Source organism: Mercenaria mercenaria, chromosome 4 (genome assembly GCF_021730395.1).
Source record: "Mercenaria mercenaria strain notata chromosome 4, MADL_Memer_1, whole genome shotgun sequence".
NCBI classification, from domain to species: domain Eukaryota; kingdom Metazoa; phylum Mollusca; class Bivalvia; order Venerida; family Veneridae; genus Mercenaria; species Mercenaria mercenaria.
In genome coordinates, this window is record NC_069364.1 from 77,061,058 (window position 1) to 77,205,236 (window position 144,179).

General features: G+C 35.5%; 4 protein-coding genes across 5 annotated transcripts; 2 read left to right on the forward strand and 2 right to left on the reverse strand.

Annotated features, from left to right (window-relative positions):
* Window positions 1-11,399: 11,399 nt before the first annotated feature.
* LOC123552206 (uncharacterized) lies at window positions 11,400-34,426 on the forward strand. Of its 2 annotated transcripts, none has more exons than XM_045341686.2 (9): window positions 11,400-12,479; window positions 16,475-16,606; window positions 16,742-16,758; window positions 18,663-18,684; window positions 19,068-19,204; window positions 19,804-19,828; window positions 22,502-22,630; window positions 33,328-33,558; window positions 33,837-34,426. In XM_045341686.2, exons 1-9 carry the CDS (start codon window positions 11,675-11,677, stop codon window positions 34,418-34,420), a joined length of 2,082 nt encoding a protein of 693 aa, XP_045197621.2. In that variant the 5' UTR covers window positions 11,400-11,674; the 3' UTR covers window positions 34,421-34,426. The 2 variants fall into 2 exon arrangements, with proteins under 2 accessions (XP_045197621.2, XP_045197622.2); XM_045341687.2 differs by having other exon boundaries at window positions 22,505-22,630.
* A 4,391-nt stretch (window positions 34,427-38,817) lies between these two features.
* On the forward strand, window positions 38,818-49,764 carry LOC123552208 (bile acid-CoA:amino acid N-acyltransferase-like). The gene is made up of 8 exons (XM_053542286.1): window positions 38,818-39,114; window positions 40,278-40,529; window positions 41,048-41,217; window positions 41,657-41,770; window positions 42,259-42,335; window positions 42,952-43,030; window positions 45,608-45,848; window positions 47,566-49,764. Exons 1-8 carry the CDS (start codon window positions 38,820-38,822, stop codon window positions 47,673-47,675), a joined length of 1,338 nt encoding a protein of 445 aa, XP_053398261.1. The 5' UTR covers window positions 38,818-38,819; the 3' UTR covers window positions 47,676-49,764.
* A 7,548-nt stretch (window positions 49,765-57,312) lies between these two features.
* On the reverse strand, window positions 57,313-102,348 carry LOC128556470 (mediator of RNA polymerase II transcription subunit 14-like). Its single transcript, XM_053541729.1, has 36 exons — window positions 102,197-102,348; window positions 101,640-101,666; window positions 101,092-101,197; window positions 100,747-100,841; window positions 100,314-100,392; window positions 95,182-95,311; window positions 93,868-93,996; window positions 93,478-93,585; window positions 93,158-93,201; window positions 90,914-91,002; window positions 88,040-88,083; window positions 87,395-87,576; window positions 86,592-86,631; window positions 85,893-86,018; window positions 85,111-85,189; window positions 83,832-83,991; window positions 82,287-82,482; window positions 81,461-81,507; window positions 80,492-80,620; window positions 74,229-74,305; window positions 73,333-73,444; window positions 72,375-72,561; window positions 71,492-71,583; window positions 70,711-70,860; window positions 70,205-70,279; window positions 69,340-69,416; window positions 68,238-68,355; window positions 67,690-67,863; window positions 67,003-67,186; window positions 66,261-66,452; window positions 64,041-64,249; window positions 63,277-63,400; window positions 62,853-62,914; window positions 62,440-62,547; window positions 59,136-59,261; window positions 57,313-58,490 (listed from the first exon to the last, which is right to left on the reverse strand). The coding sequence occupies exons 1-36, from the start codon at window positions 102,331-102,333 to the stop codon at window positions 58,221-58,223; spliced, it is 4,284 nt and encodes a 1,427-aa protein (XP_053397704.1). The 5' UTR covers window positions 102,334-102,348; the 3' UTR covers window positions 57,313-58,220.
* Window positions 102,349-114,129: 11,781 nt separating this feature from the next.
* LOC128556673 (uncharacterized) lies at window positions 114,130-115,854 on the reverse strand. Its single transcript, XM_053542287.1, has one exon. It carries the CDS (start codon window positions 115,852-115,854, stop codon window positions 114,130-114,132), a length of 1,725 nt encoding a protein of 574 aa, XP_053398262.1.
* Window positions 115,855-144,179: the final 28,325 nt, after the last annotated feature.

The following is a 144,179-nucleotide window of genomic DNA, read 5'->3' on the forward strand; positions in this document are numbered from 1 at the left end:
CAATCGTACGTTCCAGAGTTATTTTTAGCTCACCTGTCACATAGTGACAAGGTGAGCTTTTGTGATCACCCTTCGTCCGTCATCAGTCCGTGCGTCCGTGCGTGCGTCAACAATTTCTTGTCTGCATGATAGTGGTTTCATTTATGATTTTGACCTTGTCTGCACAATAGCAGCTTTATTTATGATTTGATTTTTACCAAACTGGCACACAACTTGTATCACTATAAGATCTTGGTTCCTTTCTTGAACTGGCCAGATTTCTTTATGGGTTCCAGAGTTATGGCCCCTGAAAGGGCCAGAATTAGCTATTTTGACCTTGTCTGCACAGTGGCAGCATTATTTATGATTTTATTTTAACCAAACTTGCACACAATTTGTATCACATAAGATTTTGGTTCGTTTCTTGAACTGGCGAGATTCCTTTAGGGGTTCCAGAGTTATGGCCCCTTAAAGGTCCAAAATTAGCTATTTTGAACTTGTCTGCACAATAGCAGCTTCATTTATGATTTGAATTTAATCAAACTTGCACAAAACTTGTGTCACCATAAGATCTCGGTTCCTTTCTTGAACTGGCCAGATCCCATAATGGGTTCCAGAGTTATGGCCCCTGAAAGGGCCAAAATTAGCTATTTTGACCTTGTCTGCACAATAGCAGCTTCATTTATGATCTGATTTTAACCAAACTTGCACACAACTTGTATCACCACAAGATCTTGGTTCTTTTCTTGAACTGGCCAGATTCCGTCTTGGGTTCCAAAGTTATGGCCCCTTAAAGGTCCAAAATTGGCTATTTTGGCTTTTGCAGCCATATAGAGACTTCATTATGATTATATTTGATACAAACTTCCAAAATATCTTCAACAACAATAAATCTTGGATTCCATGGCAAATCAGATCCAATCATAGGTTCCAGAGTTATTTTATATCTGATTACCTCCCCTGATTGTAATCAAAATGGATTTATATCAGTAAGTACTTATAGGACTTATTTGAAATTTCATTATTGTCATTAGTTGGACTGAGCCAATCAGGGCAGATAACTATGGACTGATTTTATGTCAAATTACCTCCCTTTATTAATCCCCCGCCGTGGCGGAGGGATTATAGGAATGGTCTGCGTCCGTCCTTCCGTCTTTCCGTCCTTCCGTCCGTAACAAAATCGTGTCCGGTCCATATCTCCTAAACCCCTTGAAGGATTTTCATGAAACTTGGGTCAAATGATCACCTCATCAAGACGATGTGCAGAACCCATGAGTCAGCCTTGTTGATTCAAGGTCTAGGTTACAACTCAAGGCCAAAGGTTTGAGCCTGCCATTTTGTGTCAGCTCTATATCTCCTAAACCCCTTGAAGGAATTTTATAAAACTTGGGTCAAATGATCACCTCATCAAGACGATGTGCAGAACCCATGAGTCAGCCATGCCGGCTCAAGGTCAAGGTCACAACTCAAGGTCAAAGGTTTGAGCCTTCCATTTTGTGTCCGCTCTACATCTCTTAAACCCCTTGAAGGAATTTTATAAAACTTGGGTCAAATGATCACCTCATCAAGACGATGTGCAGAACCCATGAGTCAGTCATGCCGGCTCAAGGTCAAGGTCACAACTTAGGGTTTAAGGTTTGAACCTTCCATTTTGTGTCCGCTCTATATCTCCTAAACCCCTTGAAGGAATTTTATAAAACTTGGGCAGGGTTGCCAGCAGTCTTGAAAAGTCAGGGAAATTGGTTTCTTTTTCAAGGTCAGGGAATTGTCAGGGAATTTTAAAATTTGGTCAGTGAAAAATGAAAATCCTGGAAAGTCAGGGAAAAGTCAGGGAAAAACGATTTCAAAGCTCGAAGAAGTTAATCATTTTAAACTTTTGTGGCTATGGCAGTCTTCAAGCATTTAATTTAAGTAATTAAAAACAAAGTTTAATGATGTAATACTGTAACATGCATTTAATTTGTTTAAATCCCCCATTTTTCTTTAAACACTGATTTTGCTTGAAGACTGAAAGGCTTTGCAACCCTTGCCCCAGAGTTAACTAACATTTTTTTGTTATTTTGTAGGAAAGTGACAAACAAGAGAGCCTACAACTAACATTATTCTAATACACCTTTTTAGCTCACATGTCACGAAGTGACAGTGTGAGCTTTTGTGATCGCGCAGCGTCCGTCGTCCGTGCGTGCGTCCGTGCGTAAACTTTTGCTTGTGACCTTTCTAGAAGTTACATTTTTCATGGGATCTTTATGAAAGTTGGTCAGAATGTTCATCTTGATGATATCTAGGTCAAGTTCGAAACTGGGTCACGTGCGGTCAAAAACTAGGTCAGTAGGTCTAAAAATAGAAAAACCTTGTGACCTCTCTAGAGGCCATATTTTTCACAAGATCTTCATGAAAATTGGTCAGAATGTTCACCTTGATGATATCTAGGTCAAATTCGAAACTGGGTCACGTGCCTTCAAAAACTAGGTCAGTAGGTCAAATAATAGAAAAACCTTGTGACCTCTCTAGAGGCCATAGTTTTCATGGGATCTGTATGAAAGTTGGTCTGAATGTTCATCTTAATGATATCTAGGTCAAGTTCGAAACTGGGTCAGCTGCGGTCAAAAACTAGGTCATTATATCTAAAAATAGAAAAACCTTGTGACCTCTCTAGAGGTCATACCTTTAAATGGATCTTCATGAAAGTTGGTCAGAATGTTCACCTTAATGATATCTAGGTCAAGTTCTAAACTGGGTCACGTGCAATCAGTAACTAGGTCAGTAGGTCAAATAATAAAAAAACCTTGTGACCTCTCTAGAGGCCATATTTTTCATGGGAACTGTATGAAGGTTGGTCTGAATGTTCATCTTGATGATATCTAGGCCAAGTTCGAAACTGGGTCAACTATGGTTAAAAACTAGGTCAGAAGGTCTAAAAATAGAAAAACCTTGTGACCTCTCTAGAGGCCATATTTTTCACAAGATCTTCATGAAAATTGGTCAGAATGTTCACCTTGATGATATCTAGGTCAAGTTCGAAACTGGGCCATGTGCCTTCAAAAACTAGGTCAGTAGGTCAAATAATAGAAAAACCTTGTGACCTCTCTAGAGGCCATATTTTTCATGGGATCTGTATGAAAGTTGGTCTGAATGTTCATCTTGATGATATCTAGATCAGTTTCGAAACTGGGTCAACTGCGGTCAAAAACTAGGTCATTAGGTCTAAAAATAGAAAAACCTTGTGACCTCTCTAGAGGCCATACTTTTGAATGGATCTTCATGAAAATTGGTCAGAATGTTCACCTTGATGATATCTAGGTCAAGTTTGAAACTGGGTCACGTGCCATCAATAACTAGGTCAGTAGGTCAAATAATGAAAAAACCTTGTGACCTCTCTAGAGGCCATATTTTTCATGGGATCTGTATGAAAGTTGGTCTGAATGTTCATCTTGATGATATCTAGGTCAGGTTCAAAACTGGGTCACATGAGCTCAAAAACTAGGTCACTATGTCAAATGATAGAAAAAAAACGACGTCATACTCAGTTCAAAACTGGGTCATGTTGGGACAGGTGAGCGATGCAGGACCATCATGGTCCTCTTGTTTTGTTGTAGGTACTCCAGGTGTTTTCTGGACACTGTATATTAAGAGATCTTGGATTTTGAGAGTGATGCTTTGTCAATATGATTCCAATGGTCTTGCTATTAGTCATGGTGTTTTATTGTTTTTGCCTCTAGGAAACTGTATAATAACAGATCTTGAATTTTTGAGAATGATATTTTGCTAATACTAGCAGGGTTCCAATGGTCTTGTTATTAACCATACTTTATTGTACCCCCCGACAACAAAGTTGTAAGGGGGGGTATACTGGTTTCAGGTTGTCTGTCTGTCTGTCCGTCTGTCCGTCTGGCCGTCTGTCCGTCTGTCCGTAGACGCAATCTTGTGCGCACCATCTCTCCTTATCCCCTTGACAGAATTTAATGAAACTTCACACAAGTGATCAGTACCCACAGTAGTTGTGCATGGGGCATGTTAGGTTCTTTTAGAAAAAAAATTTGCAGAGTTATGGGACTTTGTTTTTTTGTTACTATACTATATACATAGACACAATCTTGTGCGCACTATCTCTCCTCATCCCCTTGACACAATTTAATGAAACTTCACACAAGTGATCAGTAACAACAGTAGTTGTGCATGGGGCATGTTAGGTTCTTTCAGAAAAAAAATTTGCAGAGTTATGGGACTTTGTTTTTTTGTTACTATACTCTATACATAGACACAATCTTGTGCGCACCATCTCTCCTCATCCCCTTGACACAATTTAATGAAACTTCACACAAGTGATCAGTAACAACAGTAGTTGTGCATGGGGCATGTTAGGTTCTTTCAGCGACAAAAATTGCAGAGTAATGGGACTTTGTTTCTTGTTAACATACTACGTACATACAGTTTGCATATGCAATCTTGTGCGTGCCTAATCTACCAAACCCTTACACACAATTTAATGAAACTTCACACAAGTGATCAGTACCAACCCTAGTTGTGCATGGTGCATGTTACATTCTTTTAGATAAATATTCTGCATAGTTATGGGACTTTGTTTTTTGTTACTATACTGTATACATACAGTCTATATACATACAGTCCACATAATTATGCAATCTTGTGTGCGTCAAATTGCAATGTACTGTGTCAGTGCATGCGGGGGGTACATTCATCACCTTTAGTGATAGCTCTAGTTGTTTATACCATGAGGAAAGTGTACCTTAAAAGATGTTAGATTTTTGATAGTTACATGTCTTGCAAAGATGCTTTTGATATGTATCTCTTAATAATTAGGTTTCACTGACCAATAGTCACAATTATGTTTCATTGACTTGACCACCAAACAGTCATACAAGAAAGAAAGCCATGTTTATTATCATTGTGTTTGATGTTTATGTTTAATATATTGTAAAATAAATACAAAACATTTGGAAAAAAAATAATGGGAGGATTGGACGGCTATAGGGGAGGTCAGGAGGCTGTTTAAATGTTTGGCGGTTTTGGTCAGTGAAAAACATGAATTGGTCAGGGAAAAATCAGGGAAAAGTCAGGGAATTTTATTCACCCAGGGTGCTGGCAACCCTGTTGGGTCAAATGATTACCTCATCAGAATGATGTGCAGAAATTATGAGTCAACCATGCCAGCTCAAGGTCACAACTAAGGGTCGAAGGTTTGAGCCTTCCATTTGGTGTCCACTCTGCATCTCCTTAACCCCTTGAAGGATTTTCATCAATCTTGGGTCAAATGATCACCTCATCAAGAACTCATGAGTCAGCCATGTCAACTCAAGGTCAAGGTCACAACTGAAGGTCAAAGGTTTCAGCTCTGTATCTCCTAAACCTCTTGAAGGATTTTCATGAAACTTTGGTCAAATGATCACCTCATCAAGACGTTGTGCAGAATTCATGAGTCAGCCATGTCAGTTCAAGGTCAAGGTCACAGCTAAAATCAAAGGTTTTACCCTTTCACTATCCATAGCAGTGGCGGGGGATTTAGCTGTCTTTCAGACTGCCTTGAAATGGGTATATTTCCGTAACTAATGAAGATACTGATCTGAAATTTCATTTATATCAACAGATTTATTTGGCAGATCCTTGTTTTGCTCACTTACAATAATTTTTTTTTTTAATTACTTCCCTTTTACGTTACTATATTACGTAGCTTATTTTTAGTAACTTTTTTTAGCTCACATGTCACAAAGTGACAGTGTGAGCTTTTGTGATCACACAGCATCCGTCTTCCGTCCGTGCGTGCGTGCGTCCGTGCGTAAACTTTTGCTTGTGACCACACTAGAGGTCATTTTTCATTGGATCTTTATGAAAGTTGGTCAGAATGTTCATCTTGATGATATCTAGGTCAAGCTCGAAACTGGGTCAACTGCGGTCAAAAACTAGGTCAGTAGGTCTAAAAATAGAAAAACCTTGTGACCTCTCTAGAGGCCATATTTTTCACAAGATCTTCATGAAAATTAGTCAGAATGTTTACCTTGATTATATCTAGGTCAAGTTTGAAACTGGGTCACATGCCATTAAAAACTAGGTCAGTAGGTCAAATAATAGAAAAACCTTGTGACCTCTCTAGAGGCCATATTTTTCATGGGATCTGTATGAAAGTTGGTCTGAATGTTCATCTTGATGATATCTAGGTCAAGTTCGAAACTGGGTTAGCTGCGGTCAAAAACTAGGTCATTAGATTCAAAAATAGAAAAACCTTGTGACCTCTCTAGAGGTCATACCTCTGAATGGATCTTCATGAAAATTGGTCAGAATGTTCACCTTGATGATATCTAGGTCAGATTTGAAACTGGGTCACGTGCCATCAATAACTAGGTCAGAACCTTGTGACCTCTCTAGAGGCCATATTTTTCATGGGGTCTGTATGAAGGTTGGTCTGAATGTTCATCTTGATGATATCTAGGCCAAGTTTGAAACTGGGTCAACTGTGGTTAAAAACTAGGTCAGAAGGTCTAAAAATAGAAAACCTTGTGACCTCTCTAGAGGCCATATTTTTCAAATGATCTTCATGAAAATTGGTCAGAATGTTCTCCTTGATGATATCTAGGTCAAGTTTGAAACTGGGTCACGTGCCATCAATAACTAGGTCAGTAGGTCAAATAATGAAATCAAAGGCCTGAATGGCCTGAGTCGGCTAATGATTGATGTACTGACAGTATAGTCTACCAGTTTCAGTTTGTTTTTAGTTTTTTTCTTAAAATTTCATAACACAGCTCAATATTTACCCAAAATATTATATCCGGATACGATTACACTTTTCTCCAGTTTGAACAATATATTTTACAAATTGTGATGATACGAAGACATTTAGCAGCAATTGGCAGTATCTGTCATTGAAGTTTACGGTTAAATTACGTCTTATTTAAATCTTTTCATAAAAAAGTTGTTTCGTTTCGCCAAACATAGATGATCTACTTTCGATTTCAAAAACTACAAGAAAATACAATTTAATGTTTCGCCGATTTGTTTATTTCTCGAAAAATAAGAATTAAAATCATTTTTAATATCAGTAGTAACTAAACAAACCAGTAAGAGCTTCTTCTTCCGATAATTTATCCGTTTACTGACTGCAAAATTCAACCCACACAAAGTTAATAGAAATCATACGATGCGTGTTTACGTTCAATGTGGGAGAATTAAGGCTGATCGGCTATGTTACCTAACGCATCCAGACGATTCAGATTTTGTTTTTAAAAAAGCATTGTGTGCGTTTCTGTAATTTTATATACGTTTTTATACGCTTAGAAATTATTAGACATGCGTATTTGCATTATTTCTATACGTAATTTACGCTAATACGCATCTTATCTGGAGCCCTAGCTGCTGGAACTATTTTTTGTCTTTCGCTGGATGTTACCCAGGCTTTGTAAGCCTGCGCAATTCTTAAAATGCACATTTATGCTTAATGAGTTACATTCGAGAATTGCACAATTACAAGTCATAAATATGACAGATTACATCGTATATTGGTCATAGCAAAGGGAATTGACACAACTTAACTTCATTCATGCAGTGAACTGTTTGAAGTTTGAGAAATCTAATGGAACTACATCCCTTCACTGTGTTATTTGGTCCATTTAGAGAATCGTTGGATAGCAAGGACTCGTCAAAAGGCTTTCAGCCTTTAGCTGACTCAAAAACCTTGTGACCTCTCTAGAGGCCATATTTTTCATGGGATCTGTATGAAAGTTGGTCTGAATGTTCATCTTTATGATATCTAGGTCAGATTCAAAACTGGGTCACATGAGCTCAAAAACTAGGTCACTATGTCAAATAATAGGAAAAAAAACGACGTCATACTCAGTTCAAAACTGGGTCATGTTGGGACAGGTGAGCGATTCAGGACCATCATGGTCCTCTTGTATTATTGGCCGTAGGGAAAAACCGAGACCACTTTTCTGTGGTACAAAATGGATGGTACCTCCAATTTTTAGGTGTATTTTGACATATCTGTACCTTGTAAGAATTTTTTTTTTCTTTTTGGTTAAATTTCTTCCCTTTGTTGTTCCTGTCCTTTGGACTTAGATATTTTTTCTGAAGACCTTTTTGTCCTCAAGTGCAATGATAACAGGTGAGCGATATAGGGCCATCATGGCCCTCTTGTATATCTGATTACCTGCCCTGATTGTAATCAAAATGGATTTATATCAGTAAGTACTTATAGAACTCATTTGAAATTTCATTATTGTCATTAGTTGGACTGAGACAATCAGGTTAGATAACTATGGACTGATTTTATGTCAAATTACCTCCCTTTATTAACCAGGTTTTCAACGAAAACCTGAGTTATTAGATTGGGGTATGTCGTTGGTCGGGCGGGCGGGCGGGCGGATGGGCGGCGGCGTCAAACTGGTGTTTCCGGTCAATAACTTCTGTTTCGGTAAAGATATTTGAATAAAACTTGGTATGTATGTAGCTTATATCAAGACAAAGGCTGGGATTGATTTTGGGGTTTCTGGGGTCAAGGTCAAGGTCACTGTTACTTAAAATAGAAAAAGGGTTTCCAGTCAATAACTTAACTTAGGAATGAGCTATCATGATGAAACTTGGTGTATAGAAAACTTATATAAAGTTGTAGCTTGGGATTGATTTTGGGGTTTCTGGGATCAAGGTCAAGGTCATTGTTACTAAAAATAGGGTTAGGGTTGTGCTTTAGGGTTAGGGTTAGGGTTAGGGTTGTGCTTTAAAGTGGTGCACTGTGATTCAGTATACTTTTTTATTCTTATGAAAAGTGTTGAAAACCTGGTTTCGTGGCATTGCCGCGTTTCTTGTTTCAAATTAAAATAGGTATATCTCCGTAACTAATGAAGATACTGATCTGAAATTTCATTTATGTCAACAGATTTATTTGGCAGATCCTTCTTTTGTTCACTTACAATAGTATTTTTTTTTAATTACTTCCCTTTTACGTTACTATAAATAGCTTATTTTTAGTAACTTTTTTATTATTGGCCATAGGGAAAAACCGAGACCACTTTTCTGTGGTACAACATGGATGGTACCTCCAATTTTTAGGTGTATTTTGACATATCTGTACCTTGTAAGAATTTGTTTTTCTTTTTGGTTAAATTTCTTCCCTTTGTTGTTCCTGTCCTTTGGAATTAGATATTTTTCTGAGTACCTTCTTGTCCTCAAGAGCAATGATAACAGGTGAGCGATATAGGGCAATCATGGCCCTCTTGTTTTGTTCACCATTTCTCACCATTTTTCCCGTACTAAGATGTACTGCTCTGTACTTATCCGTATCTGCACCGTACCTCAATGCACGGACATATCCGTATGTGTGACTGTAGCTTAAGGAAACTGTTTTCAATGATTAAATTACTTTGTGAGTATTTAACAGTTATGATGATATACATACGTTTTTCTTCTTTAATTATATATATTCAGCAATATATTTATTCTTCTTGACATTCTTGTTCTTTAACGTGCTCGGTGTACTTAAGTTACATAATTTGATATACATTTTACACAGTCGTGTCGCATTCAATATATTTTGTCTTCGTTTGAAAGCTTTGATCATCAATTCGTTCTATCCAAGCATTTATGCTAATCAGTAGCTAGTACTTTTGCACATAAATTCTTTAAAGATTTGCTATTTTTCTATGTCTAAAACAACTTAAAAATGCACAATTTGCCTTGTGGATTTTTTGTAAGGAAAACCCCTGAATGGTCCTACCAGTAATCGTAATAATTAGCCAGAAATGGTACACTTATATAGCTGATTTGCTTACATTTTCTGTCTGAGATGGCTTAAAAGGCATCATTTTGTCCTGTAGAACCTCAAATTTTCCTTGGAAGGACCGTCAAATCACGACTCAAACTCTACAGGTTAGTATTGTTTACATCTCCACCTGACTTGCTCAGATTTTTTGTTCGAAATGGCTTAAAAGGAACCATTTTCTCTTGGGGAATTTTAAAATTTATTTGGAGAAGATACATGAATCACAAAACCAATGGCAAGCAAATTATCTAAACTAGTAATGCATATTTGGGAATCTGATTTGCTTACATTGTTTTGTCTGAAATGGCTTAAAACACACCATTTTGGTGGTGTGCTATTTTTTCAGCTATAGTCGGTATCTTAAAACTGGAGGTTCAAAATAATCTCCAACAATTAAGCACGTGAAAGTGCAATTTAACAAAATCCAACATTTTGTTGTATATTAAGGTTTAGCAGTATATCACAAAACAACAGATTTTTTTAGTATATGAACAGCATCTTTACAAACAACTTATCTGTCCAATACATGTTTTACTGTTCTGTCCCACAGAGTTGGATACTTAAAATATTCTTAATGAGTTGTCCCCCTTTAAATAAGAATGCCATTTGTAAAGAAATAAATGTAAACAATTGTCAAAAACGATGTTTTACCTAGTTATGTAAAGTTTAAACACTCGCACGATGTTGCAAATGCATCAAAACAAAGACATGTAACATCTTTTAAAAAATGGTGAGATTTTAAAGCCGCTGAACTGTCCAGAAGTGTGGCCCCTTCATGCAGTCCCTTTCCGGAATTCAATACATATATCAGTAAATTGACAATGGTTTTGTAGAATAATATAAATGTTTTATATGCTGTTAAATTTTCATGTAAAACAATGCTTTCTTTCTATGATTTGAAGACGTTCGAACTTTTTTCTCCGAAACCTGGATCTATACCTTAAACAGACAATTCCTCTAAAACTTTATTGTAGGCTTCTGTCACTGGGTACTTTACCTCCTTCAAACCACACGTTTTTACCAAAATGAATAGAAAAAGCATGCATAACTACTGCAGATGGGTCATTTATTAAAAAAACATATCAAGATCAAATCATGAAAAACCCTGGGGAAATTGTGACATCAACAAAAATGGTAAAAGCCCACAAACTTTCACAAGGTGAAATATGATGATAAAGCTACTGACAGAAAGAGGAAAGTTTCTGCCTTCTATATCTATGCGTAAACCAATATTACAAACATCTAGAAATATGAGAAACCCAAATAGGTTTAGTATTGTTATATAGATATATGTGTGTTATCATGTATTGCGAGTAACATAGATAGATCACTTTTCTATTATTTTCATGGGGACGACCTCGAACTGCTATCCCTACCTGTACTCAAATTAACCAGACTAGAACTGATGTATACATATCAAATTTGATCTGCTTAGATTTTTTTGTCTAATGCATCATTTCTCTTGTAGATTGTCATAATGTCACGGAGAGAACCTCCGATCCCCAAATCTTATAATGCCACAATTCTTTATGCTCCTGGACCGATCGTGGCATGGAGACATGCTAAATTTAACTTTATATCTGCAGAAACATGTTCAGAATTAATTTCGACCCAGTAATTCAAGTTTGTACTTCCCTATGTATTTTTCAGGTCATGTTACGGTTACCGTACTGGTACATGATAAAAGCCGAAAAGACACTGGTAATGAATTGAATTGGATGAATTGGCCGTATACAAAGTAAACGTCACTGTGGTTCCTCAGTTTGAGCCGCTTAATTCATACAATAATTGATCAAAATGCAAATGGTACTCCTCCAACACCACGCGTAACAAAAAGACTAGCAGGAGAGGGATTTTATTATGCTGGTGTCGTCTGTTACTGTTCTGGAGTACGATTCATTATAACTTGGTGGCAGAAGATATGCCAATATGAAAATCCACCAGAGTATTAATCCAAACTTTAAGCTCCTAAAGAAAAATAAAAATGAAGAAGTCAGTGTACCAGTCCAGTACTTTAGTCCATTCAACAAATACTTGGTGGATATCATGGACATACTAGTACCAAGAGAAAGATCAGAACAGAGTGAAGATGTTAACAATGACTGGACTCCAGAAAGAGTACAAAGTCCAGCCCCAGCACATGAAAATAGAACTAATGAACAGTTTGAAAGAATAATAGCAGTACGAAATTATACTTGGTTACCTTTGAATGAATTGCCAGTACCTAAGGTTGACCTTTCAGTTGCATTTGTTCCACAGTTTGAACCACTTTTGTCAATAATTGAGCAAATTGCAAATGGAACACCTCCAACACCACATGTCTCTATGAGATATGAACTTCTGCGTTTCTGCACACTTAGAAGCTATCCAAAGGAAAACAAACCATATCTCATCAAGCTAGCAGAAGCCGGATTCTATTATGCCTCCGATGGTGATGGTGTTGTCTGTTACTGCTGCGGAGTTCGAAGATATAACTGGGTGGCAGATGATATCCCAATGAAAATTCATGAGAGAATCAATCCAAACTGCAAGTTCCTCAGGAAGAATGAAGAAGTTAATGTACCAGTCCAGTACTTTGGTCCATTCAGCAGAGCCTTGATGGCTATAATGGACATACCAGAACCAAGAGAAAGATCTGGACAGAATGAAGATGTTAACAATGACTGGGCACCAGAAAGAGTACGAATTCTAGCCCCAACACATCAAAATAGAACTAATGAAGCAAATCCTCTTGGTAAGAAAACAGTGGCTTTAAAAATTCGATGAATATTTGACATCTTGAAATATGAACATCATAGAAAGAAAGAGTTGTTTTATATAAAAATTGAACAGCTTATAAAATAGGTATAATATTATAAAAACTGATTGTCAATGAACTGATGGATGCTTGAATTCCGGGAAAGGGACCACATTAACAGATTAATTAAGGGGTCACACTTCTGGACAGTGTAGCGCCTTTAAAATCTCACCATTTGCAAAGAAATGTTGCATATCTTTGTTTTGATACATTAAAATTTTGCAGCAATGCCTGAGTGCTGAAATTTTGAATAATTAGGTTAAACATCGTTTTCAGGAAAATTGAAAAAATGTTTGTTTTCGTTTCATTACAAATGGAATTGTTTTTCAAAGGGGACAACTTTTTGATAATATTCTAAATACGAGACAGAACGGGACTGCATTGAGTGTATGCATTGAATGCACACTATTAAACCTATGTTAAACTTAACCCTAACCTTTAGTCAGTATATAGTACACTAATAAGTGCGTAAATCCAATAGGGACGATTTAATGTTGGTGCGGGACACAACGGGTAACTACAATGTCGGTGAAGATGTTGTTTGTTTGCAAACAATTGTTAGAGCTTAATTTTTTGGTTTATAATTCTCTTTTTATACCCCACAATTGTTGGTAAACGAATAGACTGGCTGCCGTCCCTATGTTTACATATATCAGTTTTCTTCACTAAGAGGGAAGTAACTCCAGCAGGTTGTTTCTACATTGACATTTTTTATGGTTCAGCCATCAGATAAAATTGTGCTATTTAAGAGGCTTAAAATTTTCTTGTAAAATGTTTCCAGTATTTATATAAAAAAATAACTATGCAGCCAGGGAGCCAGGCTAGTAAACGAATAACATCTTTATCAAAAATCTTGGTCCAATACATGTTTAAACGCATTGTCCCGTACAGTGAGTGTCCCGAACATCAAATAGTCTCAAGAAGTTATCCCCCTTTAAACCAAAAAAGGGTTGTTTCTAATCCCCGTACCAAAAAAATAGTGACCGTACATCCCTATTCGGGAACAATCAGTTTTCTATGGAGAATGGCGGAAAAGTACGGAAGCCGCAGTCTGTTTTTAGAAATATATTTCGTGGTAGTTATTAAAAACATGTACTAGATTTCTATTATTCATTATGATTATTACATGAAAGTAAATGTTGAGGTAATACTTATATAATAATTATACAAAATATTTTTAAACGGTATATTTGGGAAGTTTTACGTGTTCTGCAATATCTTTAATTCCTTAGTCTTTTTACATTAACGTACATATATGAAATTGATGGTAGTAGTTATATTTATATTTTTAACATGAAAACGGCGTTAAATTAATAAGTAATTGGTTGTTATGAAAAAGTATAAAATACAAAGATTTTTACTTTGGCTTTTCAACAGCTTCATTTGTGACACGGCGATCCTGAAATATTCTAAAATTTCTCGTTTATTTTAAGATAGGATATGATAAGTTTTATTTTAAGGATGTAGGAGCGAATTTTTTCTAACGTTAGGAATTGTTTCATACTCTGTGTGCTTGAAGAACATTAGTTTCCAAGACAAACAAGAGAAGAAAAAATACAGGTCACTGAACTCGTTTTAATTTTATAGGGCATTTTCTTCACCCACTGTTTAAGCATTTCTGAAATTTTGTAAAGTTGAAAAAATGGTGGTACTTTATAAAACATATAATATCCCACTTTATATTAAAAGGATTTCAGGTCTTACAGGTTAATATGAATACAAGGTGATGTCAGTATTATATAAGCATAAATGTCATTAACAAATCTCTTTCATATTTACATGTTGATATAATTACCCAACCCACTTTATTTTCAATGGAAAAAACGTTTTTAGAACTACAAAAAAAATTCTGACGTAAAGATTTTCAAAATATTTTGGAGCTTTAATGACACACAAACATGCTTCAAAATGGAAAGAAAAAAGTTGGGGTCACCGTGCATCTAAGAGATTTATTAAGAAAAAAATGCTAAAAACTGGTGAATTTTGATATTTTTTGTTCGTTTTGATTTAATTTATATTTTCTAGATAATATAAAGTGCTATCTTGAAAATTTTATTTCAATGATAGCAATATCATTATATGTATCAGTCAGAAAAATATCAAAACCAAACCTGATCTACTTTAATAGATATTTGAAATCACCTACCCTTACCCCATTGTAAATCTTACATCAATTTTAGGCAAATGCCAGCCAAAAATAAGGGTGAATTTTTTTTTTTTTTGCAAAAAGTAGAATCTATTTGGTTAAATGGTACATAATATAAGCCATATTTTAATTATTTAGCATTAATTTTTGGCAAAACTTTTGTTAGAAATCAATATTCGAAGAAACATTTTTCAAAATGGCGGATATCCTGAAAAAAAACGCTCGTACATCCTTAAGTCGGCATGAAAATATATAATAAACGAAAATTTCAGATGTAGAAATGATTGGTAAATTGTGTCAGACAAGTTGATGATAAACACTGGGGCTTAAAGAACGTTTTTAGACTAAACCACTGATGGATTCATCATCATCATGATATCATCATCATCATCATCATCATAAAGAAACATTGTTGCAAATGCATCAAAACGAAGATACGTAACATTTCTTTGAAAATGGTGAGTTTTTAAAGGCACTGAACTGTCCAGAAGTGTGGCCCCTTAATGTGGTCCCTTTTCAGGAATTCAAGCATCCATCAGTAAATTGACAATCAGGTTTTAGAATAATGCATTTATTTTATAAGCTGTGCAAGTTTCATTTAAAACAAAACTTTCTTTCTACGATTTGATGATGTTCAAATTTCAAGACGTCAAATATCCATCGAATTTTATCATATTACATGAAGATTTTCGATAAATTTATTAACAAAACTCATCAAATAAATTTAAGCACCAGCAAAAAATGGTGTCTCACCAGAAATGTTTCTTGTCCATTTAGATGATTTTTTTTTTAGATTTTTATGGGTTCAGGATTTGGGGTCACGGGGCAAGTTTGCTAGTACTTAAGGTCTTGGGTATGTTCCTGTAAAGTATTCAAACAACTATATTCTCAAAGATTTGCTAAGCGACATGTCAACTATAGCTGCATATCCTTTCCGCAGCCTTAACGTACTAAAACGTATTAGCGTCTGATGGCCCTTTCACGCTTCCGTAGAAAGAACATTTATTACACGAAACTTATTTTGAAAATATTTCTGAAATGTCTAGGTTTGCAGCTCTCAAATATGGTTATATCTTACATCTGAGGCATATACTGACACTCTCAGACAACATCAAAAATGACAATTTGAGCGATTTGATGAAGTTCCGAAATTATCAATGTACCCTTGGTCCGTTACGGACCCCTGTGGGATTTGTGTTTATCCAGAGCTCAAATACTTTTTAATAGATTAAAAGCTGACATGCTGTACTAAAGCCCAGGTAATTTCAATTCGTGATAAAGTGCTGAAAATTGGCTCCCCAATAGCAAAAAAAAAAAAAAAAAAAAAGTCCACGCGCATACATTTAGACAGGGTGACCCCTGCGCGTGACCCCTGACTATCTACGAATCAAAATGCGGCTTTCGTTTTCAAGTTTAGGTTTTTCATCTTTCATTTTATTTACTTCCGGAAATAGCTGAAGGTCAAGTGACGTCATTTTCTGTGTTGTCAAAAACATACATATACCTGGCGAGGTTGCATAAATATGTGCTGGCCGTCCTAAGGATAACAAATGTTCAAGCATGAATATTTGGCCTCTCTGATGCCCAGATTTTTTGCCTTTTTTCAAATGTTCAGATGCATTACAGTCACAGAAATATTTTCCTAAAATTTAGGCCTTTATTGTAAGGTCACTCAAAATGTATGTCAGACTCTTGAATTAGGGCAACTCTGCTCTTGGTCTGCCTGTGATAACTGTTTTAAATAAAGTATAAGATACTTTGACAAGATTGTCTTTTTTTCTGACAGGTATAAACACTGCCATACCCAAACACACCCAATATGCTACTAAGACAGCTAGAGAAGGTAGCTACAGTGGATGGCCTGATACAGCAAGTCATACACCACAGGAACTCGCTGAAACTGGTTTCTTTTATGCAGGTTAGCCTTCACATAATCTTCAGTTGGCTTCTTTAGAACAGATATAGTCAATTTCAAAATCTTTCAGTTGGCTTTTTAATAATAGTGTTAATGGTTCCCCAAAGTTTATCAAGGCAATAATTTTCTTTCTTTCAGGTTTCGGTGACTGTGTCAGCCCTTACAGAAGCAAGCCTCTGTGGCGTACATGCTGCGTATTTGCTGTGTATATGCCGCGAACACAGTAGTACGCCAGAGGAGTACATTTTGCATACACCGCATGCTGCATACATGCCGCGTACTATTTCGACGAGTACACAGCATGTACGCAGGAGGTCACTAGTACACTTCAAGTACGCAGCACAGACTCTGAAAATTTAAGGAGTACACTGCATGTACGCAGGAGGGACTTGTACAAGAAAATAGTACACTGCATGTACACCGCAGATACTTTGAAATTTGTGCAGTACACTTCATATACGCGGAAAAGACTTGTACAATTTCTTTTGGCATTTATACTTTGTCTTTTTTTATAAGTTAAAGTCTGAAGTAAACTTCATATATGCGGGAGGGACTTGTTAATTTTCTTTTGGTGTTTATACTTTGAATTTTTTTAGGTAAAAGTCTGAAGTACACTTCATGCAGGAAGGATTTGTACATTTTTTTTTTTTCTTGGAAGCAAGAACTTGATTTCCGAGTAACTTTTATCTTAATAGCATAGAGTAGTTCAGATTACTGGTATTCTGAACAATGAAAATTTGCCAAACTATTTGCAATGTTCATTTGTGAAGCTTACATCTTGGTGATTTCTGAGCTGCACCTTGCATGCAGTGTAAAAATATATTCTTTTTCATTTTGAATTAATCCTGGAGCTTTCTAACTTGGATAATTGAAAAGCCTTATTTGAACTTTGTTGCATTACATTTTGTAATACATGAAATAATTACCAAGATAATGCCTCAACAGCGCCCGAATGAGAAGAATTAATAGCTCTCACTGTTATTTGAATACTCTTAAGCAAAACACCATTCTATCATGTTTTATAAAGGCTTTAATGCTCATTATGTTAACTCATTAAGGCCTCACCAAATTAAAAAGTTGTTCATCGGATTTGCCGCTCGTATATTTGCATAACGTTTTTGGCTAATTGCGCTCGCCCCATTGGAAAAAATCAATCCAAAATTTTTTGGTGCGCTACTTTTTACGGACGTAAAAGTGTATAAATGCTTATATAATTCCAGTCCTAGATTGTTCTCAGATGGATTTTAATCAAAATAAATACATACTACGCACACATTGTCTATAATAAATCACAACACTTATATTTAGTTGCATTAAAGTTGTTTCCCCTTGATGCAGTTACGCCATTTTCTTCAAATGTTTACCAAATTACATGGTACAAAAATTGATTTATTTCATTGAAAAGTGGATGAAGAAAAGCATACTAATTTATTTGATAACATCAATCTACATTATTTTGGTAAGGGTAAATACTTATTGATGCATGTCACATCTTTTTTCTGGTTTTTTTCTGTCCAAATGATCAGCATTTGCATACGAAAGTTGGTGGGGTAAGGAATATACATTATCACAGCAGTTTCGCCACAGGAGTACACAGCATGTATGCAGCAGGAGTACACAGCATGTACGCCGCAGGACTCTGGCCAGGAGTACACCACATGTACGCCGCAGGAGTACACAGCATGTACGCCGCAGTAGTACACAGCATGTACGCCGCAAGAGTACACAGCATGTACGCCGCAGGGGTAGTACACCGCAGGCTCATTTGCATGTGAAAAGTGTATGTGCTGCGTACATGCTGTGTACTATTTCTCGCATACTAAATTCCTCCAGCGTACATCCTGTGTACTATGTAGTCCACAGCATGTACGCAGCAAGTAGTACGCGGCAGAGCTCATTTGCATGTCAAAAGTGTACTACAAACGTACTATCGGTGTATGTGCGGTTTATATCCTGCGTACTATTTAAAGCCCTTGATTTTAGTACACATCATGTACGCATCATATACGCTGTATGTACACAGCAAGAGTACGCAGCAGGCCTTTTTCTTCTGTAAGGGAGGTGCTTTTACTGTGGGATAGGTAAGTAGCTTTCAGTACCACAGATGTTTGAAAGGGCATTTCTAATGGAAAAAGGAATTAAAAGTGCTAATTCAAATAATAGTACTTGTCTGTCATAATTTTTATGTAAGTTTCTTGTTACTTGCTGCAGATGCCCAGGAAAAAAAGACTAAGTCTCTGTTTCTCTAGCATTTCGACAAGCAGGAATTCATCTAACTAACCAAATGACCAGATAGGATGATTTCATTTCCCTTTCGAAGTCGTGTTATAACAAGCAACTGCAATTAAATTGAAGTCAAAATGATATTATTCTTAAGAAATCTGATTGGAAAAATGTCATAGCAGTACAATTACTAGTAGCAAGATATACATTTTTGAGTCAGAACTTGTTTTGTGTTGAAAAGGTATTCGCCAGTGGACGAAAGATGACAATCCATGGATAGAGCATGCTCGTTGGTCCCGTAACTGTGTGTTTGTGAAAATTAAGAAAGGGAAGGAGTTTGTCAGCCTCGTCCAACTTGCTGTTCAGTACTCCCAAGATGTAAGTTGTTTGTCTTGCAGCTGTTTTCATGAAAAGTTGTTTTAAAGATATTTTCCTTGGCCAATTGATTCAGCATTAATGTTTTTCTTAGATAGGCATAAGTATCAAACTGTTATTTGTTTTATGTCATACGGTGTTTTTTAACCATTAAGAATGAAGAAACACTCGAAACCCAAGCCACATTGTTGACTTTTTTACATCAAGTATGGTCATAAATAAGGCTTCTGCATGTTTAGGAATCTGAATATATTTATATAGTTTTCTCAGTAAAATTCAGTGTTTAAATGTGTTGTGCACTTGTATAATAGCTACATTTATATTTATTAATGGTAAAGAAGTCCTCAGATGAACATTTTTACATTGATGATATTTCATTTGTATTTGATGTAGATGCTTGAAGCATTACACCTGCTGAAGTCCTACATTGTCAGTAATTTCAACAGTGCAGAATTAAGATTGAAAATAAAACTGTTCATACATTAAAGAGCTCATAATTATTTAGAATACATTGGTTGATTTTAAGTTACACTGACTTACAAGCTTTACCATTTAATTTAAAACACAAGATATTACGAAAAGTTTTATGACTTTTATTTCAGAATGAAGCACAATCTAAGTCCATTGGTAAGTGAGAGAGATTGCCAGATATTTAGATAGATATACGTGTTTGTTAAGGAGAAAAGAAAAGACTTGCCTATTTTGCTGCTTAAAACTGTAACTTAATCAAATTAATCCTGTTATAAAAGTAGTTAAACATGCTATTCAGTGTACAATACATTGTACTTTAAAACATGCCCTCAGCTTGGTAGGTAGAGAACATGACTACAAGGTTTGCAAAAATCAATATTCAACCTATAATCAAAACAAACTAAGACTAGATGCCAACGGGCAACATGTCGAGCCCACCAGCTGTCAAAAGAACTAACATTTATGATACTATTAAAAGAACTGATTGCAGCAAACATTTCTGCCAAGTTATTTAAGAACATCTCCATCCATGGCTAAGTTACAGTCGAGACAAGAGAAACTGCATTAACTTTTGACCTTTGACCCCTAAGTGTGACCTTGACCTTTCAAGTACAAATGCCTGACAGACTTTCTCATCGAGGCAAACAATTGTGCCAAGTTATTTAAGAAACCCTCAATACATGGCTGAGCTACAGCCCGGATCACTGGCACCAGAACAGAAAGAAAATGCCTCTGTACATGTTATACCTTACCCCTAGGTATTCTATAAGAACCATGGTCATGAAGGGGAAAATATACTAACCCATTTCAATCGCGCATTTTATACCTAAAACACGCAGTTCGGTAAATGTTTACTATGAATATCAAACAAGTGGTAATTTATCTTCCATTGTGTCCCAGTCACATTTCTTCAATACATCTTATCTTAGAAAAACAACGCGTAGTTTATAGTTATTTCAACGTTTCACAAAAAACTTGCTTGACCTTCCCTGGTGAAGTTCCATTCTAGATTACAAAACCATTCTGATTGGCTGTTGTTAAAATATGTGTCAGTCATCATTTTACTACACGTGTTCGCTCAAAAATGTGAAAATGCAGCATAAATGTGCAAAATGAATAAAATAAACAGAACAGATGCAGACCAATGTACGATTTCAAATTAAAGATCATATACAAGACGAATTTCATTCATCATTTCAAGTTTTAGTGTAAAATTGTGATTTTTTTAAAATTCTGTTTTTGTTTGTTTACATTTCACCAAACATGTGCACACTGCCGTGACCTCTAGACTGGATGTTCATTAGGGAAGGTCACGCAAGTTTTTTCTGTAATGTTGATGAAAGCATGAAATATGTTGTTATCTCAGCAGTATGGAACATTGAGACAATGTGACTGATGCACGATGGAAGATATATTATTACAATATTACAATATACTAGGTACCCATTCACCGAACTGCGCGTTTAAGTTGAGAAATGTACGATTGAAACGAGTTAGTATATTTTCCCCTTCATGACCATGGTTCTTATAGAATACCTAAGGATATGGTATAATATGTACAGAGGCATTTTCTTTCCTGTCTGGCGCCAGTGGCCCGGATAAGGACAACTGCACCACGTTTTGACCTTTGACCTCTAAGTATGACCTTGACTTTTGAGGTAGGGGTCTGGGAGTTGCACGTGACACTCTGTCTCATTGAGGCAAACATTTATGCCAAAATAAAAAATAGATTGCTTTATGCATGGCAAAGTTACAGCTCAGACAAGCTCTAAAATTACCTTTGACCCCAAATGTGACCTTGACCTTTGAGATAGGGACACAAGGTTTGCGCACGACACTCCATCTCATAGAGGTGAACATTTACGCCAAGGAAAAAAAGATTGCTCCATACTTACCAAAGTTATGGCCTGGACAAGCTCTAAAATTACCTTTGACCCCTAACTGTGACCTTGACCTTTGAGATTGGAACCTGGGGTTTGCACATGATAATCCGTCTCATTCAGTGTCATGCGCAAACCCCAGGTTCCTTTCTCAAAGGTCAAGGTCACTGTTGGAGGTCAAAGGTCATGTCAGCTCTTGTGTGGCCCATAACTTTGACATGCATTGAGAAATCTTGTTTATATTTGGCTAGAATGTTAACCTCAGTGAGACGGAGTGTCATGCTCAAACCCCAGGTTCCTATCTCAAAAGTCAAGATCACAGTTGGAGGTCAAAGGTCATGTCAGATCTTGTCCGGCCCATAACTTTGACATGCATTGAGGAATCTTGTTTATATTTGGCATAATTGTTTAACTCAATGAGACAGACTCTATCTAGGTCAAGGTAACAGTTAGGGGTCAAAGGGCGGGCTTGACATGTTGCCCGTGGGCATCTAGTTTCAAATTAGTTTCACTTGAGAAATAATGAAAATGAGTATGATAAATGGACGAGTTTGTTGGTGTTTTTTTATCGAAGCATATGTGAAATGTAATATTACTTTGTACAAGCAAATCAAAGTGATATAATTATATATATGTACATGGAAGAAAAAAATACATATGGTTCTGGGATAATGTGTATATGATAAGAATTGGAACCACTGTCTTACCCTTGCACCACAGGTGACTCTAAGGTTTTGATGTACCTCTGTTAGTCCGGCAGATATAAAAGTTATGATTCCATATTTCATATTCTTATTTCAATGTGATGAGATGTGACAGCAAATATTATAGCCCTCTTTAGTGCTATATAACTTATACTGTGTTGGTGCTTTGTAAAACCAAAGTACAGGTATTACGTATATAGGGGTGGATGTCTTCTATTTCTGTTCTTTGTTCTTTGTAACGAAAGCAGGGAACCAGTTACCAGCACAGGAAATAGAAAGAATACTGCTCTCTGATGCCGCACAAAGTGTGTTGGAAATGGGGTACCAGCCTAGGATCATCAAGAAGGCTATTGAGCAAATACTTAGGCAAAATGGTAAGATACGTCTGTAAGTTATTACACTCGGCAGAATTTGTAACCAGAACTTGGATTTTTAAAATGTTAATAGCAAACTTCATAATACCAGCTTTCAAAGGAAGAATTGAAAATTATTTTAAATACCATATCAGTCATTTTATTGTTAATTTTACTTTAGGAAGGCTGTGTTGTTCACCAGACTGATATGACTTAACTTCACAATTATTTTCTAGAACGTTTTATTTTCTAGCAATGAATGTTATTTAGTAAAATGTGTGATACTGATTATGCTGAATGTTCTTTTTACATTTTGAAATTATAAAAAAAATCTCATGTGGTTAGAAATTTTGCTCAGTGTATACAGTTGATTTCTTGACGCTAGATTTTTTAAACATCATCATTTATCCTCCCCCCGCCAAAGGCGGAGGAATATAGTTTTGGCGTTGTCCGTCCGTCTTTCCGTCCGTCCGTCCGGAGCCATATCTATATATAGGAAGTGGTTTAGAATATATAAATAAAACTTCATATACATGTTCACAACTATAGGGAAATGCGGCCCAGATTGCCAAAGTAACACCAGAGTTATGGCCCTTAGTAGTTCCTAGTGTTAACTATATAGGGTACTATAAATATGGCAATTTCTGCTTCATAACTTGTGACATATTTGAACTATGAAACTTAAACTGAATTTAGATCACCATAATGTGGTAGTGCACACACAATTTCGCCAGGATCTCTTTAGTAACTTTAGAGTGATTGCCCTTTAATTATTTAAAACACAATTTTTCCCATTTTTTTAGCTCACCTGTCACATAGTGACAAGATGAGCTTTTGTGATCACCCTTCGTCCGTCGTCTGTGCGTGCGTCCGTCTGTCAGAATAATTTGTATATTTGATATATTGATAACGTGACACATAAGCACAGATAGTGCTTGACTCCCTTTTCATGTAATCGTTGCTATTATTATTGTCAAATTGCTGTAAATAATAGAATTAGGGTCATTTGTGGCTTATTTGGGTTCATTATGTGAATAGCTGGATCCCAGCATCACACATTATGTCATATACAAAAGTTAAAGTGAACCAGATATTTGATAGAGCAAGTACTCGTTGTAAAACGTTATGTTTAAATTTGGACCAATCAGAAACAAGTTCTAAAAATAGCACGTCTGCTGGAGTATAAATAGGTAGATGGATGACAGAGAAGGCATTCGGTATCCAGCGGTGGAAGAAGACATATCAAGGATTCAACTAATAATTTATCCCAGTACCTTGATATGGAGACTATTGCAGTTACCCTATCAGGGCGGATAAATTATTAAAAAGAAGACGTTTGAAGTTCATCGACTAAAGAAGAGTTGCAGAATTTCAACAAGGTTTCGAGCGATAGGGCCAGCGCATAGGAGTTTTACCTTAAGGGTAGTTGAATGCTATAGACTATAGCAGAAATAGGCTGAGCATCGGGAAGCGGAGACAGAGACCCAGAGTTTGTTAATCTACTGAGATAATAGGAGAGTTTCAGCTTATAGACGGTTCAGCATTATTGGCGAAGTACAGCCAAGGCATCGGGGATACCTATATGGTAGTTGAAGCTACATATGATAGCATATAGGCGCTGAGCATCCAGGAGTCAGGGCAATCATAGAGTTGAGAGGACAGAGGCCGAACATCTATGCTATAGGACTCGTATGTTGTTGATTCAAAGACATTGTCTGACGGGAACTTCAACTTTCAATGAATATTTATCAACATTCAGTTGTACCTTTCCCCCACCTCGCTCCTCCACCCAGTCAGCCCCACCACCCCGATCATGCACCCCCAACAATGTTTTTTTTTTTTCATTTTTTATTTTCCATCAATATTTATTATCAGCATGTGAAGTTTTGTACCCTCACTCGGTCACACCCCTTTTTTAATTTTATTTTTCAAACCTTCCGTTTATCAACATGTGAAGTTGTAACTCCACCCCTGTCACCACCCACGTTCCAGATTTCTTACTTCATTTTGCTCTCTTAAGGACATCTGTTCTTTTAAGTTCTAATGTATATGTTAACATCCTTAACTTTTTATACGCCCGTTTGAAAAAACGGGATGTATTATGGGAACACCCCTGGCGGGCGGGAGGCGTCCACAGACTTTGTCCGGAGCATATCTTCTTCATGCATGGAGGGATTTTGATGAAACTTGGCACAATTGTTCACCATCATAAGATGGAGTGTCTTGCGCAAGAACCAGGTCCCTAGGTCTAAGGTCAAGGTCACACTTAGAGGTCAAAAGTCAAATTCAAGAATGACTGTCCGGAGCATATCTTCTTCATGCATGGAGGGATTTTGATGTAACTTGGCACAATTGTTCACCATCATGAGACGGAGTGTCTTGCGCAAGAACCAGGTCCCTAGGTCTAAGGTCAAGGTCACACCTAGAGGTCAAAGGATACAAGAAATAAAACTTTGTCCGGAGCATATCTTCTTCATGCATGGAGGGATTTTGATATAACTAGGCATAAATGTTCACCACCACGAGACGGAGTGTCATGCGCAAGAACCAGGTCCCTAGGTCTAAGGTCAAAGTCACACTTAGAGGCCAAAAGACAGATACAAGAATGACTTTGTCCGGAGCATTTCTTCTTCATGCATGGAGGGATTTTGATGTAACTTGGCTCAGTTATACACCATCATGAAACGGAGTGTCATGCGCAGTCCCTTTAGAATTACTTCCCTTTGTTGTTACTATATATAGCTTATATTGTAACTTTTTCATTACTAGTTGTAGGGAAAAATCGAGACCACTTTTCTGTAGTACAACATGCATGTTACATCCAATTTTGAGGTGTATTTTGACCTATCTCTACCTGGTAAGGATTTTTGTGTGGACTTACACATTTTTTTTTTATTTTTTTTTTTTTTTTTAGATTAACTTCCCTTAGTTGTTACTATAAATAACTTACATTGTAACTTTTTTATAATTGACCGTAGGGAAAAACCAAGACCACTTTTCTGTGGTACATCATAGATGTTACTTTCAAATTTTAGATGTATTTTAAGGTATGTCTACCTGGTAAGGAGTTTCTTTGTGGACTTAGAAAAACAAAAGAATTACAATAATTACTAAAAAAAAAAACATTGTAAACAACCACAAAATTAAAATTCCATTTGCAAATACAAGCGCTAGTGTAAAGAAATTTACTGCGACGGGAGTATATTGTGACATTCTGGCACTCTTGTTGCCGGATATATTTCTTTGCCATTCCTCACCACAAACCCATTCTGCATTCCTTGTTTTCTCTAGTTTCTTATCTCATTATTGGGCTTCTGTGCTCTGGTGGTTTACACAAGGTAGCTTATTATATTATCATCAGATACAATATGGGATTATTATTATAGCACATTTGTTTTCATTTTTAGCTCACCTGAGCCAAAGGCTCATGGTGAGCTATTGTGATTGCTCAATGTCCGCCGAGCGTCGTGCGTCCGTCAATATTTTCTAAAAAAATCTTCTTGTTGAAAACCACTGGGCAGAATTACACCAAACTTCACAGGAATGATCCTTGGGTGGCCCCCTTTCAGAATTATTCAAAGAATTGAATTCCATGCAGAACTCTGGTTGCCATGGCAACCGAAAGGAAAAACTTTAAAAATCTTGTCCAAAACCACAGGGCCTAGGGCTTTGATATCTGGTGTGTAGCATCATCTAGTGGTCCTCTACCAAAATTGTTCAAATTATATCCTTAGGGTCAAATATGGCCCCGCACCGGGGGTCACATGGTTTATATAGACTTATATAGGGAAAACTTTGAAAATCTTCTTGTACAAAACCACACGGCCTAGGGCTTTGATATTTGGTATGTAGCACCATCTAGTGGTCCTCTACCAAGATTGTTCAAATTATCCCTCTAGGGTCAAATATGGCCCCACCCCGGGGGTCCCAAGTTTTACATAGACTTATATAGGAAAAAAAGTTTAAAAATCTTCTTATCTGAAACCACAACACTTAGACCTTTGATATTTGGTCTGTAGCATTGTCTTATGGTCCTTAACCAAAATTGTCAAAATTGTACCCCTGGTTTGAAAAGAGATCCTGCCCTGTGGGTCCCAAATTTTATATAGACTTATATAGGAAAAAACTTTAAAAACCTTCTTGTCTGAAACCATATGACCTATGCTTTTGATATTTGGTATGATGCATTGTCTAGTAGTCCTCTACCAAATTTATTCAAATTATGCCCCTTGGGTTAAAAGAGGCCCTGCCCTGGGGTCACTTAGTTATTATGTGAGTTATATAGGAAAAAATACTTAAAAATCATTTGATCCTATTTCCAAGACTGTTTAATTATAATTACCTGATGACCCAAGTAATATGATGTCACTTGACTGTGACCTTGACCTACTGACCTACTTTCTTGTTTTTTAAGATACAGCCTTGAAATTTTGATGACATACACAGTTTTGCACACCAATCGTAAAACTGGATTTCATTGACCATGATTGTGACCTAGATCTACTGACTTTCTTAATATTTTATCATCAGTTTGATCTTTGAAACATGTAGCTCATATTATTCAGGTGAGCGATCCAGGGTCATCATGACCCTCTTGTTTTTATTTTCCATCAATATTTATTATCAACATGTGAAGTTTTGTACCCTCACCAGGTCACACCCTTCCTCCCAGTTTTTTTTTTCATTCTTTTTTTTAGCTCACCTGAGCAATGCTCAGGTGAGTTTTTCTGATCACTCGATGTCTGGCGTCTGTCTGTCGTCTGTCTGTCCGTCAACATTTAGCTTGTGTATGCGATAGAGGCTGTATTTTTCAACTGATCTTCATGAAATCTGGTCAGAATGATTACCTTGATGAAATCTAGGCCGAGTTCGAAAATGGGTCATCTGGGGTCAAAAACTAGGTCACTAGGTCAAATCAAAGAAAAACCTTGTGTATGCGATAGAGGCTGTATTTTTCAATTGATCTTCATGAATTTTGGTCAGAATGATTACCTTGATGACATTTAGGCAGAATTCGAAAATGGGTCATCTGGGGTCAAAAACTAGGTCACTAGGTCAAATCAAAGAAAAACCTTGTGTATACGATAGAGGCTGTATTTTTCAATTAATCTTCATGAATTTTGGTCAGAATGATAACCTTGATGAAATCTAAGCCGAGTTCGAAAACGGGTTATCTGGGGTCAAAAACTAGGTCACTAGGTCAAGTCAAAGAAAAACCTTGTGTATGCGATAGAGGCTATATTTTTCAATTGATCTTCATGAAATTCAGTCAGAATGATTGCCTTGATAAAATCTTGGTCAAATTTGAATATGGGTCATCTTGGGTGAAAAATTAGGTCACTAGGTCAAATCAAAGAAAAACCTTGTGTATGCGATAGAGGCTGTATTTTTCAATTGATCTTTTTGAAATTTGGTCAGAATTATTGCCTTGATAAAATCTAGGTTGAATTTGGTTATTGGTCATCTGTGATCAAAAACTAGGTCACTAGGTTAAATCAAAGAAAAACCTTGTGTATGCAATAGAGGCTGTATTTTTCAATTGATCTTCATGAAATTTGGTCAGAATGATTGCCTTGATGAAATCTAGGTCAAGGTTGAATATGGGTCATCTGGGGTCAAAAACTAGGTCACTAGGTCAAATCAAAGGAAAACCTTGTGTATGTGATAGAGGCTGTATTTTTCAATTGATCTTCATGAAATTTGGTCAGAATGATTGCCTTGATAAAATCTAGGTCAAGTTAGAATATAGGTCACTAGGTTAAATAAAAAAAAAATACTTGTGTTTGCTCCAATTTTAATGATACTTAGTCAGAATATTTTTTTCCTAGGTCTATGTTTACACTGTTATGGTGTATTATGATGTGTTTCTCGGGTGAGCGACATAGGGCCATCTTGGCCCTCTTGTTTTTTAATATGAATATTTATCAACATGTGAAGTTGTTACTCCAACCCCCCGTCACCAACCATGTTCCAGATTTCTTACTTCATTGTGCTCTCTTAAGGACATCTGTTCTTTTAAGTTCTAATGTATATGTTAACATCCTTAACTTTTTGCCGGATATATTTCTTTGCCATTCCTCACCACAAACCCATTCCGCGGGGGATACCAATTCATCGAATTGGCTTGTTTTCTCTAGTTTCTTATCTCATTACTGGGCTTTTGTGCTCTGGTGGTTTACACAAGCCTATATTTGCTATCGTCTATAGCATTCAATTACCTTCAAGGTAAAACTCCTATGCGCTGGCCCTATAGCCCGAAACCTTATCGAAATTCTGCTACTCTTCTTTAGTCTATGAACTTCCAAAGTCTTCTTTTAATAATTTATCCGCCCTGACAGGGTAACTGCAATAGTCTCCTTATCAAGGTACTGGGATAAATTATTAGTTGAATCCTCGATGTGTCTTCTTCAACCGCTGGATACCGAATGCCCTCTCTGTTAAATTACGGTCCATCCGCCCTTTCAGACACAAATGCCCTCTCTGTCATCTATCTACCTATTTATATCTCAGCAGACGCGCTATTTTTAGAACTTGTTTCTGATTGGTCCAAATGTAAACATAACAACGAGTACTTGCTCTATCAAATATCTGGTTCCCTTTAACTTCTGTATATGACATAATGTGTGATGCTGGGATCCAGCTATCCACATAATGAACCCAAATCAGCCACAAATGACCCAAATCCTATTATTTACAGCAGTTCAACAATAATTATAGCAACGACAACATGAAAAGGGAGTCAAGCACTATATGTGCTAATGTGCTTATGTGTTACGTTATCAATATATCGGATATACAAATTATTCTGACACAGTAAAGGATTTTATGTTTGAGAGTGTTTTGATTCTGTTTGTAACCTCTTGGTTTTGCAAATCTATATCTCTTCTTGTGTGTTCTGTTTTTGCATGTTTTTGAAAATCCTGTGTGCATGACGTTTGCTTAAATCTCAGTTGCCCTGATATTTATTGTGCCCCCAAAAATGCAGGTATGGGGAACTACGTCTTGTCCATCTGTCCATCCTTCAGAATATCCTTCCGAAATTGTGTTGCGCTTATCTCAAAAATCATTTGACCCAGATATATATAATTATCATTCAGCACGGGTAGTTGTGAACATGGTGTTTTAATTGGGAATTTATAAAGTCAGACATGAGATATAGCCCTTGACTAAGTAAAAAATAAACATGCACAAAAAGGGCTTAAAAGTTTGTTTCGTACGTCTCAAGAAGTATTTTACCTCTGATAATGGAAATTTATAGGAATACACTTAGGTCCATTTCTAACCCGCACATTTAATGCCGTGTAGTTTGATTCGTTTCATTCAGATTTAATGCCATGTAGTTTGATTCGTTTCATTCAGATTTTGAATATAAATAATTTAACACATTAGACTTACTTCCGCGTAATTTAATCCCAATTGATAAACATATAGGTATAAAACTTAACTGATAAAAATATTACTGTAAAATCAGAATTCTCAAAATGGCATAACGCAAAATTTTAACAATGTGAAAAGTCACTGAATCAAAGAACAGTTTGTACGTTCCAGTAATTAATACTTCATGTGTCCTCCCGTGGCTCTCGCAACATGCACACACCTCTGCCTCATCAACAACTCGTAGTTCCGGATAACCCATTGGGGAATATTCTTCCATTTCTGCACAAGGGCATGCTCCATTTCACGTAGATTGCGAGGGTGTGCGGGTCGACTCCGTGCTCGCCTGTTCAGATCGTCCCACAGGTGCATTGAAATCCGTTGGCCTAGGCGACAAAGGCAGCTGCCGCACGTTCTGTTGTTGCAGCGATATCTGTGTCGTACGAGCAATACAATTGCATGCCACGTCCACCGGTTCGTAGTTGCGTAATTGCGACAGAGACCAAAATGTCCTGTTGGTACCTAGCTGCATTAAGGTTCCCGCGAACAACTATCAAGTCAGTCTTGGTGTGTAACGACACTCCAACCATACTATCACGGAACCACCGCCATACTGGTCTCGTTGAAACACACACGCGTCGTTCAATCTTTCACCTCAACGTCTGTACACTCGCATCCTTCCGTCGTTGTCGTACAAGTTAAACCAACTCTCGCCCGTGAACAGGACATTTGGCCGCTCAGCCCGTGTCTTACGCTGGTGCCGACGGGCCCGTCGCTCCCGCTGTTGTCGGTGACGCGGTGTCAGAAAAAATCCCCTGAATGGCGGCCTAGCTTTTATTCCCTGTTCGCGGAGCCGCCTGGCGACTGTTTGTCGACTTACGGGTCTTGCATGCGTTCTATTGGCCGCACTCGCTTAGCATGTCGCTGTCGCTGAGATGATCTGTAACGATCCGCGCATCCTACGCAGGCATGGTCACCCTTCTGCGAGGCTGCCTGGACTCATCATTAACTCGGCCTGTGCGCTGAAACTTCTGTGCCCCCGGGATTTTGTTTGGGAGTTACAGCTCTTTATTTGGTCAAAAATATGCATAAAGGGCATACCATTTTGTATAACATATGTCTCATTTGACATATATCTCATTTGATTAATAGTCATAAAACATTAAGAGAATTGATATATAGCATGTGATGCTGTGCACCTGGTGTTCTTTTGGAATGTCACTCAGCAAGACTACAGTGATTGTCCTTGACTTAGTGGACAATACACATGGAGACATGAAACCTTCTAGGAATATCATTCAGCATGTGAATTTGTTCACCTGAGTTTTGTTTTGAATTTCACTCTGCAAAACCAGAGTTATGGCCTTTGACTTATTTCAGAATTCATATTAAGGGCATAAAAGTTTGTGTTCCATGTATCTCAAAATGTATTTGACTTAGTGTCATAAAATATTTGAGAATTGTTTTTATAGGATTTGAAGTTGTGCACCTGGTGTTCTGTTGGAATTTCATTCAGCCAGACCAGGGTTATGTCCCTTGATTTACTTAAAATACTTATAAATTGCTTAAATGTTGCATATGTCACTAAAAATGAAACCATGTACAGTGACGGGAAATTTGGGGCATCAGTGTCCTATGGACACACATCTAGTTTTCCTTTTCCAGTAAGAGATTGGGATAATGTAGCGTCAGTCTGTCTGTATGTACATAATACTAGTACATTTCCTACAAATTACTTATTATCATGTCCTCCAAATCTACTGAAATACATTATGCAAAATGTGGCTCTGGTAATGAGCTGGGCACCCGAAGGAAAGAAAGAAATTCTTTCAAGTAACGTATTTGCTGTAACCACATGAAGGAATTCAACCCTCAGATTTAGCCTTTATCAGTAAAACATTTTATCATAAAAAAACAGTTTTGTTGAGCTATTAGGATTAAATAATCATTTCTTTAATACAATTCCACAATCATTTTATTTATCCTCAAATGCTTTACAAGTGATGTCAGAGGGCAGAGCCCCTTAGGTGCAACAAGGATTTTCCTTCAAATGTCTGCTGCATAACAAGATGATAAAATTCAGTCCAGTTGCCTTGAAGTATGGATTCAAATTCATATGAATGCCATTTAATTGTTCATACATTTATATATATATATTTAAATGCTTAATGGAATTTGAGTGAAGATGGCAATTGGAAATGATATAACTTAATACACATTTCATAAAAAGTCTGAGGAAATTTAAAAAGAGAACTTATAAGTGATACAATGTCATATTGTCTGGATATACATGTTTCTGAAACAAAATGCATTTTATTTATTCCATTATATTGGCAACAGGAAACAATGCTATGTTATTACGTACCAGTAAACATATAAATGACTTCATTTTGTATTTCCTATTTTTCTGAGTTTTGTGGTGACCGCCTTATTTTTTCTTAGCAGAATTGATTAAAACTTTAAGAAGGTATATCCCAAGGAGTATTGATATATGTATGGACATTTTGACAGTGGTAAAATTTGTAGAGTTTAGACTATGTATTTATTTTGAACCTCAGTCTTATGAGCTAAGTAATATTTTAAGGGGACACTTGTTACCTATGGTCACTATTCTAGTCAAGAGTTTGCATTTTAAAGCCCCAAATACAGTTCCATTTCCAAGATAAAACTACTGTCAGATATACAGAGATAGGTGCAACTCAAACAAAAGTGTTTAGCAGGTTATTATGTGGCTGCCTTTATAAATATCAGCAAGGATTTCATAAAGAGAAGGGGTCAGGAATTTTGTCCAAAATCCAGCCCAACTATAGTGGTCTGAAACCCTTGCTACTTTTCTGGCCGGAAAAATAAAAATTCAAAATTGGAGGTCCCCAAGACCTTCCTGCGTTTTGCAACTTCCACCATCTACTTCAGTAATCAATGAAATCCATGTATCAGTTGTAACATGGTCGGTATTTACTTCTGTGAAAGAGGGGAAGTATTATTCTTATATTAAGTGACAAACAGTGCTATCACAAAATTGAACAAATTTTAAAGTCAAAAGTTTTATTTTCAGGAATGGTTGTTGTCTTTCCTACACATATTTATCACAAACATCTTTGTTATCACAAACTGACATTTCTAGATTTTAATAAGCTAATGAATTTGTATGCTGTGACATAATCCTCACCCTTGAAAGGCTGTTGATTTCAAAGTATATTTCTCTGACAGATACCTTTTCTAACAAATACTCTGGAAGAAAACCATCTTGATTACAGACAAAGTGAATGTTACACAGTCAATAATTAAATTGTAGTGCAGTGCTTGAGTATGACAGAGACAATGACTACTGTATAATTATTCAGGTGATACAAAAATTACTGCTCAGGTTCTCCTGGAGAAGGTATTAGAGATCGAGGAAGCAGAAAATCCACCCCAGGCTGCATCTGCAACAACACCGCCAAAAGCCAAGCCAACTACTCAAACTGCTAAACTAAAAGTGTCAAAGTCTGTAGAAGGTGCCAAGGCTGCTGCTAAATGGAAAACAGAGGAAAACCCTGTAGGAGCTAAAACATCAGTTGAAGAGAAGGACAAAGGTAATGAATCTGAATTATATTTTCACAGATTTTTAGGTTCTATAACTAATAAAACAATAATTCTTTATTTTTACGAAAATGATAGGTATTCATATAGAAAAAAAAGAAACTCATGTTGTCATGTCATTCTTTCTGAAAATGCATAAATCAACGATACTTAGATACACTATATTCATCACAGCTTATAAGAAACCACAGTTACATGAATAAATGAAAAGGGTTCATTGTCAATAGCAACAAGTGTTGGTTAAATGGAATTTAAAAACTGTATTTTATAGGACAGAATATAAGCCTGGAAAGTACATTGGAGAAAGAAGTACAAGAAGAAGAAAACTCTGACAATAAGGTTGAATTGACCTGGCTTTCTGACATTGAAATGAATGCTGCCCAGACTCTTCTTAAAAGTCAGTTTCCCGGTGTCAATGGTCTTTGCAATGTACTTCTGTTTGAAATAAAACAGTTTCACGCACATTCCCAAGCATTTATTCAAATCTATAACGCAGATAAAAACCACTGGGTTGTTATTTCTTCAATTGGACTAAAAACTGGAACAGTTGCCGTTTATGACAGCTTTTACAGCGCCATTAGTGAGGACACGTTTAATGTTATACGTCGTCTGACAAATTTAGAAAATGTGAATATAATAATGCCCAAGACACAGAAACAGACAAACGCAAATGACTGTGGATTGTATGCAATAGCATTTGCAACTGCCATATTGAATGGAGTTGATGTCTCCTCTCTCAACTTGGACCCCGAGTCACTAAGACTACATCTTGCCAAGTGCTTTTCGCAGAACAGAATGGAACTTTTCCCTGAAACTAAGGCACGAAAACCCTCGTCTTCCAGCTCGAAATGTTAGAATATAGAAGTGACAAAATTACTATATTAACTTGAGAACGCTTGTGCCAAAGGATCATAAATTTGGTACACAGGTGTAACATCATAAAACATAGGTCAAGTTCAACTTTGAGGTTAGTAGGTCAGAGGTCAAGGTCACAATGACGCGGAACAGTTAAACGATTTCCGGATGATAACTTGAGAATGCTTTGTTTCGTCGGGCCCTTAAGGGTGTTTCTCTTGTTGCTCTGTCTTCTGAAAAGGCATTGAGTACATACGTTTTTGGTTCTAAAGGTTTGCTTTTTATATATTTATACACGAGCATTTTTGTGTTTTACATGCCATGCCTTTTTGTTTTCATTACGTGTGTTAGAGATTCACCTGGAGGGGATTACTTTTATTTACAGAGTGAGGTTGGGTGCGCACCATAAACCGGTTTAAGCTCCCCAGTGGTGTTTTTGCCACTGACCGTTCCAAGGCGGTGCCCCACTGTGTTCCTTTGTTTGTTCGTTTTGTCCTCGTATGTTGGCTTTGTGTGTGTGCACATGTATGTGTGTGTGTGTTTGTGGTGTGCACGTCTGTGTGTTGTAGGTTTCGTTTTGGGGAGGCTGCGATTTTGGTACGTGGCATTCCCTGTTTGATATTTGTCTGGGTTTTTTTTGGCCTAGGATCATAAAGTTTGGTACACGGGTGTAACATCATAAAATACAGGTCAGGTTCGACTTTGAGGTCAGTAGGTCAAGGGTCAATGTCACAGTGATCCGGAACAATGAAACGGTCTCCGGATGATAACTTAAGAACGCTTGGGCCTAGGATCATAAAAGTTGATAGGGAGGTTGATCATGACCAGCAAATAACCTCTATTGATTTTGAGGTCAATAGGTCAAAGGTCAATGTCACAGTGACCTGGAAAAGTTAAACCGTTTCCGGACGATAACGTGAGAACGCTTGGGCCTAAGATCGCAAAACTTAATAGGGAGGTTGATCATGACCTGCAGATGCCCCTATCGATTTTGAGGTTAGACTTTGACATTGGCTTACTTCTGTGACAAGGCCGTATTGTTGGGTTATAATTCGTCGCTCCTGTGGCAGCTCTAGTTATATTTACAAATACTGTTGATTGGTAGGATTAGAACGAAAAACAAGTCTCAAAGAGTTCTTCCTCTATAATTTATTAGAAGTATCTAATGAATGTATGTATGAAGTGCATTTAATTTGCTGTAAAAATTGTAGCGTTTTTACTATATTAATGAACTAATCTTACCCAAATTAATTTTGCCACCTAGTATGTCAACAAGTCACGTCAGGTATGTCATCAATGATTTAATTCCATCGATTTTGCATTTCAGTAGACATTTATCGTACGTCATAATTCTAATTTTAAAACTAATTTTGACATACATTTTCGTCTCATATTAATAAACGCATGAATGCATATCAGTTTTGACCACTGGACAATCAACTTTTATTGTATATTGTTTATCAGTATTCCTAGTCTTTTGTACAGTTCCATTTGTTTTAGTATTGGACCTTTGTGTGTCCAATTTTGTGATGTTGTTTTTTTTTTGTTTAAGAGCGGCTGTTTCAGTTTTTGTTATCATTGTCATAACATATATAAACTGCACAGGCTTAGAGACGCAAAATATAAAAATACATGATAACCATTTCTTATTTCTATTTTACCTATATGGAACTTAATTCAGAACGTTTGTCGGTATATCATCGACGTCGGGTTCAGAACTTGGTCATATGTGGTAAAATGGTAAAAAGTCAAGTCATAGAAAAGCTAATTTAACACTAGAGTTCACAATTGTTACTTGGACGTCCTAAAACTTTCTTGTCAATTTCGAGTGTTTTATTCATATAACTTTGCACAAACAGTTAAGATAACAAGACTGGTCGCATGCGAGTCTAATTTTCCTCAAAAATCAAGAATAATTCTCTCAGTTACAATGCAGTACAAATAAAACATATCAATCATTCGCTTTTTTGTACAGATTAAAGTTGATAACAAGCATCATTTGTGGAAAAATATCAATACTTTTTAACAATTTGTTGTAAACACAGGTAAAAAAATTACCTGGACTTCATAACACGTGATTTCACGATAGAATCGCGATTTTAGTCTGAATACATTTGTTGTATTTATATTCCTTGTACGGCTCGGAAAAGACAAAAAGAACATATATTGTAGTGCCCTAGAAATGGATTGACCATGATTTTACCATTTGTGTTTACATTAGATGTCAGTGTCATTTAGAATATGTACATGTACGATACATGACCGGTGCTTTCTAATGAAGAGGATTTTATCGATTGTAAATGATATTTCACAGTTAATGTGGCAGTCACCTTTATTTCCATGTTTGGTACTGATTTAAATCAATACTTGTGCATGTCAACTCTTTTTAAGTTTTTATTGATGTAAATCCTGTTTGTTTTTACTACACATGTTGTTGTTTTAATACTGCCTGCCATTGCCGCTTTGCATTGTGGGAAGTGACGTCATAAAGGTCATACTTGTTTTATGTCAGAATTCTAGCAATTTTTCAACTTCAGACCAGTCTTCTACAATAGTTGTACAAGGATCGGAAAAAGCAATGTAAGGATCATGTAATTTAATCTTCATTCTGTTGATTCGTAGTAATTTTTTGTCATTTAGATAGAACTATATAGTTTAATTGTTGTTTAAAGTGAGGACATGAATGTTTTTATCCGTCATATGATTTGTGACGGATTCCCGCAGCTTGCAGGGATCCGGCGGATTGGTTTTCCCTCACTTTTTCTTGTGCGATTGCCGGATTTTGGGAGAGTATATTCGAAGACTTCGACCTCTTTGGCTTTAGAGTAAACATAGATTTTTTCATTATTTTTAAGTAAACTTGGATTAGGATAGGCATTTGTTAGTTTAAGTGCATTTTTGGACACTTTCGAGAGGTGAAGTTTTGCTGTGATCAAAATTAGTATTTAAACCTTGTAGACTCTTTATATTAATTTTTCACAATGTTTTAATAACTTCAAATCCATATTTTATGCATTTGTTCCATTAATTTATTGATATATGCTCATTCGTTATTTATTATCCTGAGAGATACTTTGTTAAGGGAATTTATTAACATAAATTTTGTTTTAAATTGAAATGGATCTTAGTCTTTTGTTAAAGTTTATTTAAAGATACTCCCCTCCCCCCACCCCCGCTTTATTTTATCGAAGTCCATCCTTGGTTAAGTATTGTGTTCATACATTTATGTCCGTCCGTCTGACTGGTGACATAGTTACCGGAGTAGTGGAGTCAAGTAAGTCCAGCCTTGTTGCTGAATTATTGTGATTGTGATTTGTCCATCCGTCTGTCTCATCATTGTAACGCGGTCATCTCGTGGAGCTCACCGGAGCGCTACAACATGGACAAACATGAGCAATTTGCTTCCTGGTTTTACTTGACATTGACTCTTTCTGAAGGCATTGAATGTTTAAAGCATCCTAAAGGTAAGACACCATCTCATATCGCTATTAAATTTGTAAAACTTATAAATATTTGTGACACAGTTCAATATTTAGGACAGGTGGTAGATAAATAAGATTGTATAAAATGTTTATCAAAGGGATACTGCACTGAAGGTACTTAATTAATTATTCTATTTTTGTTATAAATTTATTAACATACCAATATAAAATTTACAGCTGAAATACTTGTATATAATCCCCAGGCTATTTGTTTGTACTTATTGGTTATCCGACTAATTAAGACATGTCTACATTGCAAATATGTTTTTAAGAAAAAATGTCGATCATTTTTTGATCTAAATTTGAATCGAACTACTTTTAGTTAAAAGGTCAACACATTTTGTTTATCAGCCACTAAGTCACTGTGTTATGATAAGTAGATAGTTTTGTGTTTTAAATAAACTTTATATTATTTACACAGGCAGTATAATTTTCATGGATATAGGTCAGCATTTTCTGTTGGAATTGTAGATGTTTATTGGTTTAATCACATAAAATAAAAAGTGCCTTTTCGTATACTTCAAATATATAAGTAAATGTAAAATATAAGACAAATAATTGCGTATATGTTGTATGTACTAACTAATGCCCTTTCGAATACGTCAAGTATACGTTTTTATCCTTTTTTCTAAAGTTATGCCTTTTCACATACGTTAAATGTATGTTTAAATCTTTTTCAAAGTATTTGTCTTATATAACCAAATTTTACCGAATCGATTTGTACGTCTTACTTACGACCTTTGTTGAATCATTTTCGACCAGTAATTTTTGTTTCTCCCACTTAGTGTTTCTGGTTATTTCCTGTTATTAGATGTAGCATGGTGAAGCTATTTAAATGTAAAACACTATTATAAGTCTCGATTGTGATAAAAAACTATTCAAGAAACTATCTTTACTTTTCAGATAAATGAGAAAGCATGTTACCATCTTCACTTCGTTTGTTAGTTCTGAAAAGACATATAAATCTTCATAGAAAGACTTGTTTTGGTAAGGGTGATAATGGATTCAGCATGACAGTTGCACCTTCTGTCGGTATGATTGATGAAAAAGTTAGAATTCTACTATGCGGACTTGATGCCAAGCAAATCGTGACACTTATTGCAGATGTAACAGAAAACGGAATGAAGTTCGAATCCCGTTGTGTTTATCAAGCCGATACAAATGGAAATGTAGACAACTTTACTGACGAGTCCATTGGTGGTAGCTTTGTAGGTATGGACACAATCATTTTACGCATAGTGTTGTCACTTTTAAACTCCAGTTATCATTTAGTCTTCTTGTTTTAGTGTGCCGGTGAAAATAGTTTAGTCTTACCTTTTCCTGTTATACTAAAATCTTTAATTAGTAGCATTTTTAGCTCATCTGATTTTTTGAAAAAAAAATGATGAGTTATTGTCATCACTTGAGCGGTTGTCGGCGTCGGCGTTGCCTGGTTAAGTTTTATGTTTAGGTCAGCTTTTCTCCTAAACTATCAAAGCTATTGCTTTGAAACTTGGAATACTTGTTCATCATCATAAGCTGACCCTGTATAGCAAGAAACATAACTCCATCTTGCTTTTTGCAAGATTTATGGCCCCTTTTGTACTTAGAAAATATCAGATTTCTTGGTTAAGTTTTATGTTTAGGTCAACTTTTCTCCTAAACTATCAAAGCTTTTGCTTTGAAACTTGGAATACTTGTTCACCATCATAAGCAGACCCTGTACATCAAGAAACATAACTCCATCTTGCTTTTTGCAAGAATTATTGCCCCTTTTGGACTTACAAAATCAGTTTTCTTGGTTAAGTTTTATGTTTAGGTCAGCTTTTATCCTAAACTATCAAAGCTATTCCTTTAAAACTTGCAACACTTGTTCACCATCATAAGCTGACCCTGTACAGCAAGAAATATAACTCCATCCTGCTTTTTGCAAGATTTATGGCCCCTTTTGGACTTAGAAAATATCAGATTTCTTGGTTAAGTTTTATGTTTAGGTCAACTTTTTCTCTTAAACTATTAAAGCTATTGCTTTAAAACTTGCAACTCTTGTTCACCATCATAGCTGACCCTGTACAGCAAGCAACATAACTCCATCCTGCTTTTTGCAATAATTATTGCCCCTTTTGGACTTAGAAAAATCATTTTCTTGGTTGAATATTATGTTTAAGTCAACTTTTCTCATAAACTACCAAAGCTATTGCTTTAAAACTTGCAACAGTTTTTCACCATCATAAGTGGACACTGTGCATCAAGAAACATAACTCTATCCTGCTTTTTGCAAGAGTGATGGCCCTTTTTAGACTTAGAAAATCATGGGTAGGACAATATTTCTATTATACAAAAAAAATCAGATGAGCGTCAGCACCCGCAAGGCGGTGCTCTTGTTTTACATTTAGGAATAGAACCTATGGGTTTATTTTGGAGTCTAAAATGTATCTCCGGACCCCAACGATCTGCTCGACTGGTAAAGAAAGACGTGTGTACGCCAATGATCTTCGATATAAGGGTGTTTGCCGGGACACAAACTGGCTCTAACATTTCTGTTCCACCTTTGGTTTTGACCAGATTACAGAGACTATACAAACATCCAGGCGTGAGGAGAATACCCCTAACAGGGAGATTCAAGGGAACAATTTTTCTACCAGAAGGTTGTAGTTAAACTTGATATAGACTTAATTCTATTGAACTATTCAAGCATATTGACAGTTATTGAAGGAGGTTTCTTCCACCCTAAAATTAAAGAGGTCATATGAAAGTAACACACGATAAAGGATTCAGGATAAAATGTTAGAGTATGTACTTTTCTAAGTCTAACTAATACCTGTTGTGTCTAGACTACCGATTTCCACTTTGTGATTTGCTTAGATATAAAATATTTCTGCTGAACTTTGGCAGAAATGTTGACCTTGCAATAGGCAACGTTTCTGTAAGGATTCATGACGCGTCGTGCAGTGGTCAGCAAGCTTAAATGTGGAATGCTAATGCTGTTTCAGGTACTTTGGTTCTGTAGAGCAACTAAGGTACTAGTATACCTGTTAAACACATTTCTGATTTAAGACTTTTTTATGGAAATGGATGCATACATGAGTGGGCATGCAGTTCGCTTGCATGATGCACGATAACTCGATGATTTTCATGTTTGAAATGTTACTCGTTTGCCTTTCAGGAGACGGGCCTTTCCCAGGTTTAATTGACATGTTTGGAGGTATTGTCAGTTTAATTGAGACACGAGCCGCTCTTCTAGCATCGCATGGATACGCTACCATGGCATTATCGTACTTATACGGAGAGGGACTTCCACAAATGCTTATGAGTACCGATTTTAGCTATATAAAGGTGAAGATTGTTCTGAAAACGTCACGTCTGTTATAATGGACTTCGACTGACCTAACTTTAAGTGAACATGCAGATTTAAAATACTTATTGTGCTTGTAGGTAACCCGACGAAGTAATTTAATTACATTTAATCTATGACTCGTTGAGATCAACTCCTGAAAGGTCATTCTAACATTGTCGCATTTGATGATGCATTTTGTCTAGTCTTAACAAATATGAATCTAAATTGAAGTCGATACCAGCAGTGTACGCATAATTATCTTTCCAGTTTACGATATTTTTAAAGTAATAAGTTTGCAGTCAAGTACCATTGATTTATCAGAAATATTGTCTATATCTGTTCTACTTTTTCAACTTGCTTTCTGTTCAAGAATGATACTTGTAGCATTCAGTTCGTCTAATTTTAGCAATTATATATTTAACATTCCATTACTTTCAGGAAGCGTGTGAGTGGTTTATGGAACAAGATTTCATTGACAAAAGTCGTCTTGGTGCGGTCGGATTGTGTTTTGGAGGCTTTCTTTCGCTCGCTTTGGCATCTGTATTGCCTCAGGTGAGTAGCAAATAAGAACTGCAGTCCGGAAAAGGTGATAATAAAGTGATTATATGGGAAAATATGAAACCAAAGAAAGCAGTGTACCTCTGCAACACAATATTTATAAAATGTTATAGACATATCCATATAGTCATTGTTATCAAGCTTTAAGAATTGCTGATAATAATGTGAGCTAATGCAGTTGCCATTCTTCCGTCCGTCGTCCGTCAGTATGTTATATTTTTCATAGCTCTAGTCTCGTACAACGTCTCTTTTGTATATTATGTTCGAGTCATAGATGGAGAGCGCTGGTCAATATTACTAAATAGAAGTCGTCATGCATGTGCGCAGACCTACATTGATATTTTTAGATTTTGTTGTATATGTAGAATTTTTATCCATTAATCATTGATTTGCCTAATTGCCTAAAGTCTTTATAACATGACGTGTATAATTTGCAGTTGGTTAATCTGTCATACAATTCTCAAAGGCGTGTACTGTTTCAGATTCGAGGCGTGGTGAATGTAAATGGCGTTACAGTGACAGCTGAAGAAAACTGCATTGTTTGTGAATCACCGGCTTGGTAATTTTAATCTGAAATATCTTTTAAATAGGCAGGTCCAGTAAATTCTTTATTCTCTCACAGAGAAAAACATTTTTTATATGAAATTATGATGTCACGTAATTTCTGGGCCAATATTTGCCCGAAAAAAAATATGTTTTTATCAATACTGTCTGTTTTAACGAATTGTCCTTTAAAACTTGACTGAATTATTTAGATTCCGGTTTCCCTGATGATCATAAAACAAATATGTTCATGGACTGGTTCTTCTTAAATTCAAATTTTTAAATTTACCCATTTCCATCCGTCACACATTTTGAACGTTATTAGGTATCATTTTTTAGGGTATAAAAACGTTAGGAGAGGTGGAATGGTGTTATGAAAACAGTTATGTTGGAAAGGCGGTCATTTTAGGCACCTTACACGTCTGAAAGCATGAGGGTCATAATGATTTGCTGAAGATCCATTTAGAACTTATTCATATTTCTTATCGAAGACTGACCGTAGTCTCCGTTTAACCAATGACCGCTTACAATGATTAAATGGTCTAGTTGTCATCATTAGCCCGGTGTCAGTATCAGTACCAAGACACCAAGTATATTGCGCTACACTGTCTATAGTTTAGTTTTCTTTTTAGGCTTAAGAAGGAGAAAGTATACAATACTGACGAAGGAATAGTTATAGCAGACGTTTATGACTGTGATAATCCTCGGACTGTGCCCATGAGTTGTTAGCTCGACTATACGAAGTATAAGGAGAGCTATCCTACTCGCCCCGGCGTCGGCGTCGGCGTCTTTCCGCGTCCCCACCTTGGTTAAAGTTTTGGTGCACTTTCTCTTTTTTCAACTTATCTCTGTAATTACTTGATGGATTTGATTCAAACTTGAAATACTTATTCCTCATCATCATCCACATCATCTGACATAAGGGCCATAACTCTGGCACCAATATTTCATGAATTATCCCCCCTTTTCACTTTGATTTTCAGGTTAAAGTTTTGATGCACTTTCACTCTATCTCTGTTTATACTAAATGGATTTGATTCAAACTTAAAATAGTTGTTCAACATCATCACCCACATCATATGACACAAGGTGCATAACTCTGGCACCATTTTTTCATGAATTATTCCCCCTTTTTACTTAGAATTTCAGGTTAAAGTTTTGGTGCACTTTCACTCTATCTCTGTTATTACTGAATGGATTTGATTCAAACTTAAAATAGTTGTTCAACATCATCACCCACATCATATGACACAAGGTGCATAACTCTGGCACCACTTTTTTCATGAATTATTCCCCCTTTTTACTTAGAATTTCAGGTTAAAGTTTTGGTGCACTTTCACTCTACCTCTGTTATTACTGAATGGATTTGATTCAAACTTAAAATAGTTGTTCAGCATTATCACCCACATCATATGACACAAGGTGCATAACTCTGGCACCACTTTTTTCATGAATTATTCCCCCTTTTTACTTAGAATTTCAGGTTAAAGGTTTGGTGCACTTTCACTCTACCTCTGTTATTACTGAATGGATTTGATTCAAACTTAAAATAGTTGTTCAGCATCATCACCCACATCATATGACACAAGATGCTTAACTCTGGCACAATGTTTCATGAATTATTCCCCTTTTTACTTAGAATTTTAGGTTAAAGTTTTATGCACTTTCACTCTATCTCTGTTATTACTGAATGGATCTGATTCAAACTTAAACAATTGTTCAACATCATTACCCTTATCATATGACACAAGGTGCATAACTCTGGGACCAATTTTTCATGAATTATTTCCCCTTTTTACTTAGAATTTTAGGTTAAAGTTTTGATGCACTTTCACTCTGTCTCTGTTATTACTGAATGGATTTGAATTAAACTTAAAATAGTTGTTCAACATCATCACCCACACCATATGACGCAAGGTGCATAACTCTGGCACCAATTTTTCATTAATTATTCCCCCTTTTTACTTAGAATTTTAGGTTAAAGTTTTGATGCACTTTCTCTGTCTCTGTTATTACTGAATGGATTTGATTCAAACTTAAAATAGTTGTTCAACATCATCACCCGCACTGTATGACACAAGCTGCATAACTCTGGCACCAATATTTAATGAATTATGCCCTTTTCTGCTTAGGATATACTTATATAGTGTTTTGATACATTTTATCTTTACCTCTCTTATTACTTTAAGTTGATATTTTTGACATAGACTCAGGCTATTGTGCAATATCTTCATCCACAATTGGAGTCATTAAACACTTCAGTGACAGCTCTAGTTTCCTCAGATGTACCCAGTTTCACTATCCAGCATCGAAATAGTCGAGCGCGCTGTCTCCTGTGACAGCTCTTGTTTTTATTTTTCTGAGTCTACCGAAAAATGATTATTTAATAAATATGTATATTAAAAATACACTGCTCTAACTTTCAACAAACTTAAATGCTTTATTTGATATTATTGCAGTCGCCCTTTTTATCTAAAATATAAAAGAAGTGCTTGTTTGATTTAATGCTACAGGTTTATATTTCCATATTAAATATTGCAAGTGTGTTTTATTTGGTGTAACATGCTTTTAAAATGAAATTTCGAATACACTGGGATTTTGTTCCTCGTTGTAAGTTGACTTATTATACGTCCGAAGTGACGTATTGTTATGACGCCGGTGTCCGTTTGTCTGTCTGTTAGCAATTTCGTGTCCGCTCTGTAACTCTTGATCTCCTTGAAGGATTTCAAAGAAACTTGACACAAATGTTCACTACATCGAGACGACATGCAAAGCGCATGTTTTGGATGGCTCGCTTCAAGGTCAAGGTCACACTTAGGGGTCAAAGGTCATATGACCTTGTTTCGTGTCCGCTCTATAACTCTTGATCTCTTGGCGGATTTCGAAGAAACTTGACACAAATGTTCACCACATCGAGACGACTTGCAGAGCTCATGTTTTGGACGGCTTGATTCAAGGTCAATGTCACACTTATGGATCAAAGGTCATATGACTTTGTTTCGTGTCCGCTCTGTAACTCTTGAACTGCTTGAAGGATTTTAAAGAAACTGGGCATAAATGTTCACCACATCGAGACGACGTGCAGAGTACATGTTCCGGATGGCGTGCTTCAAGGTCAGGGTCATACTTAGGGGTCAAAGGTCATACCTTCGGGCGTATATTGTTCTGCATTGCAGTGCTCTTGTTTTTATCGTAGTATTACTGACATGGGTCACACATGCAAGTACTCACCACTTCATACAATTAATATTTTAATATTACCGGTTGCTATGTTTTGTCGATTTACAGGCCTGGCAACATGGTGCAAAGATTTTAGTGATTGTGGGCGAAGATGACAAACAGGTTCATCCAAAGTGGCACACATTTTTCTACGAGCAATGTCCTTCTCAATTCAAACAAAATATCCACATCCACCGATATCCGGGAGCCGGGCATATGATCGAGCCTCCATACTCGCCACACTCAAGGGTGGTCACTCCAGGACGGAAACGAATGAAATCAATTAATTTTATTTCAGAAAAATTCTATGGTACGTTTAGACAAAGATTTTATTTATACCACAGAAGGCAACAAACCGAACTATTTCAAAAGATTGATCCCATTAAGATGTTTTACTTGTAATATACAATTGTTGACTCTTATCACCAATCTTGATGTATTTCCGTGTTTGGCATCTCGCCGAAACTTGTATGGACCACGGTTTGTCGATGTCACTAGTGCTAAACCATAAAATATGATGCTACGTCTTAAAGGTGGATAATCAGACTTTGACCATGTAAGGGATTTGCTTGTAACTTTAACATCTGATCATTTACACTCATTTATGTTCACTAAACACTTAATACAAGTTAGATTTTCACTGGAGGTATTTTTAAAATTTGCTTTTCCTATCCTGGTTGCCCAACCAAGATAGAGTTATTTTATCGTAAGTATAAATTTGATAAGCATACTTTGCTTAAGGAAAGGTATTAATATTAGATATATTGTAATATATTTGTAAAGTATTTTCATTAACAATTATGTATTTAGATGGAATTCGATAGAAACGCAAGTTTAAAAAATTATTATTATCTCCCTTTGCCTATCTTGGTTGCGCAACCAAGATAGATTGGAAATAAATGAATTCAGAAGCTACACACAGATTTAAAGCTTGCCGTTTGGTTCCGATTGTTAAGTAATTGTTATGTCTATCAAATGCAAACGTAAAACTAGAAATTGTATCGAAATAAAATGAATTACTCAGCTTTTTAAATACTTTTATATTAAAGGGGAGTAATTACAAATTTTTATAAAAAAATAATAAAACATACATTTCTAATAGGAATCTAACTCTATGTAATGGGTCTTTTTGTTCCTTAAATAAATCTCTACCAGAATATACAAAAAGTAAAAAATGGCATTAAATGTTGTTTAAATGTGATTGACCACCTTTAACTTGCGCACAAAGTTATTCTTTTACAAGTTAAAGCATAGCAAAAGTTCCTTCTAGGGCACATCAATATAAATATATAATGATCATCTTGTAAATGTTAAAATGTTCAATGTAAAATTTTGGTTGCAATGTCTGTTTTAAATATTGGTCATCAGTGTGTGGAACCCCAGGATTGGACGCAAGGACAATACCATTTTACCTTACTGACATATATTCGCTTTTTTTTCTGTCTAACAACCTAATGTAGTGGTTTAATGCGCTAACAGTCTACGTCCTCGCATACAACAAACTTAGTGGTAATTGATCAAGTAATGCATGGCTGTAATTTAGGAGTAGCTGTCCTAAATCTCGTGAGAGTGACATCCGGGCATTCGATGCGCGAATTTGTTGCGCACAATGAAAGGGTCGAAATTGGGTTTGTTTTCACATATTGACCATGCATTCGAAGGTAACGACGTATGTTAACCTTGTGACAAATAAGATGTTTGGCATGTTTCAACAACGCCACTTTTCCATCCTCGGGTTTAGTAATAATCCGCGGAGCGCGTTCAGCCAGAGAGTCGCCTCAATTAGGAAAGAATAATTTTAACGTCAGAGGTTTTTACTAAGGTCAAGGAGTTTAATTGGCCAGCCTGTAATGACAACAGTTTTCGAGGTCAGTTGCTAAGTCATGTGTGACTTACCAGTCAAAGCTGGAAAGTCGCAGTATGACCTATAATTGTGCCGGTGCGACGTTAAACCCAACGAAACATATATTAACCTATCATGACATTCTTATATAAAATATATACCTTTGTCCTCTGATATATTTCAGATGCAGATATGGTTGTAGGCGGATGGCCTGATAAACACGCATTTGCTCAGGAAGATTCTTGGAATAAAATATTGACATTTTTAGAACAAAATGTGAAAAACCCAAGCTGAAAGACCAGAATGATGCCGACAAAACATGCTTCATTACGCTGTGTGTATGAAATCCAAATGACCTTGAAGCGCCACGGAGAAGTCATGTTATATATTGAAATTGTAAATACTTTTGTAACAACTGGTTGTAAACTTCACAGAACCAAGAGCTCCGACTTCTTCCACCTGACCTTGTGCCCGCGCGCGTTCTTTTATCGGTCTAGAGAAAGAATATAGCCTCGCTTAAGATATCCACTATATGATAAAATATGCACATAATATAATAATTCATGCACATATTGACATAAGATGTCTATACGAGATTATCTACATAATATAATAAAGTACAAAATCACATTTTAACATAGCTCGATTTTTGTCAATTAAGGAATCGAAGGAGAAAAGCAAACGTTGTATATTCTGCGATAAACAACGGTCTACGCGCGAACCTGTGAGTGGAAATTATGACATTAATTATGACGTCAATAGTCGCATGACTTCAAGTGCATTACTAACCAGATGAATGAAGTTCAGCACAAGTTTTATCATGTTTTGAGGATGAAAATAATCAACGCCTTCTTGTGATTTATATTCTGATTTACCATGGTCCGTCGTTCAGATCCCAGATGTACAGTTTCGTTTGTAAAGCAATGGTCCTTTCATGTTTAGTTACTTAAGCTTACACTTTGATGTGTGTGTGTCGAACTTCTCGAGCATATTGTTCAATATGTTACTATTTCTGAATCTCATATCTCCAAAGCCGAGATGATGAAAGTCGAAAACACGATGGCGAAAGTCGAAATCACGATAGTGAAAACTCGAAACTATGATGGTGAAAGTCGAACTCACGAAACCACGATGATAAAAACACGCTTTTATTTCACGTTTTCACCATCGTGATTTCCTGATTTTATCATCGTGCTTTCGACTTTCGACATTCGTCATCGTAATTTCGACTTTCGACATCGTAGTTTCGACTTTCATCATCGTGGTTTTGACGTTCACCATCGTAGTTTCGTGATTTCGAAAGGTATGGGGTTCAGGAAAAGAGTAGTCGAAACTAGTTTCGTGATTTCGAAAGGTATGGGGTTCAGGAACAGTAGTCGAAACTACGATGATGAAAGTCAAAACTACGATGATGAAAGTCGAAAGTTCGATGGTGAATGTCGAAACCACGATCGTAAATACATGAAACCACGATAGAGAAAATGCGAAATGATATCGCGTTTTCAACATCGTGGTTTCGTGATTTCGACTTTTACCATCGTAGTTTCGTGACTTCGAGTTTCATCATTGTGGTTTATACTTACATCATCGTAGTTTCGTGATTTCGACTTTCGAGGTATGGGGTTCAGGAATAAAAAATCGCGATGAACACCGTATTGAATATATCATACAGTTTTGTCACGCAGTCGAAAAAGAGCATTGTCGGACAAGATCGACAAAATTGTATTGTGTTTGTGTCACTTTGAAATTTGACTTATGAGGTCATTTAATTTATATCTTTTGTAAGGAAAATACTAATAGATAAATCTATAAAAACAAACTTTAGAAGCAAAAGACAACAGGCTCGGTTTGATCAAGTCTGTTACATAACTAATATAATGTCATCGAACAAGTAAGTCCGTTTTACATATACGAACCGGAAACGAGTCCGAACCGAAGCAGTATGCCACATTTCGCACTTGACACACTTGGTCTTTCTTACCCTTTTCAGTACCCGTACTAGGATTCAGTTCTTGAATGTTTTCGTTCCTGTTTCGTTTCCATTTTTATTTCTGTTTCCGCGAATCTCTACAAACTTCGATTCGGTTTTCTTTCGGTTTCGGTGTATATGTAAAATGGTCTTAATTTGTATCGGAACTAAGAATTCAAATGGGAAAGACACCAAACAAACGCAAAGTTTACACCAGAAATACATTTATTCAGAATAGTCTGTTCACATAAAATCGAAAAAGTGTAACTTTTTGGCGTGTTTCTGTACTGGTGGCCCTTCGTGTCATTGCCAAAGTTTAAGCAGAGGCGGGGGCGGCTTCCTCACAAGCCGGGTTGTTTTCCCACTCAGCAACACCTTCTGGAGCACCGGTGAATTCTACACCATCCTCACACTAGAAATTAAAGACAAATGACAGCTTAAAAAACAACATTGAAAACATCTTTCAACTACGGGAGTATGGGGGCTTGGGATTTTTTAAATTAAATCTCCCTACACGAGATAAACTTTTTTCCAAAAAATAATACCTTTTTCGCTACTTTATCTCTTGGCCAGGAGAAAAACAGAAAGAAAATATTTTTGGAAAAATAATTTGTGTCAATTTATCACGTGGCGACAAGATAAAAAAAAAACGGAAATTACTTTTCAAGAAAGATATTTTCTTTCAGTTTATCTCGTAACCGCAAGATTAAATGGAGATAACATTTTTGGAAAATATAAATCGTGGCACGAGATGAAATAAAATTTTAACATGTCCCTTCTATTGGCAAATACGATAGGGTTATTATAAATATAACAGTAGCTCGATTTGGGATGCTGTATTCGGCTCGAGTGGATTTTTGTAAGATCGGATCTCACGAGCGCGCAAGCTCCGAGTGTGATCCGACCTTGCAAAATCCACGAGAGCCGAATACAAAATCCCAGATCGAGCTTTCTTTACAGAATTTATATAGTTATTTAGTTCCATTTCTATATCGATAAACATTGCGGAAGATTTCGTTCAATAACAAAAAACAAAAAGTTCGTCATGATTACCTCCACACGTACACTACAGAATCAGAACCAGTCTTAATAAGGTTTATATTCATCTCGAGAACCATGCCACGTTCGTCAGGAGTATTTCCACCGCTGTACCTCCTTACATAAACTAGTCTCGATAAATATTTATAATTATATTTACCTGAAGAACCATGCCACGTTCGTCAGGAGTATCTCCACAGCTACACTTCCTTCCGTAAACTACAGAGTCGGAACCAGCCTCAATAAATGTATCGAATAATTGACAGCCTATAAAGATATGTTGAACATTATTAAATTATTTTTGAATTTTCTGCATGAATACTCGATACCAGTTTTCTTTTATTAAGTGCAAAATTACAACCTATGGAAATACAGTCCAAAATAAAATTTATGTTACTCGTAAAAGTGGCAATCTTCTATAGATTCACATTACAATATCCAACGGCAATTTTTCAATATCATATTGAAATGTCTGCAAGATATTTAAAATGACAATTCATTTTTGATAATTGATATTTTCAAGTATTACTGTGGTATAATGTAGAGCTAAACTCCCTTAAATTGAAACGAATGTTTACCACGTGACAAACGCAGTAGACAACATTTGTTTTGCAACTGCATGGTTATACTTTTTTTTTTTTTACAAATACTGTACCGCTATGTTTTTACTTTTACTCTGCAATTACAATCAAACCGAAAAGTGGTTTGTTTTGGTAGGCGGTCCTTCGCAGGTTAAAATACACTTCACTTGTGCGAATTGCTACTTAAACTAGTAGACTATATAGCAAGATGGTCTCTGTTAAAAGGTGGCACTTCGCTCACGACTGGCAGGGATTTCTAATTAAGTAATAAGGAAATGAGTATCATGGGTCACGCCCATACGCACCGGCTGCGTAGTGATAAACTCATATTAATATATTTGGCAAAAACTGTTCTGATAAAAAATAAGGCAATTAGTAGTAGCCACAAGATGTGTGAATTTTATCAATATTTGATGAATTTCGAATAAAAACCATACCTTTTGTACAAGTTCCATCGTTACAAATACTTCCACACGGACAATCTCTGTTTAAACAATAATAACAAAATTTAATGCAAAAATACAAATATCTAACAAAATATACAAAATACATACTTATTACTTAAGATTTCACCAAAGCACAAAATTGAAAATGCAGCTTGGTATTTACATAGATTTATAGATTACACTATTTTTTTTCCGACGGTTACTTTAACATATATCGTCGTAACTTTCAAAATAACAACCACTTGTAGTTAAACCAAAGTCGCAAAACAAAGTAATAGAGTGCTTTACTCGTTTGCATTGTTAATAATTCGTAACTCTTCATGTTTTTATATTTTTTGACAAAATGCTGACTATTAGGGGAGTCTTAACATATAACTCGAATGTTAATAGAAAATGATGCCATCGCGATACAATATTATAACTCGAACACTACATGCATCTCTAATACTGTAAAATCATTTACTTTCGTGGGCATAAAATTTCGTGGTTTTGGTCAAAACGGCAATTTTATGGGGATATGAATTCGTGGATTTCAACCTCTGAGCATAAAATTAATGGGAATTTTACTTGTTCGTTGTGATTAAATTTCGTGGATTGACTCAACCTCGAAAATTAGTCCCCCACGAATATCAATGATTTAACAGTACCTCAAAACGTTTCCTTCGATGATACACCAGCAACGGAATAGTGGATAATGTCCCAGGCATTCAGCCAGGAAGTTCTAGGTTCGTTTTCTGCTTATGTTTGCGGCTATTTCTCGTCACAGAGGTCACCTACATGTTCTTAATTTTTCCATAACGCAGATTTGAGAAAGATTTAATACACTTCAAACTTTAACAAAAATATAACTTGACTAATTGTGATATAAAGTTCACTTACTTAGCTTCTGTGCATTTGGAATCTTCGTCAGCTGTGACGTAAACAACAGCGATGACAAATACCAGAGTAATTGTTAGACGCAGCATCTTCTTGGTTAGTCGACTGTAATTAAGTAAATATGTGATTAAATGAGCAACATTGCAAACATTACGATAGTTTTCATGCATGTACATTTTGTATATACAATCATAAATTCAAATGAGAAATTCTAAGGCGGTGGAACTTTAATAACAACGGGCATTTTCCGTTCGGCTACGTTTTGCCATTTTGTCATTCTTGTTGTTAAGAAAAAAATATTTTTTTTTGTGTTTGGTCGAAAGATACTAACTAGTACACGGAGGATAAGTAATCGCACGGAAATTGTCGATTATTACATATCCAGTACCTTAAACATTGCTATTACATATCCAGTACATTAAACATTGCTATTACATATCCAGTACCTTAAACAACGGAAATTGTCGATTGTTATTACATATCCAGTACCTTAAACAACGGAAATTGTCGATTGTTATTACATATCCAGTACCTTAAACAACGGAAATTGTCGATTATTACATATCCAGTACCTTAAACATTGCTATTACATATCCAGTACCTTAAACAACGGAAATTGTCGATTGTTATTACATATCTAGTACCTTAAACAACGGAAATTGTCGATTGTTATTACATATCCAGTACCTTAAACAACAAAGTAACAGAAACGTTGATTATTTTACAGAAAGTTTATACTTACGTTTTTTCCTAAGGTAGAATAGGTCACAAGCACGTGTTCCAATATGACCGAGGGTTGATACTGCCAGCTTTTATAGCCGGCAATAGCCACAGTTACGTGGTTTTAGCCCACGCTGAATGATTCTGCCCGCTAGTTACGTCACGGCAACAGCTGACGTTCTAAACTCAAATGTGTACATCTATATCAAGTAACATATGGTCATTGACTGACCCCTGTCGCAAACCAACTGTCATATAACATCTGATGCCAAATAAATTTGGTCAAACCTGCTACTGACATCAACAAATAAAAAGCATAAAAGCATACTATACAAGAGTCCGAAGTGCGTTTTATTTTCATAACGCAAGTGTATCGAAAGCAAACTAAATTATACGCACCTTGCAAATAATCAAAGGTCCATGCCCGAAATTTCATGCAATGTTCAAGTTCGACAAGGCTTTCTTTCCGATTCTATGTAATGTAATTGTTAACTAAACTGAAAAAGAAATTTAACTGTCATAATGCCTTTGTTTGTAACGTGGCTGCCACATTTTTTGTCATGAACGAAACATATTATAACTGTTTTTTTCATGCATATATGAATGTTGATTAACACAGTAGGAAATATTATTGAATTCGTTGTTTTCGTTATAAATGTCTTTTTGGCTTTTATCTTTATAAATTCACGTGCAATATTGAAAGTAACGTTTTTCTAACCATGTAATGATGCTTAACTTCTATTTGGACGGCTCATGTTACCATGGTTACTTCTAACTTTAAGACACGATAGGCTCAAATATCAACCCTAATTTTTCATTACCGTAACGGTCATACAGGAAATGACACTGAAGCCGTTGAAAAATCCCCCATCATATAAAAGTGCTTAAAAATGAGAGAAAATGTGTCACCATGGACGAGCTCCGCGACATATATAATTTCAAGTTAATAGAAGAAAGCAAATGCATATACTAGTACAAATAAAATAACCAACTACGCAGACTTCGGAGTAAAACCAAAATAAGGTGAAAAGTGTGGAATATCCATGTTTCACTTCTTCTTTCAATACGACTTACTCTAAACGGTTCATGCACTTCAAATTGACGAGGTGGCAAACTGAGAGAACACAGAATTCGTCATATAACCGAAATTTCAAACCAGTTTAGCCATTATATCTACATTTCCCTCTTCTTCTAGTTAGTAGTTTACCCGTCTTTGTATAAGAGAAGGGGAAATACAGTAAGGTTTCTAGTGAGTTTCTCCGTCCGAAGTACAGAAGTCTACATTAAAATTAAACTGTCATACAAAATGTAATTCAAAGTCTCCAAAAATTGTTAAAGTACCCCATTTGCCGATATTACGATGGTCTGATAGGAAGTGATTATTGGGCGTGTACTTGTCAGACTAAAGTAGGCCTATGTAATGAGCTTGACCTAATAACCAAAAGAACAAATGGTACCATAAACAAAACTGTTCTTCAGTTACATAATGATACTACACCTTTTTTTAGCTCACCTGTCACATAGTGACACGGTGAGCTTTTGTGATCACCCTTCGTCCGTCGTCCGTCGTCAGTCCGTGCGTCCGTCAACAATTTCTTGTCTGCACGATAGTGGTTTCATTTATGATTTTATTTTAACCAAACTTGCACACAACTTGTATCACCATAAGATCTCGGTTCCTTTCTTGAACTGGCCAGATCCCATTATGGGTTCCAGAGTTATGGCCCCTGAAATGGCCAAAATTAGCTATTTTGACCTTGTCTGCACAATAGCAGCTTTATTTAGGATTTGATTTTTACCAAACTGGCACACAACTTGTATCACCATAAGGTCTCGGTTCCTTTCTTGAACTGGCCAGATTCCCTTATGGGTTCCAGAGTTATGGCCCCTGAAAGGGCCAGAATTAGCTATTTTGACCTTGTCTGCACAATAGCAGCTTCATTTATGATTTGATTTTAACCAAACTTGCACACAACTTGTATCACCGTAAGATCTTGGTTCCTTTCTTGAACTGGCCAGATTCCATTATGGGTTCCAGAGTTATGGCCCCTGAAAGGGCCAGAATTAGCCATTTTGACCTTGTCTGCACAATAGCAGCTTCATTTATGATTTGAATTTAATCAAACTTGCACAAAACTTGTGTCACCATAAGATCTTGATTCCTTAGTTGAACCGGCCAGGTCCCCTAATGGGTTCCAGAGTTATGGCCCCTGAAAGGGCCAAAATTAGCTATTTTGACCTTGTCTGCACAATAGCAGCTTCATTTATGATTCGATTTTAACCAAACTTGCACACAACTTGTATCACCACAAGATCTTGGTTCCATTCTTGAACTGGCCAGATTTCTTCATGGGTTCCAGAGTTATGGCCCCTTAAAGGTCCAAAATTGGCTATTTTGGCTTTTGCAGCCATATAGAGACTTCATTTATGGTTTTATTTGATACAAACTTCCAAAATAACTTCAACAACAATAATTCTTGGATTCCATGACAAATCAGATCCAAGCGTAGGTTCAGAGTTATTTTATATCTGATTACCTCACCTGATTGTAATCAAAATGGATTTATATCAGTAAGTACTTATAGGACTTATTTGAAATTTCATTATTGTCATTAGTTGGACTGAGCCAATCAGGGTAGATAACTATGGACTGATTTTATGTCAAATTACCTCCCTTTATTTCAAATTAAAATGGGTATATCTCCGTAACTAATGAAGATACTGATCTGAAATTTCATTTATGTCAACAGATTTATTTGGCAGATCCTTCTTTTGTTCACTTGCAATAATTTTTTTTAAATTACTTCCCTTTTACATTACTATAAATAGCTTACTTTTAGTAACTTTTTTATTATTGGCCGTAGGGAAAAACTGAGACCACTTTTCTGTGGTACAACATGGATGGTACCTCCAATTTTTAGGTGTATTTTGACATATCTGTACCTTGTAAGAATTTTTTCTTTCTTTTTGGTTAAATTTCTTCCCCTTGTTGTTACTGTCCTTTGGACTTAGATATTTTTTCTTAGGACCTCCTTGTCCTCAAGTGCAATGATAACAGGTGAGCGATATAGGGCCATCATGGCCCTCTTGTTTAATCAGAACCCAACCTTTGACTCCAGTTATCTCCCCTGGAGTTCCGTATCAGACTTAAATGAAAATCATCATCATACAAGCCTTACACTAGGTCACTTTGACCATTGACCTCACGGCTCGTAAAACAATAGAGGTCAGCCAATGACTATTGACCATTGGCAATACGCTATCAAGTTTTCTTGCAATCTCAAGTTATTGACCATAAACCATTTTCTTCTTCTTCTTCTAGTACGCGATAAACCATTTTCAATCTCAAGGTCACAGTAGTTTCAAATTACTGTGAGCTTGACCACATGACCCCACCCCCGCCCCCAAGAACAAAAGCAGGGGTCATCTACTGACCAGTGACAGTCATGCTATGAATATAGATAGCCGCAGACCAAGCACTGTAAAGCAATTTTACATTGATGTATTATAAACCTTTATAGTTTCAAGGCAAATAGCTGTGAACTTGACTTTTGACGTCATTACCTAAACACTTTTGGGGGTGGGTTTAGGGGTAATGTGGAAGGCAGCTTGATTGAAAGAACTTTGTCAACCAAGGAACATGTGTGAAATCATTTTGAATTCCAGCAAGCAGTTAAAGAAGAGGTTTTTAAGTTAACATTTTCCATGAAGCCATATATAAAAGAAACTAGTCCTGTCCCTCGCCAGCCACAATTTTAAATGAAACAGAACATTTTAAAGGAATTTGGTAGAAGATCACCCAGGAATATTGTCAAATTATTTTAAAGTCGAACCAGCAGTTTCAGAGACTTTTTTCCGTGTAGCAATACAAAGAAAACACCCTATGGTGGCCATTATTTTAATGAAACAGAATGAAGGAATTTATTAGAGGGTCACTCAATGATCATTTCTGAGAAATTATTTCAAAATCTTGCCAGCAATTTCTGAGGAGACTTCCAATTTTTCTCCTTTTGGGCCGAGGTAACCAAAATCCTGCATAGATGGCCTAGATTTGAAGGAATCTGCATGGGGACCACCAAAGAAACATTTCTGTGACGTTTGGTTGAAATCAGCTTGGTGATATGGGAGAAAATATTCTTTGAAGAAACTGTGGAGGACAGACAGGCGAAAAACATCCAACGATCCTAAAAGCTCACAATGGGCACTTTCCTGCTTAGGAGAGCTAAACATTTGATGCAGGACAATGGAAGCAGGACAATCAACCTGTAACTTGAACGTGAAACAATGATAACTCAACATGCTTTATATTTCATTAGCACTTTATTCAATCACTGTACACAACTGTTCATAGAAAACCAAATACACTGAACAATAAATACTTAAATGCTTTTCCACTTCATTTTCTGTCTGACTGAGAAGTGAAAACTAATATACAGTACTTGTATTCAATCTGGAGAGTGCATATACTGAGAAACCGAACACAAATAATAATTTGATTCAGAAAATTACCAGAAGAACCTCTGACAGTATCAAAGTAGCCTGTAAATTACTGGAGTGAAAAAAAAAAGAAATATTTATAATTCTAACATGGCTCCACTTTTTGTCAATTAAACACAGATAGATGTCAAGCCTTGTATATTCTGTCATAAGCAAAGGTTGCCACACAGACCATAGACCACTGTAACCTTATAGTGAAAGCTTTTTAAAAACTGACAATACCCACTGTCCTACATATTTATAGGGCTGATGATATTTGAACAATTGTATATATCCATTAAACACATCCAATATACTACACTAATATTTTTATGTACAGTAGTCCTATAAATACGAAAGTTTTGTGTTAAAGGGGCATATCTCCACATAGGGTAGATGTTTCACTGAAGACATTTAGCTGTTCTTTGCATCGCAATAAAATATCAGCTTAAGTACTTGTGATTTAGAATTTTTGATATTTGATAAACATCAGTTTCAAAAATTTGATATTCAACTGGAGGTATGTCCTTAACATTCATGATTTGACACATTCGAGATTCAATTTCTAACATTTTAACATTGGACATTATACCTCATTCCCTTTTATAACAAAAAAGCCTCTATTATTAAAATTTGTAAATGGCTGTCTGACACACTAACTGTCAAAGATGTAAGAAATTTCATTTCAGGAAAATCATATCCAATTTTTCCCATGAAGGTAATACATGTACTTTCATGTAAGAACTAAGTTTGTTAGAAGTTCTCTCACTGCTGGGTAGATTGCACATTCTGTACTGGAGTGAAACCGTTCCATGAACCTCTTCAGATGCTGCGAAACCTGCTGTAGGTTCGCATTAGGTAGTGTGGGTCCTTTCTCAACAAGGGTGATGGTGTTGTCTTGTATATTGTAAAGAAGCGGTATTGTGATAGTTTGGGGGTCAGGTTGTTGTTGTTGTTGGGGTTGTTGCTGGGCCATTGGAACATTAATTCTTGTCAGCTGCAGCTGTAATAGATGAAAAAATGAGAACAATGAAATTATCTGTATATTCCCTAACTTACACCCTCTCCTTAATAAACACCAGTCATATTTTCCCAAAAAATATTTTTTTGTTAAATGAGATCATAACTGAATACCAGCACTATAGTAGAGCCATAACTATTAAAATTCATTCCATACAAGTTTGAATTATAGTTTATATTTACTAAACAAATGTAAAAGAAACATTTTAAGGGCCTTAATAAACGCACACACACCAACACCATTTCCATGTGTCGGTAAGGGAATATATGATTATTATTTTTTACATGAACTGTAGGGAATGCTAAATATTCTGGTGCGTCTAAGAAATGGACCAATGAGACATCAGATAATTTCCATTCTTACTGGGGTTTCAAGACTTCACCATCACAGTCCAAATTTATAGAACAGGAATTTCTAGACCAGTCTCAGGTTATTGCCCTAAGACTGGTTGATTTCAAATTTAAGATTAGAATAAACCAGTTCGATGCCTGGGATTTTAGACTGGTCTCCCAATGGACAAGTAGAATTTCACCAAATATTATACTATATGTACAGATGAGCAGAAAATAGTTTTTGGCAAATATGGACAAGTAATTAAAAATCACATTTCCCCCCATTTGTACTTACCATAAGGATCATTTTCTGAACAACAACAATAGCCGGTGTGCCCGCTGGGGCCATGTGTGCATATGCCGGCGGCACAGTCAGTAATAGCTGCACCGACCATTTCAAGCTTCGATCCTGGTTTGGCATCTGTAGAAATATATCACACATTTTTGAAAATAACTTTTGCAAACTTAAAACAAAGAAATGTAAATAGAACAGATACTTTTCAAAGACCTGTTAGCACTTTTTATCATAAGATTTAATAATAGCTGTATTTCAATACAAGAGCTGTCCGTAAGACAGCCAATATAAGACTATTTGAATTATTGTCCCAGAAGCAGGAATATTACCCTAAATGTTAAAATATCAACCCAGTATCTGCATTAGTTTTAGAGATGCTAAGTTCAAAAGGGGACACAATTTTGCAAAATACATGTCAGAGTTATAGGACTTGATGCTATGACCAAGTTTTATAAACCAAAAGAAATGTGTCAAGTTTCAATTCAATATTTGCATTAGTTTTTGAGATAGTAACTCGCATTCAAAATTTTACCCATATTTTCTAAGTCCAAAAGGGGGCATAATTTGGTCAAAATGCATGTTGGGGTTATGGAACTTGATGTTATCACCTATACCTATAACCCCGAAGACACACTTGAAGAGTTAATTCAATATCTGTATTAATTTTAGAGATAGTAACTTGCACACAAAAATTTAACCAGGATTTTCTAAGTCCAAAAGAGGGCATAATTTGGCCAAAATACAAGTCAGAATTATGGGACTTGACCCAGTGAGGTTGGAAATTGATCAAGAAAAAGAGAAAGTAAGTTTCAAAGCTACATGCCTTTAAGTAATAGCTATATGTACTTGCACACAAAACTTTAACCATGATTTTCTTAGTCTAAAAGGGAGCATAATTTGACCAAACTGCATGTCAGAGTTATGGGACTTGATGCTATCACCTAGTTTTAAACCCCCAAGAAACATGTGTTTTTCAATTCAATATCTGCATTAGTTTTGGAGATAGTAACTTGCCTGCAAAACTTTAACCAGGATTTTCGAAGTCCAAAAGGGGACATAATTTAGCCAAAATACATGTCAGATATATGGGACTTGACCCAGTGAGGTTGGTAATTGATCTTGAAAAAGAAAAAATAAGTTTCAAAGCTATATGCCTTTAAATGAAAGCCATAAGTACTTGCATGCAAAACTTTAACCCGGTTGTGACATTGACGCTGGCGCCAGGGTGAGTAGAATAGCTAGACTATTCTTCAAACAGTCAAGCTAAAAAACTACATTTTTCTAGATTTTTCAATATCAATACATAGAGTTCACTGGAAGTTAGAAATGTGACATTCGAGAATAATGTAATCTAGGCCATAATCCTCTGATTCCTCTCACAGTCCTTGTTTGCATACCAGTTCTAATATCATAATCTGTGTTTACATACAAGTTCCAGCCTCACAATTTTTAATTTACATACCAGTTCTAATCTCTAATTACACACCAGTTCTAATCTCATAATCTTTGTTATCATACCATTCTAGATGCATAATTTGTGTTTACATACCAGTTCTAGTCTCATAATCTTTGTTATACCATTCTAGATGCATAATTTGAGTTTACATACCAGTTCTAGTCTCACAATCTTTGTTATCATACCACTCTAGATGCATAATCTGTGTTTACATACCAGTTCTAGTCTCATAATCTTTGTCATCATACCATGCTAGATGCATAATTTGTGTTTACATACCAGTTCTAGTCTCCTAACCTTTGTCATCATACCATGCTAGATGCATAATGTGTTTACATACCAGTTCTAGTCTCATAACCTTTGTCATCATACCATGCTAGATGCATAATTTGTGTTTACATAACAACCATGCTAGATGCATAATTTGTGTTTACGTACCAGTTCTAGTCTCATAACCTTTGTCATCATACCATGCTAGATGCATAATTTGTGTTTACGTACCAGTTCTAGTCTCATAACCTTTGTCATCATACCATGCTAGATGCATAATTTGTGTTTACGTACCAGTTCTAGTCTCATAATCTTTGTCATCATACCATTCTAGATGCATAAATTGTGTTTACATACCAGTTCTAGTCTCATAATCTTTGTCATCATACCATTCTAGATGCATAAATTGTGTTTACGTACCAGTTCTAGTCTCATAATCTTTGTCATCATACCATTCTAGATGCATAATTTGTGTTTACGTACCAGTTCTAGTCTCATAATCTTTGTCATCATACCATTCTAGATGCATAATTTGTGTTTACGTACCAGTTCTAGTCTCATAATCTTTGTCATCATACCATGCTAGATGCATAATTTGTGTTTACATACAAGTTCCAGCCTCACAATTTTTAATTTACATACCAGTTCTAATCTCTAATTACACACCAGTTCTAATCTCATAATCTTTGTTATCATACCATTCTAGATGCATAATTTGTGTTTACATACCAGTTCTAGTCTCATAATCTTTGTTATACCATTCTAGATGCATAATTTGAGTTTACATACCAGTTCTAGTCTCACAATCTTTGTTATCATACCACTCTAGATGCATAATCTGTGTTTACATACCAGTTCTAGTCTCATAATCTTTGTCATCATACCATGCTAGATGCATAATTTGTGTTTACATACCAGTTCTAGTCTCCTAACCTTTGTCATCATACCATGCTAGATGCATAATGTGTTTACATACCAGTTCTAGTCTCATAACCTTTGTCATCATACCATGCTAGATGCATAATTTGTGTTTACATAACAACCATGCTAGATGCATAATTTGTGTTTACGTACCAGTTCTAGTCTCATAACCTTTGTCATCATACCATGCTAGATGCATAATTTGTGTTTACGTACCAGTTCTAGTCTCATAACCTTTGTCATCATACCATGCTAGATGCATAATTTGTGTTTACATACCAGTTCTAGTCTCATAACCTTTGTCATCATACCACGCTAGATGCATAATTTGTGTTTACATACCAGTTCTAGTCTCATAATCTTTGTCATCATACCATTCTAGATGCATAAATTGTGTTTACGTACCAGTTCTAGTCTCATAATCTTTGTCATCATACCATTCTAGATGCATAAATTGTGTTTACGTACCAGTTCTAGTCTCATAATCTTTGTCATCATACCATTCTAGATGCATAATTTGTGTTTACGTACCAGTTCTAGTCTCATAATCTTTGTCATCATACCATTCTAGATGCATAATTTGTGTTTACGTACCAGTTCTAGTCTCATAATCTTTGTCATCATACCATTCTAGATGCATAATTTGTGTTTACGTACCAGTTCTAGTCTCATAATCTGTATCACATCTTTCAGTATCCTGATCTGTGCCTTCAATAACCTGCTGAAAGCTGTCAGTGAGTTGGACTTATATGGTGGACATGCAACCTGAAACAAAAACAGCATCACATCTGTATCTATAGAGCAGCTCTACTTGGTACGAAACATGAATTTTTAAGTTCTGATAAAATGGTGATGGGGGTAAAACATGCTTCTGGGCATCATCTCCTTGGAAAAAAACATTAACATTCTGGAAGCCAACTGGACTACTTGTCACAAAAGGGCTAGAACCCACCGAGGTGAAGGTCAAGTGATTTGAAGAAAGTCACCTAAACCATTCGGACATGGAAGCCCTGTAATTTTATGAAGACAGTTTATAAAAAAACTCTAAAATCTGATATTAATGTAATTACCTTTAGATCAAAATATTTCTCAAATATTTGTATTTCTTCTTGAGACCACTGATCCATGTATTCTGTAAAGAAAACAACATTAACCTGCAGAAATAGTAAATGGACTGGCCTCATACTCTTCAAATGCTTTATCAGAATGTGTCAAGGTAGCTAAGAAAACACACCACTTTCTCTACAATCGTTCTTTTTGTGACAGTTTTACAACTTTCAACTTCCACTTACCAAGACTAACATTATTTACAGTTTTACATTGCTCAAAATAATCACTGGTTGTATTTTCTATCTAAACAGCTAAAGCTTTAGGTACAATGTTACTTGTGGCAAATGTTTTTAAATAAATAGACTCTTGTTTCTTATCCTGAGAAAGTTTATATTGTGTGTTATTGTTTTGTTTTTTTCTTACAATCTGTACAGATAAACTAACCTGGCAGTGGCTGTATTTTCATGTGTAGTGACTGCAGGTTTGAAGTATTCAATGACACACGGAACTGTAGTGTCTCAGCCTTGAACACATTTACACCTGGCTCCGGTGCTTGAATATTTGTTAACTACAACAAACATGTATTCATTGTTCAAAAAACAGATTTGTCAAAGAAATTGTTCCTTTTTTAGTATCAATTTTGAAACCTTGCTCGAAACTCAACCATATTGTAAGGAATGACACTTCAAATTGGGACAGAAAGTAATTTAATAAAGTTTTACTTTTTTACACATTGACAATGTTACTTGCCCTTCATAAGGTATACCTCAACATGTGTGAAGTCATTAAATCTAGAACATGTATCTTAATTAAGTTGAGACAATCCACGAATTGAATCCCAATGAACAAGTAAAGTTACCATTCATTTTATGTTCAAAAGTTGAAATCCAGAAATTCATATCCCCACAAAATTGCTGTTCTGGCCAAAACCACAAAATTTCATGCCCACGAAATTAAATGATTTTACAGTATAAAAGTAAAATTATGAAATAAGAGCAAAATTGTGAAGAAATAGCAGAATTGTGAAATAACAGCAAAACTGTGAAATAATAAATTATAACAGAGAAAATATGAACTATTAAAATTGTGAAATAACAGCATAGTTAAAATAACAACAATACTGTGAAATAATAGTAAAACTGAATAAAGAATAACTGCTACATGAATATCATTTGATATACAAAATGATACAGGAACATCAAGCTTACATGTTTCTCTTGACCAATAACCCTTGCTATATGTCTCCTTAAGAATTTGCAGCCCAAGAATCTCTCCAGTGGGGACAATGGCACGTGATACGGCAGCTGCTGCAGAGGTGTCTGTTTCAGTAGATTGTCAAATGCCTCGTGCGATAGCAAGGTAGGTGTAGATGCTGCCCAAGCTCTCTGTGGTAAAGTTCTTGATGGTGGACTCATAACTGCCATAGTAAGAAAACCATTACCATAGTATTGATAATCACTAGATGTGGAACAATTTAGTATTTATAAAGTTAACAAAATTTCACTAGGAGTGGTACAACTTGTGTATTCACAAAATTAAACAAGGGTGCAGAATGTCACAATATACGCCCGTCACAGCAAATTTGTTTACACTAGCACCTGTATTTGCAAATGGAATTTTAATTTTCTAGTTGTTTACAATGTTGTTTTTTTTAGAAATTATTGTAATTCTTTTATTTTTCTAAGTCCACAAAAAAAATCCTTACCAGGTAGAGATACCTTAAAATACACCCAAAATTTGAAAGTAATATCAATGTTGTACCACAGAAAAGTGGTCTTGGTTTTTCCCTACAGTCAATTATAAAAAAGTTACAACGTAAGTTATTTATAGTAACAACTAAGGGAAGTTAATCTTTAAAAGAAAAAAAAAAAAAAAAAAAAAAAAAAAAAATCGAAAAAAAAAATTACAAGTCCACACAAAAATCCTTACCAGGTAGAGATAGCTCAAAATACACCTCAGAATTGGATGTAACATGCATGTTGTACTACAGAAAAGTGGTCTCGATTTTTCCCTACGACTTGTAATGAAAAAGTTACAATATAAGCTATTTATAGTAACAGCAAAGGGAAGTAATTCAAAAGAAGGGACCAGTGCATGACACTCCGTCTCATGATGGTGTACAATTGTGCCAAGTTACATCAAAATCCCTACATGCATGAAGAAGAAATGCTCCAGACAAAGTCATTCTTGTATCTGACCTTTGACCTTTAAGTGTGACCTTGACCTTAGACCGAGGGACCTGGTTCTTGCGCATGACACTCCGTCTCATGCTTGTGAACATTTGTGCCAAGTTGTATCAAAATCCCTCAATGCATGAAGAAGAAATGCTCCGGACAAAGTTTTCATTCTTGTATCCTTTGACCTCTAAGTGTGACCTTGACCTTACCCCTAGGGACCTGGTTCTTGCGCATGACACTCCGTCTCATGATGGTGAACAATTTTGCCAAGCTACATCAAAGTCCTTTCATGCATGAAGAAGATATGCTCCGGACAAAGTTTTCATTCTTGTATCCTTTGACCTCTAAGTGTGACCTTGACCTTAGACCTAGGAACCTGGTTCTTGCGCACGACACTCCCTCTCATTATGGTGAACAACTGTGCCAAGCTACATCAAAATCATTCCATGCATGAAGAAGATATGCTCCGGACAAAGTCATTCTTGAATTTTTCATTCTTGTATCCTTTGACCTCTAAGTGTGACCTTGACCTTAGACCTAGGGACCTGGTTTTTGCGCATGACACTCCATCTCATGATGATGAACAATTGTGCCAACTTTCATCAAAATCCCTCCATACATAAAGAAGATATGCTCCGGACAAAGTCATTCTTGAATTTGACCTTTGACCTCTAAGTGTGACCTTGACCTTAGACCTAGGGACCTGGTTCTTGCGCATGACACTCCGTCTCATGATGGTGAACAACTGTGCCAAGTTTCATCAAAATCCCTCCATGCATGTAGAAGATATGCTCCGGACAAGGTCTGTGGACGCCGCCCGCCCGCCCGCCCGCCCGCCCATCCGCCCGCCAGGGGCGTTCCCATAATACGTCCCGTTTTTCAAACGGGCGTATAAAAGTAAATTCTCTGTAAGCAGTACTATGCAGTATCATAAAATTTCATTGAAAGAGTTACACACAAAATTAAAGTAATTCTACTTGAAGTAATATAATTTATTAGTAACATTAGAGAAATTTTATTAAAAGTGATACAATTAAGTATGCATGGAATTAATCCCATTAAAAGTAGTACAATTCAGTATTCATGAAATTAAAGTAACTAGAACGTCTTCCTTCACTATTCTAACACAAAGTTTATTTTGTAATTTCTAAATAAAAATTGTTTCTATTCCTTTCAAGGCATGCAGATCGATGAAAAACATGAAATAAGGGTAAGATTGATGAAAAACATGAAATAAGGATAATGACTAACCTGAAGCTTTATTATGATCATCTTTCAACTGTGTTTGTGGCGAGTGCAGGGTTGGATGCCCTGGTGAGGCAACCATACCATGCCGGGACACGGGAGATGGCTGAATAGATGGGGAGTTGGGCCAGTTCCTCTGCCCTGGGGATGGCATAGCAAGTCCAGTGTTAGGATATGGTGAACCACTGTCACCCATGCCTGTACAAAGAAACAAACACACATCTTTAAGTTGAACACTCTGTGAATAAAATGATACCAGGTCTCTGGTCGTACATGGTATACCTGATGTATACATCATATCATTTCATCTCTTGATATAGAGAAAGGCCACTCACTCAAGCATTGCTGGCTCAAGCATCTGAGCTTGGTCAAGCAATCTGTATGGTAAACAATCATTTTTCTTATATTTTCTAAGCCTGTATTGCTCCAAACCTTGGTTAGATAAGTATTTTGCTCATTCCCTCGGCCTCCAGCAATCAGAGTTTATACTGTATATGGGTTTCTTCCTAATTAATATCTAAAACATCAATGAATGTACAATGCAGCAGTTGGTTATCATAGCCGTTTGTCTCACTCAGTGCTTCAGAGTTCCTTCATATACACATCTCTCATAAAATCAAATAAAGTTTTGTAATTTAGTTCATATATCCTTCTTATTTTTCACTTTTCAGCAGAACTCAAAACCAATATGAATTGTTACCTTAATTAATGGAATAAAGCTTTTTCTTCATAAGAAACATACATGTACCTTGTGGACTGATAAATGAGCTTGCAGGAGATTGCATGTGTATTCCAAGTGAACTTGGTGATGGTGCAGGGACAAAAGAGCCTGGTGATGGCACATGTAGCTGTGGGTTACTAGGGGAACCAGCCGCTAGAATGTTGCCTGGAGATGGGGTACCAATAAATGTTGATGGTGAAGGAGCAATTTGCTGTAAAAAATATTTTTTAGAGTTTTTTAAGGTTTAAAAACATCTACCAGTTCTGTTTATACTAAACTTAGTTACAATGAATGCTAAAACTACATTTCTAGAACTTTTTTTTAGATTTTTACTAAAGAAGAAAATGTAAGTGAAAGAGTTGAAAGCTTTGTAAAATATATTAACAAAATATACTATACACTCATTCCCTTCTGTTTGTCTTAAACAAATTGTGTAACAAACAAGCTAGGTCTAGACTGCAAGTCCAACATTCCACTTCAGGTAGACAAAACTACCTTCTAAAACTTTGGGTTTTTTTCAGATGTCCAAAAGAAGAACACACCAGTGAAGAAGCTGGAAGCTGAACAGTTTTGTAAAATATCTGTACAAAACTTTTTGTGACTTGGACAAGGATGCCCAGTGACATAAACTACAACTATTGAGGTAAATCAACTACATGTAGCACTAAAATGTTTGCTGAAACAATGTTATAGTTATTCATCAGCCACATATACCTCAGCTCTCCTGCCGCCTGGTGAGCCTGTAGACTGGTGAGACTGTGAGATATTGAACACGTCCATGTTGTCCAAATTTACCATTGGGGATGGAGGGTTGTCATCTTCTGTAGTAGAACGGCGATGAACGTTACTTCCAGTTACTGAATCATCCACAAACATACCAAGAAAGGCCTGAAATACAAATATCATATCTGTGTATAAATGCCTCATGTTCTACCATCTTTTCTCATTCCCTTAACTAAATCTTTTGAAAATGTTTTTTTTCCAATTTTACAGTTTTTGTTGCATTTAAAGTGACACAGACTGTTTAGGACATGTGATTTTTTCAGCTTTTTATGGTGCAGGAAGACCTTCATCTGCCACTCCAGGCATTATTTCATCACAGGCAGGCACATGGATACAACATCAAACTTCACTAAGCAATATTGATGACTTCCTTACATGAATAATTCTACATCTCAAGAAAAATATCAACATGTGTGAGAAGAAAATATCTATACAAATGTGTCCACAACAGAATGGTGAACATGATTACAATATTTTACCTTCAGCATAGGTATAGGTGTGAATCCTTCAGTGGCCTTGCTGGTATCAAACAGACTGTAGGCTCCATCTCTTACTGCCACAGCTTTGTTACTACGGAAATGTACATCTAGACAGTAACTGGTGTCTTTGTTAAGGATTGACAATATACTTACAATATGGTTATAGCTAAGTAAGGGACATAGAGAAGATATTTTGAAATACCTCTACTCAAAACTAGTTGGGCAAGAAAAGGGGTGGTTGGGGGACAGGAGACTCATTAATTTATACTAAACTGATGGTTGTAATATTTTCAGTATGTACTAATTTATTTACTGTTGATAGAGGATATGTTCTCTTCATATGACAATGATGATTATGTACGTATTTCATGATTCTATGCCTAAAAGGGTCCTTTGACTGGAAATAAACACTATTCAATTTCATTCTAAAACTAAACTTTTTTCATAAATTTTCATTCCTCCAATTTACCAATAATGTCAGTGGAATGTCAGATTATTCAAGTTCTGTTTGCTTTTAACAGACAAACTAAAGTACATTATTTTGATAACCATCTGATACAAATGAATGTGCCAATAGAAACAGGTCAATCTGTAAGCTTTCTTGTCATTTATCTACAACAAATACCGAGGATTAAATGTAATAATGTGAAAGGAGTATGGTGTAATATTTCAACAAATAAATATACATCCAACGTAATTTTTCTCTGAAATGAGAAATCTACCAATTCACATGGATTGGGTTGAAACTATGAAATTTTATGCCAATATAAAATGAAATGATTTCACAGTAATGTTAACAGTAGTATGAGAAATGCAAGTATGTGCGAAGAAATGTGCATCTAAACTAGACACTAAACTGCATTATATTTTAGTACTTATTTCTTGATATAAAACCTGTCTTTTTTGTGTGGAAGGGATGGTTTAACATCACACTGACACAATTATAGGTCACATGGTGACTTTCCAGCTTTTGATGGTACAAGAAGAAATCAATGCCCCGAGCAAGAAAGGCTCGAACTCACATGAGGTGTGAGTGATTCAAAGTCAGACCTTAACCACTCGGCCACAGAGGCCACTGATATAAAACGTGTGTAAAGGATACTTATTTCTGTAAGAGATTCGGACATGTGTAGAGGACTGTGGCAGAACTGTAAAACCCTGTGTAGACTGTTTTGGGTGCTGCAATAGAAGTACACATCATGTATTATAAACATATATGCATGGCTACAAGAAATGTGTGTATCTAAGTTTGTTTAACCCTTAGCCTGCTGCAGGCAAATTTAACAGCCTTTGCAAACAGCTTGGAACCAAATCAGACGCCGATTAAATCGGCGTCTGATCAGGTTCCAAGCTGTTTGCTACTCTGACAATATTTCTTCCAATTTTGGAGCAAATTGAATGAACTTTACAATTTTAGCAGACGACATTTCCAGCAGACGACAATTTATCTAGCATGCTTAAGGTTAAACTCATTTTGAGTTTTTATGGGATATCATTACATACCTAAATATAAATAGTATCCAAATTGTACAAGTTATAATCCTGTAACCTAGCCTAATAACCAGAAGCGGCCATAAGCACCAGTTACTGGACTAGCAGTAGGTGGCATCATTTTTGACATCATTTCACCTTGTATCATTGTGAAAAAAAAATGTTCTCTGATTTTTTACATGTTTAACTAATTCAAACTGATGTAATAACTCATTAAACAGCAATGATGTTACTTACACAGTTATTAGCACTGCTTAGCCTTTACTGGCACTTGGGCCTTGCCCCCATGCAAATATAGGCTTAGTTATGCTAAAAACCACTTCATGCTGCCATTACCATTTAGTTAAGTGTACACAAATTTTCAAACGCCAATAAAAATGCTTGGCTAGTTTGAAACCATAAAAAATGTCTGATAATTTTGACAGAAGCTTGCACTTTATTTAAAAAAAGAAAAAAGAGTTAGACTTGAAACTTACTGTGCCTACACCAAGTATTACTGCAGATGACAATTTGTGAAGGGAATTCATTGGTGACCACGTATCATGGAGTATCTGTAAAATGAAAATCAGCTGTGTGATTATTTGTATAAATTTACATTTTACATATTCATTACACAAGTTGAATTATTGTATAAATGAGATATAGCTATATGACTAACATTGATGTTATATAATGAGTCTAAAAACTTCAGACGATTGGTTGTTTCTAAGTGCTTGTAATTTTCAAATCGACCAATAAAAGGATTGAATTCTAATAATGTTATCAAGTGGGTTCATTACCTTAGGTCTCATATTTGATTGGTTGATTTTTAGCTTAGTTTTGAAATAGACTAATAGCATCTCAGCATTTTATGACTGGTCTCCTATCTCATTTTTATAAACTCGGAGCCACTACCCGTGCCTTCATGTAACTGTCAGGATAAAAGTTAATTTCCACTAACCCCGATAAGAAAACAAAAGGTGAAATAGAAAATGTAGTTTACCTGTATTACATATGACAATGACCTTGTTGTATTAAGGTCATGCTGAAGTTGGGTTGCCATGACAACATGAGGATTCATGGGACTGGCCTGGCCTTCTCTCCCCAATGACAAAACAAACTGTTTCTGATCACATCTCCAAAAAACATGCATCTACAAACAAATTCAGTTTATAGGCAATCATAACATATATATATATATTTGCATGTAAATTTAAAATATCTGAGATATTAAATACATATTTCAAAACACAAACAAATTAGAACATTTCTTTAAAGCCTTAAATGACACTATCTCATAAGGTCACTTGGCAACATTCTAGCTTATCAATATACATTGCACATATCCCTGTTTTAGTGGATGCAATGCCGTAGGCAACATTAAATGAGTTCAATGCTCTGCTAATCCAAATGAAATTTCTAACATTCCGGTAAGTGTACAGTGTACAGTGTACAGGGGCTTTTAAACTTGTATGCTGAAAAACCTTGGAGCTTCAGTGTTAATCCACTGAACAAAATCCCAAGGATCAAATAAATTTCCCTTTCAGTTTATCTTTAAATGTTGCAATTCACAAATTAATATACTCATGACAGAAACAAAATTTCATGCTGATGAAATTTATCAATTAAATAAAACACCTCTCTAGCCTGACTCACAGTTTAGCAGAATGCCTTTTAATTCAAGTATCCTTTAATTACCATCTCTTTCAGGCTTGTGGTCGGTAAAAAAATTATCCTATGAGTCCAATTACTTGGAACTGACACTACCAAATCGATCAACTTACTAGACTAGGATATCCTGGACCATATATTACACTCAGTCTCTTGTAGTTGTAAGATTTCACTTTTGTTATCCCTTGTAGTCCAGTCTGATCATCTGAAATAGATTTACTTATTCTCAAGACAGGTCAAAACCATAGACTGTCATATCAAATGGTGTACTGCAAGTAACAAGTCATTTCAGTTTATCTTAGATCAAAACTTTTCTCGGAGAACCATACACATCAGAATTCTCTACCCATGAAAGTGTAAGCAATAGAATGATGGACAATATCCATGCTCTTTGTCCTCAAACCTATTTCTAAATACCTTAACATATATTCATCTAAAGTTCTGTCATAGAATGTTAGTGTTTACAGGCTGAATACATGCTTGTCAATCTTACGTATAAAAGAAACCTTGGTGGTGAAGCCAAATTACATAATGTAAGCTGCCTGGATTTGTCATTTTTTAATCATTTGGAATTTCAATGGTGGAACAGACTTACTATGCACAACAAAATACCTATTTAAAATTAGCCTATAACATTTATTTATTTCTGCCATTTATGGAAGCCTCCAATTTTTTTTCTGCAAACAAAAAATATGATAATTTTTGGTTTGCATCAAAAAGCTCTTTTGATCCTACCAGCAAAGCAAGCTAATATATTTGACACCATTAACCTTCAGCCTGTTGATGGCAAGTGATTCTGCCTTTGCAACTAGTGCAGACTAAGATCAGCCTGCACATCCATGCTGATCTTGGTCTGCACTGTTCCCTATTCAGTCAATAAATTTTCAGTGAACACCCCTTCAAATAATAAATGGTTCTGCTTAAACTGAATGATGGACCAGTCCAATTAAGAAATTTAGCAGGGTAAAGGTTAAATAAACAGCTATAAAAGTATACCAGTCATCATATCAGAGAATGGTTTAACAATGGAATACAGATTGCACATGGCCGTCCACTCATCCCACAATTCTTTCACTGTTTTCTGGTGATTGTCTGAGTGTCGCTCGTAGCAACAAATCACTCGCTGTGTTGGCCCCGCCTCTTTTGAACTCTGTGTTGGCATCAGGTCATTTGTGAACAGGAACTGAAAAATATACAAAAATAGTTTTGTCTGTTACTGCTTTACATCATATGTACACAAGTTTAAGCTTTGCAAATCACCCTGATGAGGTAAACAAATGAGAGGTTAATAATTTATGCTAATTTTTATGCAAAATTCTTCAAGCAGTTAAGAAGATATGGAGTGGACACAAAAGTTACCTCCAAATGTGACCTTGACCTTGTATAAAGTGACTTTAGTCATAACCGATTGTCACTGCGTTATCATGGTGAATATTTAACAGCATGGTGTATAATTATCAGTAACAACAGCACTAAAAATCTGAATCTGTAAAACATTATTCTAATATGACTAGCAAAAATCATCACACAATATTATGTTGACATCACGCTGACAAGATATTTAGCGCCATGTATGCATCTAGAAATAACGCTTTCAAATATTTTACTCAATAGCATGTTTAAAACGAAATGTCACATTGCAAAACTGTCTTGATTAATTTACACACACACTGAGTTGGTTATTCGCTTTGCAGAATAATTCACCATCATTTTTGCTGAATCTGAACTCTTCCGCAAGACGTATTACAATTTCCGGTCTTTGCGTGTATAAACAAAGGAGCATGATGACCTACCATTTGGCACCATGTGACAATGTATGCGTGAAGAAACAGTTCTATCATGTTTGATCTAAATTTTACAATAAAAGAGATATTAAAAATCATAATAATTTATAAGAAAACTGTTTTGCTATATATTATTTCTTACATCAGATTTAGGTAAGTCTAAATCTTACTTCAATCTGCCAGTATCTAGCTGGTTTAGTTACACTTCTGATTTTACATGACAGCAAACTTCTTCTGAAAGCTTCACAATCTGCTTTTTTGACACTCGGTACATCAGGGAAACTAAGGAAATAGATATATACTTTACAGCATTCTTACAACATGTAAAATATGATATTTTGAAATAAGGCCAGCATAGAGACCTCTAGAAATGTGTCTTTTTTTTTGAGGACTGTTGCATTATTTTTTCACTTATAAAATGTAATGGTGTTCAGATAATATATACATGTAAGTGTTACAGGCATTACGTTGAAATTTCTGACAAATCTGTCAGGTTAAGAGAATAAAATTCAACACCTTTGATGATGGTTCCAAACTATCAAAATCCATCTCAACAGTCAAGCTTGTCTTACCAAATGACAGTAAGAAAGCAATCAAAATAAAAACCCATTAAATTCCTTTTTAATTTGTCTACTTAACAATGTATGTACATTCAATATTTCAAAAACATCTTTTGAATTTTTTTCAGGCGGCTGGTAGAGAGCAGCTACACCATGTGAATTTTCATACAGATGGCCCATCTTCCAAAACAAGTTATGAAACAATTGTCACTTGTCAGTTACTTTTATTACTTTTATAAATCTGGTATAATAATAATAATGTGTTCCAGGATTTTTAACCACTAAAGACTTGTTCTCTGCAAGCAACAGACTATTTCTATGCATCAATCCAGAGGACGTTGAACAACTTATAAGACACTTTGCTCAAATTTTAATGCAGAATATTCGCTTTGCCTCAGGATCAAACTCTCTTGAATTCATAGTTTAGTGATCTACCAACTCAGCTAACCTTGTGGACCTTTACATGTTTTAAATTTTTTAAAAAGCTGGTTTGTTCAAGTACTTACTGTATAATATCCATCACAAGTCCCATGGCCTCTTTGTCCACTTGTATATTGGTATGTAATATCCCCCGTTCCATCAACTGAATGGAAAAAAGTGGAAAGTGCTCAAATGGTTTTAGGGCATTTATAATGCATATCCATTCAATGTAGTTATGACAAATGATAAAATTACTTGTGTGAAAAATTACTATACTGCTTTGATGGTCATATTGGACTTTTGTTAAGAAATCCATCACACTTTCCTTCTTGATTACCAGAAGAACAAGAGCTGTCATAGGAGACAGCGCACTTGACTATTTCGATGCTGGATAGTGAAACTGGGCACATTTGACGAAGCTGGAGCTGTCACTGGAGTGTTTAATGACTCCAACATGGATGAAATATTGGATAATAGTTTGAGTCTGTGTCAAAAGTATTAAGTAATAAGAGGGATAAGGATCAAGTGTATCAAAACATTAAATATTAAGTATAATTCTTCGGAAAAAGGGGGCATAATTCATGAAATATTGGTGCAAGAGTGATGCACCTTGTGTCATGTTGAATCAAATCTATTTTGTAATAACTGAGATATAGTGAAAATGCATCAAAATTAACCTTTAATTCTAAGTAAAAGGGGCATAAATCATGAAAAACTGGTACATAATAATAATAATAATAATAATAACTTTATTTTAAGAAGGTGACATATTAAGAGTACATAGTATACATACAACTTATTTCCAATATGGCCTTCTACATAAATGTTAAAACACAGTATCTACAACAATAAGAGTATCAGTAGCACAATTTTAACGACAAACACACTTTAAAAACAAACTCGATTTGAAATGATTTTACCAGGAGAATAAATCAGTGTAATTCATTATGCATGCATGTACATTCATCCATCAATATCATAAAGTTTAAAAGCTACCTTATACGACATAAAATGCATGATAATTGATGAAGATTTGAGAAACAAAATGAATAAATAAATAAATAAAAATCTCAGTATTAGTAACGTTGTTCTTGTAATAAATAATCCTTAATTTTTCGTTTAAACGTTAACAGATTATCTTGAAGTTTGATGTTTGATGGAATGGAATTCCATAAATGTGTGGCTTTGTATGAGAATGTTTGTTTCAAGTAGTTTGTTCGGGGCTTTAACAAAGAAAGATCTTTACGAGTCGAGGAACGAAGATTATATCTATCGTTATGAGCAAAAGATAATAATTCAGACATATATTTTGGTACAAGGTTATGGTCACATTTAAAAACCAGTACTGCCATGTGGTAATTGCATCTGTTTTCAAAAGTGAGCAGATTCAGAGTTTTAAACAAGCTACCTGCAATACGATTTTTTGTTATTACACGAATTGCCCTCTTTTGTATATTATATATTTTATCAGTATCTGATTTACAGGCAAGCCCCCATACAGTACTGCAATAGTCCATGGTTGATATAATATATGCATTATAATATAACATCTTCATTTCATCGGTCAAAAAGTACGAAATTCTTTTTAAAAGTGCAACCTTTGAGTTAAGTTTATTCACAACATTGCGAACTTGTGCATGCCACGTTATATTATTATCTATACAGATTCCAAGAATATTTTGACTTGTTACATTTTCAATTATCGTTCCATTGATAAACAGTTCAAGATTCCTTGCTTGTTTCGTTTTATAATTTGTACTTAGAAGCATACATTTTGTTTTTTCCGGATGTAATGACATATTATTAATTTTGCACCATGTGTTAATGAGGCTAAGATTACTTTGAAGCTCTTGCTCTATAACTGAAATGTCAGTGTCGGATTTATGCACAGTAGAATCGTCAGCATACATGTCAATATTAATAGTGTCTGAAATAAGTGTCATATCATTTATATATAATATAAATAGTAAGGGTCCTAAAATCGAGCCTTGTGGAACTCCAGACTTTACAAACAGTTTTTTAGAATATAAATTTCTAATTTTAACTAGCTGAGTTCTTTTCGACAAATATGATTCAAATAATTTCAGTGAGTTATCTGTAAAATGATAAAGCTTTAGTTTATGCAGTAATATTTCATGGTCGACAAGATCGAATGCTTTTCGTAGATCAAGAAATACGGACCCTACATATTTACCACTGTCAACATCTTTCAACCAAGTATCAATTAAAAGTGTTAAAGCAGTGTGGCATGAATGTGTAGGACGAAAACCCGATTGTTTCGTGTGCAATATATTTGTCTTTTTGAAATACAATTGCAACTGTGAACCAATATGCCTTTCAAATATTTTAGATATGGTAGGTAAAATTGAGATAGGTCTATAATTACTTGGATTCTGCTTATTCCCTTTTTTAAAAATTGGAATAACGTAAGCATCTTTTAATTTATCGGGAAAAAACACCACTGTGTATGCTTTTATTTATTATAGATGTGATGGCTGGAGTTATGAAATCTCCGCAGTCATGTAGAATCTTTGGGCTTATTCCGTCTATCCCAGTAGCTTTTTTAAGATCAATTTTAGATATGATATTTTTTACTTCCAAAGGAGTAATGAAATCAATCTCAAATTTGTGAAATGATAATTTTTCATCTAGATAATGTTTTAAATTTGAAAAATTGTCACTGACAAATTTTGTTTTTTCAATTATATTTGAAATATTTATAAAATGTTCATTTAGGGCATTTATTATATCAAGTTCTCCGTCTACTACTTCATTGTTTTCTGTTACAAGTGTATTTGGAATAATTATTCCCTGATTAGATTTATCCGTATTGGATATATCTTTTAGACTTTTCCATAGGAAACTTGGGCTTTTGTTGTTTTTTACTGCATTATTGTAAAATGTTTTCTTACTTTTCCGTTTTAAAATATGACACTCTATTTCTGGTTTTCTTGTAATTGTCGAGGTCTTTACTTTTGTAAAAATAATCTCTTAGATAGATTGCCTCTTTTATTTCATCTGTGAACCAGTCAGGTTGAGTTTCTTTCTTAATTCTTTTTTCCTTAATCGGTGCATGCTTAAGAAGTATGTTATTCAATATGTGATATAGTAACTCTAAGGCATCATTTGGGTCTGTTATTGTATCAATTGTTTCAAGCGGTGAGCTTGCCAAATCTTTTTGGAATAAATATATATCAAATTTATTGAAACATCTATAAATTATTGTATCATGTCTATTCTTTTTCAAAAGATTACTTTTAGTTGATCTCGTAAGCGACACTGGGTAGTGATCGCTGATTGCATACTCGGGCACTATTATATCAGTAATGAAATCTTTCCTTGTGGTATAGATGTGATCAATGATTGACGAACTATTTTTACCAATCCTTGTCGGAGTATTAATGAGCTGAGTCAGTCCAAATTTAGAAATAAATGATTCCCAACCTTTGTTACTGAATTTATTTATTTTATTATTAGGACTATATTTAATGTTAAAATCTCCGAGTGCATGAATTTCATAATTATTATGATCTGCTTGACTGAACTGGCGCTCATACAAATCTGTCCATGTCTGAGTAGAGTTAGGAGGTCTGTATGCAAAGTTTAGCAAAAATGGTTTGTTTCTGCATAAATTTACTTGTATCCAAATGGATTCCATATTTTCCGTCTCTAAATCATAGCGTCGTATATATGGGATTTTATTCGATATATAAACTAGTACACCACCGCCTTTTTTCAACAAACGATCTTTTCGCTCAAAGACGTAGCCATTAATATGTAAATTGCAATCATCGATTTTATCTGATAAGAATGTTTCGCAAAGTCCTAATATATCAATTGGACATTGTTTTAATAAATATTGCCTAAGTTCGTCCAGTTTATTAAGGATATGTTGTATATTTAGATTTACTACATGTAATCCCTTACTTGTATAACAAAACGGCTTTTTATTATTTCTACTATCATCATCCCTCGTATTTGCATAATTATTTTCATGAGAAGAAGTGATGGCAAACTGTCTACTAACATGTTGAATAGAGTTCAAATTATTGTTATGTTGACACCGGAGTGTTTGAATGATATCATTTAAACACTCAGAAAATATGAATTTGAGATTATATAAATTTACAGTACTGTTTGAATCAGAACCCTTCGTTTCGTCATTCTCAAGTATATCTAACCGACTGTGATATCGATTCATGTAAATATAAGACTGTGAATAAATACATTTAGATGCAGACGAGAATAAATCAAACATTCTTATAAACAATTGTAATAATTGTGACCATTGAAATAATATTAAGTGGTTATACATCCTCCGATAATTATTTATATCAATTTTTTTCAAAATTACGCATATATCTTTACCCTGTGGAATATCAGAAGTACGTTTACAACTTACATTATTACAACATGAGCACAACTGAGCTAAATGTTCGTAAATGTTTTCATCTTTGACGCAGTAAGAGTGTTTGTCGTCTTTGTCCTATTGATTTCGGTGCAACATAGGTGTCGAACGACTATTGCCTCCCCATCCTGTTTTATATCGCATTTCAGGACTGTAATAGAGTTAATGGACCTTGAGCCATATGATGTGGGTGATAAGGTGGAACAACTATTTTAAGTTTGAATCAAATCAATTCAGTAATAACTGCGTTAGAGTGAAAGTGCATCAAAACTTTAACCTGAAATTCTAAGTAAAAAGAGGAGATAATTTATGAAATAATGGTGCAAGAGTTATGGCTTTTGTGTCACATGATGTGGGTGATAAGGTGGAACAACTATTTTAAGTCTGAATCAAATTCATTTAGTAAAAACTGAGATAGAGTGAAAGTGCATCAAACTTTAACCCAAAATTCTAAGTAAAAAGGGGGGATAATTCATGAAATATTGGTATCAGAGTTATGGACCTTGTGTCATATGATGTGGGAGATAATGTGGCACAACTAATTTCAGTTTGAATCAAATCCGTTCAGTAATAACTGAGTGAAAGTGCACCAAAATTTTAACCTGAAATTCTAAGTAAAAAGGGGGGGGGGGATAATTCATGAAACACTGGTGCAAGAGTAATAGCCCTTGTGTCATATGGTGTGAGTGATGATGTTGAACAACTATTTTAAGTTTGAATCAAATCCATTTAGTAATAACTTAGATAACGTGAAAGTGCACCAAAACATTAACCTGAAATTCTAAGTAAAAGGGGTGATAATTCATGAAATATTGGTGCCAGAGTTATGATCCTTGTGCCATATGATGTGGGTGATGATGTTGAACAACTATTTTAGGTTTGAATCAAATCCATTCAGTAATAACTGAAATAAAGTGAAAGTGCACCAAAACTTTAACCTGAAATTCTACGTATAAAGGGGGGTTAATTCATGAAATATTGGTTCAAGAGTTATGGACCTTGTGCTATAAGATATGGGTGATGATGAGGAACAACTATTTTAAGTCTGAAGTAAATCCATCAAGTAATAACAAGGATAAAGAGAAAGTGCATGAAAACTTTAACCAAAGTGCGGACGCGGACACTGACACCGGTCGAGTAGGATAGCTCTCCATACTTTGTATAGTCGTGCTAAAAATTAGCAAACTACAATCAAAATTGCTCAAGAGACAATGCTGTCTATTAACCCTTACCCTGCTGAATTTCTATAATGAACTTGTCCATCTTTCAGTTTGGACAGTATCATTTACTGTTAAAAGGGGTGCTTACCAAAAAGATACTGATTGAATGGCAGACAGTGCAGATCATGATCAGACTGCAAGGATGTTCAGGTTGATCATGATCTACACTGGTCGCAAAGGCAGAATCAATTGTGTCCAGCATGATAAGGGTTAAGAGACTCCTTTTTCAGTTACTTTATGTGTTGTTAAAGAACAAATTATATTGTATAAAGCTACCATTTGAGTTAAAGATACCATTTTTTGTCCTTACCATTTGTGGTCTCTTTAACACAAGTTGTACTGTGTAACAAAAAAGTAACTTTCTGGCTTTAAATCCAGAAACTGAAGCCAAAATTAATACAGTAAAGAAAAAAAAAGAAGTTTTGTGTAACTGACTATAAAAGAAAGATCCTTCTTTCTTTAGGAGAAAGATGGTTTGGTGGTCAGTGTTAGCAAGTCGACCTATAAAATCACAAGTTTGAACACTAATGGTTATAAATATTGCACCTCCCAATACCACAAGAATGCATTGTCAAGGAAACAAGATTTGTGAGTGACTCAAAAATCTTTAGGCAAAAACCATTACTGTTTTTTTTTCCTTCAAGAAAATGAAATCACAGTGATTCACAAAAGGCTTCAAGCTTTATCAAGATTCAACTAAAATCAGTAAACAGGATCCTACCTCCTCTCCAAGGAAAACAAAAGGCAATTTCTCCTCACATGCTGCCACTACATGAACTAAATCAGTGACAAAGTATGGGGATGTCTTCTGTTTCTTTCCTACTGGCTCAAGGTATTCTCCGAGCAATAACTGAAGAAAAATAAACTTTGTTAAATAAAACAGTAAAAAGGGCTCAGCTGAGATACTTATTAAAGATCAAACTTTCTCATTAAAAAGAAAAACATTTTCTCCCAACTAAAATTGAACATTTAACTTATTATACATGGCTTGATAATATGGAAATTGCATATTAAAAATATATAAATGTCTACCATTGCAGGTCCACTACCTTAAAAGGAAATTACATAATACTGTATTTTATTTTATGCTAACTAATGAAATACTGTATTCTATCAGTTAAATATTTTCATATTTCATCACTCACACTGTGAAAATATGAAATCTATATTTTCACACTGTGAGAGATATAGCTCCGCCCCCTCATTACATTGTGTATGAATTTTAAATTATTTGCTTAAAACAGGATGAAAATTGTAGCCGCACTTTGTTCTTTATAGTATATTTCTCGATTCAAATTATTTTACTTAAAGAGAATTTCATACCGTTATGCAGCAAGAAATAAAACAAAATGGAACTTTATGTTGCATGCGTCTTTATAACGTCACATCACGTCTGACGTCATGTCTGTTTACGCGCGTCTGTTTCCCGCGCTGAGATTAAAATAGTTGCAAAATGCACATCTCAACGTAATTGAGCATAAATAAAAAGAAAATTTGTTTGTTTTTCGTGAATATAGAATATATCTCACCTCGAAGTGAGAAAATTTCAAATATTTTCACGAGCGCGTGAGATATATTCCATATTCACTCAAAACAAACAAATATCCTCTATGTAACATAAAATCAAAAATGTCCAGCGATCAGTATATTTTGTTACTGTCAAGCCATGTAATATATGACACAATTTTACCTTTCGTTTCCTATGGAAGCTCTCTATCTCGGATTCTTCAGGTTCTTCTACAAAATAAATATTTTGTTGGGTTTAACACTGCACCGACAATTATAGGTAATATGGCGACTTTCCAGCTTTGATGGTGGAGGAAGACCCCAGGTGCCCCTCCATGCATAATTTCTTCATGAGCGAGGACCTGGGTAGAACCATCGACCTTCCATAAGCCAGCTGGATGGCTTCCTCACATGAAGAATTCAGTGCCCCGAGTGAGGCTCTCACCCACATCAATGAGGGGCAAGTGATTTGAAGTCAGCGACCTTAACCACTTGGCCACTGAGACCTCTTATCATATTCTTAGGAAAGAATTTGTATTCTTCAATGGAAACTCCAAATAAACCTTAAAGATAACACTGTATAGGATTTATATTATTAAATTTTCATAGGTTAATACATAGACTTGTGTACTGATACATTATAAGACATTTTTCAGTTCAGTTTTCAGACATATCTTGATATTTTATCAAATGAAGAAAATTACATGTCATGAATTAGCAGTCCTCAGTCCCAGAGGAGGACCACATGTCCTGTACCTCTAGGTAGCCATTAAAATATCTGCATACATCCTCAATGACAAACAGACATAACTCTGCCACCAATAAGAATGTAATACGCGAGCAAGGATGAAATCATCATTGGACTGCCATATGACAATTATGATTTTTAAGATGTATCTTAACAAATATTTAAAGGGCAAATCAATATATGCTTTTCCGATAAGGCAAACATGTAGTGCCCATTCTTATGACTATAACAGACATTAGAAAACAAAACACCAAGAACTTACTATAAATACTTGTGTATGGACCATTTGTAAAGGCAAATGTATCAAGTGGTATAAGTCGAACTGCTTTAAGGAAAGTTTTAACAGAGTTATCCTCCCCTAGCTCCACTTCCGTTCCCTCAGCAAGACATGGTGCTGTTTCGAGAAGATGGTATACCAGTTCAACAGATCTTGGTGGATTATCTTCTACACAAGCAACCTATATGTATTACAAAAGACCAAGAAATATCAGTAAAACCGATGGATGCTCCCCGAAATTTGCATATTAAAAGAACAAAAGTGGAATTTACTGACTGGGCACAATCATACAGTTTACTGATGTTGAATTATCAAAGGGTAATATCTCATTGAAAACTCATTCCAAAGGATAATATAGAAAATATGCGCACCTCCTCTTTTGAGTAAAGCATCCTATGAATTTTGGCTGAGATATACTCCTGAATGTGATGGCACTATAGTTTACTAATGCTGAACAATCAAAGGGCAATAATCAGTGAAAAATCATCGAACCAAAACAGGAGGATACTGCGCAAATCTCCTCTTCCTATGAAGTATGGCTAAATTCCAACTGGTGGTTGCTGAGAAATATTCTGGACAAGAAATGTACTACAGCATACTATGGGCAATAACTGGGTGAAAAATCATCTGACTGGAATACGAAGATTTTATGCCCATCTCCTCTTGACAGTAAGCTTCCTATGAAGTATGGCTATATTCCAACTAGTGGTCGCTGAGAAATACTCCAGACAAGAATTATTCTATAGCATTCTATTGTTGAATAATTAAAGTCGATGAAAAATCATCCGACCGGAACACCAAGATAATATGTGCATCTCCTCTTGATAGTAAATTTTCCTATGAAGTATGGCTAAATTCCAACCAGTGGTTGCTGAGGAATACTCCAGACAATAAATGTGGGATGGACAGTCGGACGAATTAAATATGGTTGAAATTAAAGAAAACCCATTCTTGTAATTCAGTAGACATTGCCAATTTGCGCAATTTTCAGGAAATAAAGGGCCAAAGCTCTGACTGGAACTATCAGGCTTCTCCAAGAAATTTTGACAACATTTGATGTACACCGGATAAGAACTGTTCCAAGTCATTGACCATGTTGAGTCAATTATCACAATTCTGAGTAATTCAAGGACCATTATTTCAGAACTACAAGGATAATATGATGACTGAAACTGTTCACGTTAGACAACGTTTATTTGTGAATGATGCCTGCCTGCCTCTGGTCATCAAATAATGCGTTCCATTTTAAAAGTATAAAAAGATTTCACACACACAATTTCATTTATGAATGGTAAAACTTCTGTTTTTCCAGTTAAAAGACTATAAAGTAATAATAGTAAGAAGCAAAATGATAGCATCAGTAAACACATAACACAACAACAATATATTTTTGCCTGTTTTTATTTTTGGAACTCTTTAAGGCCTCGACGTCTCAGAAAGTTCACAACATAACAAACTGACTCTTACAGTACAGGATATGAATGTTGTACGAGTAACTGAAACATACCATGATATTAAGAGAAAGCTTACCACATAATGATTTGGTTGTTTTGGCACAGGTACATACAGTCTGTGTTTGGGTAATTCATCAAGACCATGATCAGACTGGTTCACTATAGGTAGGTTATGACAGGCTACTGTATGCAGACAATTCACAGACCGTTCACATCGCAATATAGTCATCTGTAGTCTGTAACATGACGGAAAGAAAAGGTAATATGTAACATGATGGAAGAAAACTTAAGCTGTAAAGTTATTAGTTAACCTGTAAAATGGTGAATGAAAAGATAATATGTAAAATGGTGGAAGAAAAGTTATCTGTAAAGGTAATCTGCAGCAAAATGGAAGAAAAACTAATTTGTAATATGATGAAAAAAGCTGTTCTGTAATATGATGGAAGGGGACATAATCCATAACATCCAAAAGGAAGAAAAGTTAATTTGTAATATGATGGGAAAGGTCATTCTGAAACATGATGGAAGGGGAGTTAATCTGTAAAATCCAGAAGGAAGATTTAAACTATAGTATGATGGAAGAAAAGTTAATCTGTAATATGATGGCAGGAAAATCTGTCTGAAACATGGTGGAAAAAATAAGGAAAAGGTTCATCTTTAAGTTAAGAGAAGAAAAGTTACTCTGTAAGTTGGAATTACACAATGAAAAAATATAACATGATGAAAGAAAAGTTTGAATTCAAAATAAATAAAAGAAATTGTCCATCATCAAACATGGATGAGTGACCTGAAATACATTCTTTGAAAGACTTTCAACAGAGGACCCAAGTCCCTGCTACTTAATTGACCCCGGCAGTTGTGAGAGGGAAAGAAATTTTAATTCACTGACTTCATCCTCTTTTCTAGAAAGGCCCCTACAGTTGTGTCAGTATTTACCTCAAACTGGTGTAGGCATATCTTCAACACATATTGCCTTTTACATAATTTTCATACAAGTATCAAAGTCAGGTTATTTCAACCCCTAGTCCAGGTTATGTAACAGTGGTCAGTTAACCAACTAAGCCTTCCATGACTACAAACCAGAATTAACCTGTTTTCCCAAACCTTACCCAGGTGGCTGGCTATGCTTTTAGAGATATTGTCCACTGTCAAATTATTATAGCTTTTATACAGCTTTACACTGGGATCAAAATTCTGACTTTTTGGGTTGGAAATATTATGCTCTACCTGCTCAAATAATTTGGCAGCCACTTTAATGAACTAATCAAATCAACTAAAAGAAGCTCAGATCTAAGAGGGAACTTTTCCTGCAGTATTTACATATGCACAAAATAAGAATATAAAAAATTCCATACCTCAAGCTAACAAGATGCTTCTGTATATTTTTTCTATCTCCATTAAGTGTCTCTTCAAGATCTTGCAAGACTGGAAACTCTGAAACAAGATAAACACTCTTTTAGTAGCGGAAAAACTTCAAACATTTCAAGCAACTAGATGTATGTCCATAGGATAATGGTGCACCCACTTCTAGTCACTGTACAGTCATAATTTATGTTGATAATGCAAGGCAAAACAGAAACACAAGATAAAAGAAGAAACTGAGAGTAAAAAAAAAAAAAATCTTCAGTTTTCCCTGTTTCATGACTTCTTTACATACGCACATTCTTACAAACAGACATTTATTTGTTTTTTGTTTTTTTTTTGTTACCAAGTACCCATCAAATGACATAAAGTACCCAATAATTAGTATGGAATGAATAGAATGTACTGTTAACTACTGTCCTCAGTACCCAACAAATGTCTGTGATACAAACTTTTAGGCCCTTTGACCATATTTTTGACTAAGTCAAGGGCCATTTCTCTGGTCTGGCTGAGTGAAATCCTAAACAAAACCCCAGGTGCATAGCTTCACCTGCTAAATAACAATCCTATGTTTCATGTTTGATGACTCTAAGTCAAATATTTCTTCAGAATTGCACAACATAAATTTGGAAAGACTGACAGACGTACAGACAAAGCAAATCAAAGTTAACAAAAATTTAGTGCAACAGCACATGATCAAATCCACAAGCTCAAGACTGGAAATTCAAATGAATGTTGAGTTAGCCAGACTTCAGGGCAGATTGCAATGTTATACCTAATGATGGCAAAGAAGCCAGCAGCATTCCTCTCTGAGCATCCACTGTTATACGGAGTTGTTCTGATGATGTACAGGGATAAACTACAGGGACATGGAGACCTAGAGGTAAATCTTTGATCTCACCTAAAACACAAAAATAATGTACACTGGCATGTAATGATACCATAATGATTTATCCATTTTTACAACAATCATAAAGGCAACATGGCCTTACTACGTGATTCTGATGTGCAAGTTTTAAGTGTTAAATTTTGCTGGAGGTTTCTTTTCTGACACTTTAAATTATGAAGTAAAATTGTATCCGCACAAATGATAGAACCTTAATTTGTATATCTTGGGCTTTGGTCTTAGTTTTGCAGGTCACAGCAAACACTAATGAAGGACTACATGTAAAAACAGCATATATTACATCCTTCGCAAATATATTTCATTTGCATGCAACTTTAAGGTTTTGGCCAACACAGCTTTTCAATTGTACTTATAATTAATTAAATTTAGTGAATTCAATTTTGATGCATCGAAAAAAAAAATCAAAGTTAGTCCACCGCAAATAAGAATGATTTCACAACAGTGGGATCATCAACAGTTTGTAATCTCTTGTCAATAGTTATCCATAAGTAATTAGTCTTAAGGAATAATACTTTAAATGTAATGCCAGGGAGATGGATGGACTTAACAAAAAATCAATTTACTCACATTTGCCTTCAATAAACCTTTGAATGGAATATGACAAGTCCTGAAATTTAAAGCAATACCTTTCTACATTTCTATAATATATAGCTGTAAAATCTAATGGAACTTAGAAACTTTCCAGCATTCCTGGTAAAGGAACACCTCCAGATGCCCATTCAGTAATAGTTACAGAACAAGTACCTGAGTGGAACTAATAAAGTTTATGGGCATGTCTTACTCAACTTTTCTCGAGTCTGCAACTTTGACTTATTGATGGTAAAATATTCAAGCTACTTGAACTATTGATATTTTGTAAACTCTCTGTAGCCCCTGAATGGCTATTCATGCAAAATTTCATTACAATCTGTGTAAACGCTGCAATGACAGAGCAAAAAGAACATTAGCATTTTAGACTTAATAAAACATTTTAACTCTCTGCCAAGGGTATGCAATTCTATTCAAGGCTTGTTGGATTTGCTGTGTTTTTGTTGGGTTTTAAACCATTTTCCATCAATATTTCATTTACATACATACAGCAGTCAGTTAACCTGAATGTAACAACCAGTATTCACATGTTCTCAGCAATTAACAGACACCTTCCAAACATAAATCCAAGGCTGAGGTATAAAAAGACTTTAAATATTTAGTCAATCTTACAAACCACACAAGCTATGCGTATGACCCAAACTTATGTTATATGTTAGGGCACCCTGGCTAGAGCTCTCCTATAAATGGATATCAAAGAAAATCAATGAATTATTCCAGACAGTCAATAAAAATAAATTCTTGCAACCTTCATAAATGTTTTTGATATCTGCAAACCTTACCTTCAATTTTGACCTTGTTCTGACCTCAATTGTTTGCATAAGCAGTTTCTCTATGGAGAGATGTTCACTCTGTATTGTAAGGCCAATCCTACGACACTCGTCGGGCAACATGGAGGGGACATGAGACACACATAATTGTTTCGCATCATCCTCATCATTCACATGGACTGACAGCTTATATCCTGGAAAAAAAGAAAGAAAGGTAAGTGACAGCTTGATGCCTTTCTCTGATGAATTTTACATCATTTGTTTTTCATAAAAAAAATTACAATGAAATAATATTTCAGCCAATTATTAGTTTTTTTTGTATTTGGGGTTAAGCTCCATTTTTCAACAGTAATTCAGGTATGTAATGGCAGGTGGTTAACCTAACCAGTGTTTCAGAACTCTGTACCAGTACTAACCTGTTCTCCGCAAGTAACTGCCAACTTCACCACATGAATCAGAGATGGAGGTCTAAATGAATTCAGACACCATTTCTTTTATCAAGAACAAATGCTCTGCTCTGGGAATGAACTCAAGACCGTGTGATACGTAGAACTGCACTCTTCCTATTGAGCTTATTAGGCAGACTATTCAAAGACAAAGATATGAGGTGATATTAACTAAACATTTTGGACAAATTAAATTTTTAAACACACTTACTTATGGCGTCTTGCTGTTTTTCCTTTTCTTTCTTTGTATGATCTCTGGAAAATAATATATTTCATCATCATTATTATTTGCCAGGGACTAATTTAAATGATTTTGTGAGTGTTAATCTGCAAAAATTAAACAAGAGGGCCAAGATGGCCCTAGGTCGCTCACCTGAGAAACACACCATAACACAAAATAACAGTGTAGAGGGAGAGAGTTTTACAGGGAGAGAGTTTTTAAAAAAGCTAATATAGCTTCCTACTCAATCCTTAATGTTGCTATATGTATTATTGTAACAACTGTAATTATACTGAATAAAATATTGTTTAAACCAACAGTGTAAACATGTTTATCAGACCTAGTGATTTCATGGAAATAAATATTCTGACCAATTATCATTAAAATTGGAGCTAAAATCTTGAGTATAAGTGAGTATTTTCTGTGATTTGGCCTAGTGATCTAGCATTTGACCCCAGATGACCCATATTCGAACCAAACTGACCAAATTTCATGAAGATCAATTGAAAAATACAGCCTCTATCGCATACATAAGGTTTTTGTTTGATTTGACTTAGTGACCTACTTTTTGACCCAAGATGACCCATATTCAAATTTGATTTAGATTTCATCAATGCGATCATTCTGACTTAATTTCAGAAAGATCAATTGAAAAATATAGCCTCTATGGCATACACAAAGTTTTTCTTTGATTTGACCTAGTGACCTAATTTCTGATCCCAGATAACCTATATTTAAACCTGACCTATATTTCATCAATGCAAATATTCTGACCAAATTTCATGAAGATCAAATGAAAAATACAGCCTCTATTGCATACACAAGGTTTTTCTTTTATTTGACCTAGTGACCTAATTTTTGACCCTAGATGATCCTTTTTCCAAATCAGCCTAGATTTCATCAAGGATATCATTCTGACCAAAATTCATGAAGATTAGTTGAAAAATACAGCTTCTATCGCATATACAAGCTTTTTCTTTGATCTGACCTAGTGACCTACTTTTTGACCCCAAATGACCCATATTCAAACTCGACCTAGATTTCATCAAGGCAATCATTCTGACCAAAATTCATGAAGATTAATTGAAAAATACAGCCTCTATGGCATACACAAGGTTTTCCTTTGATCTGACCTAGTGACCTACTTTTTGACCCCAGATGACCCATATTCAAACCTGACCTAGATTTCATCAAGGCAATCATCCTGACCAAAATTCATGAAGATTAATTGAAAAATACAGCCTCTAGCGCATACACAAGGTTTTTCTTTGATTTGACCTAGTGACCTAGTTTTTGACCCCAGATGACCCATTTTCAAACTTGGCCTAGATTTTATCAAGGTAATCATTCTGACCAAAATTCATGAAGATTAATTGAAAAATACAGCCTCTATCGCATACACAAGGTTTTTCTTTGATTTGACCTAGTGACCTAGTTTTTGACCCCAGATGACCCCTTTTCAAACTCGGTCTAGATTTCATCAAGGTAATCATCCAGACCAAAATTCATAAAGATTAATTGAAAAATACAGCCTCTATCGCATACACAAGGTTTTTCTTTGATGTGACCTAGTTTTTGACCCCAGAAGACCCCTTTTCGAACTCGGCCTAGATTTCATCAAGGTAATCATTCTGACCAAGTTTCATGAAGATCAGTTGAAAAATACAGCCTCTATCGCATACACAAGCTATATGTTGACAGACAGACGACAGACAGACGCCGGACATCGAGCGATCAGAAAAACTCACCTGAGCATTGCTCAGGTGAGCTAAAAATACCACAAGGGTACAAAATTTTTAATGCATGCACACATTTTTATCTCGCCTTCTACAAATTTCTTGCATTTCTATTGGTGAATAGACGTCAGGTGCAGACAGGATATATTCCATATCATGCTAGTAATTTTTTGTTGTTATGAATTTTGGTTAAAACAAAATGGCTGCCGCATCACTGGCGTAATTGAATCATGTCATATCAAAAGCTCCAGCTATAGATATCTTTTCCAAGAGTAAATTTAATGTTTTCATGCCATTTTCATTTTCCTACTTAGTTTAGGCCCGTGAAGTTAGCCGTAAGAAGCAGAAATAGAAGAACAATAACTCTGTATGGTATAGATGGCAGTTGAAATCTTGTTTTAAGTTAAATCATCGTAAAGCAAAGGAATTAACATATTTGTTACCAAGCAGGTTGTTGTAGGATCATTTAATCTATGTGCAAGATAAAGGATTTAACAATAAACGGGATGAAAGCAGAAGTTTCAAGACATTTCTGACATCGTGAAACCTGATGATTTTCAAAAGGATGGAACAGAAAGTTGTTTTGTGTTTCTGATCAAAACCAGTTCATAACCTGTATAAATGAGCTTTTGTGTTTTATGATTCAGTCAAAATACTGTTTACTGTGCATTTTATGGCTGGTGTTAATCAACTATAAACAAAACATGATGACCAAGCAAATGATTGCAGGATTCCAGTTTGCACTGTAAGTAGATTTGTTAATTTACAAAATGTTTCGATTGTAGCATGGAAGTAAGGGGCAGCTGGCAAGATAAAATCATTACACAGCTTGTTGGTGACAGGATACAGGATATACACTGTGACAGTTTTAAAAATCCATATTTGGTTCGAGCTTTGCTCTCACCACCTGATATGTCACCAACAAGCAATGTAACTAATAATATCTTCATAAAGTGTCATTTTGGTCTAAAGCAGGAAATTAAATGGGCTCAAAATATATGTGTAAATATTAGGCACTTACTCCAGTCAGATCTTCTACTTTTTATAACAATATTTTGTTATTAAAATTTAAATCAGTTTTTACATATTTATTAAAATTAATCAATGTATACATAAGCGGCACACTTACTTCCAATAAGAGACAGTCAGACATTTTCCCACAGCATACTCGTCTATACTGAGAGAATCACCTAGTCTTTCTCGTATCAACTTTTGTGTCTGTAATATAAAAATTAACGAGAGCTCGTCGAACACGAAATGCCCCCCTTGATGCATTTAGTAATTGCACAAGGAACAGAAATTATATGCACACTGTAAATAAGTATATGTAAACCATGTGACCCACAGGGCGGAGCCATATTTGACCCTTGGGGAATAATTTGAATAATCTTAGTAGAGGATCACTAGATGATGTCATATACAAAATATCAAAGCCCTAGGCCCTGTGGTTTCGGACAAGAGGTTTTTCAAAGTTTTTTCCTATATAAGGCTATATAAACCATGTGACCCTAGGGGTGGGGCCATATTTGACCCCAGGGAAATAATCTGTACAATCTTGGTAGAGGACCACTAGATTTTGCTACATACCAAATATCAAAGCCCTAGGCCCTATGGTTTTGGACAAGAAGATCAGAAACCATTTAACTGTTCCTGGCCAATGTGACCTTGACCTTTGACCTAATGACCTCAAAATCAATAGGGGTCACCAGCTGGTCATGACCAACCTCCCTATCAACTTTCGTGACCCTAGGCCTAAGCGTTCTTGAGTTATCATCCGGAAACTGTTTTACTGTTCAGGGTCACTGTGACCTTGACCTTTAACATACTGACCTCAAAATCAATAGGGGTCATCTGCTGGTCATGGCCAACCTAACTATCAATTTTCCTGACACTAGGCCCAAGCGTTCTTGAGTTATTGCCTGGAAACCATTTTACTGTTCCTGGTCACTGTGACCTTGACCTTTGACATACTGACCTCAAAATCAATAGGGGTCACCTGCTGGTCATGACCAACCTCCCTATCAACTTTCGTGATCCTAGGCCTAAGCGTTCTTGAGTGATCATCCGGAAACTGTTTTACTGTTCAGGGTCACTGTGACCTTGACCTTTAACATACTGACCTCAAAATCAATAGGGGTCATCTGCTGGTCATGACCAACCTCCCTATCAACTTTCATGATCCTAGGCCCAAGCGTTCTTGAGTTATCATCCGGAAACCGTTTTACTATTCAGGGTCACTGTGACCTTGACCTTTGACATACAGACCTCAAAATCAATAGGGGTCATCTACTGGTGATGACCAACCTCCCTATCAACTTTCATGATCCTAGGCCCAAGCGTTCTTGAGTTATCATCTGGAAACGGATAGGTCTACATTACGACCGACCGACCGACCGACATCTGCAAAACAATATACATGTACCCCTCCTTTTTCAAAGGGGGGCATAAAAATACATATTCTTTGGTGCTGTCCTCATTTCTTACAGAATCAACCTGATCCTGATTAAAAGCTTCATTACTAAGCCCCCAAAATAGGTTTTAGCTTGTAGAGTTATATCTTTTTTTTTTTGTTAAATCCAGATAATATATTATATATTTTGCCGACTAGAAAAATGACAATAGAATCTTTAAATGAGACATCAGCTAGGCAAATCATTTTGACTATAAGTGATAATATTACAACAAATTTTCGTGACTGTCTACCATCAGCAGGAGATACATGTGGTAGAGCCTATTTTTTCTTAATCAGAAACCCTAGGGTTCGAATACTAGCAATAGTCAAATTTGACTGCAGTTTCCACAACTACCTCAAAAGGCCTAGGTATATGCCAGAAGTTACAAGGCAATCATCATGCCTAGTTAACCTTTAGCCTGCTTACGGCAAGTGATTCTGCCTTTGCGACCAGTATAGACCAAGATCAGCCTGCATATCCATGCAGTCTGATCATGGTCTGCACTGGTTGCTATTCAGTCAGCAAATTTTACCCTTCAAATGATAAATAGTACTGCCCAAATTGAATGATGGACAAGTCCATTTTAAAAATTTAGCAGGCTAATGGTTAACATAAACTGAGAGAACATTCTCTATAATCAATGCAAAATAACTAGGTTTAAACTAAACTTTTTTTTGTTGGGTTTAATATCACATCGACAATTATCAGGTGCCCCTCTTCTGGAATTATTTCATGAGCAGGCACCTTTAAACAACAATCAAACTTCTGAAAGTCAGTTGGATGGCTTCCTCACATAAAAGAATTCCACACCCAAAGCTTGGTTTCAAACCAACAGCGACGTGGGAAAGTTTTTTGAAGTCAGCAACCATAACCACTCGGCCACAAAGGCCTTTTTAACTAAACTATACAAGGACATTTACCTGTGAGTTAAGAACTTCAAGCTGTAAAGACTGACAAAATGAATCTGAAAAGTTGTTAAGGAAATAAAATTCAGGTACCCCTTCCACATCAGTATATTCTGTGAAAGCTTGAACACAAATGTAATCCATCTTTGGCATGTATTGAACAGATAAGTGTACCACCTCCCTAACTAGAACTAATCTGAATGTTTTTCATAGGAAATAAAAGATTCCTTCCTGTCATTTTTTAACTGAGAAACATAGTAAACTAATCCATGAACTGTTCTTCACAAAAAAAAAATCCTTAAATATCCTTATGAAATAGTATTTTACAAGGATACGTAGGACTCTGTATAGATCATGTAGTGGTTTGTCATTATCCAGCAACCTAGACTGTGCCAGCCTGTGTATGTACCCTATCTGTAGACTGTGTACCAATGCTTTCCCATCTGAAATAAACAAAAACTCACAACACTGACGGAATATACTTGCTTTTTCACAATATGTAATGTTTGTAATGGTAAGATACCTAAATATTACACATGGTCGCTGCTAGAATTAAACGATCATATTTCCAAGAAAACTAGTCAAATCTTTTGACAGGGATGTATTTCTTGCCCAATCTGAAAAATAACATGTCAACATTTAACCCACTTCCAAAACAGATGGTTTATTAATTAAAAACTGATCAGAAATGGCAAAAAATAAAACTCAAGCATGCCAGTCTTTACCTCCTGTTTCATGGTCCTCTACAAGGATATCAATATCTAACAGTCGCCACGGTATCACAGGACTGTCCTCCATCAGGGTCAAGGTCACCTGGAACTCATTCTCTACAAGAAACTTGACACGCCCATTTTCTGAAATGACAGAATCGCACTTAGTCTCTCAATTCTTCTGCATTAGAGAACATTTGAGTATTGTACATTAAAATGCTTGTTCAAATCTTACTGTGTGGCTACCATTCTCTAACATTTTTTAAAAACTATTTGATAATAGACAAGAATTAAGGATGGGGACAATTTCTACAAAAGCCACACTTTCCATTAATACTGACTGCACTGGAAAAGATATAGACAGCATAGTGAAATATGTCAACGTCCGTGTTTGTAACTTATGACTTACTTTGAAATAACAAGAGCTGTCTCCATAGGATGACACATCCCCCCGATGGCACTTTGAATGAATAGTTATGGCCGAGGTTAGAGTTTAGGACCTTTGACCTACGGACCTGGGTCTTGCGCACGACACGTCGTCTTACTGTGGTACACAATCATGCCCAATAATTTTAAAATCCATGCATGAATGACAAAGATATGGACCGGACACGCCCATCAATGCACTATCATGAAATATGACCTTTAACGTCTAAGTGTGACCTTGACCTTTGAGCTACGGACCTGGGTCTTGCGCGTGACACGTCGTCTTACTGTGGTACACATTCATGCCAAGTTATTTGAAAATCCATCCATGGATGACAAAGATAACGACCGGACACGAATGCACTATCATGAAAAATGACCTTTAACGTCTAAGTGTGACCTTGACCTTTGAGCTACGGACCTGGGTCTTGCGCGCGACACGTCGTCTTACTGTGGTACACATTCATGCCAAGTTATTTGAAAATCCATCCATCGATGACAAAGATATGGACCGGACACGAAAATTGCGGACAGACTGACAGACCGTTCAAAAACTATATGCCTCCCTTCGGGGGCATAAAAATGCAAGTTTCATGCACAAATGTATGTATGTAAAATAGATGCTACAGTTAACAGAGGGTCAAGAGCCAGTACTGTCATAAAACCACAAATGTATCTGATAAAAGAAGTGGAAAAAAAGAGGATTTATGCACATGGAGTAAACAGTAACAGTGCAAAAACATTGAAAGCCAATTTAACACATTTTTAATGACTGATCTTAGGTATATATCCATGACAATCAGTTAAAGCAAAGGGAAGCATTTGTGCAATTTAAAGTTTGTGGGAACTAAGTTGGATAATGCTGATAAGTAATGTGAAAATGTACACTATTAATGGACCTACCGATTTTCAACTTTCTCATCTGCTGTGGTAGTTCACAGGACACAAGTCTGTACTGGATGACCTGGTTTAACCTTTGAAGTACCTGTTTTTTCTCACTGGGTGTAATTGGGTCAGGTGGAACTATCTTTTCCTACAGGAAAAAAACAATATCTCAAAGAAATGTCAGCTATTGAGAATTTACTAACAAACAAACTAACACAGTTTTAGATTTTACAAGTAAACCATAGATACCAGTGTATAACGAGCAGTTTTTTTTTATCCCTGGGACAGCCCCCTAATATATCACTCAATTACAGACCTACACTGAGGTCAATATGAAGTTCTGTTGACCTGCCTCAAAGTAAAATTTACAAAGGACATAATAAATTATTGTTATATTATATATGCTCAATTTTGTATACATGTTGTTGTTGAGTTTAACATCACCACGGCGCAACTACAGTTCATATGGTCACTTTCCAGCGAAAGACCACCCTCCTGGCATTATTTCAGGCCTAGGCTGGCATCTAGGTAGAACCACTGATCTTATGCAAGCCAGCTAAATAGTTTCCTCACAGAAAAGAATTCTAAACCCCAAGCAGGGTTTCAAAACAACATCAGTAAGGACCAAGTCATTTGAAGTTAGCAACCTTAACCACTTTGCCACAGAGGCCACTCTCAATTCTATATACTATTATAAGATATAATTTTATAAAATCATCTGAAACTAAAGCAATTAAATAAACTAAAACAACCGTATTTCTTTTTATTATATCATTTTATTTTTCTTCCACACTTACAATATACAAACAAGCTTTCTAGCCTTTCATCAATGGGACAAGTCCCTTATTTTTTTAATTCAATAACACCTGTAAATGTACTTTTTTTATACAAGAGGGCCAAGATGGCCCTAGGTCACTCACCTAAGAAACACTCCATAACAGTGTAAAACATGTTTGACCTAGTGATTTCATGGAAACAAATATTCTGACCAATTTTCATTAAGATTGGACCAAAAAAATTGTCTCTTGCAATAAAACAAGCATTTTCTTAGATATGACCTAGTTTTTGACCCTAGATGACCCATGTTCAAACTCGACCTAGATTTTATCAAGGCAATCATTCTGACCAAAATTCATGAAGATCAACTGAAAAATACAGCCTCTATCACATACAGAAGTTTTTTCTTTGATTTGACCAAGTGACTTAGTTTTTGACCTCAGATGACCCATATTCAAATTCGACCTAGATTTCATTAAGGCAATCAACCTGACCAAATTTCATAAAAATCAATTGAAAAAAACGGTCTCTATCGCATACACAAGATTTTTCTTTAATTTGACCTAGTGACCTAGTTTTTGACCTCAGATAACCCATATTCAAATTCAACCTAGATTTCATCAAGGCAATCACTCTGACCAAATTTCATGAAGATCAATTGAAAAATACATCCTCTATTGCATACACAATGTTTTTCTTCGATTTGACCTAGTGACCTAGTTTTTGACCCCAGATGACCCATTTTCGAAATTGGCCTAGATTTTATTAAGGTAATCATTCTGGCTAAATTTCATGAAGATCAGTTGAAAAATACAGCCTCTACTGTATACACAAGGTTTTTCTTTGATTTGACCTAGTGACCTAGTTTTTGACCCCAGATGACCCATTTTCGAACTTGGTCTAAATTTCATCAAGGTTATCATTCTGACCAAAATTCATGAAGATCAATTGAAAAATACAGCCTCTATCGCATACACAAGGTTTTTACGTGATATGACCTAGTGACCTAGTTTTTGACCCCAGATGACCCATTTTCGAACTCGGCCTAGATTTCATCAAGGTAATCATTCTGCCCAAAATTCATGAAGATCAATTGAAAAATACCGCCTCTATCGCATACACAAGGTTTTTCTTTGATTTGACCTAGTGACCTAGTTTTTGATCCGAGATAACCCATTTTCGAACTCGGCCTAGATTTCATCAAGGCAATCATTCTGACCAAAATTCATGAAGATCAATTGAAAAATACAGCCTCTATCACATACACAAGGTTTTTCTTTGATTTGACCTAGTGACCTAGTTTTTGACCCGAGATGACCCATTTTCAAACTCGGCCTAGATTTCATCAAGGTTATCATTCTGACCAATATTCATGAAGAAGAATTGAAAAATACAGCCTCTATCGCATACACAAGGTTTTTCTTTGATTTGACCTAGTGACCTAGTTTTTGACCCGAGATGACCCATTTTCGAAATCGGCTTAGATTTCATCAAGGTTATCATTTTGACCAATATTCATGAAGATTAATTGAAAAATACCGCCTCTATCGCATACACAAGGTTTTTCTTTGATTTGACCTAGTGACCTAGTTTTTGACCCGAGATGACCCATTTTCGAACTCGGCCTAGATTTCATCAAAGTTACCATTTTGACCAATATTCATGAAGATTAAATGAAAAATACAGCCTCTATCACATACACAAGGTTTTTCTTTGATTTGACCTAGTGACCTAGTTTTTAACCCGAGATGACCCATTTTCGAACTCGGCCTAGATTTCATCAAGGTTATCATTCTGACCAATATTCATGAAGATTAATTGAAAAATACAGCCTCTATCGCATACACAAGCTAAATGTTGACAGACGACGGACGACAGACGACGGACGCCGGACATCGAGCGATCAGAAAAACTCACCTGAGCATTGCTCAGGTGAGCTAATAAAAGAAAAAATGATATAGTACTGCAAATAATTGAGGGCAAGAGATTTCTATAGTTTTATTCAATATCAAAATTCGTAAAAAGCAAAACTTTTTTGTGTCATTTACAAACAGTAAATAAATGAGTATAATTACGGGAGTATCTTGCATATATATCCATTTTACAAATCCATTTGCAAATACCTAGCTGTTATTTTAATGAATATAAATACTGAATAGTGAGTTTTATCATCTCATTTTCAGAATAGTTAAATTATTGTGTGCCTTGCTCCAAATTTGAAACAAGACTCAACATTTTGGAAAATTGAAATAGAAGAAATATGATTTTACCAGATAAACAAGGGAATTAACCCACTGGCCTTTTCAATAATGTGTTTGATGAAAGATTTCTTTCCCTTGCACTAATGCTCTTAGTTGAGATAGAAAATTGCAATTATTGAAACAAATTGTAAATATGTGTTTTTTCCAGCAAATAAAGTAATAAGTCACTATTATCTAAAATGTATGTTTAAAGTATAATATATAAAGGTACAAAGGTAGTCTTTGGTTAGTGTTTCAAAGACCAACATTACAAAGGGGAAAATGGTATATGATAATAGGACAAAGTTTTTTCAACAATGTCTTTTTGTGTTAGTTGTCATCTCCAAATAATACTGCATGGCCGCACCAAATTTTATTAAATTTATTCATTGACACTGATTGCTTTGCTTGAAACTTTTCCATGTTAAAAAGCAGTGAAATCTGTTTTATAAAAACTTGAATATTTGGATCAGAAAAATTCATTTTGCTTTGATAGATATGATATTACTATTTCATTAAAAGGCAGTTTGGGTATTTCTATTTCCTAGTTTTTGACCATTCTGATTCTATAATGTTGTTTTCTTCTTATCCAATTTTTGACACTTTGCCAAAAAATATTGTGTGTGTTACAGTCCCAGAATAAATGAAGTAAAAATTCTGGCTGTTGCTTACAGAATGTACATAAATTGTCTGGTTTAAGTTCCATTTTTTTTAATAAATAGTTTGTCCCCAGGATTCTATGGTTGATTCTGAATTGAAACCACCATATTTTAGAATCCTTAGTTATTTTAAATGCCAGTTTATAAATATTTTTCCAGTCAAAATTATTATTCAAGTTCAGGTCTGCAATCCATTTTCTTTTTGATGTTGGTGCCGTTTCATTTTTTAATATTGTGTCATATATTTTACGACAACCCTTTTCGCTACTATTTATTAGCCTTATCAATAATGGCTGGATTGGGTTAATTTCTTACTTTCTTAATTGCTAAGTGTGTAAAATGCAGTCTATCCAGCTTGGCTCTCGGTGAATGTAATATGTTCTGATACTGAAGGGAATTGGTTTGAATATCATACATGTCTAACAGATTCTCATATGTGTAAAAGTTACCATTCCTGTTCATAAGGTCATTTAATATTCCTGCATTTCAATAATGTGTGAAACAGAAACTGGTGCCCCCTATTTTAAATTGTTGTACCATATTGGCATGGAGAGAAATTCTTCCCATTTTTCAGGTTCCTTTTTGTTCGAAACAGGAATAAAACCACTAAACACATCTTTCCATTAAAGATTGTCTACTGTGGTCAGCCTCTGTTTTATATAATCGCTACCATATATTGTAAAATAAGATATAATTGGGCATATGTCTTTAACCAATGTAAAATATTTAGTATTCTTCTTTTGATATCTTCTTAACCACGTCATTCTCAATGAATTCATAAACTTTTCAACATCAATCATTCTTAAGCCATCTTTAGTATAATCTTGCATTATATTATTTCTTTTAATTTTGTCTGGTGCATCATTCCATAAAAACATAAAAGGTTTTGTATTTGTTTAATGTTGTTTGGGTTAGGATTTGGTAGACTTACGACCAAGTGATTGATTTTTGACAATGCCAAAGTTTTTACCACTACTATTTTTCCAATCGGTGTGTGTGTCTTGAAATTCATTTTCCTAAATATGTTAGCTAAATTTGTCATTAATCACTCTAGAAGATCTACTAAACTGTTAAAAATTTTTTTTTTGAAATTTATTCCTTAAAGTCATCATATTCCTTGTATATTCATTCTAGAAGCAGAAATACATCTTGACAGGGCAATCCTATTATTCTTTTACATTTTCCAATTTAAATTCCTCAGGCAAAACCTAGGTGCTACTATAGGCATTAATTCAGACAAAATTCTACAACACCCTGGAAACTTGATATGACAAAGCAAAAGTGTTTGTGATGTTCAGAACATATAGCACCTAAAATACAGGTTTTCATTATAACACTGTCAGAAAAAAAGCTGTTTGTTATGTAAATAAGGGAGGTGATAAAAGATACTACGTCTTGCCATTATTTTACATTTTTCAGTTAACAATTTAATATACCAAATTTTATTTTTATATATATTTAAATTCTAACTCACTCTGATACATTTTGGGAGTCTTGGATAGGTACCAAGTGTAAGCACATCTATTGCACATGGTAGTGAGAAATTCGGAAGTCTGAAAAAAAAAAAAACAACAACAATAAATATCATTATTTTAACAGAAATGCACTTGAATCTATTGTAATGGTGAAATATAAAAAAAAATCAATCAATGAGATAATGCGTTAAGTGCAAAATTGCCTTCATCAACTTATAAAATTGATAAAGTTGAACATCCTTTTTTTGCAACAATGTGAATTTTTTTACACAGCAAGGATACTACATAAAAAATTAATGAGGATCCACACATCAAGTGGTCTTTGAGAAGAATTCTTGGCAAGTATTTTCACTATTATACCCCTGCCTTTAACCCTGCCAGATAAATGGAACTATTTCAACAGAAGTAGGAAAAAAGCTCTGTATTTCTAACCTGGCATTTACAAGGGTCTCCCTTGCCATTCTTGACAAAGTATCTGCAGTCTCAACAAACCACATAGACTGTTGTTCCAGGAAGTTACAGATCTCCTACAACATAAGAGAAGAGAAAGTTATATTAGAAAGAATTGTATAAAATCAGACTTTTTGCTACGTGTATCATTTAATATGAATGTTTTGGAAAGGCCAACCCTTTAATGTTTGAAAAACTTGTGGCTAACCATTTTGCTTGTATTTAAGTTGAACATTTATGCTTTAGTGAAACCGTTAAATAGCATTCACCACCTCAACTTCATGACAAAACAAGAAGCAAAGTTTAGACATTGAGATAAGAACATACCACACATTTGTCCACCTTGCTGGCACTGTTTGCCCACTTGACCAAGGCAAGAAGACGTATGAACAACTGCCTGGTACGACTTGCATACTGAACAATCTCAATTTTCCTGTAAAAAATTTCCAGATAAACTTTATTATAATCAAAATGTTATTTAAAGAGACTAGAAAAGCTGTAAATGAGATTAAAAGAATTAAGAAAACATCAGTTTGGTTTAAACAAAATGAAAACTTGCACAATGATGTTACTTCATCTCCATAATTATTATGTTCACTGTAATGAAATTGTTATATGAAAATCATGAAACATTTGAAATAGTTTTAAATCGCTCTAGTTTCAAATCCCTAGAATTATTTACTCCAAAACCTTATACAGAGTGTATGAGTTTCTACCTTGTTGTTTCTTGTTGTTCTGTCCAAATTTAATATCATATATAATAATACAGCTCTGAAAAATAGTGGGGAAATCAGGTAATGAAGGCTGGTGAAACAATTTCATTATCCAAATGAATACAGTGAACTAGCTCTAAAATGACATTACTATTTACTTACCTTTCCATATCTGTTTTCCTTGGAAGTCTGAAGATTTAAAAGAAAAAATTCATTATTTGTGACAAATACATACCAAAAGCAAGTCTATTTTCTTTTCACTTTTAATAGTAAAACTCAAGTTGAGAATGAATTGGGTACTGACAGAGGTTAGGGAGAGTAATATATAAGCTGTTTACACTGTAAATTTTGTGATAAACACTTCACAGATAATTTGGGACAGAAGATTGAACTCCTTAACCCTTACCCTGCTAAATTTCTATAATGAACTTGTCCATCTTTCAATTAGATTTGGACAGTACCATTAACTGTTAAAAGGGGTGCATCCATAAAGATACTGACTGAATGGCAAGCAGTGCAGATCAAGATCAGCACTGGTCGCTTGCCGCCAACAGACTTAAGGTTAAACTTATTATGCAAAACAATAAACTTACACAAATTCAAAATATTTAACTTACACAAATTTCAGACGGAAAACAAACTCTTTGTTCCTATTTCGATTAACATTTCAGACAGAAAAACAACTTCTTTCTTCTTATTTTGCTAAGTATTTCACTTACATTTCTGACAGAACAATAAGCTCATGGTATGTTCTCTGTACTATAAAATCAATCAAGGTTGCCAGGGATATTGTCCCCACACCCATCCCCATATGACCCTGGGACATGTTCATTTGTCCTTCTGAAGTTGGTGGCATAATGCAGTATCTTCAATACCTGAAATATAAAACTATTATTAAATTTCTCGTAGAAGTTTGAACGATTTGTTTCTGTCTTCCTTCTCACTGATTAAATTCCGTCAAGATTATAATGAAACAAGAGCTCGTCGAACACGAAATGCCCCCCTTGATGCATTCAGTAATTGCACAAAGAACAGAAATTATATGCTCACTGTAAACAAAAGTTCTACCATTCTGGTTTAATCTGACCTTGACCTTTAACCTATTAACGTAACAACAGATTACAGAGTGATCTTGGCGCCATCCACTGAGCCATTTTTGAATGTTCCAAATTTCAAGACTAGCTCAAGGTCAAAATCAATGTCAAATTTCATTTCGGTACAAAACAATGTGAATGTGGTCCAAATTTGAAAGCTGTGGCTTGAGAAATGTGAAAGCAGGTCATTTCAGTACACAAAACTATGCTTGTGGTTCAAATTTGAAGGCTGTAGCTTGAGAAATGTGAAAGTAGGTCACTAGGTCAAAATCAAGGTCAAATTTTATTTTGGAACAAAAAACTATGCAGGTGGTCCAACTTGAAGCCTGTACCTTCAAAAATGTGAAAGTAGGTCACTAGGTCAATAACAAGGTCAAAGTTTTTTCGGTACACAAACCTATGCATGTGGTCTAAATTTGAAGGCTGTAGCTACAGAAATTTGAAAGTAGGTCACTAGGTCAAGATCAACTCATGTCAAGGTTCATCTTGCCACTCAAAACTATACATGTGGTCCAAATTTGAATGATGTAAGTTATGGATATGAAGGTTCTAAGTTTTTCCCTATATAAGTCTATATGAAGTTCCATATGACCCCTGGGACGGGGCCATATTTGACCCTAGAGGGATAATTTGAACAAACTTGGTAGATAACCACTAAATGATGCTACATTACAAAATATCAAAGCCATAGTCTTTGTGGTTTGGACAAGAAGATTTTCAAAGTTTTTCCCTATATAAGTCCATGTAAACCATGTGACCCCCCAGGGCGGAGCCATATTTGACCCTAGGGGAATAATATGAACAATCTTAGTAGAGGACCACTAGATGATGTCATATACAAAATGTCAAAGCCCTAGCTAGGCCCTGTGGTTTTGGACAAGAGGTTTTTCAAAGTTTTTTCCTATATAACTTATTATAAGTCTATATAAACCATGTGACCCCCGGGGTGGGGTCATGACCCCAGGGAAATAATCTGAACAATCTTGGTAGAGGACCACTAGATTTTGCTACATACCAAATATCAAAGCCCTAGGCCCTATGGTTTTGGACGAGAAGATCAGAAACCGTTTTAACTGTTCCTGGCCAATGTGACCTTGGCCTTTGACCTAGAGTTATTGCCTGGAAACCATTTTACAGTTCCTGGCCAATGTGACCTTGACCTTTGACATACTGACCTCAAAATCAATAGGGGTCATCTGCTGGTCATGACCAACCTCCCTATCAACTTTAGTGACCCTAGCCTAAGCGTTCTTGAGTTATCATCCGGAAACCGTTTTACTGTTCAGGGTCACTGTGACCTTGACCTTTAATATACTGACCTCAAAATCAATAGGGGTCATCTGCTGGTCATTACCAACCTCCCTATCAACTTTCATGATCCTAGGCCCAAGTGTTCTTGAGTTATCATCCGGAAACCGTTTTACTATTCAGGGTCACTGTGACCTTAACCTTTGACATACAAACCTCAAAATCACTAGGGATCATCTGCTGGTGATGACCAACCTCCCTATCAACTTTCATGATCCTAGGCCCAAGCGTTCTTGAGTTATCATCCGGAAACGGATTGGTCTACATTCCGACCGACCGACAGACAGACCGACCTACCGACCGACATCTGCAAAACAATATACCCCTCCTTCTTCGAAGGGGGGCATAATTATAATGAAAGCTCTGAAAGCTGCTGGCCTATATTAATTTACTAAGTGCGTCGATGCTCCAGAGTGGGCCCTGTACTTTATCCGGAAGAAGAAGAAGAATTAACTGTAAATTGTAAATAGGGGCTGGGTTTGGGGGTGGGCCATGATAAGAGGCTTAGAGCGTCTCCTTGTGTGGTGGCCTAGATGTGACATAATGAATCTTAAATAGAGTTCGAATTTCAATTTTGATAGACGTATATATATATCCAAATACAGACAATAGTAAATCTTACATATTCAACTTAAATTGACCTAAATATTATGCTATTTAAGAAAATTCAAAATTAATATCTTTTTTTTTCAATGAAATTCATTCTGTCATAACTGAACACTCTTCTTAACAAGAGCTGTCCGTAAGATAGCGCGCTCGACTTTTCTCAGTGCTTGACTCTGAATTAGAGCTTTGCCAGTGAAAAAATTCCAAGTAAAAAAGGGACATAACTCTGTCAAAATTCAAACAGAGTTATGGGAACTGGGTCTCCTGGTGTAGACTTTGGTAGTAAATAACTATTCTGAGTTTCAAGTCAAAAGCTTTAATAGTAACAGAGATATTTGACTTTATCAAAAATTTTAACAAAAGATTCTAAGCGCCATGATAAGGAAACAGCTTACTTAATCTCTTCTGAGTGCAATATTTGCTATCAATATTAGTGTCTTTCGCTTGCACGCTCGGTTTTGCCACTGACCGTTCCAAGGCGGTGCCCCACTGTGTTCCTTTGTTTGTTCGTTTTGTCCTAATGTGTTGGATTTGTATGTGTGCGCGTGTATGTGTATGTGTGTGTGTGTGTGCTTGTGGTGTACGCGTCTGCGTGCTGTCGGTCTCGTTTTGGGGAGGCTGCGTTTTTGGCACGTGGCATTCCCTGTTTGATATTTGTCTTTGTTTTTTATAGTTCAAACAGGAATGATCCCTTTGTTACAGCCAACCTTCGCTACACCCGAGACAATTATGATGAAATGCGACAGATTCTAGCATATCTACGACGTACCTAGCATACTTTAATTGTAAATATTTACATTCGCACTTTTCTTTTCCATTGAAAACTTTGACGTTCATTTCCTATGAATAGCAAAAGGAAAGGCGCGTGAGTAACGTCAACGCTGCTTAGTGATAACCGACCGCTGTTTTGAGGACGTTCGCTTATAGTCAGGGAGAACGTTCCTTAGATGACGTCGCTGTTGTTCCGTCTGGTGAACAGAATGGCCGGGAAGCTGACTTTAATTTTGGAATGCCACAAAATATTTGCAATTTTTAATATTATCTTGTTTATAAATCAAAAGGAAATGTAATGAAAATACAATAAAGTGTAAATATAAAAAAAATATAACTATTTTTTCAGTGTCCATTATAATATACCTTCGTATTATAAATAAATAGATATATATTTATGTACAAAATAAGCTACAATTAATCGAGTACGGGCACACATTTATTGATTGGTACACTCATACGTACCTTAATTTCATTTTGGAGCCAGCTAGGAGGAGTTCGTACTTAATAACGTGAATAATTTTCAATATCGTTGTAATTACCTGTAATGAATATTAAATTATCGGATTACTAGCTGCTCCCCTAACGCACCTAAAGAAATATAAAATACACAGAATGGCAACTGGCGGTAATCTCACGTGATCTCGTGTCAGAGCGTGAATCGGTGTTATCTTAGTGAAGCGCAATATTCAAAATACATGTTAGCTTCTAAAACAACATCAGTTTAATGTGAAATAGTCTTATCAATTGAGACACATGAAATTGTCTTAAGACACAAAATAGGCCTACACGTTTTACCATCGATATAAGCGTGGTCATACGATGATAATTGATTTACCAATTAATAATTGAATGTGTCCCTTTTTTGCATACATATGGCGCTTGGAGAATGCGTTACTTCCGGTAAACAAGATCTCGTTCAGTTGTATCGTTTTTTGGTGAGATTTGCTCTATATGCCTTTCAAGTTGCCGATCTATTTATTTTTATAGCTCTTTGACTCACCCAAAAATACACAGTCTAAACAATACACATATTATATCCCCGAGCAGATTAATTGTGTAATCTAACTGGATTAACACACCTAATGAAGGGATTAATTGTGTCATCTGAGCGGATTAACACCTTAATAAACGGATTAATTGTGTAATCTAAGCGGATTAACCAAAGCGGATTATTTACTCATTTACTCACCAAAACACCAAAACTGAAACACCCCAATCCCCACTACTAATACCGTTCACAACTATTCATCTTTATACTTAACCAAAAGGAGAATCAGTAACGAACAGATTGGCAACTGCGTAAATGTTGTGCAGTAACAACTCCCGGAAACGTCCGTAACATATACACAAATGCATGCCTGTCTACATAGATAAAATTACCTATTTCACTTAGAAATTATGCTTCAAAATGAACAACAATGATATCGACAATGTATTGACACATGTTCCCCGAATGTGCCTGATTCAGTAGATATCTAATATTAAGATATTAAGAAGTCCAAAAAGGGACAAAACTAAATATGTCGGCCATCAAACTCAGAGTCAGCATATCTACTGGATATTTATGATGTATACAGAGTTTCAGAGAGAAACTGTAAATGAAGCTGAGTACACAAACTGCAGATGTTGCTGTAGCAGTGCAAGGTCAACAAGGCAGTCTGAAAGATAGCTATATCCCCCGCCGCTGTTATGGATAGTAAAAGGGTTGATGGTATTTAAAAAAGCATACTAATAGTACATGTAGTTTTGACGTTGTTAAGTATATTTTATAGTCAATGTATGACGACATCAATACCTTAAGTTGTGACCTTGACCTTGATCCTGCATTGTTGACTCATGCCTTTTGCAAACCATTTCAATATGGTGAACACTTGACCAAAGTTTCAAGAAAATCATTAAAGTGGTTTAGCAGAAAAGGAGGGGGTCTCAAACATTTGAGTTGTGACCTTGCGCTTGAGCTGGAATGGGTGAATTTTGAGTTCTGCACATCGTCGTGATAAGGGGAATATAACAGCCAAGTCATATCAAAATACTTCAAGGGTAGCGGACACAAAATGGAAGGCTCAAACCTTTGACCTTGAGACAACATGGCTGACATAAATTCTTCGCAGTCTTGATGAGGTGATCTTTTTACTCGAGTTTCATGAAAATCCTTTAAGGGGTTAAGGAGATACAGAGCGGACACAAAATGGAAGTCTCAAACCTTTGATCTTGAGTTGTGACCTTGACCTTGAGCCAATATTGCTAACTCATAAGTTCTGCACATCGTTTTGATGAGGTGTTCATTTGACCCAAGTCTCTTGAAAATCCTTTAAGGGGTTTAAGTTATATTGAATTGACACAATTGTTACGAACGGACGGACGGACGTACGGAGACCATTCCTATAACCCCTACAACTCGTGGCGGGGGATTAATAAACGGCCATAACTCCAGGATCGAAAAATAATCGCCATAAATGTCCTGATGATATGAGAATATCCACTTCTCTTGATGGTGTATACCAGCTTTAAATTCAGTTTAAGAGAAACTGTAGGAAAATGGAAGACACGGTGTTCTGCTGAAGTTGAAATATTTCAAAATCAGAAAAAGGGTCATAACTCCAGAAAATATTATTGGAAATAAAAGTCACGAAAATACATACATATTCCACTTCATATTGATGGTGTCTACCAAATGTCATATAAAGAGATGGATTCTTGAAATTATTTTCAATATTTCAAAACAGACCATAATTTCGTAAAAAATAATTGGATGTAACTGTCCCAACAATATGTGCATATCTACTTTATGTTGAAGATGTGTACTAAAAACGATTCAAGGTTAGGGTAGTTTTCTCGTTGGCCGTGAAAGTTCCGAATAATATAACAAATTTCATTTCAGTCTGTTGGAAACTAAAGGAGGAGTTAAATATAAAAAACGTGTGACTGACAGATCAACGGACAGAGTTAAAACACTATGTGAAGACAAACAACACATTCTCAACAAATAGGTAACGAAACACTTGATCATTAGTTCCCTACTGGTTGAAAACCAGTTTTGGGGACTATAGGATTGCGCTTTTCCGTCCGTCCATCATTCTGTCATTCTGTCATTCCTTCATTCCGTCCGTCCGCAATTTCATGTCCGGCCCATAACTCTGTCATTCATCAAGGGATTATTTTTACTTAGCAAAATTGTTCCTCGTGATGACACGACGTGTCATGCGCAAAACCCGGACCCCTAGCTCAAAGGTCAAGGTCATACTTGGAGGTCAAAGATCAACAGGGCTTTTTCCTGTCCGGTCTGTAACTCAACAATTAATGAAGGGATTTTAATATTACTTGGCATAAATGTACTCCATAATAAGATGATGTGTCAGGCACAACGTTCAGACCCCTAGTTCGAACGTTCGGGTCACACTTGGCAGTCAAATGTTAACATGGCATGAACTGGGTCTGTTCCGTGTCCGGTCCAGAACTCCGTCCGTTAAAGGATTATAGTATTACTAGGCATAAATATTCCCCATAATCAGATAACGTGTCACGCGCACACGCGGATCCATAGGTCAAAGATCAAGGTTTAGCTTGGAGATCAAAGGTTAATAGTTTTCTTTCCTGTCCGGTTCATACCTTTGTCATGCAAAACAGGATTTAAATATTAGTTGTCACAAAAATTCCCCTGGATGAGATGACGTACCATGCGCAAAACCCGGACCCCTAGCTCAAACGTCAAGGTCAAACTTGGAGGTCAAAGATGAATAGGGCTTTTCTCCTGTCCGATCTGTAACTCGACAATCTGTAATGGGATTTTAATATTACTTGGCACAAATGTACCCCATAATCAGGTGACATGTCATGCACAACACGCAGATCCCTAGCTCAATGGTCAAGGTCACGCTTGGAGGTCGACGGTCAAACTGGCTTTTTCTTATTCGGACTGTAACAATCTATAAAGGGATTTTAATATTACTTTGCAAAAACGTTCCCCATAATAAGATGACTTGTCACGCGCAACACCCAGACCCCTATCTCAAAGGTCAATGTCACATTGAGAGGTCAAAGGTTTTCCTGTCCGGTCCATAACTCTGTCATTCATTGAGGGATTTCAGTTTTACTTGGCACAAATGTTCACCGTATTGAGACAAGTTGTCTTGCGCAACACCCACATCCTTGACACAACGGTCAAGGTCAAAGTTGGAGGTCAAAGGTCACACGGGTTTTTTTTTCTCCTGTCTGGTCCATAACTCTGTCATCCATTAAGGAATTTTAAAATTACTTGACATAAATGTTCCTCATAAGACAATGTGATATGCACAATACCCAAACCCCTTGGTCAGAGGTCAGGGTCACACATGACGGTCAAAAGTCAAATTTGATCTTTTCCAGTCCAGTCTGCAAAGGATTTTAATGTAAGCTCATGTGTCATATGGACCAAATAAAAAAACAATGTTGTTGTATTTTCTTCAGAATTACTTCCCTTTAATATGATGATTTCTTACATTTTTTCTCATATTTCCCACAGTTTCAAAATGAAATCATGTTGAATATTTTGTATAGCAGTTTGTTCGGAAAAACTTGTACTTCAAACTTTTATCGTGTCATTATTGATTGATAGGTCATGCCATTTTCCTGAAAAATAAAAAAAGAAAATGAATGTTCTTCCTACATTGCATTTCTCGCAAATCCTGAATATCTATATTATTTTTCATTTTCGGCTTCGCTTGAAACTACTCTGAACAAAATTTCAAGTTACTCACTTAAGACACCATTTCAACAACATTGCTATTATAGTACTTAGGTTGCATTTAAACAACAAATTGTCTTGCATATAAAACAATTTTAGAATCGCGTGTGTGCAGTGAGAGTGTTGAGAGTGCAGTAGAAATTGAAGATCATTTTTCGTTAATTTGCCTAAAGTTCTTCTATATACGCAAAACATATTTTCCAAACACTTCATGGCCTTCCTTTGCAAGGTTTAACAATCTAATGTCGGGTAAAAATCAGTCGACTATAGCAAAAACTTTCAAAATATCTGTGTAAAGCTTTCAAAGTAAAAAATAAAAATATAATGTGATTTATCGTTATGCCCAATAATAAGCTGTTTCCCCACATTTATGACATTTAGATGTAACAAAGATTGTACTTTGTCATGTATTTCATATGTGTGTGTTTTTTTTTTGTTGTTGTTGTTTTTGTTTCTTTTTATGTACATTTTTGTTACTTTAAGCCAAAGGGAAAGTATATGCTAATTTTGCTAATGAAGTGTGTTGTTGTTGTTGATGGTGGTGGTGTTGGTGGTGGTGTTTGTTATTGCAAATCGACAATTACCACTCCGTACTGAAAAAGTAAAAAAACAGATGTACTAGAGAAAAATATTTACTAGGGGAGCCTGATCCTGACTTTAATTCACATTTTTCATGAATGGCGGCCATTTTGAATAATGTCGGCCATCTAGATTTTTTGAAAATAAGATATTATATCCTCACTTTCTACAAAAAATAGCACGATGTTTTCACCATATGACTGTCAATCTCGAATACATCTCGTTTGGATTTACCAACCGTACTTATACCAGAACTGATCAATACTGATGATACAACAGGACTGGCTAGAAATCTTGAAACAGTATTAACAGAATTATTCGTTTTAGATGCGAACAAGTCTGCACCATAAAAAGCCAAAACGTATGATGGAAAGGAAAATGGTCGAAATGTTACAAAACGAATGAAGGAGTGAAAATGCTTTGGCATGCATCAAGGCCAGGTCGCGATGTTGCTTTGGTATACAAGAAAAAAGGTCAACTGGTTGTTTGTTATTACAGATATATTGTTATAAACGCCGCAGCAAAATTGAAAAGTTGTTCATTCGATTTTTTTAAAGAACAAATGAAGCTGAGCGAAAAAATAATTTAAGTGTTAGTAGGGATTTATTCGAACTGGTAAGAAAACAAGTTGCAGGTAATGAATTCCTTATCCCCACTCACTTTCAAATTCTAATCGCAAGTGATTTGAAAAGGAAAGAATACGAATGCAATAAAACGTATTTTACCTAGCTTATACTAATTTATTTTAGGTCGATTGTGAAGCAAGTTCTACAACTTATATTAATCACTCTCGACACCTAATTCCTGGCGATATCCATCGCCAGGAGGTATTTTGCTTTATCGATATAATAAAGATTAGTGCTATATAATTAATTTTATTCATGATATATATTTCAATAATATCAATCCGATTATGATAACAACTCCTTTTGAAAATGTTGTAAACTACCTAAAGGGAAGTAACTACATGCAACTAAAATATGTATCTCGATACATCTATAATCAATGTGTGTACGTAGTATATTCAGCAAGGGACAGGACGTGAAGTGGTTGCACACTTGGTTCAAGCGAGCGAAATATTTGCAAACTTACAAAATTGCGGATATTTTCTGAAATCATCGCGTGTTCGCTTGTCTTTTTATCAGGAAAGTGGGTTTCTATGGTATTTTGAACTCTATGGATATGTGCATGCATCAGTTCTATGTCTACGTCTATGTCTTGTTTCGTATTATGATCATGTTATATCGACACAAGATTGCGCAGGTGGATAAACAAGTACTGTGACTTCTAACGAGTTCAAAACATTTTGCATCATAATCATATCTTAAGACTAAGATATATTTTTGTACATTTAATCTAGAAATGAAACATAACGTATGCATTTATGTCATTATTGTGTTATTACATCATTGTTGTATATAAATGTGTTGTGTTTTGTTTTTCAATCAAAACTACATGTACTAATATTTTACGAAAAACAGGTTTTATGAACAAATCATGTATCCTGGTAGTTTGTTGTTTCATGTGACGACAAATGCGTTGAAGCACAGACCGTAAACGGGATTTCTTATCGCAAATACCACATTCCAGAGGAGAATTCCCATCGCTGTCTCAGTCTTGCGTTTTTGCCTGAAAAATAAATTGAACAAGGAAATACAATACTGTAGATTTCAGATTGATTGAAATTAAAACATAAGTTTGCTTTATTTGGTACTCTCAAAAGACTTAAGTAACAAGTATATAAGATGAACAGCATTTTACTTTTTCAAATGCAAAAAATAGTAAACACAAATACAAATGTACACAATTTTATTACTGAACTTTAAGAATGGCAATTTCTGGGCGCGGCTCCATAGTTTTTTAAAAAAAAATGTCAATATTTATCAATTTTTCCGCACTGTCAACGTCCCAAGTTTCACTCAACGAGCACAATATTTCACTTTTCACAATTTTAAATTTTCAACAACAATTCGAGATACTCAGTCATTACAAACGACCATTTAGGGTATCCCGGCAACTATGAGTTCATTAAAGTCACAGTAACGCCCCACATTGGCATTGTTTAAACAACAATAGCAACAATTAGTTCCAATCGTTCGGACCATAGAGGATTTGAATCATGTTAGTTATTGTAAATTTGGCCCTGGGAAACAGAGGCTTATATCACATGCAAGAGGTAAAGTTATGCGTCCGAAGTTCGCTGGCCGCTAACATAAACGGGGTCATGCCGGGATTCCGCTTAATGCTGAGGTTTTGGATTTCCACCGTCCTGCTGGGGCCGTACCTCGATCCTGCAGTCCTTTCCTGGTTTTTATGGATGCACTCTGAAATCATACAGGAGAAAGAGCGGCAGTATCTACAATTCAAAATGTCAATAGAATCTATATATACTTTTCGCATCTTATTGAAGTGATAAGGGAATTTCTACGAAACCGAAAGAAATATAATATATCCTTTAGTTGCAAATTGACACAACATATAGAATTTGTAAATATATCCCAGTAAGTCAAGGAGGGTGGGACCGGGTGGGTTTTAAATTGTCTGAATTTCTACGCACCTTCCTCAATGCAGCTCAAGGATGAAAAGAATGTGACGTAGTACGATGACGTGGTATATGCGCCACGGACAAACACCACTAAATTGGCTTTGACTTACGGACATATACCACTAATTTAATAATCCAACAAATAAGATATCGCCCAAATAACATGGGACTATCCATATGAGATAGTCCCCATTATTTGGTACTCTCAAAAGACTTAAGTAACAAGTATATAAGATGAACAGCATTTTACTTTTTCAAATGCAAAAAATAGTAAACACAAATACAAATGTACACAATTTTATTACTGAACTTTAAGAATGGCAATTTCTGGGCGCGGCTCCATAGTTTCTAAAAAATTTGTCAATATTTATCAATTTTTCCGCACTGTCAACGTCCCAAGTTTCACTCAACGAGCAAAATATTTCACTTTTCACAATTTTAAATTTTCAACAACAATTCGAGATACTCAGTCATTACAAACGACCATTTAGGGTATCCCGGCAACTATGAGTTCATTTAAGTCACAATAACGCCCCACATTGGCATTGTTTAAACAACAACAGCAACAATTACTTCCAATCGTTCGGACCATAGAGGATTTGAATCATGTTAGTTATTGTAAATTTGGCCCTGGGAAACAGAGGCTTATATCACATGCAAGAGGTAAAGTTATGCGTCCGAAGTTCGCTGGCCGCCACATGGCCATCGGACCTGGAGACCGCCAAATAAACAATAACTTATTTGGCACCAGCGAACAAGACAAACCAATGATGCCACGCCCAGACCATTCGCCCTTAGTTTACTACCAATATCCCAATATTTTACATTGAAATCCTATCGATGCAACATAAATTCTAGCTGTAGAAGCCGATAAACCATGTAAGGATAAACTTGCTATAAACTGCATAATGTGCTCAAGCTGGGGTGGCCAGTCACTGTTTAACCCGTACTCTAAACGGAACTGCCTAAAGCGGTTCAAACCCAGACGGTACGTTGACGAAGTATTCCCCGATATGGAAGCATTTAGAAGTCTTGAAGCTTCACCGTGGATATCAGCAAAAGAAAATCTTGGGGAATAACTTCCGGGTCATTGTTTGCTTTTGGCGCCAACTCTCTGAATCTTGACCACTGTTTCCGAGAAAGAGAATCACAAATGCCATTAGCTTTCGATGCAATGTGTTTAGCTTTGAACACAATATTAGATGACATTGATTTTAACACAAAATAACGCACCAGATGCATGACCGCTTTTGATCTGCAAGACTGCTTATTTAAAACTTTCACTAATGCTTCATTGTCAATCCACATTAATACCTTTTTATTCGCGATTCTAGAACCCCACAATGCTATTGCTAAAACTACAGGTACCATTTCTAGAAAAGTCATATCTTTAAGTATTTGTGACTTTGACCACGACAAAGGCCATGGAAAAAACGCCCAACACCCATCAAGATAGCAAGCACCACCACAATCTGCAGCACCTGCACTGTCAGTGTGCAGATTTAAAACATTGCTATCATGCCAAACATTAGCAGGAATGTGGACGACCCCATTGAAGTTATTCAAAAATGAAACCCAAACACGTAAGTCATCTACAATGTCCGTCGTGACCCGACGATGATGATGGGGTTTATCTAGCCCAGACATGGCCTCATAGAAGCGACGCAAGAATGCCCTACTTCCGCATATAGCTTTGCTAAAGAAGCACAATTTCCCTGTCAAAGATTGCAACTGCTTAAGTGTTACTTTTGATCTGCACAGGAAATTCCGGATTAAGTCAAGAAGCTCTTGTATCTTACTAAACGGAATCCGAATTGTCATTTGGTCCGAATCAAGCTCAAATCCAAGGAAAGTCAAAACCGAAACGGGCCCTACAGACTTTTCCTCTGCTATAGGGATACCTAATTGTAAACATATGTCCTCAAATGCTTTGACCAATGTAAGACAATTGTCAGAACCAGACTTTCCCACAAAAATAAAATCATCCAAGTAATGATCTAATGTTTCCAAACCCGTAACCTCAGTTACTAACCAATGCAGGAAAGTTGACACTTTTTCCCATAATGCGCAGGAAAGACTCAGACCCATGGGTAAACATTTATCGAAATAATACATGTTGTCAACTTTCATTCCAAGAAGGTGAAAGTCAGTGGGATTCACTGGCAATAAACGAAATGCAGATTTTATATCACGCTTAGCTAAAAGTGCAGACCTGCCCTGTTTAAAAATCATATCAGCCACTGTGTCAAACGATGTATAGTTTACTGAGCAGAGGTCATAATTGATTCCGTCATTAATACTGCGACCTGACGGATAAGACAGGTGAGTTATTAACCTCCAGCTGCCATCAGCCTTAGGAACTACACCTTTCGGGGAAATTCTCAGATTACAAAAAGGGGGATTAGGATGTGGGCCAGAAATGCGACCTAAATTAACTTCCTTATCTAACTTTTCTTGCAAAGCTAATTTATTTGAATATGCAGACTTCAGATTCTTCGCATCAGAAAAATCTCTAGGACCTGAATACTGAAGCTTGAACCCAAATTTAAACCCATCTACTAAAAGTTTTGCATCAGCTTTGTTAGGATATCTCTTTATAAATTCTCCAAGAGCCTCAACTTTAACTAGAGTTTTTCCAAGGGCCATTAAATCTATTTGTGGATTGGAATGATCCGTGGCCGCTGAACTGTGACATGTGACCTCGCTGGCCTTGGGGAACAAAGGCCCGTACTGGTTTTCTTGAAACATCTTGGAACTGCTTTCTATGAGGACAGTACCTAGAAGGATGAACAGCGTGACAAGTTATGCAAGTGTGTTTATAAGGACAAATAGGTCGACTGCATTGCCGATAATTAAAGTCATAACACCTGCCAAAATATTGCTTGTTAACCGCTATGTTACTTGAAGACTGCCCATTAGCCATGTACACCAGCCATAACTCATAGTCTATTTTGGCCCAAGACATCGCAGGATTAACCGACATGCGATATCTAAATTGCTGGTCATAATCTTTCCATCCAAAACGCTTATGCCTTCTAGCACCATCCCGGACTGTACTCATATACTTAAGTAACTCCTGCGTTTTTTTGGGATGGGCACATAAGTATATACTAGTGTAAATCAAAAAGGCGTCTGACAAAGATTCAATGTCGTTTATTTTGGTTGACGGCCCACTAGGTTTTAAAACAAGTTCACCTGTTGTACTGATTGACACCTTGTTATGTTCCGGCTTTATATTTGAATCTAACAAATGTGCTAGCTCAACATATTTTCCGGAAATAATTTTAGACTTTAGGGAATCTGAAACAGCTATCCCCAGTTCAGAATGAATACTAGGTAAAACCTGACCTGGGCTACAGTCGTCAGTTCCTTTTTGCACACAGTCACCACCACATCATTTTGCACGAGTTGCTGCACTTCGTTATCTTGTTGGGGAATCACCAATGGAGGATCTTGTTAGGGAATCACCAATGGAGAAGCCTCGTCCTGCCTCTGATTCTCCACCTCATTATCTTGATGGGGAATCACCAGTGGATGCTCGTCCCGCCTCTTTCTTTTGTCCGTTAATCCCAACTCTCCGGCCCGCTTCTCCAGTCTTTCACGACGTTTCATTTTATCTAACGCCAAAATGACGTAAAAAGATTTAAAAAAATTATTAAGTTTCTACAAATATCATGATTTTATGAATATAAATTGAAGCAGATTTATTGCAATAAACGAGCAATTGTTACAAGTAAGTCCATCAACATAAACAAATCATCATCATCATCATCGTTCAACATCATCTCTTAAAATTCCATAAGCCAGTCGTCAATATTCCGATCATATTACAGTTTAATTTGCAGTACAGTATTGCAAAAGTTAACTAATTTAAACAAATAAGCCTCTCATCAGCATCCTCAAAAACAACATTATCATCAACATCATCTTTAAAACAAAACAAAACAACATATGCCAGTCATCAGCCGTACGATATATTGGGTGCCTCTTACTTCCATTGGCGTTTGTATACCGTATTAGTAGAATCTGAAACCCATTACCACCTTGACTTCCGATGAGCTGGCTACTTTTCACTAAAAGGTTTAAGATTTTTGTGACTAGAATTAACCCTTATCATCATCAATATCAACTCTTAAACAAATTTGTTCTAATAGATCTATGTAATATCGATCAACATTATCATCATCATCATCATCATCATCAAGTTCAGCAGCAGCAATAACCTATCAATACGATTATAACAACATCTTCCTTCAAATCATCATCACAATTAATAACAATTCGTATTACTTTTATTGGAATTAACCATTATCATCATCATCAACTCTGAAATATGTGATAACGACCATCATCATCCTCATCACCATCAACCTCGTTGACATAATCCTATTGCAGAACAACGTCAAATAATATGATTACAAAAAACGTCCTCCTTCACATTAACCCTTATCATCATCAACATCAACTCTTTAACACATTTGTCCTAATAGATCTATGTAATATCGATCAACATTATCATCATCATCATCATCATCAAGTTCAGCAGCAGCAATAACATATCAATAGATTATCGATCAACATTATCATCATCATCATCATCATCATCAAGTTCAGCAGCAGCAATAATAACATATCAATAGATTATCGATCAACATTATCATCATCATCATCATCATCATCATCATCAAGTTCAGCAGCAGCAATAACATATCAATACGATTATAACAACATCTTCCTTCAAATCATCATCACAATTAATAACAATTCATATTACTTTTATTTGAATTAACCATATCATCATCATCAACTCTGAAATATGTGATAACGACCATCATCATCATCATCATAATCCTCGTTGACATAATCCACATGCAGAACAACGTCAAATAATATGATTACACAAAGTCCTCCTTCACATCACCATCAGCATCATCAACAACAGCAACAACTCATCATCATTTCATAAACCTGTGACAGTGCCGGAGACTAAAAGCACTGTCGATTCCGTTAGAAATTAGACTAGATATTGATTGATTTTTTAATTTAAAATTTTAAATAGTAGATCTACTAATAATTTATTTATTGACTTTTAAATTTAAAATTTAAATAGTAGATCTACTAACAAAAAAACTATCCAATGAATATCATTGCGATAAAAATTCACGTGGGCCCATCCGCCATGTAGGCCTATGTTCCCCAGTTCCGACTCATTCGCTTTTTAAATCGTAAAATATCTTTAACCTCAAGTGCCAACGATCCATGAAATAGCGGTATTATAGAAGGCAAAGTATTCATGAATTTTATTTTGAAGTATAGTTTAAGAATATGCATTATCACAAGGAAAAAGTTTAATTTTAAATTGTCTGAATTTCTACGCACCTTCCTCAATGCAGCTCAAGGATGAAAAGAATGTGACGTAGTACGATGACGTGGTATATGCGCCACGGACAAACACCACTAAATTGGCTTTGACTTACGGACATATACCACTAATTTAATAAACCAACAAATAAGATATCGTCCAAATAATATGGGACTATCCATATGAGATAGTCCCCAATATATTAGTTCGATTATAATATATTTCTTTTATGTAAAATATCTTTAACAAATTTTCTGTCAATTATAAATACAGGTCAATGGAGATGGGAACACTGATCTTCCAAAATCACAGAAAGCTAAAAATAAGTCTCTGTTTTGTGCCCTAACGTAGTTATACCTGATTAGAAATAGAATTATGAAATTTCGCGCTATCTGCTGCAACTTTGAGGAAATTTATGATTTGCCTCTTTATTTATTTTTATTTATTTATTTTTTTTTATTTTTTATTTTATTTTTTTCTTTTTTTTTTGGATTTAACGTCGCTGCCTCTTCACCTAGTTGCACAATAAACATTCTCTGAGAGTTGGACACTATTTTTTCAGAAACAGAAATTGCTTTAAGTACAATTTTGCAACAAAACAAAGAGCCTGAACAAGATTTATTTGGGTATAGCACTATCCCTAAAACATGCAGGGTCAATTCTTCACAATTAGTTGTTTTGTCTCGTTTAAAGGCCCCAAAACAGGCTAGTTTGATCATTAGAATGTTAAAAACGGCAGGAAACGATACAATTCAAATTTCAAAATATGGACATGACCATTTTATAACTTCAATAACTTTGAGAATTCGAAATCTACAACGCTGAAACGCAAAACCGAGTGTGACGTGGACATAGAACTGATGCGTGCACATATCAATAGAGTTCAAAGTACCATACAAACCCACTTACCTGATAAAAAAACAAGCGAACACGCGATGATTTCAGAAAATATCCGCCATTTTGTAAGTTTGCAACCATTTCGCTCGCCTGAACCAAGTGTGCAACCACTTCACGTCCTGCCCCTTGTTCAGGACAATGTGGACTGTAATTATGTTCACCTGTACACTGCAATGTCCATAACAAATAACGCACCCACGAATATTTATCTTTTCAATGGTGAGAGCGCACCGTTTTTAGTTTCATGTGGGCAGGCCAATAAACTTTTGGTTTAAACTAAGCATCTATGACAAATAGTATATTTAAGATTTAATAATCATCACAACGATATTATGTTGACGTCACGTCGACGTGATGTTTAGCGTCATATACGCATCGAGAAATAGTGCTTTCAAATCTGATCAAATATTTCACTTGAAAACATGTTTAAACGAAATGTTACATAACATAAATGTCTTAATTAAATGACACACACACGGAGTTGGTTATTAGATCTGCAGAATAATTCGCCATCATTTGCGCCCTAATGGAACTATTCCGCAAGACTTATTACCATTTCCGGTATTGGTGTGTATAAACAAAGGAGCATGACGACCTACCATATCTGGCGCCATTACATGCGCCAGTTAACAGGTCTATCACCGTCCATGCTATTATTACACCAATTTATCCAATTTTGTATATACCATAATCAACAATTAGGTAAAATTTGCCGTCTTATCGGTAAAATTATCTCCCTTGAAAACACCTGGCCGGGCGATATCGATTTTTATCTGGTTGATATTTTCCAATAGAAACAAAGAAGGAAAAAAAAGTTTGAACAAATGTTGTTTTCGTAGAATGAACACACAATATTTATTATCCTTTTGAAGTGTTCTTCATTCTGTTCTCTTTACAAAGATGTAAAAATTATTTAGTTAAAATGAAGACTTAATGCTTCCCTTGGCGATTAAAGAACACCACTATCAGTCTCCGTTTACGGCATACAGTTACTGAATAAAATAAGCAAAAACCTATGATACATATCTTATTCTTTCCCCTGTATATATAGTCACTTTATTCATAATATGAGAATATTTATTATTCTATTGAAGTATTCTCAAGACAATAAATTTTTTATATATGTTTTTGTTTTGAAATTATTTTAATGTCTTCTTGCTTCCCTAGACGTTTAAAAGTTTGTGATTTTTGTAAAATTTCTTCATTTGCTCGTGTCAGTGGAGGAAATAAAAGCTTTTTTCTTTCCATTCGAAATGTATAGTGAATGCAAATATTCTTAGTTAACATCTATTATTGCAAAATTTATTTTAAAACTTGAAAAACGTTGCAATAAATATTTGCTTAATTGACAAGTACGTATATGTTGAATTTGATCAAAATTTTGTTATTTATATTATGTAATTGTTTTAGATCATAACTTATATGTCATTAGGCTTTCTTTTTCTTAGATTAGATTTATCTAATTCGATATAAAGACATAAACTGATTTACTGTTCTGTATATATGTCCCCATGCAATATGTTTTATTAAAAATATATATATAAAGTAATGTTGTATGATATAAACAAAGTAAATCGTAAATATCGTCACCTAATAAATGTACCTAAAAGACGTTGAATGCGTGACATATGATTTGATTTTATCCTTCATTACTTTCTAACAAAAATTCCCACCCCTCTCTTTACTGATATAGAAATGAGCCGTGCCATGAGAAAATCAACATAGTGGGTTTGCGACCAGCATGGATCCAGACCAGCCTGCGCATCCGCGCAGTCTGGTCAGGCTCCATGCTGTTCGCTTTTAAAGCCTATTGGAATTGGAGAAACTGTTAGCGAACAGCATGTAGCCTGACCAGACTGCGCGGATGCGCAGGCTGGTCTGGATCCATGCTGGTCGCACACCCACTATGTTGGTTTTCTCATGGCACGGCTCAAATCATCAAGAATTTGAACAACCTTTCAGCGTGATAGACTAAGAACGTATTAATTCACTCGGTTGCTCCGTTGAATCAGGTTGCATACAGACGATTGGTTAACCGCTATTGCCTGCGTCATTGTTATGCTCCATTATGTTTATTTCACTTGGATTGTTAATTGATATTGGTTTAAAGGCAAGGTTGAGAAAAGCGACACACACACACACACACACGCGCGCGCGCGCGCGCGCGCGCATACACACACACTCACTGAACTGATTCTACAGTTCTGACACTACTACAGATACATACACATTGTACATTGCTCCTGGTAAGCCTTTGGAATGCATCATAATTTTAAGCATCATATGCATAAATTTAATAGAATATACGTAAAAAACCCGAAAAATAAGCACAATTGAAGTAAAATATTATATACCTGTATAGAAATTAGTGCGGCTAAAGTATAAGAGCATACAGACGTGCGAGATTTTTATTATATATTCCTATATTTGTCTGCAGTCTCAGACTTAGGAAAAATGTAATTTGAACGATTTTTACTGTTGAAAACTTTGTACGTATACATGTAGTAACCGCACGATCAATTTGTCAGTAAATGTTTGACAAGGTTTTAAACTAATGTATAACTTTTCACATACACACACGCACGCACGCACGCACGCACGCACGTACCAATGTGCACATATATACAGAGGGAGAGAGAGAGAGAGAGCAGAATTAAAAACAACCAGGAATCAGTATTTCTACATATTTACAACCCCAATAAACGTCGTTCCATCCCAGCAAATAAAAAAGACAATAAAAACAAGTTTCCTCAGTGCATGTCAAAGTTATGGGCCGGACAACATCTGACATGACCTTTGACCTCCAATTGTGACCTTGACCTTTGAGATAGGAAACTTGGGTTTGCACACGACACTCGGTCTCACTGAGGTTAACATTCATGCCAAATATAAACAAGATTGAACCATATATGTCAAGGTTATGGTCCGGACAAACAAGTCCGGACGGACGGACGGACACACGCACGTACGGGTGGACGCACTCACACACATACTTCGAACAGACATTTGGACGAATATGTCTTCGCTTCCGCAAGCGGGCTCGACAAGAAGTGATCTTGATCTCTCATAAATTCTAATTAGTAACCAATGACATTATCACAACTAGATGCCTACGGGCACATGACACTCTGTCTCTTCAGGAAAACATTTTTGCCAAATAAAAAAAGATTGCAAAAAGGTACAATATAAGTTATTTATCGTAACAACAAAGGGAAGTAAATCTTAAAAAAAAAATAATAAAAATTCTAAGTCCTTACCAGTAGAGATAAGTCAAAATACACCTCAAAATTGGATGTTACATGCATGTTGTACTACAGAAAAGTGGTCTGATTTTTCCCTACGACCAGTAATAAAAACGTTACAATATAAGCTATATTAGCTATTTATAGTGACAACAATGGGAAGTATTTCTAGGTTCTTGCGCATGACACTCCGTCGCATGATGGTGAACAATTGTGCCAAGTTACATCAAAATCCCTCTATGCATGAAAAAGAAATGCTCCGGATAAAGTCAGTCTTGTATCTGACTTTGACCTGTAAGCGCGACCTTGACCTTAGACCTAGGGACCCCTGGTTCTTGTGCATGACACTCCGTCTCATGGTGGTAAACATTTGTGCCAAGTTACATCAAATCCATCCATGCATGAAGAAGAAATGCTCCTGACAAAGTTGTCATTTTTGTATCATTTGACCTCTAAGTGTGACCTTGACCTTTAACCTAAGGGCCTGGTTCTTGCGCAAGACACTCCGTCTCATAATGGTGAACAATTGTGCCAAGTTACATCAAAATCCTTCCATGCATGAAGAAGAAATGCTCCGGACAAAGTCATTATTAAATTTTACCTTTGACCTTTGAAATAGGAACCTGGGGTTTGCGCACGACACTCCGTCTCACTGAGGTTAACATTCATGCCAAGTATAAACAAGATTGTTCCATGCATGTCAAAGTTATGGTCCGGACAAACAAATCCGGACGGACACACGCCCGCACGGAGGGATGCACGCACGCACGCACGGACGCACGTACATACACCGAACAGCCATTTGGACGACTATGTCTTCGCTTCCGCATGCGGGCTCGACAACAAAAATAATGGCAGCCATATGAAACACAAATTAAGATAGATAAAAAGGCGAATGTATTAACAAGGATAGTTCTTTTAGTAATTTATACACATGTGTCGGTGGATTTTATACACATGTGTCACCGGTATTTATGCACATGTGTCAGCGGTATATATGCACGTGTCAGCGGTAATTATACACATGTGTCGGTGGTATTTATAAATCTTTTACTTGTATACGTCTCACAAAACCGTGATTATTTCATATCATAAATTTGAATTCATTAGCATTTAAATGATCCTAATTTTGCCACGCATTAACAAGTTACCATTTGCATAATGAATTTATTAATGTTTGATCAACATGTATATGTCTAGTTGTATCGTATTCTCACTGACGATAAAAGTTTTCTCAAGTTACAGAATATCAGTCATTACAATAAAGTCTTAAGCAAAATTTCTTGTACTTCATATATTACAGAGTGTTAGTTTTACATGTTAGTTTTGAAGTAAAAAGTATATTTCTGGAGTTAGTTCTTCGCTTTATCTATATATTACAGAGTGCTAAGTCTTAGTTGTTAATGAATACGGGCTGTGTTTATACCTGCCAAACTGAAATTCAAATTATTAAGCTAAAGGCTTCAGTACACAATAGTGCGGATGGTATTAGTGATAAAATCAATAAGCATATGAGCCGTGCCATGGGAAAACCAACATAGTGGCTTTGTGACCAGCATGGATCCAGACCAGCCTGCGCATCCGCGCAGTCTGGTCAGGATCCATGCTGTTCACTAACGGTTTCTCTAATTGCAATAGACTTTGAAAGCGAACAGCACGGATCCTGACCAGACTGCGCGGATCCATGCTGGTCGCAAACCCACTATGTTGGTTTTCTCATGGCACGGCTCATATTTTATTTTGAAATCGGTATGCTGTTATGCTAATGAATTTCCCTATCTTGTTACTGGTTTGTAAGTCAACCCCACATGCTGCATGTTATATGGTGACTTTGCAGTTTTATTGGTAGAGAGAAGATCTGAGATGTCCGATCTGACTTTACTTCCAGCACGATTATGGCGTTATTGTAGAAAAGCTGACATGGAGGGTATAAGGGCGGGTACGTGCAGAAATCGCATGATATGGATCCTCTTTACAGATTAAACTCCATTTTCGGTCACCAAGTGACAGCAGCCATTGATTCTGTTATGAGTGAACGTCTATGACAGAATATATAAATATTTTAGTTTCTATCTATTTCACCACAGGAGAGCTTGTACAGAAGTATTTTTCCTCCTTTACGAAAGACAATTTATCTCAATTCCATCTTTAGAATTATACAGAGAGTTAGTGCAAGATTGAAATCTTTCACGAGAGGACACCAGATGCAATATTTTCACGAGTGGTATAGCCACGAGTGAAAATGTAAGATATGGTGTTCGTGAGTGAAAGGTATTTTGATCTAACAAGTAAAACATACAATTTTACTTTCTATTTCATGTTTTGACTAAATCAACCCATTTCATAGTTTCCTACCAGTGAAAAATATACTTGATAATTTTCAGTGTGAAAATATTTCACATGAATAATATTTCTATAATTCACAGAAAACTACGTAATTATGTAACATATATGTTACGTATGAACATATGTAACAATGAAAGCAGAATATTTTATACACATGCTTTTCTATATCTAAATAAGACTTCGACCAACATGTAAAATGAATTCATTGACTTGACGTTGAGTAATCCTGTCACCTTGAAGTTGTATGCATGATATTATCTATGAAGTCGTTTCAAGTCTACCTTACAGCTACGTGTTTCTGAAACGCATAGTTTGAGAATAGTTCGTGATCGTTTCTTTATTTCCATGGAACCGGGTGCAGATTTAATAGTCCAGTGTTACGCTCCAAAACAGAGTTCTTCAACGCAAGCGGACAATGTTACTGAAGGCTATGACATCGGCTACCGTACCCAGAGCGTTCGTAACGGCGAAATCTAGTGATACAAGTAAGTATACCTGAAATTATATTTGAACCCTATTGGAAGGCTGTCTGGAGTACTTATTTGTTGATCAACCGCGAGATTCGCAATGAAATTTAATTAATTATTGCAAGTAAACACGAATGCCTCATGTTTAACGAGTGTTTTATAAAAGTGTACTTCTACATACGGCGAAAATATTAATGAAAAAGGATTTTGAATATTGACGCCAATTAAAAAGTTTTTATCAAATCATAATCTAAATGACAATATTGATTAATTAATGTTGCCTTGAGTTAATCTTTCGAGTAATCGGCAGCTGGCGTTTCCCTTACAGTATTGGAATATCAATAAATGTTGGGGGGGGGGGGGTTTGCAACAATATTCAACTTGATTGTTTTACTTGTGCAGCGTGAACTTCGTTCTAGGTCTGTCTTGTATACACAGTTTAATATATACTGTTACTATTAGTACGGGCTATTTCTATTGCATAGGTTATATCATGGCGCAGGATGTTCCCTGGATTTAATCAGATAAGAGTGGTAAGTCGCGTTATTACTTATGCATAAAATAAACGATATAATAAATGTCTAATCAGATTTAATCGTCCTCAGACCTTTTTCATAGATCGCTAACGAATTCCAAAAACATGGATTTTAAGATTGGTTTAATCGAAAAACATTTGGCGCATAAAAAACAATCTTTTGGACGTACTTCTGTCATTATTGTAGACGGAAACGGAAATACATTACTGAATGAAAGTAAATGTGGAAAAGGAGATGGACTTGAGGAATATAATGTTATCAAAGAGATAAAGAGACAGGGAAATAAGAAGCAAGAGGGGACAGCGCACGGGTTTTGTGCTGCTGAAGATAAAATTGTTGTTTCGGAGGAATTGAAAACAGACAATGATTCTTGGAGTGAGATTCATCATGTCTCAAAGGAGGATATCTTAATAATTTCAGCTTGGTTAGGTGGAAAAAGAAGTCAAATATTTACAGCTAAGCTAAGTAAATCCAATTACATCTGTTTTATTGACGGTAAAGAAATACTGATATGCAAAGGAAACTTCAACGTTTCGGAGCACACTAACGAGATGGGTCTTGTCAATAAAAGGAAGGCACGTTCAGGTCACCTCAGTAAGTTTGGAGACAGACTTTATCAACCGACGCCGCTTCTTGTCGCGAGTAAAGTGTCTGGACTATTAACAATTGTCACCGGAGATTCAAATTCTAAATATTCTATGGTAGAAACAGTGAAAAAAGTTAGTGAACTGCTTGAAGATTAGGTGAATATACGCGTTATAAATATTGAAAGGCAAACCAGACCTTAGAGTCGCATAGTAATGGTTGTTCTCAAATGTGATATCAGTAATTTGCCCGAGTTTGAGAGAAATGGGGGAAAATCAACATTAAAGAAAACAACTAAACAAAATCACTGCCAGAAACTTGGAATAGCGTATCACCGTGATTACAAGGCAAGAGAAAAATTAAATATTCTTAAACTCGGGCTATTTCGTCCACGTAGTATACAGACACATTGCGTAGTTATAGCACGTGTATTATGCTACAGAAGTGTTATCTTACAATTCTTATTTGGTGAATATGAGACCTGTACAAATATACAGTGCATTGAAATAATTTTAAATGGAAACTCTGGTGCATATTTCTTAACCAGATACTATATCGTCGGTACCGAGAACCTATACGGACCATTTCTCCGGAAGACTATTAGTACTTGTAGTTGGAGGTTTTTCATTTTGAGAATTGTTGTCTTTGACATAATGTATTTTTTTCATGAGAGATACAGATCTTGATAAAATAAAATGATATGAAAGTCTTTTACGTCTTGTAATATCATTATTCAATTAAGTATAAATATTCTATAGAATAATCAATTAATCTGTCGTATACATGTGCAAATAAAATAAGAAAATTGTATCTAATGCAAAAAATGTGATGTGGACTCTATGAATCACTCGCACACAATTAAATATTACAATAATAATAAACAAAAAAAAAATAAAAACATGAAACTTAATGGTTGATTAGTTTCTAGTTTCAAGAATTACGGGAACATTCGAGTTTTCACAGTTTTTCTCGTACACTTTTATAAACCGTTGCAACGATTGACTTTTGTAAACATTGATAAATATAGAACGAAACGCGACAGTATTTTTAGACACTATCATCATGAGGGCAGCTGACCAAAACTGTGCATGCACATATCTTGCTTCCGTCACTAATAATCGATAGAGCGTACACGTATATGTGTCGCACTGTATTATGGCGTTTTGAAATGTAAACAAACAGAACAATAACATAAAATTAAGTCAACTACGTTTACGATGAAGTCAGTGATTCCTCGTTGGCAGAGCGGTTACGGTATTCGTATTATACTTTTTCGTCGGGATTTCGATTCCCAGACCAAAGAGTTCGTCATTGTTTCACAACTATGCCCATGTGACAACTACATTTACACTTAAAGACGAAAGTAACAATGTGAGGTATTTAAAGACTAGGTGACAGAGGAGAGGTTATTTTGTTAGATTTTAAGCAAGTCCATGATTTTCAACTGTTTTTGATGGGTTGTAAGTACAAAAAGCAGAACTTCTGCTTTATATTGTAATATGACACTGAAGTAAGCTTCAAAATGACAGCATTAATTTTGAACTTTGTGGTAACCTCTTAAAGGAGAAGGCAAAAAAACCTACCACTAACCTCTCTTAGAATCAAGAAAATTTGGGCATTTTCCCTTACTTATAACACATGCCAACATATTTAGGCAGGTTTTCGTATTTATAAATCAACCCTTAGGGTGCAAAGTCTCGATTTTAAGAAGAAACGCAGGTCAAAGATAGTTACTGTTGTTTCGCTACAAAAACACCTGGTCCGTCAAAATCTGCCACTCGTACACTTTATGAATCTATGTCTATAGGTATAATATATTTCACAGAATACTCAATCGGCTTTTGTATACCTGTGCAAATACAATAAATTATAATTGTATCTAATGCTCTGGCTTAAAAAATGTGCTATTGACCCCAGGAATCCACTGACAGTTGGCGATACTGACAGGTGATGAAGAATTATGGATGTTTTTTTGTTGTTGTTTTGTTGTTGTTGTTGTTGTTTTTTGTTGTTTTTTTGGGGGGGTGAGGGGTGGGGGGGGGGGGGGGGGTTGTTGCATTTTGATAACATTTACTTTTATTTTCCAATAATCATAAAATAAAAATACAAAATAATATTATAATCACGAAATGAATATATTCTTGCGGATAAACTTCCTGTCAGAGTGAACAAATTTGGTAGACATTTTGTATCACATTTTTTCACTGAAAATAAATTCTTTGGAGTATCAAACCCAAGCCGCCTATGTGATAAGCCATCACGCAACACTATTTTGGGTAGTTATAACAGGTAGGTGTTCAAGTATAATTAAGACCAAGCAGATCATGCTGATTCCTTACCCGCGAGACCAGTCAATAAATTGAAATCTTAAAACGTCAAATACAAATTGTAGTAAAGTTATAAAAAAGACAGATAAGCAAGGACAATATATACAACCGTTGAATGTAATTTGTCACATGTATATCAATGTAAAAAAACAACACGTGTCTCTGGTGATAACTTGACACATCTATATGCATCAAAATTTTATTACCACTTACAAAACAGAAGGGGTGGCTTAAATTTTCATAAGTCATTTACTAATTGGTTCATAATAAAGGATCTTTATTCAATTTTCAAAAAAGATGGAACATTTTTTAACTTTTTGTGAATTAATAATCATTTGGTAACCGCCCTATATATTTAGCAAACTTACTGTGGAGTTACCAAACATTTATTTTGCCAGTAATTACGTGACCTAAAATCGGCTGGAGGTGGAACACTAACTGGCTATCCTAGTCAATTAGAATTTTCAATTTCATGTACGGAGAAAGTGGTAAATAAATACATTCAGGTTGAAACATTTTGTAAATGTTAGTTTTACAAAAGTTTGATGCATTATTTTGTATAAATGGGCCAAAGTATATTCGGAAGTAGGGCGGCAGTTTAAAATACAATTATCACGATTCATATAATGCCTAAGTAGTATTTTATAAGTTATAAGTTACCAGTTGTTATTTTCTGACTTCGACGAAAGTGCTCTAAACCGCACTATCAGGGTTGTCTTTTCTTCAACGAATTCAACACTTTTCCTTCTTCAATATTTCACACCATACCGATTTGGCAATTTTATTTACTCTAGAAAAAGGGAATGTCGGAGTTAGGTTGTTAACCATTAAGCGTTAAAACTTAAATACTGACTATATACTGAATATATAACGTGTGAATTTTAGAACATAAATACCGTTGTTACAGAAAGAAATACAATAAATTGGTTGGTAATAACCTAAACCATAAAACATATCGAATATCTAAAATACAAAGACGGCACATTTTTAAATCTCGGGTTTTCCTTCAAAAATGTAAATCTCGGTCAAAGACTTTAATATCTTCGTAAGAAAACCCTTGAATTCACCCAATGTCAAAGCTATGCACTCGTATCAGTCCTTTGACTGTTATATATTGTATATTGTTACACTCTCGTAAAATATTTTCTCAGTCGTCGTGTTTAGATATATTAATCATATTTCTGTTTTACATGGAAGAATGCCAAGTGTAAACAAGAAGACGAAAGCGAATTCGACAAAATTGGATCTTGATATATTTTTATCACAAAGAGTTGTGGTCAGTAATTAACAGTGAAATTAATATTTCATATCAACAATAGGTCTATAAATATTGTAATTTACTTTTAAATAAATTGCTTCATAGAAAACAGCCTGTTATACAAACACGTAAAAAATTAACTTCTAGCTTCACCACGCTTGTATGAGCGTACATCACCACAGAGTCACCTTTATGGCGGTGATTAATATGTAAGGTATCCTGGGTTAGGATGAATGGATATACTTTATGCATATTTTTCATGCATAATCTGTTAGTGCCATCAAAAATACGTTGTCTAGATACACGTATTTTAGTAGAGGCACACGCCTGCTCTGCAAGTAATAAGTAAGATAATAATAAGTTTACAAATACTGGCATTTACGCATGCTAAAATTATTAAAACGATTTCTGGGCAGTTTGTTTCATATATGTTTGTCACTTCAATTGCAACAAATGTTACTTGTTAATCATCTGCGATTTGCTGAACAGAACGTTAGACAAGTATTATCTGTCTTATATTGGCTTTGTATACCATGTGTAATTGTTTGGAAAACAGTCTATGTCTTACAAAATCGTACTTTGTATTTCCCCTACTGGTTGAAACCCAATTTAGTGGACAACAGGACTTCGCATTTCCATCTATCTTTTAATGCACCCACACGTTCCTGACCGGTTATGACTCTGCCATCCATCAAGGAATTTCAGTTTCACTTTGCACAGTTGTTCCAAATAACGACGTGTTAAGAGCAAGCTTAAAGGCCAATTTTATAAATCAACATATAGCTTTTTCTTGTCCGGTCTGTAACTCAACCATCCATAATGGGACTTTAGTATTACTTGGCACAAATATTTTCCATAATAAAACAATGTGCCATGTGGAACTTCTAGAGTCCTAGCTGAAAGATCATACAATATTTTACGGTCAAAGGTTAACATGGCATGAATAGGGCATATTTTAGGGACTACACTTTCGTGTTTGGTCCATGTTATGCATCCATCAAAGGATCATAATATCACTTGGCGCAAATGTTCCACATAATGAGGACTTGCAACCATGAAAGTTTCGATCACATTTTAAGGCCAAACATCAACAGCTTTTATTTGTTCTGCACTTAACCATTCTTCAAGAAATTTCGTATAACTTGGCAACAAAGTTCTCCAAACAAAAACGATATGTCATGCACAATATCTAGACCTCTAGTTCAAAGGTCAACGTTTAACAATATCTGTTTTGTTCCCGCTCAATGACTGTGCCATACATTAAGGGATATTGATATAGTTTAGCAAAAATATTTCCAATAAAAAGACGATGTATAATATGTAACTTACTGATCACTTGGTCAAAAGTTAAATTCACTCTCGGATGTCCAATGTTTACAGGGACTGTTCTTCGTGTTTGCTCAGTAACTCTGTCATCCATCAAAGGATTTGAATGTTATCTGGTACAAAAGTTTCCCATAATGCATTAATGTGCTATTGGCAATTCAAAGACCCATTGCTTAAAAGGCAATACCACACTGGATGTCAAAATTTAACAGGCTCTGTTTTGTTTCCTCTCAATAACATTTCTAACCATCAAGGACATTCAATACTAGTTGGGGAAATGCTCCTTATATTAAGACAATGTGTCATGCGCAGGACCTAAAACCCTAGTTTTTGGACAAAGGTCACACTTAGAAGTCCAATATTATTATATGTATAATTAGGTGCACGTGTCATCAGGCATCCAAGCTACTCGTATGTCCAAACATAAATCCTCAGAGTAAGAAAACGAAATTCCTTGACGGAAAATGTCCTTCTCGATGAAACTTCGAGTCGGAGTCTTGGTGGTACTATTTAGTTTTCAGCTTGAACTTTTCGGCTTGCTTTGTTCCGATAATCTTGCTTTCATAGTTTGGGGTATAATTTAATCATCGTTTGGATATGGTTCCTGCTTTTAGTTTTGTCTGGTTTAAATTCTAGTTTGATTAGTTCTGCATTTTTTCCTCGTTTAGTGCTAGTCCATTATTATAACTGAGGACCATACGCCGCTTTTCATGGAAGTGCACTCTAGTGTATCATTGAACGATGCACGTATACCGTCGTATGAAGACTATGGATGTCTCTAAATTATTTTTTGTCACTTGTAGCATGTATAAATGTTGAGTTTAGCTCAGCCTGGAAATAGAGGGCGTGAACGGTAACATGCAGTTCCTCTACCGTTCACGAACCGAAGCTTGTAACGTTTTCCTTAGTGTCGTGTTTGTCAACCTTTGCAGTTTAGACTTTCTTTTTGTACTCATTTTTGACATCCAGAGTTTCTCCAAAGATTTGTCAAAACATCAAATAACGAAAGAAATTATTGAGAGAAAATTCAAAGCACAAAAGTTCTCTTTCTAACTTGCTTACATTTTGAATTATCTCCTTTTATCTATTTTTTTTTCATCACTTTCGGCCGGAGTATAACCCTGATATTATAAACTTGGTTCTGTTAAAGTTTGAGAGAAACACAAAGGACATTGAACAAACTGTAATTGACATGAACCATGACATGAACCTTTATCTTATCTGAATCATTCTCAGAAACAGGTAGATATCTCGGCTTTCTTTAAACTGTCAATCTAGTGAAAGCTACACGTCCTCTGAAAGTTTGAATATATTTGTGATAGAGGGGCCATATGTCCAAGATGTTATCTCAGTTACTGATTTGTTAGGTCAAAAACATCTCCTGTTAAAATACAAATAAAATCTGGAAAGTAGATCCCTCGGAAGCACCGAGTGAAAATTGCAGACTCGGTTTGATTGAGTCTGTTCCTGAGCAGTAATGGAAAATGCAACACTGCCCACGCCCCCTAGCACCGGCTTAAGCAGTATTCAGTCTTCAAATCTATATGAGTTGAAATCAATGATCCCGAAGGACCAGAAAATATAACAACACTGAGATGAAGTCGGGGCGACTTTTTACGGCCGCCACACAGCACTTAACACCCGCTGTTGTGAAGTAAATAAAATCTGGAAAGTAGATCTCTCGGAAGCCATTTTCAGCCATTTTCAGCTTAACGTTAGAGGAATGTTTCATTTGTTCGCGTTCAAATTCCTTCAATGCCTATGTCATCCTTTGCAAAATTATATTACAACAGTAAAAGTTTAGTGTTCTTGACGTTAGAAAAGGTAATATGCAGTGCGTATCCATTTTAAATATTGGACAGCAGAAGGGGGTTTGTTGTACTGATATTTAGGAAGTGTCATCCAAATTGGTCAATTAGCATACCTGTTGTTTACGTAGTGATAACTAATGTTGATAAAGTTATTAGGTACAATTAAAACCTAATTATCTATCTGGTCAGCATAAGCTACTGCAACCTAGGTTGAACAGTATATTGTAAACGTACTTGATTTCACACCAAAAGCACTAACTGTCCCTGTAATTTGAATGTATTAATTTAAAGTGTACTGTCTTCTGCAACATAAAACAGTTTTAGAATCAAATAGTTGCAAACAACTGAAAGTCTGACAAATACAATTGAACTTGAACTGGTATTATTTGCAATCAAATTCACCATGGATATCTATTAAACATAACATAACATTACATAACATAACATAATCTTTATTTGGCTTAAAATTGCATAGCACATTCATAGCCATATACAGATGCAATTACAAATCATGTGAAAAAGTTGAAAACATGTTACAGTATTTAAGATTTTACAGAGAAAGCTGTTGAACAATAATGTAGTGAATCTCCTTAAAATACAATATGGTACGTTCCTTACCACTGTTAGATAATTGTTCCCTAATTTTAAACGCGAAGTACAGATACTTCGACAATTTGTTAAACGTTACAGCTACAAAGGTAATGGTAAAATATAGGAGGCACAGATGACATAATTATCGCTCATTCGTATATTTTCAGAAGTTGTTATGTCCATCTTGTGAAGTTTCAACGGGAGGGATTTTTCTGTGAGGGTGTTTGTCCGCTTTGTGAAATATCAGCGGGAGGGATTATTTTCTATGAGGGTGATTGTACTTTTCGTGAAATATTAGTGGAAGAGGGTTTGTCCTTTTGTGAAATATCAGCGAGAAGTGTTTTGTTCGTTTTGTTATTACTCAATCAAACCGAGTATATTATTATTCCTCTTGGTTGAATTCTGTTCTTCCAAAGATCTTTTTACAGATTTTATTAACTATCACAACGGCAATCGTCTGGCGGCTGTAAAAAATCTCCCCGTACTTGGATTCAGTGTTGTTATATTTTCTGGTCCATTGGGATCATGGAGTCCATTCAATAGATGTGTAATAGAGTTCCGCTAAAGCCGGCGCTAGGGGTCGTAAGAGGTGTCGTGCATTTCATTACCTCTCATAAACAAACTCAATCAAACCGATTCTGCTATTGTTCTTCTTGGTTGCATTCAGTGCTTCCTAAGGATATTTTTAAAGATATTTTAAGCGGACGGGGTTTTGTCTCTTTTGTAAAATATCGGCGGGAGGGGTTTTGACTCTTTTGTAAAATATCAGCGGGAGGGCTTTTGACGTCTTTAATTCCGTCTGACACTGCATCATGAGAAAATATTTCATAAGTTATTTATATGTAAAGTTTTTCTTTTAACGTACAAATGAAATTGGAATTAAAACATTACTTCCACTTGGAATCAAACTTGCCATGTTAAATAATAACCTTTATCCTGAATAGATATTATAGTCAATTATCAATGTTCTTGTTTTCCTTGCATTGAAAAATATTTAGCTCATAAAAAAGGCTCTCGTCAACAGTGAATAATTACGTAACAGATATGTGAATGGCTAGTTAATCAGACTTTGGTAAACCTGGACAAGTAATAGGTTTATTTCAAACTTTAACATTTAATGATTTACACTTATTTGTTTTTACGGAGTGTTAAATATATGTTAGTTTTTTTCATTGGAACAATTTTCAAAATTTAATTTTTCTATCCTGGTTGCCTAAATTTAGCATAAGCTTAAATTTAATAAACATACTTTGTCTAAAGAATGATCTAATTATAAGAACTATTGCATGGTAATTGTCTAAACTTTTCATTTACAACTATATATTCAATCGAATGAATTTTCAGTAAAATTTTTATAACCTGATTTTGCATATCTTGGTTTCGCAACCACGACAGATTGAAAACAAATAATTAATCCGGAAGCATAACTATTTTGTTTGTTTGACTGAGTATAATTCAACGACATAAATGTACGTTTTAAAAATGCCTCTTACATGAATGTGTCGTTAGCTTTGCAACTGTTATGGCTCAATAGATTCACGTCCGATTGTTATTTTATCAAACTGTAATAGTCATTAGAAATTCAATTTTCACTGTCAATATTTGACAGAGACAAAGACAAAAATATGAGGTGTGGATTTAGAAAGGTTGGTAAGTATATTGTGTATATAAGTCATATATAGGCCGGATGTTTCACTAAACGTTGTCATTCGAGGGCTTCCAGAATCTCGAGATGAGGACACCAGCAGAAAAGTCAACTCTCTGATCAAAGATGGCCTCAAGGTTAATGATGTTTCTTGTGCAAGTGCCATCCGTAAAAGCGCGCCCGTCATTCGCAACCCGGGATTATTATAGCTTCGTTTAGTTCACATGAGGGAAAACGTAGTGATGGTTCAGAAAAATAAACTCAAGAGCAGCCGTCAATATTCAAATGTTTTTATAAACCATGATCAATCTCGTGCTATCAGACTGATATTGTAAAATCTGTGTATGTTAATAGTAGAAAGTTTTTGACCGAGAAGTACAAAAATCTAAAAGGAAATATTGGTATGTAAACGAATGTAATGTTGATCAGTCTATGCTTTGGCGGTCAATAAGTTGAGTAGGTGTAGGCCAATCTAAAAGTAAATCGATTCCTATGGAAATCGTCAACGACGATGGTTCAATTTCTACCAATATTGATGATGTCTTAATTAAGTGGAAGAATGAATTTAGTTAATTATTTAACCGAACAGATGTAAATTTTTCTTCTGTTTTCGCTGCTTCCACTGACTCTGTTGATCATGTAACATTCAATGAACCTATCACAATAATACAAGTTAAGATAAGAAAGCTGTTGATACGGCAAGAAGAGGTAAAGCTAGTGGTGTTGGTGATATTCCGACAGAGGTTTTAAAAAATGATACGTCAGTTATGTTTCTTCACGTATTGTTTAAGATGGAATGCGCCCCAAATTTTTTTGCCGAATTTCGTCCTCAAATTTTTACTGTACAAAATTCAAGATATATGCGATTGAGTTCCAGTTTTATTTTGTCGCCATATTGTTCGTGGTTTTTGCTGTTATGTCCGAAACATGGCCCCTGACGTCAGTTTTCGTGCAACGCCCGGTTCCGAGTGCTTTTGGCATTTTTCCTTTCCTGCGCTCTGGAAGTCATGTGAATGAAAAATACAAAATAATTATCACGTTGCATTCGGAAAATGCTACTCAATGGTACAAAATTCAGCGAAATAAGGTTTAAGCTTAGGACGTCAGAGACGATATTGTGACGTCAGAACGGAAAAACTTACATCAAGTTTTGTTACAAATTTTGCCTTAAAATCCAGTTTATAAAAAATCGGCTCGATAAAAAAACGTACAATTTTGGTATGTTGTTTCGCAATGTGTGAACGTCTAGTAGACACATAAATACTTAGGGGTCACCGACTTATATTTTTCAATATTTGACGATATTTTACCCCTACCCCATGAAGAAATGACACACTTAATCGTCGTTTATTTAACAAAATAATTTAAAAAGTACTAATATGCGAAGCTGCATGTATATACGGTACAACCCAAAAACCCAAAAAACATGTAATAAATTGAAACATTCAGGTGATTACAGACATGTTCTGAAAAGAAGTATTGTAGATATGAAATATGAGATATTTGATAAAGGGTGTAAATCATGTAAACGACATTTCCTTGATATTACTTATGATTATTTAAATTTAAGTGTTCAGATTGTGAACACGAAACTACAGTTTCTAAATCCAGGGCATCCGGAGAAACAGGAATGGCATTTACTAAATTTCCGTACTCAGCTGCAACTGGTGAGGGTTTTCTAACATAGTTTCTAGTATTTATTCCTAAGAGTTTGTAACTGCACTTGATCAAAAGGTTCCCGCTAATAAATGAATTATTTGCATCGGATCAGCGGTTGTGCTTTGTTGTTATAAAAAGACTGTCTCAAGAATAGATTCTCTGCGTCTGGCCAGCTGCAATACTTTATCGTCATCTGAAGATCTATCCTTAAAGAATAAAGTCTATTAGCTGGACTAGGTACAGTGCCTTACTATGACATCACTGTCTTTGTCTCTTTGTCTTTCTCGTGCGGAAGGTCAGGACTTTATTCGCTGGTCGTTTACCAAGGATGTGAAATAAATGATACCAGTTGCTCCGCATTATGCGTATAGAACAGACTCTTCTCTCAACTCATAATCTCGCATGAATAAGATGTGGAGATTGATGTCTGAATTGGTAGAATTTGTTTCATGATTCACAATAAATTAATCCGTGTAAAAATATTAATTTCATATGAGATATAGGATCTGGTATACTATTTTCGTGCTGATTTTACATGGGAAATGGAGCAACAGTCCGAAATGCGTCGATAAATATTTCTGGTAAAATCAGGCAAACCATTCATATCATAAAATTACATATGAACGAAATTTCTAAATATTTAAAACATGTGTAAGTATCATTTTTCATGAAATTAGATCGTCAGTTGACCGCATACTAGCTTTTTTTACAAAGCTAAGTTAGCATTTTGCATTAAACTAAGAAGGTTTGTAACAGAAATGACATCTAGTCTTCAAGCTTTGAATCTGCATTTTGAAAACCTCATTAGGAATAACCAATGGAGAGTAAAAAGTGGATATTGTCCATAAGTATTGACCTGGCCCTCAATAGAGAAATAAATAATGTGTAAGTATTCTTGATGATTTAAAAAAAATATCGCATGTGCAAGTAGCTGCGGGGACAAAACGATTAGTCATCAATCTCGGGGTTGTGGGTTTTAGTCCTCAGTCTAACATCTTTTTTTTATATTTCAAATTTTCCAAAATTTACAGGACGGAAAATTGATGCACTTTTCTATTTATTTTGTTTCAAATTGGTTCATTTATTGAAAGAAATACACTTGTATTCGATATATTTTGTAGAAAGTGTCGAATAAAAATCTTTAAAAGTATCTTAAATAAAAAAAAACAAATTACTCCCGAGGTGTTTCCTTTCACTAGTACATGGCACCTGCAGTTCAGATCGAATGTATCGTGAACATTTCTTATAATAAATACATCTCGCTTTTAACACGAACGTGAGTTGTGTAAGCTGAAAACACATTCTTTTTAACTCTAACGTCATATAGCCTCAAACTATGTGGGGGTGGGGGTAAAGTTATATTATATTGCGTAAAAACGAAGTCGGTGACCCCTAAGTATTTATGTGTCTACTAGACGTACACACATTTCGAAACAACATACCAAAATTGTACGTTTTTTCATCGAGCCGATTTTTTATAAACTGGATTTTAAGGCAAAATTTATAGCAAAACTTGATGTAAGTTTTTCCGTTCTGACGTCATAATATCGTCTCTGACGTCCTAAGTGTATATCTTATTTCGCTGAATTTTGTAGCATTTAGCTGTATTTTCTGTATGCAAAATGAACATTACTTTGTATTTTTCATTTATATGACATTCAGAGCGCAGGAAAGGAAAAATGCCGAAAACACTCGGAGCTGGGCGTTGCACGAAAACTGACGTCAGGGGCCATGTTTGTGACACAATAGTAAAAAACACGAACAATATGGCGACAAACTAAAACCAGAACTCAATCGCATATATCCTGAATTTTGTACCGTATAAATTTCAGGACAATATTCGGCAAAAAAATTTGGGGCGCATTCCACCTTAACATCTGTTTTGATAACGGCATTGTACCTTCTTTATGGAACAACTGTATCATTAACCCAATTCCTAAGTCATCTACTTCTGATCGACGAGATCCAATGTTTTATAGAGGAATTGCACAAGCATGTATCATGTACAAGAAATATTGTAATATACTGAATAGTAGGCTGTATGGGTAGAAGATAATAATATTCTGGCAGACGAGCAGAATAGTTTCAAAAAGAAACGAAGTACCACCGATCATATTGGACCTTTAGTAAATCTCATTGAAACCGGGAAAAGGCTGAAACAATCCACTTTTACTGCTTTTATTGATTTCCGTAAAGCGTACAATTTTATTAATCGTTCTAAATTATGGAAAAGGTTACACGATACTGGTATTTCTGGGAAAATGTTAAAGGCGGTACAATCACTTTACTCGTCTGTTGTTTCATGTGTTAGAGTTAATTCCTTAAAAACTGACTGGTTCGATGTTCACTGTGGCTTGCGACAGGGTTGTGTGTTGTCTCCTCTGCTTTTTAATATTTACATTAATGATCTAGCACTGTTTGTTAAGTCAATGTGTCAATATTGATGATGAAATAGTTTGTATATTACTTTATGCAAACGACATTGTTCGTTTGGCAGAAAATGCTCACGATTTACAGTTGTTATTTAATGCTTTACATGACTGGTGTGGTCTAAGTGATATGTTTTTGAATGTAAACAAGAGTAGCATTGTGCACTTTCGCCCTGAATCTATTGCTAGATTTAACTGTGTTTAAATGTGGAGATGACAGCCTAGCACTAGTTGATAAATATACTTACCTTGGTATTGTTTTGCAAGAACACTTAGATATGAACATAACTGCGAAGCAGGTGGCGCAGAGTGCAAGTCGTGCCTTGGGACTTTTTATTGCCAAGTTTAAACTTATAGGAGGTGTCCCTTATAACGTATTTACCAAATTATACGACTCAATTGTTTGGCCTGTTATTGCATATGGTGCGACAATTTTACTGAATAGCAGCTGCTAATTAGTTCACTCTCCATCTGATCGGGGTTTTAGTAGTTTTTTATTCTTCAGTTAGCAGTTGTTCCTCAGTTTTATGCTGTATTTATATTTTACTGTTATATGATGTGATGTCGATATATTTACTGTGATAAGTCTCTTATAATTCTACTATATTGAATGGCTATGTACTATGTATTAATGTAGTTTATATTACGTTTTTTGGCGTTGTATGCACATAGATGAGACTATAATAAAGATTATCTTGGCAGAAGACCAAATTTTGACCTATGAAGGTGTCATTTTCAAGGTTTTTCTTTGGTATACAGGTTCACTAAATGGCTATATATTTGCAACTGGCCTATATAGTTTAAAAAGTTTAAAGTTTAGTTTAGTTTAAATCTTTATTATAGTATATCACTATCAAACAATGATCTTTTTCGAAAGTGTACGACAATGACGGCATTTTGTTTTGTTGACATTTTCAGTTTTAGATCTTCTTGGAAACTGGAACCACAAAAATATAAATTAAATGTTAAAATCTGTTATGTCTCTCAACAAAGCAATGAATATGATATTTATTTCATTGATCATTTTATCTCGGCGATTCGATCAATTTAACGAATCGTAGCGAATATATTTTATTGAGGTTGTCGGTAATTGATCATCTGGTCTGAGTTATTTGATAAATGTATAATTTATTTATTTTATTAATTTGATTGTCTTAACTGAGATGACGAGCCCTGAATTTATCGTTTTGCATTTATCAGTTAGCAGTAAAATGCTTAAAAAATGTTTAAAAATATGCAGTAACTGTCTTATAATTATTTCTAAACTAAATACGAGTGAGCAATCATTTTCTTAGTTAGAGTGAATGAATTAATGCCCGAAGGAGCTTTCATCACCATTTAAAGCCATTAAATCGCCATATGACCTGACATTTCGTCAGTGTGATAAAAACAGATACTTTCTGATATTCGTTTGTTTTTGGGTTTAACGCCGTTTTTCAACAGTATTTCAGATATGTAACGGCGGGCAGTAACCTAACCAGTGTTCCTGGATTATGTACCAGTGCAAACCTGTTCTCCGTAAATAACTGCCAACTTCCCAACATGAATTGAATCAGAGGTGGAGGACGAATGATTTCAGACACAATGTCTTTTATCAAATCGTCACGGAGAACATACGCCCCGCCCGTGGATCGAACTCACGACCCCGCAATCCGTAGATCTGCGCTCTCCCTGTTGAGCTAAGCGGGCGGGTACGATACTTTCTGATAAGAGTATGTATTGCACATGAATACAATTTATTTTGTTTTGATAAATAAGTTCCTATTGAACAATGTATGGTATTAATTGCTCACATGTTGCCAAAACGTGTATGCCCATCTTTAAATGTTATACATAAACCTTACCTTATCGATCGTAAACATATCATTCTAATAATACAATTACTACAAACAGCATGCAAACGTCATATCAAATCATAACAATCTAAATGACAATATTGATTAATTAATGTTGCCTTGAGTCATCATTCGAGTCAACGGCAGCTGGCGTTTCCCTTAGAGAATTAGAATATCAATACATTGTATAATATTATTAAATGTTTTGTTAACGCAACAATATTCGACTCGACTGTTGTACTTGTGCAGCGTGAAAAACATGAATCCAGTTTGTGTTAGGTATATCTTGTATACAGAATTTAATTTAGACTGTTATTATTAGCGTGGGACTTATCTATTGCATAGGTTATATCATGGCGCATGATGTTGCCTGGATTTAACTAGATTAGAATGGTATAATCGCGGTATTACTTTCGTATGAACATGAGCGATATAATACATAATCAGATTCTCTTTGTCCTCAGACCTGTTTCATAGATCGCTTACGAATTCCAAAAACATGGATTTTAAAATTGGTTCAATCGAAAAACTTTTGGCGCAGAAAAAGCAATCATTCGGACATACTTCTGTCATCATTGTAGATGCAAACGGGAATATATTACTGAATGAAAGTGAAGGCAGAAAAGATGTTGTACTTGAGGAATGTAAGGTTATCAAAGAGACAAACGCAGAGAAAAATAACAAGCAAGAGAAAGAAAAGTACTGTGTTGTTGAAGATAAACTTTTTGTTTCGGAAGAATTGAAAACGGATAATGATTCTATGAATGAGATTTATCATGTATCAAAGGAAGACACCTTAACAATTTCAGCTTGGTTAGATGGAAAAAGAAGTCAGATATTTACAGCAAAATTAAATAAATCCAACTACATCTGTTTTATTGACGGTAAAGGAATACTGATATGCAGAGGAAACTTCAACGTTTCGGAACACGCCAATGAGATGGGACTTGTCAGTGTAAAGAAGGCACTGGCAGCTCACGTCAATAAGCTTAAAGGCAGACTTAATCAACCGACGCCACTTCTTGTTGCTTCTAAAGTGTCAGGAGTATTAACAGCTGTCACCGGAGATTCAAATTCTAAATATTCTATGGTAGAAACAGTGAAAGAAATTAGTGAACTGCTTGAAGATTAGGCGGATATACGTGTTATAGATATTGAAAGGCAAACCAGTCATTAGACTCTCATAGGGGTGGATGGTGGCTAAATGAACAAGCAGTAGTTTGCGTGATCTTGAAAGAAATGGACAAGAAAAATCTGCACTAAATGAGAACAAGTAAACACACACGCTGCCAGAAACCAGAAATAGCGAATCGTGGTGATTGCTAGGCAACAAAATATGAAATGTCCTAAAACTTGGGTTATTTCGAGCACGAAGTATATAAACTCATAGTTCAGTTAAAGCACGTGTATTATGCTACAGTAGTAATATTTTACAATTTTTATTGGGTTAATATGAGACCTGTACAAATATACAGTGCATTAAAATTATTTTAAATTGAAATTCTGGTATTTTTTCTATACCAGCTTCTTTATAGGCGGTACCGAAAACCTATATGGACCATTACTTCAGAAGACTTTAAGTAATTTCAGTTGGAGTGTATTTCATTCTGTAAATTGTCATTTTGAAACTCTTTTGCGTATTGTAATATCATTTTTCAAATAAGTATCAAATAATTTATAGAACACTCAGTCAATTTGTTGTATACATGTGCAAAAAATGTTTTAATTGTATCTAATGCTTGACTAGAAAACATCGTGCTGTTGACTCCAGGATACTGACCGCTGATAAAGCTTTATGAATCTTTTTTTTTTTTTTTCACAATAAATTCGTTGGAGTATTGAACCCCAGCCGCCTATGTAATAGGCCACCATACAACCACAACACTATTTTGAGTAGTAATAACAGGTAGTGGTTCAAGTATGATTAAGGCAAAGCAGATCATGCTGATTTCCCTACCCGTGAGACGTGTCAATAAATTGAAATCTTAAAACGTCAAATACAAATTGTAGTAGATAGTTTGATACTGTTTTTCATAAAAAAGACGGATAAGCAAAGACAACATATACGGATTTTTTATAAAACACCGTTAAATTTAATTTGCCACGTACATATCAATGTTGAATTATGTACGTCTTTATTATTTTGTATAAACGTGTAAAAAACATTTTTTCGGCAAAGGGCGGCAGTTTAAAATACAATAATGACGATTCATATATTGCCTAAGTAATATTTTATAAATTATTATTTACCAGTTGTTATTCTCTGACTTCGACGGATTTGCACTAAACTGTCTTTTCCTTGTGGAGGTCAACTCTTTTCCTTCTTCAATATGTCAAACTATGTCAAATTGGCAATTACATTTACACTTTTAAAAAATATGGTAATTAAAGATTAAGCGTGAAAACTTCACTACTGACTGTATGCCGCCAGTAACGTAACCGTCACTCTAAATCTTGTAGGGAATTTTCTACACTATAATTTTCTGAAAGGTCATTGTTTGTGAGGAATGTTACTGTCCTCTGCCATTAGGCATTGGGGATTTGTCCATAACTTTTGTTTTCGTCCGTAAACACCAAAAATAAATGCAAATATTTCTTTAACGTAGAAATTCAGTGTTAGTTAAAAAGATTACTACTTGAAAGCCCTTGATAAAAGAAGATTTTTACAAATGTCTGCAAGTACCTGAGAAAGACTTTCCTCGATAATAGAAATTTTGATGCTTTACGTTGTTTGACTGAACATTATGGGCTTGTTGT

Coding starts and splice junctions, on each gene's coding strand:
- LOC123552206 (XM_045341686.2), top strand. CDS start 11,675: ATGAAAATCCACCAGAGTATTAATCCAAACTTTAAGCTCCTAAAGAAA. Junction 19,205..19,803: donor CTGTTCAGTACTCCCAAGAT/GTAAGTTGTTTG, acceptor CTTTTATTTCAG/AATGAAGCACAATCTAAGTC. Junction 19,829..22,501: donor AGCACAATCTAAGTCCATTG/GTAAGTGAGAGA, acceptor TTGTAACGAAAG/CAGGGAACCAGTTACCAGCA.
- LOC123552208 (XM_053542286.1), top strand. CDS start 38,820: ATGTTACCATCTTCACTTCGTTTGTTAGTTCTGAAAAGACATATAAAT. Junction 39,115..40,277: donor CATTGGTGGTAGCTTTGTAG/GTATGGACACAA, acceptor TTTTACATTTAG/GAATAGAACCTATGGGTTTA. Junction 41,771..42,258: donor TGGCATCTGTATTGCCTCAG/GTGAGTAGCAAA, acceptor GTACTGTTTCAG/ATTCGAGGCGTGGTGAATGT.
- LOC128556470 (XM_053541729.1), bottom strand. CDS start 102,333: ATGCCACCAACTTCAGAAGGACAAATGAACATGTCCCAGGGTCATATG. Junction 88,084..90,913: donor CTGACTGTCTCTTATTGGAA/GTAAGTGTGCCG, acceptor ATTATTTTCCAG/AGATCATACAAAGAAAGAAA. Junction 72,562..73,332: donor CTAGATACTGGCAGATTGAA/GTAAGATTTAGA, acceptor TATATTTTTCAG/TTCCTGTTCACAAATGACCT.
- LOC128556673 (XM_053542287.1), bottom strand. CDS start 115,854: ATGTTTCAAGAAAACCAGTACGGGCCTTTGTTCCCCAAGGCCAGCGAG.